The 118,720-nt window shown below is 37.7% G+C and overlaps 3 protein-coding genes across 5 annotated transcripts; 1 reads left to right on the forward strand and 2 right to left on the reverse strand.

Moving 5' to 3' along the window:
• The first annotated feature begins 16,348 nt into the window (after positions 1-16,348).
• lgr4 (leucine-rich repeat containing G protein-coupled receptor 4) lies at positions 16,349-62,905 on the forward strand. 3 transcript variants are annotated; one of them, XR_006009806.1, is made up of 20 exons: positions 16,349-17,105; positions 25,719-25,790; positions 33,935-34,006; positions 34,836-34,907; positions 37,649-37,864; positions 39,294-39,365; positions 42,239-42,307; positions 42,546-42,617; positions 42,765-42,836; positions 42,975-43,043; positions 43,136-43,207; positions 44,161-44,226; positions 44,366-44,437; positions 44,542-44,613; positions 44,733-44,858; positions 46,680-46,777; positions 47,940-47,993; positions 48,127-50,176; positions 51,311-51,314; positions 55,706-55,744. XR_006009806.1 is itself a non-coding variant. In XM_041981129.1 (18 exons), the coding sequence occupies exons 1-18, from the start codon at positions 16,924-16,926 to the stop codon at positions 49,530-49,532; spliced, it is 2,934 nt and encodes a 977-aa protein (XP_041837063.1). In that variant the 5' UTR covers positions 16,349-16,923; the 3' UTR covers positions 49,533-51,851. The 3 variants fall into 3 exon arrangements, 1 of the variants encoding a protein (XP_041837063.1); XR_006009807.1 differs by lacking the exons at positions 51,311-51,314; positions 55,706-55,744 and adding an exon at positions 62,896-62,905; XM_041981129.1 differs by lacking the exon at positions 55,706-55,744 and having other exon boundaries at positions 48,127-51,851.
• mybpc3 (myosin binding protein C3) lies at positions 53,140-89,322 on the reverse strand. Its single transcript, XM_041981151.1, has 33 exons — positions 89,021-89,322; positions 87,547-87,681; positions 86,228-86,305; positions 83,409-83,557; positions 82,844-82,961; positions 82,715-82,763; positions 81,895-81,933; positions 79,634-79,693; positions 79,510-79,512; positions 78,961-78,984; positions 77,165-77,331; positions 76,935-77,067; positions 76,771-76,773; positions 76,566-76,690; positions 76,387-76,492; positions 74,662-74,828; positions 71,827-71,992; positions 71,635-71,741; positions 71,504-71,533; positions 71,280-71,419; positions 70,793-70,864; positions 67,180-67,339; positions 66,985-67,089; positions 66,696-66,884; positions 60,211-60,345; positions 59,803-59,970; positions 59,496-59,584; positions 58,342-58,537; positions 58,091-58,230; positions 55,381-55,540; positions 55,152-55,288; positions 54,496-54,682; positions 53,140-53,282 (listed from the first exon to the last, which is right to left on the reverse strand). The coding sequence occupies exons 1-33, from the start codon at positions 89,316-89,318 to the stop codon at positions 53,242-53,244; spliced, it is 3,876 nt and encodes a 1,291-aa protein (XP_041837085.1). The 5' UTR covers positions 89,319-89,322; the 3' UTR covers positions 53,140-53,241.
• A 5,292-nt stretch (positions 89,323-94,614) lies between these two features.
• spi1b (Spi-1 proto-oncogene b) lies at positions 94,615-101,399 on the reverse strand. The gene is made up of 5 exons (XM_041992778.1): positions 101,008-101,399; positions 100,429-100,519; positions 99,064-99,245; positions 97,089-97,239; positions 94,615-95,779 (listed from the first exon to the last, which is right to left on the reverse strand). The coding sequence occupies exons 1-5, from the start codon at positions 101,047-101,049 to the stop codon at positions 95,466-95,468; spliced, it is 780 nt and encodes a 259-aa protein (XP_041848712.1). The 5' UTR covers positions 101,050-101,399; the 3' UTR covers positions 94,615-95,465.
• Between the last annotated feature and the right edge of the window lie 17,321 nt (positions 101,400-118,720).

The raw sequence follows: 118,720 nt of genomic DNA on the forward strand, positions 1-118,720 counted from the left end.
CTTGTGAGGATACTTTATATCAGACATATGTCACTAACTGGTGAGAAACAACAGCGAGCACTGTACTGATGCTTTCTCCCTCAGTTGCTAGAATATAGCTTGAGGGGACAGTATCACAATGAGCATTTATACAGATGAAACGGATGAGTGACAAGCCCACAAAGGCTGATCATGCAAGAATGCAATTGCTGGTGATGTTTCCTGGAAAATCTTTAAAGGGTCGTTTGGGGATAAAACATTTTTAATTTACAGTAAATTTGTGTCACATTGTTCTTTCACTGAGAGCCTTTCAGCAAACTGTCATGAAATTTCTGCACTGATACAGAGTGAGAATGTCTCTGTTAACTTACACCATCCTCTGATGTCAAATCTCGAACAATTTGCCCTTGTTTGCTGGTGAGCCATTATATCCATGAGTAACTTTTAATGAGTGGTAGCTTTAGGCTTTTAGACTAAGACACTTCTTTAGAGCAATTTGTTCTCCATTGCTGCTGAGGAATTATATCCATGAGTAAACTTCAATATGTGAATGTTAGCTGTAGGCCTCCATAGTTAACATTTCTAGGTCACCACATCTGCAAGCCTCATTTATCTGAGTCGGTACAACCCAATCTAGTTTCTATTTAGGTCCAGTTTTACAGTAACACCTAGTTGGGAAATATAATTTAGTGTAAATTACACTTAAGAGGAACAGCAGCACAGTAAAACTCGCATATGTAGAACTATGTAAGACTTCAAAGGCCACTTTCATGGACTCAAAAACAATGCAATATCTCAAGGCTATTTACATAATACTGCTAAAAAATGACAAGTGTTTCATTACCTTGAAACACCAATAAAGACTACTGTTTTTAGGTCATCTCACAGGCTGCCCTTTGTAGAGATCCTTTGACTGTAATGCTTTGCATTTGTCTCATTTTGGTCATCAGACAAAGGATGCCTTATTGTGGTCTAAGAATGATGAACATCCGACATCCAAGGCCATTCTAGAAGAAGGTGCTCATTCTGACAGTCCTCTGAGGACAGATAGCGTCATCTGGCGTTATGGTCACACTATCACTTTTTTGCTGAAACATTCAACTGTTCAAGCCTTAGTATAAAATCGTTCCTAAGGGCTTTGCTTTCTTATTGTGCACTGGAGCTAAAAAGGAACAGCCAAGCATAGAGAGGCCAAAAGTTGAAATAACTGACTGCTTTTAGGCATACAGTAGAGTACACTTTTCTATTAATAACTGGCAAAATTGGTTCAACTCAAAGAGAAAACAAAGTTGTCTTGGGTGAGATGTTGGACTTTAGTCCAGATGAAAGTAGTAATAAAGAAATTGAAAATGTACAGCAGCATAATATCTATTCAGCGGGTAATAATGGTGGAACAACAGAAAATTGAGAAGGATGAAGCTCAGGGGGTAAAGTGGTCGTCTGCCAACTTAAGGGTTGGCAATTCGATCCTGACTACCCCAGAGTAGGCCAAAAATATACTTGGCTTTAAATATGCATATATGCAAAGCATAATTTGTGGACGCCCTTAGAAATTAATGCCAGACATTTCCAGGGTGTAATATGTGAGTAACAGTTATGGACAGCATCAAATATGACCGAAAGTAAGATAAGAGGATCAACAGTAGTAAAAACGATGGAACATTTTGAAGACAATAGTTGCGTGTTTTTTGAGCCTTTAATACCATCCATGATATCACTGCTGACATTTCTTTCTGCCACAATCTCAAAATTAACCAAATACTAACCTCCTTTATTGTCGCATGTTTATCATTCTTGTTTATACCCTACAAACCCGCTAAATCTATCCAGTCTGAGTCCTGTAATATGCCCCCTAGTTGGATCCTCCAATAACAAGTAAATAAGTTTGTGAACAAATATGTTCGCAACAGAGCCAGTCGAATACGCAAATACAAGGTTAAAAAGCAAGTGTATTCTCAGCCATGGTTCTCATTCATATGTAATAGTGAAAAGCACAAGATAGGTTTCTACTAAGATGGGCTGTATGAGCGTGTGCTATAAAGTGCTAAATAAGTACAGTCCACTTACCATTTACCTTTTACAATGGAGACATGTCCTTCAACCTGAAGGACTACAGTTGTTTGTCCTGCTTCTTTTGTTATTAATGGACTGGTTGAAAAAGACAACCCACAAACTTAATGGCTGAAAAAATTAATACAAAAATGACCACCAACAACAACAATGAAAAAACGAAAAAGGAATGTAACATGTTAATGTCCAGACAGGAGATGAGCTCATGCCTCAACTCAACCATGAAGAACAAGTAACTATTTCTCTGATTGGCTGTCTGTAGTTTCCTCATTCAAAGACAATCACATTAAAACGTGATTCAATTTTATACTTCATGTCCTAACAATGAAATAAAACTTACCATTTTATAATGTGAAATGATTAATGTTCAAACAATTTATATTACATATATTATTTTTCAATGACTATAAATTTCAAAATATAAATCATTTTGAAATCATTTATATAAAATGTTGTAATGTGAAAAATTATTCTCATAATGTGAAGAAAATGTTTAAATATATTAGAATATAATGTTTTTACCATTATTGTTAGAGTATATTGTTAAATCAATAGGATTTTCACATTATGTGACAATGTTTCTTTTTTGTGGTGGTGGTAATACATTTATGTAATGTCTTTTTTCAAATGTCTTTCACAGGGATTACAGCAATCTCCGCTGAGTTACCTTTACCTCTTCTTTATCTGTCATCCTGACATTGAAATTTAATGTGTATTTCATAAAACTACAAAAAAAACATCCCTTTAGTCTCGACATCACTGAATTGGAAATTTATCCTTTGAAGTAAAAAGGAAGAAGAAGAAGAAATAATTTCCTTTCCTGAAACAGAAGAGGGCATAGTCCATTTGTCCAACAGAATTATGGTCCAAACCCATCAGTATGTGAAAAAAAAGTCTTTTGGTGGTATTAGCAGCCCCATCTTTGAAAACACACTGTTCCGTTTTGCAGCTGCTTGGCATCTTTCTCAAAAGTAAGAGGAAAAATGAAAGTTTAGGCTGATCTTGGTTTGTTGGTGCTTTTGTTGACCAACAATAGCATGGACTCAGAAAAGACAGGAAATTATATTAAAAAGCTGCTATTCACATGCTCTTTGTTTTTTTCCCCGCTCTATTTTTCTACAATAAAATATTGTCATCAACCATCATCTGGTTTAGGTTTAACACTCACATCACACAACCAATGCTGCTGTCCACAGTGCTGAAGGAAGCACAAACGATCACCTGTGTCATTTGGAAGATTTAATTATTTCAATTAAATAAATGAATAAACACACAAAGCTGAAAAATGATTGCTATTCTCCACCAGGAACCCAATAAAAAATTAAATGTAACCTCAAAGTGGACTATTTTTAGGGCTCCCCCTTAAAGTATCAGCTGAATGTCTTTGGGGGAGCTCATCCGCTTTTCAAGGGAGCTGAGCTCCCCTTAGCTCCCAGTAATTCCAACCCTGCCAGTAAGCGCATATTATACATGTTAGCCTCACAACACTTACACAACATATTTTTCACATGGATAACGTGTGAGCAGCAGTACAGTTAGTTGCAACTGTAAATGTTCTTCTGGCTTCTGGATGAACCCTACTTTTTCAATCAGAAATTTTATAATAAAATTTACCAAGTTGATGGTCTCGATTCAGATCAAGAAAGTGGTTAAACTAATGACACTGTAAAGAGTAAGGTGTGCCCACAGGGTTTAGGCTAGCAGAGCAAAGAAGACAAAGAATCTTTTTCAGCATACTATTACACAAAAACATTGCTACACACACATGCACCTCTGCATTTAATTAATAAGTAAGACATTAATACAGTTTAGTAACTTGCGGCTTGGGGACTTTGCTTGAAAGATTTTTAGCCATGACTAAAATAAACACACAGAGCAAGAGTACCTTTTACTTTAAATGTAATGGTCAGTATTTACTGTTGTTCTCATACCTACAGTTGCCATGTTATGAAATGTATCTTCCATTCACCATGTCACTAATTAATTCTGCTACCCACTGGAATAAATTATAATGTGACAGTGAATCAAACTAAAGACATGGAAAAGCCCCAAGAACTGCCAAAATGTGCAGCTGTTTTCTGTGTGATTGACACCAAGAGAAACTTTTCAGAGTAATTCCATAAATCAGACAATTTCTGGGAAAAAAAGTTTTAAAGGTTTTGTAGCCTTAAGACTGATGTTTTGTGGCTTTGTATAAGTGTAACTAATAAACTACTAATACTTTTAGCCTTCTTCATCAGTTAATTCATTCCCCTCCCATTCTATTAATTCCTGAGTTACTTCATTAAGACACATATGAGCCCTTCTCACAACGCAGGTAAATTTTTCATTCACACACTTGTACAGCATTAACATGCAGTGTTCCTAAACACCATCACAGTACATTCCTGAGGGGTGGGGGTGGGGGGGAGTCGATACAGCTGAGTGTGAGCAGGAAATAGTTTGCAGCACTGAGAAAATCTAACCACTGTGGGGTAGTGTTTCTCTACATAAGAACTTGGCAACACCTACAACTGTATTAATAAAGAACTATTGAAAAGTAATGTGAACTTGATAACCACACAGGATGTGCCTGGTTATGCTGAAATATTATACATTTATATCAAATTCTACCATTTTAAAAATGAACACATTTGTGGACCATACTAGTTAATGGTTATAAATATAAATCAATTAGACACCTGCAGCTGATTCAGAGCTCTGCTGCTCGAGTCCTCACTAAGACCAAGAAAGTGGACCAAATCAGTTCAGCTCTGAGGTCTTTACACTGGCTGCCTGTTCATCGGAGAATAGATTTTAAAGTTCTGCTGCTGGTCTATAAAGCTCTGAATGGTTTAGGACCAAAATACATCAGTGACTTCTTGACCCAGTATGAACCTGCCAGAACCCTCAGGTCATCTGGTTCCAGTTTCTTATCAGTTCCCAGAGTCAGAACCAGACATGAAGAAGCTGCATTCAGCTTCTATGCTCCACATGTCTGGAACAAACTCCTAGAAAGCCTCAGATCACCTGAAACACTCAGTTTATTTAAATCAAGGTTAAAGACCCACCTGTTCTCTGCTGCATTTCAGTAGTTTTTATTTAGAAGTCAAAATCTACATCTGGTTCTTTTAAGCTGGAATCATGTTTTAATATTGTCTTTATTTTTTGCATTTTATCTATTTTATTTTAGCATATTGCTTCTGCTTTTATTTCATTAATTGCATTTCTTTTAATCTTTATTTATTATTATTATTATTATTATTATTTTAATGCACTTGTCTGCACCCTGCTGTAATGTTTTATGTAAAGCACTTTGAATTGTCTTGTACATGAAATGTGCTATACAAATAAATTTGCCTTTGCCTTTTATACTTATTTAAAGACCAATAGTATTCTCCATAACACATGGATCTTTGACTTGCAGCAAGTGTATCAGAGTCACAGCCTAACTGAGTTTTCAGTTTTATCATTTTGCTTAAATATTTTCAGCATATTTTTTTATTTGAAACAATTTCAATGATTGCCATGCAATGCAGGTGTAATGAATGGAGGTATACTTTTGAGATCTTTCTTTTGAATAAAAAGTGAAAGAACTTAAAGGGGTAGTGCACCCTAAATGTGTTTTTGAGCTGTAAACATTATAGTATTACCTAATTGTGATGAAAACCACCAATACTGTTATTAAAATCTGTAATTTTTTTATTTCTTTAAAAAACAGGATTTTGTGGGTCAAAAATCACTCAATACGCCCCCTATAGGATAAAACCAGGTTTTGTTCTTTATGACGTAGAGGTAAACTTGGTGCTCCCCTATACAAGAAATTTTTTAAAAACCTCACAGTCCCCTCCCTCCAGATGGGAAAAAAAAAGTCAGGTCTTGATCTGGCAAGCATAAAAACAACGCAGACCAACACAGATCTGAACCTGTTATCTGATGTTGATTCACTAGTTTCTGACTTTTGGACTATTACAGATTATTTATGTATTTCCACTTTGTTTTTTAAAATATGCATTAATGTTTTAAATCATGTAAAGCACTTTGTGTTGCCTGTGGCATGAAAGGTGCTTTATAAATAAAGTTTGATTTGATTTGATTTACAGAACTTTTGAGAAATAAATCACTGTAGTGGGAGGGATTTGTGCCTTTGAGGGGTGTAAAAGTAACACCAAACTTAATTTTTTACCTGCTGATCCTCATCTGGCGACAGACAGCAAGCGGCAACTTAGAGCTGCACGTCCGGCAGCTGCCACAACCTGCTGTGAGTCTCCACAGCTTGCCAGAGACAGCCAAAGCTGTTGTCACAGGCCAGCACAACAGTGCTAGCCACTCAGACTGATAAGGTTCAGGACCACTCATTTCTCCACCACTGCACTGTGTAGCTGAGGAGATTCTGGAGGGGAAAATTTTCCACCTCAAAGACCGCTCTGTGGCGTAGGTGCTTTGTAAATCTGTATTGCTTTCCATCTTGCTAGTGGCAGTTGAGCTGCTGTCTGTCATTCAATAATTTCTGCATTTATGACCCGCATACTCTCCACCCCCTGATTACCCCCACACCTCGTACCCCAACCCTTGCAGTTTCTGGCATTTTTCAAAATTTAGAAGTGGGTAGAGTTACGCAAAAAGAAGGGTGTATAGTTACATTTTAAGAAATATTACAACAGGGTAATAATATTTTTTGACAACAGCTTGTGGAGGCAGTTGTATGATTGTTTTCACATTTTACTCATATAATTTACTTGAAGCTCTTGTCCAATACAATGAGTCTGGGATCTGCCATAGAAAAAGGCTGTCACCTTAAGACTTAAATTTTGTTCTTGGAATGGATAACATCAGCTGGGAGATGGATCTCATGGATTTTGCTGGAGCATAAATATATAGAAGCTCAGACAGGTAAGAAGGAGCTGGGCTGTTTAGTTTTTTTAAGACAAAAAGCAGGATTTTGAATTGGATCCTGTAAGAAACAGAAAGCCAATGTAGAGATGCCAAAACTAGTGATATGTGCTCCCTCTGTTTTGTACCTATCAGCAGACGAGCAGCTGCATTCTGGACCAGCTGGAGCAGCTATGGACAGAAGATTGATAGAAGCAAAAAAACAGGGAGTTGCTGTAGTCCAGTCTGCAAGTGATGAACTGATGGATTACATGTTCAAAGACATTAGCTAGAAAGTATGGCTTTACTTTAGCTAGCTGTCTCAGATGGAAAAAGCCTGATTGGACTACTGCACTGTCATGGACTAGTGACCTGTCCAGGGTGTACCCTGCCTCTTGCCTATTCATTTCTGGAATAGGCATTAGCTTCCCTGCAACCCTTAACTGGATTAAGCTCTACAGGAAATGACTACTGCACTCACCTGCCTGCACAGTTAAAAGGAACATTTAAGGTACAAACACGGTTAAGGGCCCAGAGCAGTGTTAATACCTGGACTAACGGAGTTGTCAAAAATGACCATTTCTGTTTTGTTTTCATATAATTTCAGGAAATTTAAGGACATACACTGTTTAACATCTTCAAGACGACACAATAACAGATTACATAAATCTTTTCCCAGTTTTAGGGGCAAATAAATCTGTAAGTCATCTGCAAAGCAGTGAAATGAAATGTTGTACTTTGAAAAAATGGACCCCAAGGGCAACATTTACAGTGCAAACAAGGATGGATCCAAGATTGAGCCTTGAGGCACACCACAACTAAGAGGGGCTATTTTGAAGTTATAGGGGCCCAAATTGACATAAAAGGTCCTACCAGATAAGTAGGACTAGAACCACTGGAGACCAACTCCTTTAAGGCCAACACATGATTCCAGCCGTGACAGGAGGATATCATTATGGACTGTATCAAAGGACACTGTCAGGTCCAGCAACAAGAGGGCAGCTGAGTTGCCAGAATCCAGAGTTAAAAGAAGATCATTAAAAACCCTTAAAAGGGCTGTCTCAGTGCTGTTGATTGATTGGTGAGGGTAGGAATGTAGAACAACCTGTAAATCGAGAGCTCTGCCTTGTGGTTCAGCTCCCTCATATCCATGGGATGAATAAAGAAAAGCAGTATGCTGAGACAGACGTGGTCGTCGTTATTATTTTATGGCGTGAATTTGCCAAATATCAAAGGGCAAAATAATACATGGTATCAGAACAGCAGATATCTAGCCAAACTGCCATCAGACCAAATGGATGCCTATGGTGTTCCTGCTCCATGGATGGACTGGAACTGGCCCGACGCATAGCAACGCTTAAGCATCATGCCGAGCTAATATTCTCTCATCCCCTGCGAGAAAAGGAAGAGGCAGATAACGGGGAGTGTTACGGCTGCCGGCTTATAGGTGCCACCTGTGTCCTTTTCTGCATGCAAATGCCTGCTTGCTGTCACCTGGCTGCGATTGGCTGGAGCTGTCACACCTTTTACTGATCCCTCCTCATTGGATAATTGCTGGCTTTAGGGATTCTGGGGTTGAAACGGGACGTGATGAGTACAACACCTGGACGGTCATTGCAGACGACGCCAAGAAGCTTGCGACGTACTATGATAAGTACACAGATTACATCACACTCAAAGCAAACCCCATATATGCTATATCAAGTTTCATGAGAAGACGCAGGGTGAGCATGAACCATTTGAACAGTTTGTGACTGAGCTAAAACTGCTTGTTAAAGACTATGGCTACCCAAAATATGACGAAATGGTCAGAGACTGCATTGTATTTGCCACAAATTCATTTCATGTTCGTGAGAAACTATTCAGCTAGAGTGCAAGACCCATGTTAGACAAAGCTATAGACATAGCAAGGTCCCATGAGCTTGCAAAGCAGCAGTTGAAAATTATGGGCCATCCCTAAGACAATGACACTCTTCGTACCATAAGCAGAAGACCACATACACAACAAAGAGGCGCTAAATCCAAGGAGCATGCTACTACAGCATACAAGACATGTAGCTATTGTGCAGGGCAACACAGTGCCAAAGATCGCTGTCCAGCAAAAGAAAAATAATGCATGACTTGCAAAAAGATTAACCATTTTCCAGAGCATGTAAGTCAAGGCTCCCTTCACAGTCAGGTTCCCACTGTAAGACAGTAAACACCTTTAGAGAGGACACAGGGACTGCTGAAAAAGATACAGATGATGAACAGAGTGGCCTTTACATTGACAGCATCACAACTGAGAATGAGAGTGAAAGTAATGAGCAAGCATCTGCAGATGTAGAGCTAAGCTCTCCCCCACAAAAAGTGAGATTTAAAATAGACACTAGTGCACAGGCCAACACCATTCCAACACTCTTCCAAGATGTCATACTGAAGCCAGCAACACGTAAGCTCACAGACTATGTAGGACATGGGCTTAGAGTTGATGGAAAATTAAAATGCATACACAAAAAACATTGATATTAGACTTCCGTGTTGTTGACACCAGTGTCCCACCTGTTCTAGTGGTGAAAGCTTGCCGTGACCTAGTAAAGACTGTGATGGCTGTAACTGAGGAAAGGGGCAAAATGGATAGGTAGTGGGGCCAGAGCATACTAGAGGAGGATGCTGACATGTTCCAGGGCATAGGAGAAATTCTGGGCGAATGTAACTTCCATGTTAACCCAGACATAGCACCTACAGTCTGCCCACCAAGCAGCATCCCTATTGCTCTGAGAAACTGATTTAAAGATGAGCTTAACCACATGAAGAAGAACAGCATCACCTATATGGTCACAGAACCCACAGATTGCGTGAATGCACCCGTCACTGTAGAGAAGCCAAAGACAGACAGTGTGTCTTTGGCAGAGAGTGTGTTTAGACCCCAGGCCCCTCAACACGGCCATGCAAAGCCCTTACTACACCCTACCCACTTTAGAGGATGTCATCACAAAGCTCACTGGAGCAAAATATTTTAGTGTCCTAGACGCCAGGTCAGGCTATTGGGCCATAAAGCTGAGCCATGAGTCATCAATGCTAACAACATTTAACACGGTGTTTGGCAGGTACCGTTTCCTCTGACTGCCATTTGGCATAATCTCAGCCCAGGAAGAGTTCCAGCAACGTGTGGATGAGACCTATGAAGGCTTCAGTGGTGTGGCAGCCATCGTCGATGACATACTGGTCTTTGGGAAGACAAAGCAGGACCACGACCGGAACCTGAGATCTATGCTACAACACACCAGAGAGAGGGGTGTGAGGCTAAACCCTGACAAATGCAGCATCTGTGTGACAGAGGTCAGTTATTTTGGTCACATACTGTCACATTAAGGGTTAAAACCAGACCAAAGCAAAGTGAAGGCAGTTCAAGAGATGCAGCCACCAGCCATGAGTACATGTATGGTCGATGAGTGATTGTGGAACCAGACCACAAGCTATTAGAAACTATTCTCAGAAAACCACTGGCAGCAGCACCACCACAGTAGCAGAGGATGATACTACAGCTACAGAGGTACAATATCAGAATCATCCACAGGCCCGGGAAAGACATCCCAGTGGCTGATATGCTGCCATGCATGTCTATAGAGTACCACAACAAAGCTCCATGCGAAGGGATGAAGGTCCAGGTGCATATAATCATTAGCAATGTGCATGTTAGTGACCAGAGACTGGCAGAGATTAGGGATGCAGTGAGTGAGGATCCTCAACTCACAGCCCTGAGGAAAGCTACACTACATGGCCGGCCTGATATAAGGTCTCAATGCCTGCCTATCATCCAAGAGTTATGGAATCATAGAGGTGAAATCTCAGATATTAATAGCATCATGTTCAAAGGGGAACATGTCATTGTTCCCCAAAAAGCTCAGAGATAACATAATGGGATGCATCCACTCAAGCCACACAGGTATTGAAAAGAGTAAGAACAGAGCTAGAGACCTTCAGTTTTGGCCTGGCATGAGTAAGCAGATCGAAGCAACTGTGGGAGCCTGCAGCATATGTCAGGAGAGACGCAGCACAAACCCTAGAGAGCCCCTGCTGTCACAAGCCATACCAGAAAGACTGAGGCAGGTGATAGGCACCAATCTATTCACCTGGAACTCCAGAGACAACATTGTCATTGTAGAATACAACAGCAGATTCTTTGAGTTGAAAAGACTGTACGGCTGTAATGCAGCAGCTGTAGTCTCAAAACTCAAATCCACCATGGCCAGATATGGCATCACTGAAACAGTGATCAGAGACAATGTTCTGTGCTACAGCTCAAGCAAGTTTCTGTACTTTGCACAGACATGGTGTTTCATCCACACTACCACTAGTCCACTACCCGTAGAGCAAGGATCTCACAGAGAAGACTATCCAGAGAACCAAGGGCATACTGGACAAAGCCAAAGCTGAACATAAAGACCCCTACCTGAGTCCACTAGAATATCAAAACACTTCTGTAGACAACCAGATATCCCCGTACAGCTTCTCATGTGCCGGAGACTTTGTTCCATCCTCCCTGCAACAGCCAAGCACCTGCAGCCACAAATCACTTGCCAGCAAACAGTGCACGAGTGGAGGAGCTAGCAGACCTACTTAAACAGGACAACACCAGCTCTACCTCAGCTACTCCCAGGTATGCCTATCCGGTTTCACCAGCAGGATGGCTCCTGGAAACCAGTGACAGTGGCATGCTCTGCAAACACCGACAGGAGCTATCACATCCCCACCAGTGCAGGTCAGACTTACCAACACAACCGCCGACACCTCAGAGAGAGCAGAGGCGATGCTGCCAACAGAAGAGATCGTCCAACCACCAGAGCCCACCTTCGGCAACACACCAATTTCCCAGCCTCAATCTGTGAAGCCTCCAGACCTAAACATTACACCACCTGGCTAAACAACTCGATCAAGTCCTGTTGTCAAGCCAAGACAGGTCCTTGACCTGTAACATTTGCAAAGGTTGAAGGTGGAACGCTGGCCTAAAAAAACAAAACAAACAAACAAAAAAAAAACTTTTTGTTGTTTGCTCACTGTGAGTTACCTTTGCACTACTGATGTTGTTGGAGGGCGCACTTGTATGTGATGCAAATATTTGTGAGATGTCTGTGATTTTTATTTGCACCATTGATGTTGGATGTATTATTACACTATTTTCTTTTCATATTATTGGCATTCATAAGGTTGAGATGTTTCTGTATTACTTAAATCCCCTGAATGCACTGTATGTTTGCATGTATGCATGTTTGTGACATTTGACTGAAAAGAAAGTGGCACAAAATCTGGCAATGTAGTCCACACATAAACGTTACAGTCAATCAGTAACAATCCTCACCATGGAAGGTGTTTTCCAAAGTGTCCAATACCCAAAAATTATGTTTGTATGCAAATGAAAGGCACAGAATCATGAACAAAAATCTGCAGTCATCCAAATATCTGTGTCGGTGTGTGCACGGTCTTTGATAGTATAAGAACTTGCCCAACTTATATTTAGCCACTGAAGTAAGACATGTTGTGAGATTTAATATGCCCGTATATACCAAAAGAAAACACCTTGCTCATTTTGTCACTGTTTTAGACAATCTAACTAATTATGAACTTGGTGCTACTGTTACAGGGGTGTCCTTTTTATTCAGCATAACAGTCACCTGGATCACAGATCAAACCCATTCAAGTAAATGTACACAACTAAGCTGACCGGTCATGAGTGATGTCATACATTCTGTAAGCCACCCTGCTAATGTTTTGGTTAAACTTCAATGCAAGCTTCTACTGCATATGTGTGGCAGGTGTGCTATTTGCCTCTAGCTAAGTGAATACCAAACACAAGCACCACACCCTGTGAACCTTGTACCTTATTCAGTTGACTACCCTTTTCTCCTACGCAACATTGATTATCTCATTATATAAACCATAGAGATTCTCTAAGTTAGCAGGTCTCGATGTTAAGCTGCATATCAGTCACTTGTTGGGAAATGAAAACAAGAGCCAACTGACAAAAACAAACAAATAAATAAATAAATACCATAGGTAAACATGGATTTGGATACTTATGAGTCATTTACATATACAAATATGGTAATTATTATCATTTTCACAAGTATTAGATGGTATATTAAAGATAATCATGTGTACTTAGGTATTTATAAAATCGTTATTTTCCAAGAATTGACAGTTGTTGCAAACCTACGGGCTTTCTTTTCTTTTTTACTTTATGCCCAGAATGCAATGACATATCAACTATTTGACATTGTTTTTTGATAATATTTCTATGTTTATGTCTTCTTTCATCTGACCCATGCTATTAAAATAATAATGTGCCAATTGGATTCTGTCTGCAAAGACTCAACACTGTTACAGATGTTAACTACAAGGTGGAGAGTTTTTCATGACTTAAACTTAAGTGAAAAGTGGGTTAATTTCTCTTCTCATTAAAAAGAATGTTGGTTAAAAACTAAAAGAGAAAAACTGTAATTATACTTGTAAAGATAAACATTTAAAAACAGTTGTAGTAACCTTGTGTATAAATATATTTTCTTATTTTTTCCCTTTTGGGTTTTCTGTGTGGTTAGCAACAAGCTTGGAGGTGCTTTACCACCAACTCATGGATTGGAGTGTGAAGAGAAATACACTGCTAATCTAAAACACACTATTAAAACTACATGACATAGATGTTCATACTATAACTAAACTGTGTTCCCTGCTTTGAATAGAACAGAACAGCTTTGGGTAATAAAAAGAAAAAAGTAAAGCAACACATACTCATTTAGCAAATATGTATAAACCCTGATATGAGCATTGGATGCTTTGTTAAGTCCAAATAAATCAAGTAAATAACTGCAAAGTACGAATTAACTAGGTGTGTAGTATATTAGTGAAGTTAGGTGAGAAGGAGAGGAGCTTTTTTCCGAACTATTCTTGACAGTAAGCACACTGACACAACTTCTCCAGCAAAGATCAGCAGAATCATGACAGAAGATATCTCCTTAAATTTGTGCAGCACAGGTATCCTTTATATAGTATCAATACAGTGTAGTTAAAAGGTGTAAATGGCTAAAGGCTGAAATCAGAAGTAAATACTTCACTGTGATCAAATTTTGAATCATTTGACTTTGTTGATGTTTCACATGGTTGCTTGCCTCTCTGAGTTGGTCCTGTGATAGACTGGTGACCCTGCTTCTCGCCTTCCCCGCAGTATAGAAAAATGGATGATATATGAATGGATGATGTTTCACAAGGTACACTTGCTTTGGTTGTATACCTTATGTTTAAGTGCTTTGCAAGGGTTTTGGGTCAGCCCTCATCTTCTTATATATTACAAAAAAAGGAAAAATAAATGCAGGGATTTAGAAAGATGTGGAAACATAAATGGGAATATGTAAGGCAAAAACAGAGTTCTTCCAATTTCAAGCTACCTTTTTTTTCTTATAATTTCTTTGTTTAGTCTACAAGGATAAGTCTTCTTGAAAGACATTAAAACGCTCTTCTTTGGATGTTGGCTGACTTTTGTTCTGTTATCTGTTAAGATGACCACAGTCCTTCAGTAATGCTGAGGCCCACGCTCTGGAGAGGATTCATCACTAAATAAGACCTGTTGCCACTTATTATCAGCAAGTTCTTCTTCCCCCAAAACTTTGAAAGACTTTCAGAAAGCCTGGAGAACTATTACACATGACTGCCTTAAAAGACTACATTAAGTCTGGTTCTTTGATAGCAGATTGTACAATCCACACACTATAATCCTATGTAGAACAAATACTGGACCGTATCTATTAAATAATTTACAATATACATGTTCTAATATGTTGAGAAATTGCTGATTTTTGTCCAGTAGTAAACATTTATACAATATGAATGTTAATCTTGCAACTTATTAGTTGGTCCCGTCTATGGACCAACTGCATGTTTGCTTATAAATACTGTGAAACTTAGGTTTATTATTCCATATTTGGAACGTCTGGCTTTACTAATTAGCTCTTCACAGTATACTAATGGTAAAATGTCCCATATTTCAATAGTACACACACACACACAAGCACAGAAAAAACAAAACACATCTGGGAAAAATCTTAAACCTGCTGCAGTAGTCTGGACAGTTGAGCAGGAGATGTTAACGTTATGTTGTTTTCTTGCTCAAAGGTCATTAAATCTTCATCATTGTGCTTTCCCTTGTGCTGCAGGTTAAACAGACAGCGAGGTAAAAGGTAACCCTAAAAACAACAATATGTAATCCACTGGAGGCAGGAGCTGTTAGTTCCTGCATTCTTGGTACTAGTTTAAGGTAGACTTTTCTTAAGTTTCTTGATAAATCTTTTCTTATGTAAGGAACACCTCTGTAAACATTCAACTATTACGCAGGACAAATCTGTATGCACCATTATTCTATAACATGCCACAACCTTTTTATATTTCAGTATTTTGTCAGTTCCTACTACCAAATATGGCATGTTCAGAAACTTGAATCATTTTGCATACTTAATGTAATCCCCACTGAACTCTGTACATTGTGAATCTCCTTTGTCAAGTCTCCACCTAGTCCATCCCAACAGATTAGTGAGGAAAACAACTGCCATTCTAGCAGACTGGAGTCCTGCGAATAAAGAAAGTTGTACTTTAAACAAGGTTTTTATATTTGAAGGAACCATACATGTTTCTTGCCTTACAGAGAATTAACATAGAAAAGGGAATCTTTGTAGTTGATATTCCATTGCATCTATTGTACTGTTATTTGATAGACTTTTTATGTAACAGATATAATAAGGTTAATTTGAGCTAAATCCTCTTGCATATTGATACATTGTAATGGTCATTTCAAGGAGTCACACAAAGCAATATGGACTTACTGCTAAAAGTGGCTTTTTTGTGATGTAATTTCACTCAGAATGTAAGTCTTCCACTAAAAAATTTGTTTCAGAGTTGCCTGAACATAATGTAAAGTTGTATAAACCGAAAGGGATTACAGAATGGGGAAAGACTTGTATGTGTATAGGCATCTGAAATATAAAAAAATTATATACATATATATATATATATATATATATATATATATATATATATATATATACACACACACACACACACACACACACACACATTTGATTTTTTAATGTGTAGGTCAATTAACCACAAACTAGCTGAAACAATTAATAAAAAAACATGTATATAAAGAGTGGCATGTTCTCTTTTAAAGAAAAAAAAAATACCAGTTTGTAGCTGCTGAAATGCACAGCCTTGCATGCAAAGACAGACTCTGTAGTCACAAAAGCCCTCCAGATATGTGTGAAATGTTTTACCTGAGTGTGTTGTAACTCGTGGTTGGAAAGTGTGCACTGGTGGGCAGTCTGCAGGGTTCAGGGCTCAGTGTTGCACAGGCCGGGGGCCCAGTGCTGCTGCAGGTTGTCCGGTAGGGTGCCTTTCGAGCTACAAGCACGCTGTTGATGTTCAGGAGTTGAGGGGAGGTGGGGGACGTAAGGAATGGCTGAAAACTGACGGTGCTCTCCTGCAAGAAAACAAACCAGGACGCAAATTACCGTCCGGCATGTTTAGTTGAGGACCTCAGTTCCACAGGACCAGCCTTTTTTTTTTTTTTTTGGCTACGCATTACCAGGTACCGCTCCGTTTCATTTTGTTTTGTGCGTTATTTATTGGGACAACGAAAACGTAAAAGAACGCAAGGTAGGCTGGCGCCCCTGTCGCCAACACTGCCACTTTATTTCCATGGACTAATACGACAAACGGTGTTGAGAAATGCTTCTCGGCAAGGTTGCTTGCTCGTCCTCACAGGCGGCGTGTGGTTTTTAAGCTAGCTAAACATTCGCGTGCGCATTTTTTTCTTCTGGCTCGTGAATGTATGAAGTGTTCGGACGTTAAAATTTGTTCTACAAAGCGTCGGTCAGGCTTCATCTCTTCATGCCTCAACCGATCAACTGCTTGAGAAGTCGACGTCCGGAGTAGAACAAACCACAAACAAAGGCCTTTTTTCCCCCCACCGCTTTCACCTGAAGCGACGAGGAGAAAATGCGTGTGGATTTGTTTTGGATGTGTTTGTGGTGCTTTCTTCGTCTCAGTGCCTGCGGTCAAGGGCAGTCGACGGCCGTATGTTCGCCCTCATGCAACTGCGATGAAGACTGGGGTGCAGACTGCTCCGGGAGAGGACTAACCACCGTCCCAACTGGGCTCGGTGCTTTCACTTACTACCTGTAAGTAATACATGTCATCCATAGTGCAATCAACCACCTAAAGCACGTTTGTGCACTTCTAAACACCTCAGCGTGAGGTCAGGGGTATGGGATGTTTTTGTGCTTGCTAGCAAGTGAATGATGGGCATTGATCATCACTGGGTAAACTTTCTTCAAGTAGCTCCACTGAAGAAATGCATGATGTTAGGAAGTGGCTTCGGATTAGTATTTAGTGTGTCATAGCTCTAATATGTTTTCACAGCATAGTTAAGATTGGCAACTTGTTACCAGCCATTTTGCTCAGCAAAACAACATCATCAACAACAAAAAGTTTTAGTAACCAAAAACAACATCAAATCATATATAATATATTATAAGCATGTTTATGGCTGGTAGCAGATATCGGTAAGCATTTCTAAACGTAAAGACTATGGGTCCAGAGTTGCAGATCTACCCCCCTTTTTATTTTATTTTTTTGGTATAACAGATTACAAGACATTTAATGAGTCATAAAAGTGAAAAAAAGTTTCCAAATCATTGCTGTTATTTTTTTAAAAAGAGCCTGTTTTCGCCTAGCAACATTTTACAGTTCAAAATATTTAAATTTTGCAATTATATTTAAGAAGAAGTCAAAATACACCACTTCTGAGTTTGTGGAATGAATAAAGAAATATTTATTTCTTTGGTAGAGGAACTAACTATAAAGTCCAAACAAATGTTTTGCTAATTGACAAACCTTTGCAACTCTATTAATGATTCCTTTTCTGATTTATGGTATATGACCTCAACACCCCATCTATTTACTGACAGTGTTGTTGTTACTTGTATCAGGCAGGAGTGAACTCAAAAGATATCTATTTTTAAGAAGCTAAATCAGCCTTTAAATCCACTTAGTCCATGTATTCTGTTACGTATCATTTTTTATTTTATTTTTTTTTAAAGAATGATATGGTAAGTCCTCTGTGCAAAATGTAACATTGGTCTATGCAGGACATGGTGTTATTTAAATGGTTGGTTACCTCCTGACAAATAAAGACTTATTATAGGCAACCAGAGGACATTTCTGAGATTTCAGAAAGATATCAAGAAACAATGTGCTGCTTGATAACATGTACAAAGATAACTTTCCAATATTGGGGTTGGAAACATTATGTGACTGAATCACAGAGCAATGTAACAAGCACTGAGGTCACAAATAGAGCTAGATTTGGGTGAGTGACTTGTGGCCACTAGCCAACAGTGCCTTGTTCGCAGTACTTTGTGTTTTGTGCACAGAAATTCTGAGTCTGTTTGTATCGTTATCACATTCTCCTTAAAGGTTTAACAGTCAAACTCTGCTTCATCGCAAGGTACTCAGTTTACGAAGGTGGGGCGGAGGGGGGTAAATGGATGCCAGGTAGGCTGCGTCTTTATAGAGTGTTACAGATACAGTTGATTGCCCTGTGAAGCAACTGTTTGTTTCACAACCTCTGAGTTAATCACAAACCAAAGTAACCACCCCTTGACTGGGCTTACTCAAAAAACAAATAGAACAAATTATGTCTTTAAGTTTACCTAAGTACACATATGTTTCAAATATGTCACTTGATTAAAGCGCCTGAATTTGACTTATAGAAAATGTAGAGATTTGTTCTTGTTTGTGGAAACTTCTGTGTTGTTTTGCTGCAATTTAAGAATCTTGGCTTGGGCCTCGTTACACCAGAACCAATCGTGTGCCACTTGAAATCAACATTGTCAAGCATGTGTGAGGTAAACTAAACAGAGTAAGTGGAAACATGTCACACAGGGCTAATTGCGTATATCTGAAACTCGAAGCACGCTTTTTGCTTAAGGAAAAAACACCTCATATTATAGGCAGATATCTCAATCACAACAAAAAGTCTGTTTTCACAAAATGATATCATAGCCCGTCTTGCCTCTCTGCTAGTGTTAAGCCAAAATGGAAGGGGGAAAAAAAGGTGTGTGTACTCTTCTATTCTAACGTTCTGTACTGCACATTGTAATCTAAATGCTCTATGACAGGTTTTAAGCACTAACAGTTCAGTGAATTCTTGAGTTTTAAAGTATGTGAAAAGTTGTTTGTCACTCTATCTGTCCAACTTTCATTTGTTCTCCTTGTCTCTTGAACTTTAGTTGTCCTCTCCCACTCCCTCTGTCCTTTGTGTGTGGAGCAGTGGGGTTAGGGATCATGATGATTAGTGAGACTTTGCAGCTGCAAGGGCTCCTTCTCTGAGGGCTAATGCCCCCACAATGGTATGCTGATGTCTTAAAGAAAAAACTCACATAGAAGGTTTTTTTCCCTCTACAATACTTGCAATTTGTTTGTAGTTGTTGTTTTATTTGAATTAGTTTGGTGGCAGAGTGATGCTGAAAAAATAGAAACTTGTCAGTGGCAGCTGTAGGAAAGAGGGTGTGTGAATTGAAAGAAACAAACACACCTTTACAACAGTGGATTTAGTGCTCAAATGCAAAGAAATTACCTCACTGCAAGAGAGAATCTTTTGTTGTTTTTATCTGCTGTCCATTTGTAGGAAAAAGTTGCTAATAGAAGAGCACACATTATTTTTATAATAAATCATTTGACAGTGTTGGCCTGGTCTCTTACCTGCAGCCTGCTGTGGCTTGAGTTGTGGGATCTGTAATGGCAACATCCAAGTCACAAAAAAGCAGATGAGACATGAGGAGGCCACTCAACCAGTAACAAAGCAAATGATCCATTTGAGAATATGTAGTTTACTTGTGCCTGTTTTCTGCATAGGTTTGTTTTTTTTCTTGTGTACTTAAAGGGAACATGATGTTATTGTAGCTACATTTCAGTTATGTTTGGTCCTTTCATAGTATGAATGACTCTAAGATTTAGGGAAAACTGAGGGGTGGGTTCAGGGGTCTTGCTCTCTGCTGGTGGAACTTGCAGGCTTTACCATTGGTGCTCTCAATCCATTTTAACTGAATGATACTTTTGTTCTTGGTCAGTAGAGGTGAAAGAGCTAGTCAGTGGTTCCCTCTGCAAAACAGGATGAGCTGTGGAAGGGAGAATATTAATGTTCTTTACCTCCTTCTCTCTCAATCCTTAACCTTGTCTTCTGTATCTTAAACCTGTCTACAAGCACCCAGTTTCTGCCATGAAGATTTGGGATTTAGTTTTTAGATTTAAGTGTGAGTCCTAGCTGGTTTCTGAGTAAAAGTTTCCATCATAAATAGTCTATATAATACACAATTCAATTTTTTTGTAAAAAATAAGAAGCCAAATTTTTAGACATGTTTATTTTTTTTTACAACCGATTGCTAAACCCTTTGATGTAAACTGGCCCCTACCGTAGAGTACCAGTGGAAGGCTGTTTTGTGAAAATGTATGTTTTGTTTCCTAAAACCCTGTAATACCAGCACCTTTCTAAGTTGAAGCGCCTTTTTGCATTGCTAAATGCATTGCTGGAAAGTTGTTTCCAACACACCCTTGACATCTGGAAAGCCTTTCTTCAAAAACTCTTGCAATTTTTGACAGTTGTTGTCCTCGTCTTCATTCTTCTGCTTTTTCTTTTGTTCCTGTTCCTCTTCTTATTCTCTGGTTTGTTTCTTTCACTGGTTGCATGTCAGCTATTCTGCTCAGCAATGCTCCTGCAATTTCTGGTGGTATTGCTCTGTTTTCTGGTTCAAACGACGGATAGCTAAGCTTCCTGAAAACAGACCAAATTACGCACATAACCGACACAGGAAACAGGAAAAAAAGCGTTCGTCCGTGTGCATATCCGTCTTCTGCGTCGCGCATCAATGTGCCTTAAGAGTTGACAACATGTCACAGTATTTTTAATTAAAATATGATTAAGAAATAAAAAGTGTTACTACATATGTCAAAAGAAGTAAAATATAGTATGTAAAAACATGTAGCACTATTTCTTAATAATTCATGCATAAAAGGAATAAAATCTGACTGAGCGTGGTCGGGATCAGCCAGCGGCAACTGAACACCTCCTGCTTCGACTGCAGCTGAGGCTAGAACGACTGCCGCGTGATGACGAGGTTCTGTGATTGCTTTTGGACATGGGAGGGACCTGCAGCAGCATCTGCTGCACATTGAGAAGAGTCAACTATACATGCTTTCATGCCAGTCTCCAAAAGTCTTGAATAACACAAAAAAGTTGCTAGATTTGTCGCTAGTCATTTTTTGGAAAAAGACTCACTAGAGGGGTCTGAACACTTGCTAAATATAGCTCAAAAGTCAATAAGTTGGCAACACTTTATTAACCGAGCTCTGACGTGTGATTCAGTATAATCGATGTAACAGGAAATTGCTCACTGAGAAACATTTGCATTATTTGGAATGCAAACTGGAATTAAATGTGTTTTTAACTCACTATTTTTTTTAAATTAATCAATCGTAATTAACACGTTGAAGTCCCACCCCCAATATTTTGTATTGTCTTAGATAACTAATGTAATTCGTCAACTTGTTCTGTGTTTGCATACATTGATCCCTTCCATTGGCATTACTTTTGCAATGTGTGTGTGGCCACATTGATTCTGAAGGATGTGCTCATAGAGTACTTGTATGCAGTAATTTGTGGCACAGCTTTTCTATCCTTTTGCTCTTGGTTTGTGGTTATTAGTTCATGGTTATCAGTTAGTCATGCTTCATAATCCACTGATTTCTATTAATTAACATACATTATTGTGAATACTAAGTACATAACTACATAATGTAACATTGTAAGAGATGAGGCTTATAACAAAATAATATAAAGCATCAAACAGACACTATTAGCTAGTACTACTTCAATGGTTTAGTCAGCCACAACATCCCATATTATAGTGGATCACAGTTCTCAGAGAGAAAATCACAATCAAAAGGCTTCAAAGCTTAATGAATTTGCTAATAATGAATAAAAGTTTATTTTCTAGTATAATTTTGGGTTTGTATGATAATTGTGTTGTATTTCCTTTTGTATTGATGCTCTTGCTTTATCCTGTGTTAGACCCCTGTGCCTTACAATAGCGCACATTGCTGTAAGGGTTAGGGAGTACTTTTCCAAAACCACTGTCACTCAGCACAGTCCACTACTGCAGTGGTTCCCAACCTTTTTTCCTTGGAGACCCCCTTCATGCATATACTAAAATGCCATGGACCCCGTGCTCAACCCTGTGCTGAAACCATGCTTGGTTTTCAAAAGTGAGATTGTCACCATAAATAATGTATTCTGGTTGAGTCATGTCCTTTGATAAAGCCATAGTTAAATGAGCAACATAAAGCCTTATTTTTATTCATTAGTGTAGGGACAAATTGTGGACATTAATCACAATAGCTCTAATGTTCAAAGCCTCAGGGACCCCTTGTGCTCTTTGGAGGAACCCAAAGGGGTCCTGGACCCCAGGTTGGGAAACACTGCACTATTGGATCCAGAAATGTAATCTGAAACTTTATTACACAAAGAGTAAGCCATATGTTATGAAAGACCAAGGACACCTGGACAAATCTAATCATTAAAATTTATATTTCAGATGCTTTTAAGAAAACTTAACATTTGGTTCAGTGAGTCACAGATTCTGCTGGGCGATACGGCCAAAAAATAAAATCTAAGATTTTTTTTCAAACCAAATCAGATTTTCGATTTTATTACATTTTTTTCCTATTTTCTTTCTTTAAAAAATATTTTAAACTTATTACAAACAATATTAAACGTAAAGCTTTTGCATGCAAAATGGGTTTTATTTACTTATTTATATGAATAAATGACAGCAGAAGCAAATAACGTCATAATTTTTCCACCATATAAACAATTTCATATCTTGCATAGAGATATGCAACACAACTACATCCGTGATCTCTTTCCTTCTGGATCCTTATCATACGGGATCTACAGCAGAAATAATTCCCCTGATGTTGGTCGTCTCTTAATGAGAGTTTGTGGGCTGATGTTGTCTTCTGCATCGCAAAGAGAGCAGCATTTCTCACTGCAGTTATATGAGCAGCTAAACTGCAGGCATGAGTGATGCCTCACGTCACTGTATATCTGTTAATGCTTTCAGAAAAATGGAGGGAGGGCTGAGTCCACTGCTAAACATGGAAGCCCAGTGAGAGCGTTTGTGGTGCATATAAAAGAGAGGGAAAAAAAATCCAGATTTTCATAAAAATAAATTGTCAGAAACAGAAAATTCTCTTTATTGATTTTATCGATTAATCGCCCAATTCCTGTCACAGATGATAAAAATCCAAAGAAAGTTGCAAAAGTCAGCATCTGCCATGGTATGGGGGTGCATGGATTACCTGCATACGTGTGAAGGTGCCATTGATGCAGAGGGATATATTGTAATTTTGGGGAGATATTTTCTGCCATCAAGGCAGCATCTTCTCCCAGGAGGTCTGTGGTTGTTTCAGCCAAATACTTGATAATAGAATTAATAGGAAAGGTGATGAAACAATGGTAAAAGTTTTCCTATAACAGGACTATTTGATTGAATATGGGATTTTACTTTATTGGATTTGCTTTCATTCAAATGCTGGACTTACTTTTCTACAGTTAGACCACAGGAGCATTATCCACCAGAACTACGCTGGTTTTGGCTGCTTTGTCATGCACGGTTGATCTGTGAAATGCTGTACTGCTTATCCATCTGGTCAGACCTCTGGGAACCAGTGAACTGTAGTCTTTAGTTTATGACCTCAAAGACTTCCCCTGGTTCATAATGTTTAGTAAGGGTGCTAGCTTTAAGAAGAATATAATAAGTCTGGGAAACTGAGGCTTTTATCTTGTTTCTGGACCCCAGTTTAATCTCAGATCCTGTTTTTAACTACCTTGTGAATCTCCCAACATATTTGATTCTTAAGGTTGTTTCAACAGTCTTAGCTTGTAGTAATCGGGTATAGATATGTCACATTTAAGTTTATTAAGTTTATCAGACAGTTAGAGGAACAAAAAACAATTCCTCACCTGCTTATTTCTATGTTTTAATCAGTCTTTAACAACTGATTTTTTTTTATTTCAATCAGCATGTCTTGTGCTCTTCCAAAATTGTCTGCTTCTTCTCTGCTCAAATAAAGCCAAATGGCACATGGGATAGGAATTTACAGATACCTGTTTGTGAAAGCATTTAGTCTTGTCACCATTTATCACAGCTGCATTTTTAGTGTCCTCTTCAATCTATCTTAGCAGGGTCAGGCCAGGACCTTGATGAGTAAAGCAGCCAGACACAGAGGGAGGGAAGGAAGTGTGATAGTCATTCAGACCTCCATCACTCCTCAGCCTTGCATGTAGTTTAGACCAGCACAACACACCCTAAACACTCGCATAGCCTTTCTTTAAAAACTCATGCACTTTCCAGAGCTGCTGTCTTCATTCTTCTTCTGCTTTTTTTTTTGTTGCTGCAGAACAACAGCAATGGTTGCAGAAAAACCACCAGAGGCGTTATTAGGCTAGCAAAGGAAAAAACAACCAGAACACCATATATATAAATATATATATATCTCCCGGGAGGAGTGGTTTGATGCTGATGAAAAATATGTGGGCTGTGTAGTCTGTGTGGTAATTGGATAACCAGGTAAATGGAGATGGGACATAGGTCATCGGGATGATGAGGGTTTTGTCAGGGTCCACTTTTTAAAGCTTCTGTGTGTGTGTGTTTGTGTGTGTGTGTGTGTGTGTGTGTGTGTGTGTGTGTATTTGGGCCTCAGAGGGAAGGGCAATATGATCCTTGTAGGATTCAGGGGCCCATACACAGGGTTCGAAAGATATGGCAGTGAAATTCAAGATCGCCAGTTGGGGAATGAAAAAGCAAGGAGGGGTGTAGGGGATTTCTTCATTTATGAATCCTGCATGTTTTTGTTTTTGTTTTTTTTTTTTATACCACCGCAAGTCTTCATTCTGCCATCTCTTTAGATGTGGCATCTAGGGGCCTTTTTTTCTTTGAAGCAAGTTAGTGAAATGCTAATCAAGAGTAGAGATCCAGACCTGAGTTTGCCCTCCTTGCATACATTGAATTTGTCTTTAGTCCTCTCATTTTTATGATGCCTGTTCTAACTGCCATGATGTTTTGTTTTTTGTAAAAATGGTCATTATAGTAATGTAAACACATATACTTGAATAAGGCTTGGTGAGGAAGCAATTCAAGTCTTGTGTGCATATTTTTCATGCTGCTACATGTCTATCTTTACTTGTTGATTTGAAAAATGAAGATCCCTGGGGCTAAATAGAAGTTTTTTTCCATGGCCCTTTCCCGATGAGTTTTTCGACTCAAGACCACAAAGACATAAATCTGCTATAAAAAAAACAATAAAACAAACCAAAAAACATATGCAAATATAAATAGCTTGATTGCATGTCCTCTTGAAATAGACAGAAAGTATAGGGCCTTATGTAGAGATGGTTTCCATTTGAGGAATTTGTATTTTAAAGATTTCTTTAAAAATAAAGATTTTTTTTTTATTTATTTTTTTTACAGAACCAGGGTAAAAGTCATAAGGACATAAATGGGTATAAAAAGTCTGAAGTTATTAACAAGTAAAATGCTAAAAAAATTAAAGGAAATTTGAGATGGAAAAGTATCAAATTTGATTATTAAACAGATTACTACAAAAGTGATCCCTTACTGTAAAAAGGTGTGAAAGTACTAATAACGCATTCTTCCCTCTTGATCTTTCCACAGTGACCTGAGCATGAACAACATCACAGAGCTTCCTGCATATGTATTCAAGAACTTTCCCTATCTGGAAGAACTGTGAGTACATGCCCCTTTTTTACGTTGGGGATGCATTGACTCTGTACTGTGTTAACATGTGGCCCATTCTTTATGATATACACCTGGATGTTTGAGTTTCTGCTGTACATTACATGCCCTCCTTCTCAGATGAACAAAAATAAGCATGAGGTAACAAATCACTCAACATTAGGGAATTGAGCAAGAGCTGTTATAAAAGATGCCGTAAAGCTCAATTAGAAAGGTGTGGTAAGACAGCATACACTGAAGCAACAATCGTGTGACATCCGATGGGGATTTAAGCTTTACAGAGATTACAAGGGTAGAAACAGTGCATGTATGAACTGTGGCTTCGCTCTTTGAACACTCAGCTGTCTGGCTTGGTGCTGCTGCGTGTTAAAGATAAAATCAGTCTACCTGATATCAGGTAACATTCAACCCTTAGAATACAAAATGACGAGTGAGTGAACATAGTCCAGCAGTTCCAGCTCCGCTTGGCTTTTGTTGCCATACTTTTTTCAGTTCTTGGGTATCTTTCAACCCGCCGAGTCTTCACCCTGTTCTTTTTCCTTACACTACTCCAATCTGCTTTGTTGAAAGGCAATTCAGTTTTCAACGCATTGTGTAGAGGAATGCAAAGCAGGAAGGAAGAGGGCAAAACAATGGTTACCATGGCAACAAGACTGAGGCAGGGGGGACTCCAACCAGTCTCTGCAACTTCTGTCTTGTCTTAAATCATTTAAACTGATGGACTGTTTTTAAGATGTCTGCTTTTGCAGAAAGGTATTTTGATTGACACAAACCTTAGTTTACTTTTTTATGTGTTTGTTTAACCTTTTTTCTGGAAGTTAATCAGAAAGCTTGTCTTGGTGAACTTCAGTGAATGACTTTTTTGCTCTAGGGCTGCAGCAGTGTTAGTGAACCAAAGCATGGGCCCTGAGGGCAAAAACAGGGAGAGTAAGAAAGCGATCAAGGAAGGCGAACAAATAGAGAGAAGGCCATCCTCATACTAGGAGACATATTCTTCCTTCTTAGTCACGCAATCTCCACTGTTTTCCTTACTTGCCAAAAGCTTAACAGACGTGATGACAGAGGTATTCTCTCTCTTTTTGCAGTTTGTTTATATTCCTGAGAGTAACCTGTGATTGATGGATCATCACTTGGCTGACACAGATGAACTAAAGTCAAATGTTGTTGATGCGTTCCATGTTGTTTTGTTTTAAAGTAATTTAGTACCACATGCTCTGAAATTTGTTTCTGTGGTATTGGTCTTCTGCCAGTCAGAAGGTCAGTGGTTTAATGTTTGGCTTCCCCAGCCCACTTGTTGACGAAATGGACAAAAATGTGATTTATAAATGTGTAGGGTGGCATAGTGTTATAATGTAAAATGTAATGCTGTCTCAATTATGAAATTTTAGCACAATAATTTATAATACAAATAATTGTGATAATTTCTTTGTCCATGTTATTTGGATGTAACTATGCAGAGATATGGACTCAAATTAGGGACTTTGTCTCTATTCCCACTTCAGCTGCATTATTTTATTTGACTTGAGCCATCTCTATTACTGTGACACCCGAAGCCTAATCATAATGTGATATAAAATACATACATCTTAAGAAGAACATTGTTCTTTTTTTACGGTAAGTCAAGACTGTTTTTGTTTTTGGGGGCGGATTCAAAATAAATTTTCTTTACTAGAATGAAAAGTCTTACTCTAGTTAGATGCCTGGAAAGTAGAGGTGTGCAACATCATATAGTGTACAATAATACTGGTAGAGCTAGGAGCTTTGTCCTAAAAAAAAATCTGATTTTTTTCAAATCAAACCCAATTTTCAAATTTTAATTGACTATTTTAATTTTTTATTTATTTATTTTTCTTCATAGCAACAACCTTAAACTTAAAGCTATTGCATGCATCCCTTTATTTATATATATATATATATATATATATATATATATATATATATATATATATATATATATATATATATATATATATATGTACAGTCATGGACAAAATTGTTGGTACCCTTCGGTTAATGAAAGAAAATATCACAATGGTCACAGAAATAACTTGAATCTCACAAAAGTAATAATAAATAAAAATTCTATGAAATTTAACCAATGAAAGTCAGACATTGCTTTTCAACCATGTTTCAACAGAATTATTTAAAAAAATAAACTCATGAAACAGGCCTGGACAAAAATGATGGTACCCCTACAAAAGACTGAAAATAATGTGACCAAAGGGACGTGTTAATCCAAGGTGTGTCCACTAATTAGCATCACAGGTGTCTACAGTCTTGTAACCAGTCAATGGGCCTATATATAAGCTACAGGTAGTCACTGTGCTGTTTGGTGACATGGTGTGTACCACACTCAATATGGACCAGAGGAAGCAAAGGAAAGAGTTGTCTCAGGAGATTAGAAAGAAAATTATAGACAAGCATGTTAAAGGTAAAGGCCATAAGACCATCTCCAAGCAGCTTGATGTTCCTGTGACTACAGTTGTACATATTATTCAGAAATTTAAGATTCATGGGACTGTAGCCAACCTCCCTGGACGTGGCCGCAGGAGGAAAACTGATGACAAATCAAACAGACGGATAATACGAACGGTAACAAAAGAGCCCAGAAAAACTTTTAAAGAGAATAAAGGTGAACTTCAAGCTCAAGGAACATCAGTGTCAGATCGCACCATCCGTCGTCGTTTGAGCCAAAGTGGACTTAATGGGAGACGACCAAGGAGGACACCATTGTTGAAAACAAATCATAAAAAAGCCAAACTACATGTTGACAAGCCACAAAGCTTCTGGGAGAATGTCCTATGGACAGATGAGACAAAAATGGAACTTTTTGCCAAGGCTCATCAGCTCTATGTTTACAGATGGAAAAATGAAGCATATGAAGAAAAGAACACTGTCCCTACTGTGAAACATGGAGGAGGCTCTGTTCTGTTCTGGGGCTGCTTTGCTGCATCTGGCACAGGGTGTCTTGAATCTGTGCCGGTACAATGAAATCTCAAGACTATCAAGAGATTCTAGAGAGAAATGTGCTGGCCAGTGTCAGAAAGCTTGGTCTCAGTCGCAGGTTATGGGTCTTGCAACAGGACAATGACCCAAAACACAGCTAAAATCACCCAAGAATGGCTAAGAACGAAACATTGGACTATTCTAAAGTGGCCTTCTATGAGCCCTGACCTAAATCCTATTGAGCATCTTTGGGAGGAGCTGAAACATGCCGTCTGGAAAAGGCTTCCTTCAAACCTGAGACAACTGGAGCAGTTTGCTTATGAGGAGTGGACCAAAATACCTGCTGAGAGGTGCAGAAGTCTCACTGACAGTTACAGGAATTGTTTGATTGCAGTGATTGCCTCAAAAGGTTGTGCAACAAAATATTAAGTTAAGGGTACCATCATTTTTGTCCAGGCCTGTTTCATGAGTTTATTTTTTTAAATAATTCTGTTGAAACATGGTTGAAAAGCAGTGCCTGATTTTCATTGGTTAAATTTCATAGAATTTTTATTTATTATTACTTTTGTCAGATTCAAGTTATTTCTGTGACCATTCTGAGTTTTTCTTTCATTAACCCAAGGGTACCAACAATTTTGTCCATGACTGTATATGTATATATATATATGTGTGTGTGTGTATATATATATGTATATATGAAGGTGCTGGGCAACTTAAAATTTTTATTTGTGATTATTTGCATAAAATGTTGCGATTTTATATATCTGACTGGTGGCTAAATCCTGCTTATCACAGCAAAAGTAACAAGTCAGAGTATCAGAGTTTTTGTGCATTCCATATATAAGTGCTACTTACCATTTTCCTATTGTTGCATGCCTTTAACTTCTGCATGAAGGTCAGCTGCTGCAAGTACCTGAATAGTAAATGTCACTATTTAAATATGACAGTGCATGACACATTTTAGTGTTGACTTATTGTTATTAGGGCGACTGATTGTGGGCTGGCATTTGCAAGTTGTTTTTAATTATACAAATCGATGGTGAAAACTTAAACTTGAAACTTAAGTAGTCTGTGATAGTTCACTGTAAATTATATTAGATTTTCTTTAAATGATAATATTTTTTTACAAAAAATATAAGAATAAGAAAAAATAAAGGAAAAAGTCAGCTGTTGTCTTGGAGAAGAGGCCAGGCTAAGTATGGATCTGAGCAAAATCTAAAGATTTCATTGTTGGCAGTGTGGAACAACAAACTACTCTATAGTTGCTGATTTAAGCCCAACATGGACACTGCATATCAAGGTAAATTGCTTAAATTGCAGACTATTAAATTTAATCTAAAATTAGCAGTCCATGTAACCTAATTTTACTGTAATTACACTTTAACTTGTCCAACACAAAGCCCTTTTGTAGACAGCATGGTGCGTTTGAGTTTTATCAGTATGTTCCTTCCCAACACAGCTGTTAATCTTTTACTCATGGTACAACCGGCATGGTTTCATTCCAGTGCATACTACATTTGTGCATTTTTTTAATGCCATGCAGTATGTATATTGAAATATTTAGCTTCAACTAGAGGAGTCTGAAGTGGCTCCTTCCTTATCAATTACTTTGGCTGTTAGTAACATAATTATTTAAACATTCTGACTGTCAAAAGGAACTGAAATAAAAGGCTCATCATCTCAGCTATCTGGACTAAGAATATTACAAAAGGTGTGCATTACACATGTGATAAGCTGTTGTGGGGTAGGGGGCACTAATTTGGATTTAGCTGAAATATTCTTTCCTATATTGAAAGTAAAATATAACAATATTTAATATCCAAATTAGGTCTTTATTTTGTAAATTATGCTGTGTCTATTTGTTTCTGTACACTATTTTTGTGTCGGTCTTATTTCATTATTTGTTTTTTTCTGCTTTTCTTAAATTGATGAGGAATGTAAAAATGTGGAAGTTACAAAAGTAGAGGATTTTATTAGTCTTCAGTGAAATTATTTTAACCCCAGAACAACATGCTAAACCTTTAAAATGTAAGAGGAGAGAGAGCTTATATTGTAAACCCGAAGGTTATCAAACCATGATTACTGTTTTTCTCTACTTACAGCAGTAGCTGCAAGTTCTGGGCTGTGTGTTCTGGTTGTGTGAGGAGTTGGTCATAGTGAATTAACCAAATTGGTCACTATCTGCTAGAAGTGAACTGAAGTGACTCAAGAGCTAGAGGCAAGACTCGTGTCATCTGGAATTTTGAGGCATTTATGTGCATGTTACAACTCGTTCTCTAGTTATGACTCTGCTGATTTGGCTCTGCATTAATTTGGTGTTTAAAATCTATTTTCATGAAGATGTCAGAAGACACCCTGCTACCAATTTTATGTCTTGGTAGATAAATTAATTGTTTGTATAGTTTTTGGTGTTATCTGTTGTGGAATTTAACTTTCAAAGTTTTATTGAATTTGTTTCAAACCTATCAATGTAAATTACTCTATTATTGAACTCTTCCTGGAGGAGGTCTGGTCAGTAGCAACTCTCCAACTCCCATAGATGCCAGATCAGCATGTCTAAACAACATTACAACTGTAAGATTTAATTGATTAGAACATAACATTGAGGTCCAGTGATTATGGAAGCTTACAGCAACCATGCTTGAAAAATTTTTTTAACATCGTTAACTTGAGATAAAAAGAAATTTTGCATGATAATGGAATATTTGTCATCAGGTTAATTATTAAAAAAAAAAAAAACTATGAGAAAACTAACAGGTCTTTGTAAAAGTTCAGTAAATCCATTGCGAGGAAACAAAGGGTATAAGACATTGTTGACTCAATTTACTGTTAACAATTACAAATTAAATTGGTACTAACCGCTCATTTCTAAGCTCACTTTGTACACGTTATGTCAAGAAAAAAATCTTTTCATTTTGTGATGATCACTTGCCTCATGTGGTTATCTTGAGTAAAGAGCAATTTTTTGAGGTAATGAGAAAAATGTGTGAAAATGTGCTTTGTGATCCTGTAATAATGTAATAAATAACTAGTGAGATGACTTTATCACAAATAAATAATTGCAGAAATGACGGCTCCTGGCTTCTGTAAACCACCAGTCAATCAAAATTCAATTTTAAGCTCCACAGTAGAGACTGGTATATCTATACATGGGGTGAAAATAAGCTGACGCTCCATAGAGATGGGCTTCATGGAAGAGAAGCCAGAAAAGGCCACTGAGTTAACTTGTATAAGAAAAAGTTTTAAAATTCCCAAAAAGCATGTGAGGGGCTCTCCACACGTATAGGAGAAGGTCAGCTGTTTAGATGAGATGAAATAAAATTTTTTGGCCATCAAGGAAAACGCCATGTCTGGTCCAAACCCAACACCTCTTATCATTCTCAGAGCACCAGCAGTAGTGGCTCAGGTGGTAGAGTGGGTCATCCAATAATAGGGAGATTGTCATTTTGATTCCCCCTCCCCCAGTCAATCAGTTGTAGAGTCCTTGGGCAAAACACTTCGTCTTCAGCGTCAGCATCATTGTTGTATAAATGTGGATGAATGTTTGGTGGTGGTTGTAGAGGCCGTTGGCACGGATTGGCTGCCACAGTCTGCCCCACAGCAACTTACCATCAAAAAGTATGATTGAGTAGTGAATGAGTAATGGATTCATTGTAAAGCATTGGGTGCCTTGAAAACCACTATAAATATATATGTGTGTGTGTGTGTATATATATATATATATATATATATATATATATATATATATATATATATATATATATATATATATATATATATATATATATATATATGTATGTGTGTCTGTATATGTGTATATATAAATCTAATCCATTTTTTTATTATTCACCTTCAAAACAAAACAATGGAAAAGGACTAAATGCCCATTTATGCTTGAAGATGGATATGCACACGGACGGACAGTTAGTCTGTCTGCTGTGTTGGTTATGCGTGTAATTTGGACCCTTTTCAGGAAGCTTAGCAATCATCACTTGACAGAAAATGGAACAATACCACCTGAAATTGCGGGAGCAGTGCTGAGCAGAATAGCTGACATGTGACCAGAGACAGAAACAAACCAGAGAAGAAGAAGAGGATCAGGGAGGGAACAAAAAAGCAGAAGAATGAAGACGAGGACAACAACACTAGAAATTGTGTGAGATTTTGAATAAAGATTATATTTGCGTGTTTAGGGTGTGTCCGGTTGGAAATAACTTAATAGTGATTCATTACCGCTGTTAAACGGTGTCTGAAACTGATGTTGGCTTGTGGGAGTAAACTCTGAACTTAGCACTGCACACTAGTGGAAGAATGTACGTAACCATTGTAACGCAAAAGACGCATGGAAGGATGAGGACAACGACGTATGATGTTTGAAATGGACTTCACTATTTACATATGTAAGGGAGCATAAATTGGCCTCAAGGACATGAAATCTTTGGTACAACTTGCTACTTAAAGACCAGTTTTAAGGCAACATTATTGACAAGTGGTCTTTTAACACTGTCAGCTTTTACTTTTAGCCTCACACATAGCAGCTCTTGTTGCTAGGGAGTTCAGCCTGGCCTGACTCACATTGCACAGTGATAAATCTGCTGCTAATCTCCCCTGGCCAGATACTGCAATTGGGTTCCGTGTCCCAGTCAATTTCTCTGATGCTTATTTACACCCTTGTTTCCTATATACTTCATGATGCCAACAGGAAAGGGAGGTGTTCCGTTTGTCTTACAAAAAACTCAAAACAGGGACTGAAGCAGCTTTCTGATGAGATATGTTACAATAAGGAGAATAAGATTTATGTCGACACATCGCTTCTGTTGGCCTTTAGAAAAGTGATTTTTAAACTCTGAAAGTAGAACTGAGTACTGAATTTAATGTTGTTCAGAAAGAGATCTAAGAGGGAATGTCCAGGAATGGCTCTAATCTCTTACTGGTGACAGACAAAGTGATGACAGGTCATGGCAAACTCCCCATGCCCCACATTCAGTTTGAGAGTTGGAACCTAACCTACTCAGAAGCTTGTTGTTCTCAGTCTAATGCATTGCTTCATTTATAAATTGCTGTTTTGCTACAATTTTTTTTGTTTGTTTTTTTTGTCTCTTTACATGTAAAAATAATTCTTCATTTTAAAATTTTGTCAATTAAATTATTATAGTTGAATGTGTTCTTTTGATTCTTTGTCTTACCAGACGACTTGCAGGGAATGACCTGACATTCATCCACCCTGACGCCCTGTCTGGACTGCATCAGCTCAAAGTCCTGTAAGCATACACCTCCCTGCCAATGTCAACACACACATACATACACACTTATGGCCATGACAATCTGAAGTTTTCCACACAGTGGGGGGACATATTCCTTTAGTGGTACGATTTTGGTTCACTCTGTTGTTGCCATTTTAGACATTCTCTTAATATAAACTTATTGTTCTTTTGCATTACTGCCCCAAATGTTACTTTGTCAGTGAGAGACATAAAATGTTACACTGCCCAAAGATTAGTACTGCATAACTTGGATAAGGCATCACACCTCAATACTTGTATACATTTAGGACATGCAGAGAGACTATAACCACTTTCCCGTTGATTGAGTGAAAAGTTGAAAGTCCAACAGGGGAGGTCTCTGATGCAAAGCTGATTACATGAAAGGATAGAAAGATTGTAAATGTTTATGGTATGAAGTAATTTATTTACCTGTTGTGACTGAACAAATGAAAAAAAGGGGAAATATTTTCCTCCATTTGTCTTAAACATAAACACTAAGATTTGGGTCAGTTTATATAATTTTACATCTTCTTAATGAAACCAAGACTTAAAACTCACAGTTCTGTTGCTGTGAGGTTTCTTCACAAGGTTGCCTAAAGATTGCTGGAGTTTTTGAGTAATTTGTATTTGTTCAGAAAGACTCAAATAAACTACTATTTGTTCTAATAAGAATAACTTCAACCAGCCTTATAAGAAATAATAACATATAGATGAGAGCTGGTTGCAGCATTGAGTGCATGTGTCAGTACATGTTCCTTGGATTCATTAACAGTGTAAGCAAAACAATGAAATGGCTTGAGCTGAAATTTTGCTATTTTCTGTGCAGGATGCTTCAGAATAATCAGCTCAAATCTGTACCCAGTGCAGCACTGAAGAGCCTTCATTCTCTCCAATCTCTGTAAGTCATCTGCAAACACACACACATATGAGGTCATAAAAAGCATAAATGTCTTGTTGGGCCTGAAATTGATTTTTCAAAATGGGGAGAATTCCCCCCTACATGCTTCACGTAGGGGGGATTTATACACTTTGGGGGTCACTTTTGATTGCTGGCGGTGCTTTTACTATAGTAGTAGCATGAGACGGCGTCTACAACCCATACAAGTGGCTCAGATTGTACAGCTCATCCAGGATGGCACATCAATGCCAGCTGTGGCAAGGTTTGCTGTGTCTGTCAGTGTAGTGTCCAGGGCATGGAGGCGCTACCAAGAGACCGGCCAGTACATCAGGAGACCATATGAAGATATATAAAACTTTTTTTTCCCCTAATCTGGAATGTGAACTTGCTCTTGTCAGGCACTCACAGAGATAATGAATAGGCTGCTCCACTGGTAGTTCTGCAGAACAGTTTATCTACTAATGTATGTAAAGATCTAAACGTTTGGTGCTGAACATTTGCCTAACAAATGTATGCAAAAAGGGCTAAAGACAGCAGATGAGCTGTTAGTGTGAGGTTGTGAAAGACAGATAAAATGCACTGAAGGTATGCATGGAACTGATCTCGGTACTCTTGCTTTGATTGTCAAATAAGCCTTTGCTGATTTTTTTTTTTACCCTTGCTGTAAGCTACGGTGTTTGACACCATTTTGGCCTTCATTAACCCATCTAAACAAGTTAGATTTATTAAAGACTGATTCTCTGATTTAAAATTCCCCTGAATTTGGGAATCCTTGACTTTTCCATTGGTACTATAATGTAATTTAAACAGTTTTTTTTTTTAATCTTATCAAAGATTTAGTTTGATCATTGCCTGAAATGGTATAACAAAAATAATTAATAATAAAAAAATTAAAATGTACCTTCCAAACTAGTATTTGTCTCACTACATTGTGGCACCTAGCTATAACTTTGTGTAACTGCTAGCATGACTGCTGTCTCTGTTCTGTTCTGTTCAAAATGCTGACAAATTCAGTCACAAAGTGAAAGTTTTTGCAATAAAGATACCAAAATACATTTTTTGAGTTTGTCCAACATCAGCACCCAGAGTGTCATAATTTCACACAGCTGTCCGGACGTCTGGGTCACATTGAGTATCAGACTGCTTCAAGTGTGTGCAGCTGTTGCAAGAATATGCTGGTTAAATGTGGGATTTTGTCCATGCAGTAAATCTTTAAGTTTGTGTTGTATAACTGCAAAAAGACTATCTCTTTTGATAATAATATCTTGTAATTTTCATAATTACTCAGCGCTGACACAATACTAAACAGTGTTTTGTCTTTTATCACATACATAAACATGGGTGGACCACAGATCACCTCTGTCTTTTCTTATTCTATGCTTAGGTTTGGGAGCATGTCTGGTTTTGCTTGTAAATGTCAGTGCTCTCGCAATTTCCTGCTCTACTTGCCTATATATTTAATAAGATTTTTCTGTGACTTGAAAGTTTATTTAGCTTTATTTGTGCCACCTCCCTCCACCACTTTGCTGTTAAGCTTGGCAGGCACTTGTGGAGGAATGGATCCAGCTGGAAAAATGTGCTGAAACGTCAACTTTCAGCTACTCGTCTTCTTTATCCCTCGCCGTTGTCATTTGCTTTCCTCTTCTTCTTTCTGGGTCTTTCTTTATAACAGATGTCCTTTCTCTGTGAGATTTTAAAGTCTGTAGTTGTAGTAATATTCTTTGGCAGAAGAGGACTTGCTTTGTATTAAGCCTTAGAAAACTAAATGCCAATCAACATTTGTTTTTCTTCCACCCAGCCACTTGAGGAATTTTGAGGGAGGGTGAGAAACTCAGTCATGGAGGATTGCTGGAGAAAATGAATGAATGGATGGATGAGGAGAGAGTACTTTTATAATAGTCGTTAAAATTATGACCATTTCCTTCCATTCCACCAAAACTCTTGCTGAGTAGAACTTCGTCAAGGTTGGCTTGGAGTCTAGTGGGAGTGTTCAGTATCACCTGTTTTGTCTCAATACCAGTGCTCAAACACTACTTTTAAAACGGCAAAATTAAACTTAATCTGATCATTAAAATAGAAGTAACTGTTAAAGAAACATCACATAACATTTTGAAGAGCTGCTAAGGACTGCATGTTGCCTTTCTACTAGCATGATGTTTGTAAACTGTGGTACATGTTTGGAGGTATGCAACATCTGATTTGGGCACCAAACCTTTAAATGAGCAAGCCTTAGATAGTAGGATAGATTCACAGAAAAGAATGTAATGCAGAAGCTGAGTTTGTTCTGAAGATTTGGGATTTAGTGCTGTGGAAACATCTGCAATAAGATAATACGGTTGAAACTTCTGTTGGCGTTTTGTTTCTCTCAAATAATTAGGAGCTTCCTGGCTCTTGTAGAATTTGACTTTTTGTGTTACAGCAGTTTTATTTAGCACCATCATTTCCTTAATGTAAAGAAACAATTAGGAAGAAAATGTTGTTTTGCAGTCGCAGAAATATTAAGAATTCATACATTGCAGATAGATACAGGGTATTTTTATATTGTATTATGAGCGCATTAATAAGACTGGAATGTATTCATAAGGCTTTGTAAATGTATGGAAATATTTATGCACAATGACACAAAACTTTATGCATATAAAACACTTGTGTGCTGATTTTAATATCAAAATATCATGTCCCATTCATATAAATACATATGTTTTTTTTTTTGTGTGTGTTTTTTTTTCTTTGTTCCATAGTCGCCTGGATGCAAACCACATTACAACAGTACCAGATGACAGCTTTGAAGGCCTTCAGCAGCTGCGTCACCTCTGGTTGGATGATAACCACCTGACGGAGGTCCCAGTTGGTTCATTGAGACACCAGGCGAACCTTCAGGCTCTGACCCTAGCACTCAACCGCATCCTGTACATACCAAATAACGGCTTTGCAAACCTCACCAGTCTAGTAGTGCTGTAAGTCGTCTTAAGCTTTTGTTCTAATTGTGGTTTACAGTATGAATCTACACATTAGCACTGAATGTTCACAGTATGTTTCACCAGTGTAACTGGACAGCTGTGTCTGTGTCACGGTGTGAAGGGTGGATACAGAGTGTAGTAGGTAACATACCGAGTAGGCATCAGTCTTATTTTGTGAAGCAGTGAAATAATGAGCAGTTGAACACCAGGGTATATCTGAATTAAGTTCAGTTTATTTATCATCACTAAAAAACAAAAGTAAAATATAAATACAAAGTATAAAATTTGAAAATGGATATAAAGCCACGTTGTGACTGGAATAATTCACTCATTTCAGTTGAAGCTTTTGGTGGGAAGTTTTGAAAAGGAGTTTGAGTCATTAAAGAAAATCTCAGGAAATCCAGCAGAACCCTGCATGGGCTCTTCATAAAGCCATACACAAGTACACAGCAGGAACAACCTGCTGGTGTACTTTTCATGTTTTAATTTATCATGCACACTGACTCAAAGCATCGTCATGTTTGTTCACATAACCTAAGGTAATAACTGAAAAAATGGAAAATCTTTTTGTGTTAAGAAGATCAGGATGTTAGTTAGGTTGTAATACGTAACAGCAGTGTGAATGGATAGATGAGTTTTTAATAGGTAGTCATCACTTAATGTTAGGGTATGATTAACTTGAAAAAAATTCCTGTGTATGTGATTGTATAAACTAAAATCCAATGAGTAAAATATTAAAGCAGTGCTTGTGCTTTCACTTAAATTAAGAGAGCTGCAGTTCACCTTATTTAATGTCTTTAATATTCAATATTTAATATGGTTGAAAAGGTCATCTGATTTGAAGCCTTCTCCATTCTAGTCCTTTTGTTGTGTCCTTGGGCAAGTCACAATTATTATTCTGGTTTTTTTTTTTTTTATTTCTTTATTTTTTAAATTTCAGGTTTCTAAGTCTGTTCATTTAAGTTTCAGTCCCAAGGAGTGATGTAAGGTCGAATTGTTGGTTGTTTTATGTATTGAGAGGAATGCTGAAGACTTGAAGCTCGTTCAGTTATGTGATGCATTAAGAATCTGGGGGATTTTTCCAAACTTAGACACCCACCCCCCTACACTGTTACTGTTAGACTTGTACAAACACACACACGCAAGCACACACTCATTGAGTGATATTGCTGCTGGGTTAGTATAAACATGTCAGAATAAACAGGAAGAAAAGACCTAAATCTATTAGTCCGCTCAGGCCTACGGCGTAGACACAGCACAGACATCTCATTCACTTGTCATGCTCCTCATTCAAAAATTATAGATGGAAAATATCACAAAATCTGAAGTATAGTCTTAAATAATGAATATGAAAGACAATTTTATTATGACCTGATGAGAAGATCTCACAGATGTAACCTTTTTTTTTATTGTTTTACTTTTCAAGGCATCTTCATAACAACAGAATTAAAGAGATTGGAGACAACAGTTTTAATGGACTGGTGAACCTGGAGACACTGTAAGTCAGCTGTCATTGAGTAGTATTACTTTTGTGTGTGTGTCAGTTTAAGTTTGTTTGGGCTCCTGTTTGTATGTGCCAACAGCTCCCCCACCCACCTCTGATCCAGCCCTCCAGAAATCATTGTGTCCACTTCCTCTTTTAATTGCTCTAGGATAAATAGAGCAAAGTACATGATGCTTATCAACTCCACCCTCCCGCTCTTCACTTCCTACTGCCAGACAGCCATGAAAATCTTTTAGTGACAGCATTACCTAATGGCAAATACACAGACCTTTAAAAGAGGCTGGTGATGTCCTGGCAGTTTATTTTATGTCTGAATTCCCATCTGATATATTTGAAATGAAGCATCTGCTACCCAGACTGACCCTTTGTTAAAGTAAACATATGTTCACTTTAGTCAGTCTTGCAGCTGAGTATTGTAAATTTTCAGCAGTGGTTTTTCTCTGCACCTTGCGCGTTACAGCCGGGTGTTGTGTTTATGTTTTGTGTATCATCTGTTGAGTAGACATTTAGCTGGTTTAGCAGGAAGATTTTTCAAGGAAAATGCCTTGAGGAAAAGTTGAGTAAAAATTTTAATAAAGCTTCATGCTCTATTTTTGGGCAAAATGGCCAAAAGATTTATTTTGCTACTAGTTTGAATTTGATGTTAAAAAAAATTAGCTCTTAACTTAATAATAATCAAAAAAGTAAAGATTGTAGGTTAAAGCTATTAATAAAGACAACTACTGTTTCACCACTGTAATATAATTATGTATTAAGTATTTTATGCTGTTGCCTTTTTTGAGTGTCATGGCATTAGTAACTTTATATTCTACAAATTGTCAGCATTTTTGGAAATGTACTGGGAATTTGCTTTGATCATTTAGCTGTTAGAAAAATGTTTCACTGAGCATTACAGCTGCACATTGTCACCGTAGTATTCAACAGTGATACTGCACGTTGTACATTTTTCCCGTGCCGTGTAACTCTACTGAACATTTAAAGCAAGTTTTATATTTTTGGGGTTAACATTATCACATAAGGTATGAGTCCGATTGTCAGTATTGAATGTGTGACTTTGTGCTGACTGCATACACAATCCGGAAAGCTAAACCCTCCTCTGCACCATGCTTAATTGTTAACATTTTTGAGTGTCTTATTAACTAAAGGGGCACTCTAACTATGCATCTTTAGTTAGAGGCTATTCTCTATACTGCAGTTTAAAGAAAACTGTTTAAATCTGCGTCAGTATGTAATGGGTACTTCCCTTCATTGCGGTCAACCTCTCTACACAATTCAATAAAATCTGGCCTTGTATGTACAGACGTGGACAAAGTTGTTGGTACCCTTAATATTTTGTTGCACAACCGTTTGAGGCTATCAATGCAATCAAACGACTGCTCCAGTTGTCTCAGGTTTGAAGGGTGCCTTTTCCAGACGGCATTTCAGCTCCTTCTGAAGATACTCAATAGGATTTAGGTCAGGGCTCATAGAAGGCTACTTTAGAATAGTCCAATGTTTTCCTCTTAGCCATTCTTGGGTGTTTTTAGTTGTGTTTTGGGTCATTGTCCTGTTGCAAGACCCATGACCTGCGACTGAGACCAAGCTTTCTGACACTGGCCAGCACATTTCTCTCTAGAATCCCTTGATAGTCTTGAGATTTCATTGTACCTGCACAGATTCAAGACACCCTGTGCCAGATGCAGTAAAGCAGCCCCAGAACATAACAGAGCCTCCTCCATGTTTCACAGTAGGAACGGTGTTCTTTTCTTCATATGCTTCATTTTTCTACCTGTAAACATAGAGCTGATGGGCCTTGGCAAAAAGTTCAATTTTTGTCTCATCTGTCCATAGGACGTTCTCCCAGAAGCTTTGTGGCCTGTCAACATGTAGTTTGGCAAATTCCAATCTGGCTTTTTTATGATTTGTTTTAAACAATGGTGTCCTCCTCGGTCGTCTCCCATTAAGTCCACTTTGGCTCAAACAACGACGGATGCTGCGATCTGACACTGATGTTCCTTGAGCTTGAAGTTCACCTTTAATCTCTTTAGAAGTTTTTCTGGGCTCTTTTGTTAGCATTCGTATTATCGGTTTCTTTGATTTGTCATCAATTTTCCTCGTGCGGACACGTCCAGAGAGGTTGGCTACAGTCCCATGAATCTTAAATTTCTGAACAATATGTGCAACTGTAGTCACAGGAACTTCAAGCTGCTTGGAGATGGTCTTACAGCCTTTACCTTTAACATGCTTGTCTATAATTTTCTTTCTAATCTCCTGAGACAACTCTTTCCTTTGCTTCCTCTGGTCCATGTTGAGTGTGGTACACACCATGTCACCAAACAGCACAGTGACTACCTGTAGCCCTATTTATAGGCCCACTGACTGATTACAAGATTGTAGACACCTGTGATGGTAATTGGTGGACACATCTTGGACTAACATGTCCCTTTGGTCACATTATTTTCAGTCTTTTCTAGGGGTACCATCATTTTTGTCCAGGCCTGTTTCATGAGTTTATTTATTTACTTATTTTTTTAATAATTCTGTTGAAACATGGTTGAAAAGCAATGTCTGACTTTCATTGGTTAAGTTTCATAGAATTTTTATTTATTATTACTTTTGTCAGATTCAAGTTATTTCTGTGACTATTCTGAGTTTTTCTTTCATTAACCCAAGGGTGCCAACAATTTTGTCCATGTATGTATGTACTGTATGTATGTGTAATTTTGCCCATTAACAGGTGGACAATGAAATAACTGATCACTGACAGCACCTCTAATCTTGGTGGAAAAGTTAGGGGATACACAAAGATGGATTTGATATGTCATAATTCAAGAAAGCCACTCACTTCCTCTGTCTCTCTCTCTCTCTTGCTCTCCCTCTGTGTCTAGAGATCTTAACTTTAACAACCTGATGGTGTTTCCCAAAGCTATAGAGGCCTTACCCAAGCTGAAGGAACTGTGAGTATGCTGCTACAAAAGCTAGGGGCTGCTGAAATTATGAAAGCTTTTTCCTGGGTTTATGTGTGTCCTAAAACATAGTATCTGATTTATGATAATAAAAAAAATTACATACATTTTTTTTATTAGATTTCTCTGGTTTCCTGATTAATTATATGAAGAACTCTTATTTCTGGTTTTGTCTCCATCACATCAGAAAGATTGACTGAATATTATTTTCTTGACTTTCTACTTCTAGTGGGTTTCACAGCAATGATATTGCATCCATACCTGAAGGGGCCTTTCATAACAACCCCCTGCTACGAACCATGTAAGTTTTGTGATTTCGCATAAAGTATTATCTGCAGGGCACCGGCTGAAGGCTTCACAGGATTAATGTCCAGAAGATGGTGCCATACTCGCATAGCGAATCATTTTGCATTGACCTCCTCCCTTCTGCTCTTTCTGCCCCCCCCAGACATCTTTATGACAACCCGCTGTCGTTTGTGGGAGCCTCAGCCTTCCAGAATCTATCTGACCTGCACTCTCTGTAAGTCCTGCTGTCAGATACAACTTTAGTTCTGTCTGAAGCACCATCATATATTTAAGAGTGTTTTTATGTTAACTACGCTGACCCCTGCTTTAAAGTTTACAGTACATATTTGACTATTCTTCACATGTGTTGCAGGATGTTGCGTGGGGCGAGTATGATGCAGGACTTTCCCATCCTTACATGGACCAATAATCTTGAGAGTCTGTGAGTGAACATTGAATCTCTGTTTTCCTGATTGTGCTGGTCTTTCTCCCAGAAGTGACTTAAGTTTTTTTTTTTCTTTCTTTAATCTCCAGGACTCTTTCAGGAACCAAACTATCATCATTACCCGCTGATCTGTGTGAGGATCTGAAGTTGCTGAGGACACTGTGAGATACTTTTCCTCTTCTTGTTACTTGCATTGCCATGGTCGTGGTGAATACTTTATTCTGAAAGGCTGTGGACCAATTAGGTGTGGATCAGAGATGGGCGTTTTAAGCACTTTTTGAAGTAGACTAGTCAGGCCAAATAAAATCAGTCTGCCAGTTAGTCGTGACATCATCATCAACAACGAAATGAAAAATACTTTAATGGGAAATTGTAAAATATGTGTGACATGTTATTTATACATGTTCACCACACACATGTTTTTTAGTTAGTTTTTTTACATTTTTTGTCACTAAAGTGATGAGTAGTGATGAATGGATGAATAATGCTTTAGTTTAAACAGTAAACTGAAAAACAAATACAACCAATGAAAAAAAGTAAATTTTTTAAATTTTTTAAAAAGTGATCACTTCGTTTCTTTTTTTTTGCTTTAATCACAACTAGAGTCTTCGAGCTACAGCAGAAGGAGCACATTCTCTGTGATTTGTTTGTGTAACTCTTGGTTAAGTTTTTTATTTATATATATATATATATATATATATATATATATATATATATATATATATATACTGTATATATTTTACTGATATTGGTTGGTGGTGGGGGTGGGCATGATGATATGGCTAAATAGCTAGCTTGTCTTGATGTTTAAGATTCTATTAAATCAATTCCCTTTTTTCCCCTTACACATGGTAACTGGAGTCAAATGTTGCCTGCACAGATGAGAAATGAACATTTCTGAGTATTTTCCATTGCAGTTAAACCTTATAGAACAGCAGCATCTTGTCTTGTTGAATTGCTTAATGGGTAAGCTACAGGTCTGATACCACCAGAGGAAAAAAGTTATTTCCATCTAAATTGAGATGTAGGATGTAACAGAAGAATATATACTTAGATATGGGAAAATTAGCAATTTTCGTGTTGTCTAATTATTGAAACTATTTTTCTTTATCAGTGACCTTTCCTACAATGAGATAAAGCAGTTACCATCCCTCCAGGGCTGCGTCCAGCTGCAGGAGATGTGAGTGTTGAGCATATGAAAGCCATTTCACGTATCACTGCAGACATGAAGGATAAAGCCTACTAGACAAATTTGTATTTAACTACTCAGAAAATAATGTTTGCTTATAACCTTCAAAACCCTTGTTTTCAATTTGTAGAAGTTTTCAGCACAATCACATTCAGCAGATTGACAGAGACACTTTTCAAGGTCTCACTGCTCTCCGCTTGCTGTAAGTCATCCAAGTCATACACATTCAGGAACAAACAGTGGAGTAATAAAAAGGTCTAAACAAATCATTTATGTCTTCATTGTTTGTGTTGTGATGCTATACAGAGACTTGAGCAGAAATGAAATCCGAGTCATCCACAAAGACGCTTTCCTTACCCTCAATGCTCTCACCAACCTGTGAGTAGGACCTGTTTTATTTTACTATCTCATCAGGCTAAGAGCAAAACTTAGATAAGTTTGTTCTGTTTGCTCTTGTTGCACAAAGATTAACTTCTTCCGTGTGAAAATCTTTGTAGAGATCTGAGTATGAACTCTCTGGCTGGGATTCCGACGTCTGGACTGAGCGCTGTTAGCCAGCTGAAACTGTCAGGGAATCCACAGATGAAAAACACACTCACTGCAAAAAACCTTCCAAAACTTCGGTGAGGAAAAACAAACGTGTCTTCTACTGTCAAGTTTAGGTGTATTTTTTAACAGCGATATTGTATCTGGCGAAAAAATTAAAGAAGAAAGTCAAGTTTTAGTAACAGGAACTTTGCAGAAACATCAGTGTGCTTTGGTTAAGACAAAATAAGGTGTTATGGATCAAATAATTCTTGACCCTTCTGCACAGAAATATATATATATATATTACAATAATAGACCGACTCAGAAGTCTGGTGGGCCTCTCAGGTACTGTTCCTAAATGGTTTTACTCCTATCTCACAGATCAAAAATTCTTGGTATGGATACATGCTCCTCAAAAATCCATTAAGTGTGGAGTTCCCCATGGATCCATTTTAGGCCCAATACTTTTTCATTTGTACATGTTACCTCTTGGGGATGTCATCAGGAGACACGGCATTGATTTTCACAGCTTTGCTGATGTCACACAGCTTTACATCGCCGTGTCTCCTGATGACCTGGAGCCAGTTAACAACCTTTTAAACTGTCTTTTAGATATAAAGTCATGGATGGCAGAGAACTTCTTGCAGCTCACCTGCTTATCAGCTTTGTGTGTATATATGCATGTTTGTGCGTTCAACTGTATGAAAGACTGACTTTTTTTTTGTTTTGTTATGAAGTCTCTTTTGATGTGTGCAAAGGCTCGTTTTGTTTTTAACATGCATAAATTGATTTTTCATGAAAAGCACTTTGTGTTGCCCCAGCATGAAAAGTGCTTTATAAATAAAGTTTGATTTGATAAATTAAATGTAGTTGAATAACAATCTAATGTGCAGTATTGCTAGGCCTTTTACATATGTGTAAAATGCTCATAAAACATGACTTACTGTATGTGCTATGCTGCACAGACTCAAATTTAACTGTTACCCTGAAAAAGAATGGACAGATGTTCTTAAAGCGCACATGGCATGTTTATCTGCAGTGTAAACGTCTCCCAAAGCTTAAATAATTTTTTTTGTAGTATTATGTTGAAAGCTTGTTTCCTACCCACTTGGTCAGTGGAGTGATTATTCCCAGATTTTTCTGTACAAAGAAAAGCCGTTAGCGGCACATGTTTTCTGCCCCAGTTGGTATTTTACAACACTTTCCACATCTGTACTTTTTTACTTTGGAGTACACAGAAAGAATATATAAATAAATAAATGTAAATTTATCTGTTTACCTTCATATTTTTAATTTGTTGCCTCAGACATTCTGCTGTATTGGAGTGTTGTCATGCTTAACAACATACATTTGTTAAAGTTATCCATTATTTAAGACTTATGGTAACTTGCTGACTGGCAACTGGAGTAGTGCTTGTCCATTAGTCACCATCCTCTCTCCTACATTTTGGTAAGCCTTTAAGATTCGACTAGTCAGAATCCCCAAATCCTCTCATTCTCAGGAGGACACTTTTTCCAGGAGAAAGTTCTCCTTCATGCTGAAATAATTACAAACTGTTTATAGTTATGATGGGTACAAGGCTAGTCTGCTGGTACCTAAGTTTAAAATTAAATAACTGAAGATGAACATGCTAAGTCCACTTAAGGAGAAAAAAAAGACTCCTGTCAATGTGAAAGCCAGGCAAGTCTGTTTTCTGTACAACTAGCCATACTATGGAAAGACCCAAGTGTTACCAAAAGCCACCAGGGGCGCCAGATATCTGTAGACAATCCCATAAGTCATATTTGTTTAGATGAAGATTGAAATTTTTGCTGTTATCTGCAATTAAAGACTGTAGCTGGAATTAAACAGCCTCTTAAAAAGAGGCTTTTCTTTCTTTAAAACATTTTTATGTGTATAAATGTGTTTGGTTGTAGGTCCATCTCTGTCCCTTACGCCTACCAGTGTTGTGCATTTGTTGGATGTGACTCATTGAAGAGTTCTTCTGAAGAAGCTGACATGAAGAAATCTACAGGTGCGAATGTTTCAGACTGCTTTTTCTTTGGAACTGAATAGTTGACAATACTAAACAAACTGGTTACAAATTAACGCAGATAAAAGTGTGCAATGAAATTTCTTCAGTGTTTAGTGGCAACATAGTGACAGAAAATCCTTTTCAAGTTGTTTAAGAGGTTTTTCTTACTTTCTTGGATCACTTCTTTGTAGTAAATACCCGGAGCTGCAGTTTTTTGTGACAATACAAACAAGAAGATGGAACTTAAGCTAAAAATTGGGCTGGGTATCACCACTAATTCCCTGAATTGATTCAGTTTGGTTTACAACAGCCTGATTCTGTTTTAATTAAATCCCATTTGATGTCAATCCATTTACAGATATTTATGTTACACCAATTCTTCTTGACTTTTAAAGACATTCTCAGATAACTAGGTGATGTCTACATGTGCAGCCAGGGACACACAGAGCTGCTATGACATGCCATCATGTAAATCAGACTGTTTTTTTTTTATGAAATGACAAATTGTAAATCTGTTCTATAGAAAATGAGACTTTGAATAACTTCTGTTGTGACTTGGCTCTGTACAGAAAACAAAATCAAAATAAAATAACCTGACCTCGTAGTGGGAATGGTGGGTCTTGTTATAAATGTTGGGGAAAACCTGCCTATCCATTATCGGATTTATTTTGGAGCACAAAAGTGTGTGGTCATGTCACTTCCTGCCATTTTCAAAACATTCTGTGTTTGTTGAACATGGTGGAGCACTCGGTCGTAGCGTTAGCTGCTAATGTGCGAGGTAACACACTGCTAAATAGTTTACAGGTGAATGTTCAATTCAATGGTAAATGCAAAAATTAGAATTTGGCATAATCTTGGCAAGAGAAAGTGATTTTGGACAGAAGTGACACAGGCACAGGTATATATGCTAAGATCTCACCAGGTATTAGTAAGAGTAGGGCCCCTGTTGTCACCAAAAAAGAAAAAAATGATCTTCAAGTTTTGGATTGTTGCATTTGAATCAATTCAAATCTATTCATTTCTTTTTAACCCAGCCCTAGCTAAAAACACTTACAAACAACACAAACTTGACAGTTTATACTGAAAAAGTGATTTTTTCATTTATTTATTTTTTTGATAATTTTGATCCCCTTTTTAAATATCTGTGCTTTTGTTATTTCAGGTGGGGAGGATGGGGAACGAATCTCAATGATTATGCATTGCTCACCTTCACCAGGTAAACCGTGGTTAACAGCTTTGATTCTGTGTATTCATGTTAACCAAATAATACTGAAAAGCTTTGAAATTATTCAGACACAACTGTGTGAAGTGTTGCAATTTTTGTGAAGCCACATTGTTTCTTTCTTTAGGAGCCTTTAAGCCTTGTGAGCACCTCCTGGGTAACTGGATGATTCGTCTGACAGTCTGGTTTATCTGCCTGGTGTCGCTGGTCTTTAACAGCCTGGTGCTGGTTGTCACGCTCTCTCCCATTCAACGAGCAGCTGGTCATTCCCACGACCTGACTCCATCTCTGTCTCCAGCCAGACTGCTGATGGGACTTCTGGCCCTGGCCAACTTACTCACAGGCTTGTATGTTGGTGTGCTGACCGTGCTGGATGCTGCTACTTGGGGATCCTTCGCTGAGTTCGGAGTGTGGTGGGAGATGGGCCCTGGTTGTCAAATCACAGGAGCTCTGGCCGTCTTCTCATCTGAGTGGTCAGTTTTGTTGCTGTCGCTGGCAGCCGTGGAGCGCAGCGTGGCTGTGCGGATGATTCTAGGAAAGGCAATGATGTTGCCCAGGAGGAATGGCAGCAACCATCGCAGATACTTCAGGAGAAATCGACGCTTCAGCCTGGCTGCAGCGCTGCTGGGGCTGCTGGCTGCTGCTGGAGCTTGCCTGCCTCTGCTAACAGTCACCGAGCAGTCCTCATCTCCTCTCTGCCTGCCATTTGCTGGTGGAGAGAGTCCAGCTCTGAGTGTTACAGTCATTCTCGTGCTGCTCAACGCCCTGGCTTATCTGTTCACAGCTGCAGTTTACACCCAGCTGTACTGCCACCTTGGCCGGGTGGAGCTGGCGGATCCAGAACAGACAGGTGCCCTGCGCCATGTGGCTTGGCTAATCTTCACCAACTGCATCTTCTTCTGCCCAGTGGCAGCTTTCTCCTTTGCCCCTCTGTTGACCGGCTCGACAGCTGGTGGCCCAGAGATTGCAAAGTCTGTCACTCTCATTTTCTTCCCGCTGCCTGCATGTCTGAACCCGGTGTTGTATGTGTTCTTCAGCCCGGCCTTCAGAGAGGACTGGTTGAGACTACGTGGTCTTGGAGGTTTGACCAGGGAGGTCAAGGCTGGTGCTGAAAGTCACTGCGATGACAGTGGTGGAGGTTCAGAGCTCACAGACAGAGGCTCCTCCACCCATCTGGGCTTTGACTGTGGTGTATACTCACAGCTATGTGGAGAGATGGTTGTATGTGAGCAGTGTGAGGCAGCACTGCATGCCAGGACCTGCTCTTCTCCCTCCTCCACAGTCTGTAGACATTTGGTAAAGTCTCACAGCTGTCCCACCCTCCTGGCTGGAGCTGCAGTGTGCCAGCGCTCTGAGGGGTTTTGGGCAGACAGCGGCACACCCTCTGCTCAGTCTGAGTACGCCGACGAGGGAGACTCATTTGTGTCAGACAGTTCGGACCAGGTTCAGGCCTGTGGCAGAGCCTGCTTCTGCCAAAGTAGAGGCCTTCCACTTGTACACTACCCATACAACATACCTCGAGTCAAGGACTAAGGACGCCCCAGAGCTCCACCACTTGTGTGCACAGGTTTTTCATGTGAATTTAGATTCTCCAAGAGTATAATTTTTTTTTAAAATATCAAATAAGAAAATGTGCCAACTACCCTGTAAATCATCAAGCACTTATGTATGTAATTACTGTGTTAACAAATGCAACCAATCATTTAAAGGGAATTTGGCTTTTTTATGTTAGAGATGATCTCTAAATGAAATGAACTGAGCGTGTCATCTTGCAAAAGAATATTTTGCCACTGGTGCCTGCCTGCCTCATGCTTTCAACTGGTTTGAGGATGTTGATGCAAGTGTGTGTGAAGATTCTGTGATTTTTTTCTTTTGTATTGTACTCATAAGCTTTTTAAATTTTAATTATTCATTTAATTTGTAGAAATATAAAACTCCTCCACAGCAACAATAGATTTTATACTTTATGCCATCAGGGGCGAATAGTGTACAGTGTTTGGCCCTATCTTGGCTGGGAATGATAGATCGGTCAGTCTATGATAAACATGTCTTTGCTTTAAATTCCTAAGACTAAGAATGTGATAAAAGTAGCAGACATCACTGTTTTAGCAATAAATGTGCTTGCTGGTTTTGATGTTATTTATTGTTTGAGCAGCGGGCGTGTGTGGGTGGAGATGGTGAATGATAAGTAAAGAAGACGACTTGACACGTATTCACCAAAGCAACACCTCTCTGCTGATTTTGTGACAGACAAGAAGACACACAGGTTTAGGTCATTTATTTGTTGATTGTTAAATCCACTTTAAGCCTTATTTTTGGCCATTATTTTGTGTGTGTGCTCGCATGTGTAGCGTTTTTTGTTTTGCTTTTTTTCCCCAATCAAAACATCTGCCTTCAATCTGCAGAGCAAATTTTTCTGTTAAGACTTGCAGAACTCCTCATGTTTAGATGAGATCCGATTTTGATCTGATGTTCAAATTAATTTTGGCATGTGGATCGTTTGCTCTGTGTTGTTAAATATTGTTTGAAAAGTACAGAGAGCCTAATGAATAAGAACTGCTTAGTGATATTAAAGCATAACCATGCACAGGAAATCCCCCCCCAAAAAATTTCTATAAATCTATTAAAATAGATTTTGGCTCCTAGAACAACTCAAACTTATGAATACTTTCCAAGTTAAACGCAAAAGTAATCCCACTTTTCCTTTTGCTTGATTGGAAGGCAGCATGTGACTGGCTGCCAGCTGAGTCAATAAGATGGTGTGTACGCAAGGCTAAAAAGCACAAAATGGACCAGTATAATTAAGCATCTGCTGTTTGTTCTTGTTCAAATTTTTTTCTTTGTGTTTGTGTACCTGCTCTACAGTGACCCGTAAATGTGTAATGATGTTAGATTAAAAAAAAAAAAAAAACTTTTTTTTTTTATATAAGTGCAGTTTTATCATCAGCAGGTGACTCATTTGTTCATTTCAGTGCATAGTGATTTCATTTCCATTGTATACATCACTAGACAGCATTGTTGTAAAATAAATAAATCTAGATCTGTTTTCATTCTGATTTCTGACCTGAGTGAAACTCTGTAACGAAGGCCTGACTAATGTGTGATGTGCTGGAGCATGACTGTACACATTAAGGTGGTTACACCCTCAGAGCATCTATCCACAAGTGCACATCATGTGAGTGCTCAGGAATTTAGGCAATGTAGGGAAGCGTTCTCTTCCAACAGGATGTTCTTGTGGCTTTTTTAAATGCACCGTTCTGTTTTAAATGTTATGAATTTACTTTGTTTTCATGACGCGTTGCCTCGACTAGATGTGTAAATTTGCAACAACCAAAAAATGTGGATTGATTGAGACGAATGATGTCCCATCAGGTGAAAATGTACACATCTTTCAGTGGTTTGGTTGCTTTTGCATTTGTATGTAAATTATTTGAAAAGATAACAAGTAATCAAGAATGGGATGTTAAGTAAGGAAGCTACCTCCTCGACTGTAGTGGTTGCCAACAGTGCTTTGTAAAAGAGTCTGTTTCATGTGTCCTTCTTTGTTCGCATTCTTGGCTTTATCTTCTTATATCTGGCTGTACATCATTTATAGTTATGTGCAAATTCTGGGAGGAATCTATGTACTGTATACTGTGATTGTTTTTTTTATTATAATTATTTTTTAACCAAACCATAAACTATTAAATGTTTTATCTTTTATAGATACAAAGTTGCAGAATAATAGATTATAAAATAAAATATTTTGTTTTAATTTCAGTTCAAATTTAATCTTATCCTTAGTTTTTCATCCCAGATCTCCCTGTTTTTATTCTGTTTAAGTAGGAAATCAATTTAATTTTGAATGAATAAAGTTGAAATAAAATTACTGTTATATTTTTCCTTGTGTCACAGGCAAACCTTTCTTATTGATGCACTTTTACAAGCTTGAACTTGCAGCATCGCTCATGTCGTGGTGTTGATTCTCCAACCAGGAGTGGAGTTTACATGTTCTTCCCTGGTATATGCTGGTTCTCACCAGGCAATCTGGCTTTCTCCCACAGTCCAAAACCATTCACGTTAAGTTAATTGGAGTCTGTAAAATGTCTCCAGGTGTGAGTGTGAGTATGAATGGTTGTTTCTCTTCTTTCTCAAGGTAAAAAAAAACAAATATCTTCTACCCTAACCTTTGTCTGAAAGAAGAACCTGTTAATATAAAGTAGAGCAATGTTTACAGACTGAGTTTATTATATAAAATGTCCTTCATATAAGCTGGAAAATAAAAGGACAACATTTATTATTTTAAAAGGAAACTTGGGACAGTTCGATAAGCATGGGCACATGGGGTGGGACAGAGTCAAAACATACAAGGCTGCACTGCCTGGACTAACTATCAGAAAGCCAATGACTCAATGCCTGACACATGGATACTGGAATGCCTGCAACTCTACAAAATCAACAGAACTCTAAAAGCCTTCATTTATACCTTAATGGGACTGTGGAAAACGTCTCTAGAGACCTTAAAGCCACAAATTACCATCAAGTCTTCTAAGAAGATGCTCTGTCCCCCTAAACCCCTCAGGCAGAATGACTGTGGATAACAGTTCCTCCGTAGAGCACGTGGTCCTTCGTCCTCTTCTAAAGTGAGCTGTTTTTGGTGATTAGAGAAAAATAGTATTTTGAATTATATCAAGAAACAGACTTTAACTTTTGATGTCCAGCTTAGCTTTGAACAGCAGAGCCTTTTCATTTGTAACGTGGTTTCCGAAGAACACTTCAAACACCTGACAAACGAAGCTGCCAGCCATTTGTTATGTGTGGTACCACTGAGACATGTACAGTACGTACTAGATCTTTTGCAGCTATACATTGAGAGGACACAGAAAACTTACACTGACTACATTAAAGGAATCATTGTTGAGATTTTGCTGCCACTGTCATGAGATGAGGGCTGCTGACATATGTCCCCGTAAGCAAAAGGGCATCCCACTGTGACCTGCACATTAGGAAAACGCTGCACACCTCTGACGTTAGTGAGGCTTTGATCCAATAAATCTAAGCTCTCAACAACTCAGAAAGGATGACTTGATAGAAGATGTTTGCAGAAGAAGAAAGTGGTGCAAAAACAAAGATAATGTGGATTTTATCATTTCGTTGCTTTTATTGATTACACTGTAGGACAGTTTGTGATTCAGACAGTTTTTAATGATGAAACAGTCAACATGCTGGAATCCATCATCCCGTCAGTCACAGCTAGAGCCTCTCACTTCTTTACGTCTTTCTTTTCTTCTTTTGCTATTTGAGCTGCAAAAAGGAAGACATCAAGACATGAAAGAGCACAACAGAAATATTACAAATTGTACAAACTATATTGTCAACTAGGAAAGACATTTGATGCCATGTGGTGCTCTGATGTCATGCTAGTTAGTAGTGAATATCAGTGGCATAAATTCAGCTGATGGGTCTTAAATGTTCGCCAAAATAGCACAAAGCTTTTTCCTTTAAGATCCAGCAAATGTGGGGTATTAACAAACGCTAACCCAAATTTTCTATAAATCTACTTTTTGGATTTGTTGATGTCAGTGTCCTGTAGTGAATTAAGGCATCTTGGAAATTACAGTTTATCACACTTGGTAAACCTAATTAATTTGCTTTACCAACTGTAACATTTAATGTAAGTTGTTTTTTCTTTCAGTGTATTCAGTCACAAACAATGCATTTCTGGCAACCTTAAAAATAAACTGGAAAAGGAGCAGGATATATTCAGCTGATTGCAATCTGTAAATTAGCCAGTTGGTGTCACTAAAGGACAGTGAATAACTGATCTTTTAATGTTCTGAATGGACATTTCAGCCCTCAAAGTTGTGGGAACATGATTTTTTATCAAGCTTTGATGATTTGATAAACTCCTCTGAAGCATTTATCATAATGTAGATCAGTGGTTCCCAACCTGGGGTCCAGGACCCCCCAAGGGGGTCCCCCAAAGGGCACAGGGGGTCCCTGAGGCTTTGAACATTAGAGTCATTGTGATTAATGTCCACAAATTGTCCCTTTTTTAAGGGATAAAAAGTAAGGCTATATGTTGTTCATTTAACTTTGGCTTTATCAACGGACAGGACTCAACCAGAATATATTATTTATAGTGAGAATCTCACTTTCAAAAACCTAAAACTAAGCATGGTTTCAGCAGAGGGTGGAGCAGGGGGTTTTAGTACATGCATGAAGGGGGTCCCTGAGGAAAAAAGTTTGGGAACCACTGGTGTAGATGAAAGCATAACAGGATAAACATTAGGGTGGCGTGCATGTTGACTCCTAAGAATCTTAATTTGACCTCATGATCATAAATTTCTACCTTTGTGTTTGTTATTAAGAAGTTTTAGTATTTTCCAGGTCTCTAAATCCCCAGTGATGTACAAGAAGTGATCTGAGAAACAACTTTGTGAAATATCACTAGCTGGGAATTGAATTTAGAAAATGTCCACTCATACAACTTTGCCACACCCAGCATGATACTTACGGCGAACCTCCAGTTTACACTCCACTGTGTCCTCTCCGCTATCGTTGACAGCCTTGCACATGTACACTCCTCCATCGAACGGACAGGGCTTACGAATCTCCAGCGTCAGGACACCTTGCTTACTGAGCATCCGGTACTTGGCTTCATTTGAGATGTCCATTTTGTTTTTATACCAGGTCACTTTGGGCTAACAAAGCAGGATGTCAGAAAAGACTTTAATGATTTAACTGTTGCTTGGTTACTGCTAAGCCAGTATTTAACACAGAAGTAAAAAATATAATTGCTGGATTTATTAGGTGGATGTGTCTTCATTTAGATTAGACAGTTAGACCCTACTAATCTATAGTAATGTGTGTGTGAGGATTAAATCTGTAGGTTTTCCTTCGTATGTAATTTATATATACAAATTTTTGTCTTCAGTCAAGTTTTATCTATTTTTGACATACACATTTAAGCCTGAAAGTCCATTTGTGGCCAAAACTAAATTGTTTTGCAGATACATAGTCAAAAGTGAATAATGTATATGTCTAACTTATACAGTAAATCATTAACTAATTAAATTAAAATAATTTTTAGTACATGTTTTATTATAATAAATTTTTGGTTTGAATTATTATCAACCAAAATGATTGTTTCTGTGTAGTGACTGCACTGACCTTTGGTATTCCCCGCACTGCACAGCTGAGGGTGGCGCTGTATCCGGCTATGATGGAGCGGCTCACCAAAGGATGTGTGAACTTTGGAGGCTCCGAGAAATCATGCTCCTTATAGGAGGGTGACTTATACATGATACCTGAGGAGACAGACGTGCTTCTTTAATTTTCATTTTATTCATTAATTTATTCATTGCTGACAACCTCTTAGTTTTTACTGACTAGAACCCACCTGTTTTCTGGATGTATACACTGTCCTTTGTGGTGCAGGGATCTGGACTGAGACCAACCAGGTTGATGGAAAACACCCGGAAGACATACTCATTCCCCATGATAAGGTCCGACACGACACAATGTGTTCGCCTGTACTGATCGTGGACTGTGTACCACTCCTTCACATGAATCACATGAATAAAAAAATACATCAGTGTCAACAACAGCTACAAGTGTCACGTGTTCAGCTGGGGCACAAATCAATCACAAAACATGATAAATGCAGATTCATCATCATATTGCACTGTGTCATTATTTAACAAAATTTAAGCAAAAAGCAGAAGCAGTGTGTGTGAAAAACTAAGTGAACCTATGATTCATAATTTATACAGATGATCTATTAAAGTGAAACCTTTCTGTATGACATGATCAGTTTCACATCATTATGGGGAAGTTTTGGCCACTTTTCTTTAAAACGGTGTTGCAATTATTTACACTTTGCAAGCATTTGTTCAGGCGCCGCTCATCACAGCATCTCAGTCAGACCGCTGCAAGGCCTTGTTTCTTTTTCTTTCTTTTTTTTTCAACAATTCTGTTGTGGATTTGCAGATGTGCTTGGGATCTTTGCGCGGTTTCAGCTGAGCTTCAGATGGCATTACGTTTTACTCTTAAACCCTATAGTATACAGGAAAGGTCAACTTAATGACTGCAAGGTGTCCAAGTCCTATCGCAAAAAAACAAGCCTAAATTATCACCTCTCCACCACGTGCTTGACATTTGATATGAAGTGTTTGTGCTGATACGCTGTGTTTTGGATTTTTACCAAATGCGGTGGTGTGCATTATGAACCTGTCATCTCTACGTTGGTCTCGTTTGTTCGAAGGACATTGTCCTGGAAGTCTTGTGGTTCATTCAGAACTGTAACTGAAACTGGGCTGCCACGTTCTTTCTAGAAATCAGACACTTTTTCCTGCAACCCTCTAAAACAACCTAAATAAAAAAACAACAAGAAAACATTCTTTCAGCCTTTTTTAACTGTACTGTCATAGACTTAAACATTTAACATGCTAACTGAGGCCTGTGGAGTCCACAATGCAACTTTGGGTTTTTATAATTTCTCAGATCATTCAGTCTTCACTTGAAAATAATCAGAATGAAGGACAGAGATGGTAGCAACGTGGACTTCACTAAGATCATTGCTGATAAGGTGCTTCACTTTCTTATGATCGATAACATTAATTTGAATAGCAATACCTGGATGGTACTAATCCTGTTAATTATTATTGAATCAATAAGAATGTACTTAGTTTTTCCACACTGTTTTTGCATTTAGACTTAGTTTTTGTTTAATAATGACACTGTGTGATATGTCGTGTTATTCGTATGAGGTAGTATTTACCTTATTTTAGAACTTGGAAATAGATAACTATTATTCCGTCCTCATATTTAAAGCCCTAAAAGTAAATTTGGGGTGGGCTTTTACTTATTTGCGATCCATTTTGATAAGTTTTGCTTAAATATGTTTGGGTGTTTTGTGTGTCAAATTAGCTTGTTTGAAGTGATGGTAAAACCTATGAGGCTTACACAAACTGTAAAACAGTCTTAACTGAAACCATTGTTTGTTCAAGCTGATTAAAATGTGGCAAAGAAATATCTACTTACTTTTATAATCTAGCTGAAACTGAAGGAGTTGTGTAACTGTTCCCAGTTCATTTTTCAGGCACAGAAGTGAAACAGTATATGGGCAGATTTAAAGTACATTTGTCCCCTGTACTTTTATCTTTGACATGTACCAGGCACACTGTTATTGGTAACATGATGATCAACATCTTGATGCTCGCTATGTTTCAAGTAAAATTAATTTGATCTAATAATGACTGTGGTGAAACATGAACCATCAGCCATGCTGGCTGGGGAACAATGATCCTGCGTCATTGCACAGACAATCCAGACCAGGTCAAGGCTGTGTGGATAAGATTAGGACATTCCTGGGTGACATTGTCTCTGGCAGCCTGAGGCGGAAGAAGGTGGCAGTTGGAGCTTTTGCCAATAGGCGTTTAATGTATCACAACTGGCCCATAGAGGAGACTGCCCGCTCACTGGCGAAATACAGAACACATCTCACAAGGGAGGCTAAAATATCGTGCTTTGCTTGTGCAGCTCACCCTCCCACAGTCTCGCCCATTAATAAAGACTAAAATAGGCCAGGTCAAAATCAATTTAAACTGAGGGACTGGCTCACAGTAGAGCAGACATCAGCTACAGTCACACTGTTCATCATGATGAAGGCAGGAGCTTTTTCACAATGAAAAATAGATGTTGGATTTAATTTGGTTCACACTGTTTTTACAGCAAATGCCACATATTTTACATCTTGTCATATTTCTGAGCAATAATTAAGGTTTCTCAGTGTCAAGTTTAGTCTTACATTCACAGTTATAACTTCTGTGTATTAAATATGCTGTTTTAATGCCTCATTTTAGTTAGTATTTTAGTTTATTACTGCACATCAAGCAGGAGAAATGCAGTTTTACTTTGCAGTGTAGATCTTATTGTTTAAATGACAATTTGGTTAACTTGGAAACATTGAGAAAGAGTTAATATTTTCTTTAAGCCTTCTCCCTGATGTCATATAATCACAGAGGCTTGGCAAGTTTTCTCTAATTGATGCAAATAAATAAATCATTTGCATGCACTACAACAACCATTGGGATATTAGAGAGTCTCACCATGGTCTTCTTGTCAGCTTTCTGAATGGTGTAACCAGTTATTTCACAATTACCATTGTCCTTTGGTGGCTTCCACTCAAGTGCCACATTGAAACCCCAGGTATCCACAATCTTCAGAGCCTCAGGAGGCCCTGGGAGATCTAAGAGGGGAAATATTTTTATCTAAAAATTAATGGCATGGGTTTACCTCTGAGAATGTATGTTTCTCCATGCCTGCCCACAAGGAGCTGTATGAATTCAGTAGTGCATACCAACTATCTGCAGTGTGATTTTTGATGTATCTTCCACGTTCTCAATCTGCACCTTGAGGTCATACTGCCCCGAGTGTTTTCTCTCTGTCTTACGGATGAAGAGGATTGTGTCTACTTCGCTGTTCCTCACGCTAGCAAATGAGGGGTTCAGGGGCTCCTCTTCTTTGCTCCAAATTACCTTTGGCCTTGGCTTACCCTGCAAACCAAGACAAGACAAAGCTCAAAATATAATATTGTCAAATTATGAATGACATAACTCATTTGATAAAGGTTAATCTCCTTCATTGGTAGTTTTTCAGTGAAATGTTGCTCTAGTTCTCCTGTGGTTTAGCAATTTATTAATCAATGACAGCTGAGCCTACCGGATAGAGGGGAACTGATATGCTAATTTTCAGCTATATATCCTTATTCTCCAGCTTCACTGGAGTTGGTTTATAAAAATCAAAATGACAGTCTCTAAATAAATATATTTTCTTTGTACTTTCTTATTATGCAGCCTCTCAGTTATCCTACAGTCTAAAACAATCCATCATGGCTCATGCCCCCTCCTCCTTATGTCTGACCAGTCCATGTGTGTGGCTTACATGCCAGAATAAGCAAAGAAAAAGTAAAAAAGTAACACCTTAAAACCAAAGTATACATTTTTACCCTGCTGCTTTTGTTGATCTGATGAAGTGTTACCACAGGAATATTGCAGTTTGATAGCCAGTGATATAATTTTCTGTTAACTGTGCCAGATTTGATTCATATTGATGGTGCACCCAAATTTTGTTACTGTAACTTTACAAAGAAGAAAAACTGTGCTGCTCTGTTTCAGAAGCTTTGACGTTAAACATTTTTTTCTTGCATCTTCAGACAGGAAAAGCCAATAAATTTGAATCAAAACATTTTCTGAGCATTTACATAATTTAAGTTGATGTATAGGAATACAAAATTACATCTTTAGAAAAAAAATTAGAATTGTTTACCAAAGAGATCAATGTTTTCATCTATGGTTCCAAACTAACCCAAAATACAAGTTCATTCTAATGTAACCAAGTATGTGTGTAGCATTATCAAAACCTCTGTTTAATGTTTATGACACAATAACCAAAGAATAACATTTTGGATGTTATAATAACTAATTAGGTGGTTTATATATAATTATACAAGACCTGGAAAGGAATCACAATGTTCACAGTCTCTCCAACTTTTTTGATGAGAGTCTGGCGAAGATTTCTGGGAAGCCAAATTTTTGGGCGTTCTGTGAAAGAAAAGCAGGATAAGACCATGAAAGATCATCAGGAGACCTAAACAGTCACATGAGAAGCATTGTTTTAATCTGACGTGCACTTTTCAACTAAATGAAACATAACAAGGCTGTGATTGTGATTTCTTCAATGCGTATTATGAGATTAATTTTAGTTCTGTTAAAATCCCAGATAAGAAACTGAAGGAGCAAGAAATTGGCTGAAGACTTACGCATTATCTCTCTGATGGTGACAGGCTGAGCCAGAGTGGCCGGAGCACTGGGTCCCGCCATGTTGTAGGCTCGCACACGAAACTGCAGTTTGTCTCCGGTGGTGAGATCTTTGATCGTTATTGATGTCCTGTCTGTCAGACCCTCCATCGCTGGGATCCATTCATCAGCTGCCACCAGAGCATGCAGAAAAATTAAACAACACAATTTATTTGTTACACTACAACCAAAGTTAAAATACACATTTAATATACAGTCTGCTTTTGATAATCTTAATCTCCTGTGCAAGCTGTGTGTACATTTGAAGAGATCAAATGTGGTGCTTCACAGCAATTAAATCATTTTTATTACATGTACTATAATAAGCCTTCCTTATCAAAAGCATGCAGGCATCCGGCACCAGCACTTACTGCCCTCTTTGCAGTACTCAACCCCGTAACCCTCGAGCATGGCTGCGCCGATCCTCTCTGGAGCCCGCCACTTCAACGTGATGGAAGTGTCATTGATGTCATCCACGCACAGTCCAATAGGTTCACTTGTAGGGGCTGAGAGAAAGGCAGAGGGCAGATAAACGGCCCTTTTAGTCAGTTAAAATACTAATGGAATAAATTCAAAGTGATTTGCTCAAACATTGGATGAGCTTAATAGAAAGTTATGAATAATCAAATTAACAAAGATGCCCACAAAGGTTTGCAACAGCACGCAGATCTGTCTTTGCCTTAAATATTATACAAGCAGATTTCATTTGAATACTTATGCAGTAACTTTATCAGCCACCATCAGAAGAAGGATGTTGATTTGTTTAATGCAATCAGCAACTTGAGTGAGATATGTGAAAAGAAAACGTAACTTTGTAAACCTTTAAGGTCTTGTTCAAGCAGCTAGGTAATGCAAATTTTATTAAAAAAAAAATAAATAAAATAAATCTGTTCATTGCCCCAAGGACTTGAAAAAATACAAAGGAAGAATTTAGTTTAGTTTTATTTTTCTGTATATAAAGAACTTATTTCTGTCTCATGGCAGATACAAGGCGAGGATTTCCTTCCCCGCCTGCAGCTTTATGTGTATGTGTGAATGTGTAAGTAAGTACACATATGTGAAGCTATGCATCAGGGCCACTTTCACATTGCAACCCCATAATGTTTTAATTTATTGGGGAGGAAAACTTAAATTAATAAATGAATGATTTGACAAACACTTGAAAAGTTTTCAGAGATGACCACAAATCCATTTGATTGTTTTGTTGTTACTTGGCCAAAAGGCAGAAATGTTTCATCCTCCATGCTCTCCTCTTTAACGTGTAGATTTAAAGGTTTTATTCCATGCATTTCTTGGGCTTTTGAAAGCTCAGCCAGCTTCTCTAGCTTGTAAGCTACTTTTCCATCGGCATGGTTTCTCATTGTGATGGACTTTAAAACTCCTAGGAGTACCAGAAACAGGATCCAAACTAAAGCTAAAATTCTTTTAAAAATCAGTGACATTGGTTAAAGCAAAGAAATGCTTGTAATAATTTAACAAAGCTGGCTATAATTAATTAACACTGGAAGAATTGCCAAACGAATCTAATGGTCTGAAAAAAGCTTGACTTGACTGATTCAGATTTATCAGTAGTTATTCCATTTTATGGAAGTAGTTTATAGTACATGTGCAAGGCTGTCAACGACAGCGGAGAGGACACAGTGGAGTGTAGCTTATAGTTTTTATACAGTGTCAAGCACAATATTAATCTCTTATAATCAGTTTAAGCGCATTTAGTTACTTTTAATATCAGGTTGTTTTAAGGTGGAACATGGACATCAGGTAACCAACAATCTATAAGACTGTGTAGAGTAAAACATTAGGCTGTCGGCCTGACCTGGACTTCACTGCTGGCCTGAAGTCTAAGTGCTTGCTGTACTTTGTGTCCCATGGGGATAAAATGACATGACTGCAATGTGCATTAAAAGACTTTGGTTCATTGGTTACATCCCAAGCAATGCTCTCAGTGCAAGGTTGCCAAAAGCAAACCAGTGTTACAACACATTTTAACAGCACAGCCTGAAACAGCTTGGTTTTCTGATAAGTGATGAAGGGAAATTATTGTTGTTAACAAAACAGATGTAGAGACAAGCCCTTGAAATGACTAATGGCTTTAGTTATAAAGCCACTCAGTCAGATAATCTTGCACTGATTCATTTTAATTAAAGTCAGGTTGCCAATTGACTAGTGCAGCTTATCTTGTGAAAAACAAAAGCCAAATGTAGAAAAAGTCAAGATGAGGTGAAATGATATGTGTGATAGACTGAACATAATCACAAATTTTGTCTTTCTTACCACCAACACAATCCCAAAATACAGCACAGCTCCTAATAATAGATCTATGATCATTTGGTAGGAAATGCAAAGACCAGGGCTACTGTCAGAGGTTTCTTTCTTGCCCAAATACAGTGCACACTCTTAACACCACCAAGAGGGCGTGCTGCAGGGCACAAGTGAAGAATACTCTAGATGGAAATAAAGATCTCAGTGCTCCTGTGAGGTAATATTTAGTCAAACACATTTTTTGTAGGTTGCAACTATCTGTTGACAACCTGTCGCAAGACAGAAATGCGTCAAATTTGAGTTGTTGCCTTGCCGTCATGAAGGCCATCCTCCCTGTCAGAAGACACAGGCGAAGTATAAAGTGTGAGTAAATGCTAGGAGCGTCTGTCAAAGGTCAAAGTTTTCCAAAGATGAAGAAGCTCCCTGCAGCAAGGATTGGTTTGTAAGTAGCTCAGAGTACTTTGGATGCAGAGTGCAGAGCAGGAATTTACTTGTTACTTAAAGCAAGATAGAGATGACCATGTGAAAGACTTTAACGCGACTACAGTACTGAAACATAAATTGTTACATATAAACATCTAAAGATAAACAATGCCTACTGCAAACAGGTTGGGGTTCTGGCTCAACAACCGGCTCCGCAGGGGTCTCTTCTGCTGGGGGTGCAGCTTCCTCCTCTGTAGGAGGGGGTGCACTCTCTGCTGCTGGAGACTCATTTTCAGCTGGAGCTCCCTCCTCTCCACTGGGGGCTGCTTCTGCAGAAGGATCTGCTGGTAGTTCACTACTGACTTCAGGAGATGCAGGTGTCTCTGTGTCAGCCTTGCTGACTTCACTCTCTGCTGGTGCCTCCACTGAAGCCTCCACTGGAGCTGGCTTTTCTTCTACTGGTGCTTCCACTGATTTGCTTTCTTCTGCTGGTTTCTTCTCTGCTGTCTTTGGGAGCTTGGGTTTCGTCATTGTGTCCTTCTGCTGATTGAGGCTGGTAGACGTGTGTGTCTGACGTCCTCTAAGCTATGCTCTCATCCTCTCATTGTCTCTCACACACTCAGTCTTCCTGCTGTCTTTTCTTTAGTAACAACAATGCAGCAGCTTCCAGAGTAGCAATGAACACTTCTATGTTCAGCTGCCGGTCAAAGCAGAGTTCAATGCTTCTAGCCATTATTTATAGAGATGGATACCATGGATAGTTTCCTAATCAGCTGTCTTACCGGTGATAGGCCATCTGGACAAGCTACCTCTTAAATCAAGCGGAGAATAACACGGTAGTTAAAAAGTCTGAGACTAAATGAGATGCAACCTATACCTCATCCCCTGAACTACAAGCTACAGTCATAGAGGACAGAGGTAACTATGAGCTTTCTTCTAGACTTAGAAACTGTACACGTGTTTCTGTTTGTTTGTGATTTATACAAAATAAAAATTTAAAATATTAAACTAAATAATTAAAAGAACTCTGTGTTTAGTCTGTTTAACTGGCTCTCTGTCATTCCTGCATATTCATATCTTCAGCTGCCAAACTTTAATTTCTACAGTGTTTTCTTGAACTACTGGAAAAGATAGCATGAAATGATAAAGGAGAATCAACAACTGGTTAATCACTGAGGTAAAGTAAATTTTAATTAGTGAACATTAGTAATGTTTTGATTCTACATCAATAATCAGCATTTTTGATAGATCAGGGGATCAGTGAGTGCACCTTAAATTTAGATCTTTGCTATTTTACATCAGGCTGGAAAGCATCACTGTTTAACATAAACACTGATCAATGTAGATTAGTTACCAAGATTTCTTGGCACTGTAGAGAAAATTATGTTATTTGACATACATGCAGTTTGTACTGTCCAGGCATAAATAAAATAATTGCAACTTAACAATATAACTTAGTGGGAGAAAGACGATGCAATGGGAATTTCCACTGAGACAAGTAACAGTGGCCAAACCATTCAGTTCAGGGTCATCAGGGCACAAAATGTTGTGTTCAATGACATTATAGAACACACACTATTTAGTATTATGCTTATTGTAAGGTTTTATTTGAGATGGTTCTGTTTGCAGATACACACCCACGCACTTAGGGCTTTGGGAGTTTGCACATTATATTGGGTGTGGCAAAGGAGGCCATCTAAATGGCTTCTTTTACTGTACACTGTGGTGGCTCGCTCCTCAGTTGTAATTACTCTTAGTCACCAATACACAGGAAACACTGACACCACACAAACATAGTTTTTGGGGGCATACTGCATATTGGTAGGCAGGGCTACCAATGTGGCGTCATTCCCAGTGCTGCGTGGTTACTGCCACCTCAATTTTAACTGCTAACAAAACACAAACATTGGTTAGATGAGGAAGCAGGGGTGTTGGGTTCTTATATACCATTGTTTCCTGGACAATGCTTAAGAAGATCAGAAAGAGGAGCTGGATCAAGGTCTTGATTGGTTACTTATATTTGTAATTTCACTTATATACGTAATAAAAGCACAAATGCAGCGCAGAGTCCTAGAAGAATCTTCTCACAATCCACATCCATCTGTACAAATACAAAGGTATTTATTTGTACCTAACTGTTGGGATAGGCTTCAGCTCCCTGTGACCCTGAATTGGACTAAGTGCTATAGAAAATGAATGAATGAATGGCCTTGTTCTTTAAATCAAGATACTCTAATAGTGTGTAAACTTTACCTGTTTGTGGATTTTAGTTATTGTAGGTTTAAGCAGCAAAGACAAATACCTGAAATAAAAGTGACACTCTTGGCTCCACTGTATGGATTTTGATCCAGATATCGTCTTCCTGTTCATCATCTATCACATTTACTGGTGTGGAACGCTAAACTCACCACCTCGTCTCTACCAGAGTTTAAGCCTTTTACAAATGAACATTTAATGCTTTTTGGATTTCCTCATCAATTAGCACACAGTGTTTGCACTGCACTGTGCAAAACCCTCTGTCCTGTTGTCCATGTGATCATGTAACACACATACACAAACACACACTTACACCCTTGTGATTGATGACACCCATGCATGCACAGTTTATATTTTTGTACTATTTAAAAGCCACACACTTGGATTTTGACAAACACAGAGCAAACATGACCCAGTCCTGTCATGACCACAATTCAAACAGACCTCATGACCTGAGTGAAACCTTATGCTGACTAAACCAGGCATGACCCAACTCCAGGGATGTCAACAGCCAGACATCAGCTTTGTCACTGTCTGCCAGCTCTGACAAATCATGAATCAACCTCTGCATGGCTCTTCACCGATAAAAAATATCTCATTTAAAGGAAAGTAAAAACATATACCAGTTTAAGAGAAGGTACAAAATGCAAATATTCAATAAATATAAGCTTGAAGCTTGAAGAACAACAATTTAACAAAGTACGGTGATGATGGTGTGACAGTGTTTGAAGCCAGAAATACTCAGGGGGTTTTGTTTAATTTATTTATGTTTTCTTGGGAGCAGGGAGGGAGGGGAGTGTGCATTTTTTTATTGTGAAGTACTAAATTAGAGTTGTGCAATAGAGTTGGAGTGGTAGTGTATTGAAGAAATGGGGTAGGGCGACATAAATTTATACTTACTGCCTACTCCTTTTCAGACATGAAATGGGAAAATGTAAAAATTGTAAATAAAAGAAAATGTTTGAAATAAACTTTGAAATGAAATGAAATAATTTGGTCATTTGTTGCATTGACAAATGCTTGCTCTCCATGTCAAGCATTTTTAACAACAAACACTTTTTTGTAACACATGATGGCGTAAATACACAGAGCTTTCCAAAGGTTTTGCTCCACCCCTTATTTATATTTCCAAGCAGTTACATTTTGCCATCCCTCAACATGGTCTAGAGCCACTGTTCTCCCATTTTTCAGAAAAAGTCTTTAAGGACTACCAATTGAAAATCAGTGGAAACGGGTCTTACAGAGCGATGAATTTTAATGTAAAAGTTTAACTGTCAGTATATACAAAGGAGGTCAGCAGAAAGGTGAACTGTGAATATTGGAAACATTCAGTAAAACACAGTGGAGGCGCTGTCATGATTTGGGGTTGCATGTCAGCCATCAGGGTTGGGGAAACTTATCAAAGCTGATGAACACATAAATGCTGAAAAGTGTCATCAGATTCTGGTCTATCATAGAATATATAGAAAAACAATCTGATTTAAAAAGCTTAATTTTTCAGCATGATATTGATTTAAAACACACTGTCAACGCGGTAGAAGCATATCTGGATAAGGAAACTTCTGGCAGATTCAAATCCCAAATCTCAACATTATTAAGGCAGTGTGGGATCTTCATGACACAGAACAGAACAAAAGACAGCCAATAATCAAAGAAGAGCTTTGAAATATCCTCCAAAAAGTCTGGAGAACTATTCCTGAAGACTCCTTAAAGAAATTACAACACCTGTCTAAGGGGATTCAGGCAGTGTTAAAGAATAAACGTGGGTATACAAAAAAAAAAAAAAGATTAAGGTCTTAAGTAGCCTAATATACAGACAAATATTTCCTGTTTGCTGGCAATATATAAAGAAATAAGAGGTGACTCAGAAATGTTACAGCACTGAATGAATATAAGCTTATTTGTAGGGACTCACCGACTGGAACAAAAGGCTGTGAGGCAGGACTATGACGAGACATGCCGATGCCATTGACAGCATAGACCCGCATCTCATACTGGACACCCTCAATCATGCGCCTGGCCTCGTACGTTGTTCCAGGGTAAGGGTCGAAGTTCAGTCTCATCCACCTGTAGCTCTTCAGCTTCTTTCTCTCCAGCACATACCCTAAGAATTCAAACAGCAGCACAAAGAAAATTAAGTCATTAGCAAATTCTGTTAAAATACCAACTTATATTTCCTTCTTTTGTTTATTTATTTATTTTACCAATGATTGGTTGTCCGCCATCAAACTTAGGGGGCTCCCATTGAACAATGCAGGAATCTTCACCCACACTGAGGATTTTTGGAGCTTGAGGAGGATCCGGTACGTCTGGTAGGTGGAGGCAGTAGTAATTTAAAAAGAAAAAATAAAAGCAAAACTTTTTTTTTCAATTTAAAGGTGAAAAGAGAGCTGTCTTACCCACAACTTTCACATTTATATCAGCAGTATCTTCCCCAGCAGGATTTCGCACCACGACAGAATAAACCCCCTCATCCTGCCTCTCTGCCCCTTCGATAGTAAAGATACAATGGCCCTTGGTGGATTCCACATGGACCCTACCATCTCCTTCTGTGATGACCTACGCAATAAAAATCAGAGAAACTAGACTGTGCAGGACTGTTTTATTTGGGGAAAACTTTAAACTGATGAACAGCTTTGATGCACATAATGAAGATGCTGCTACAGAAGATATCATTCCACATTCACCAGTTTAACCTTCACATTCAAGCTTCTTTTCATATATTGAGGATGTCATGCTGTTCAATATATGATACACAACTCTGTACGTCAACATGCAGATCAACAACCAGCTCTGTTATGGGGGAATATTGCTATATTTAATACTATATTTTATCAAGAACATTCTTTTAATTTTATCTGAGAGCATTTCCTTCTTTTTTATGTTTAAAATGGCTTCATAGTCATGTGCAAACTTCTCTTTTTGGTTAGTTTGGATTGGATTTCATGTCAGCTGTTTTATCTATAGGCTGACTTCCTCTTGATGTTATGGATGGTAATTTATCTGTAAAATAACTAAAGAAATCTAAATTCTATACCTATGCTATATTTAATTATTGTCATGGTAAGAAAAGATGTTTTTACTGGTATAGCTTGTTCCATTTTCATTCTATTTTTCTCCAAAAAAACACTAAGCTGAACCTTAACCTTTTGTCATATAAACATATCTTAAATTTTCTGATCCTGGTCTTTGGGCATCCTTGCTCCACATATGTCCCTGCTCCACCTGATTCAATAAATGGATTAACTTGTCAGTTCCTTAACAAACTGTGTAGGAGCCCTATAATAACCCACTCATTTGAATCAGATGTTAAAGCAGGGAAACATAAAAAAATGCAGGTCATTTTGTAAAGTCACTTTATCAAACTGTACTTACAGCCTGGTCTCATGTGATCGCCATCTGTCTGAGAAAAGCTTCAGAGCATGCACTTACCTTATCAACATGGATGGATATTGTACCGCATGCTGTTTTTATCCTGTCCTGCGCTTGGTGCATAAAACTGACACACAAAAGAAAAACACACATGTGCAGTGATAGCTGATGGAGAAGGTGCCTTGCCTTTAGTTGTCTGAGTTTCTTTATAGCTGCCACTGCTGCACTTTAAAAAAAATCTTTTCTCCACAACTGCATAACTTAAAAATCAGGATCTGATGTTATTACAGTGTTTTAAGAACTGAAAAGTTTTAAATTACACTTCTCCATCAGCTGAATTTGTACATCTAATGCACAACAAGTGAGCTAACTACAACCCATTTTCAGAAATGTTGCTTTGCAAATCATTTAAATTTTGTATTTAATTGAAAATAGTATAAATATATTAGATCTAAACAAACATTTTATTTTTGAAAAAATGTTATCATTTTGAATGCAAAGTGATAACATTTAGCAAAACTAAATATCGCTGCTGCCGGGTGCAAACCTCCTTTGTCTAAAACTGTATGGTTTTTGTAATAATGAACATAATGCCATCAAACTTGGCATTGCGTTTTACATCATATATCTTTGGTTAAATATTTGTAAAACTACAGACAGTCATAAAGAGTGACCAATAGTACTGATTTATGAAGGAAAAAGAAAATCATGAATTTTGGACATAGGAGGTTTTTTCCCGACAACAATGATATATTTTTTTCAAAAAATGGGGAAAGACTAGTAATACTAGCAATGAACACTTACATTGCACATAAACATTGCAATAAAGTCATTGAATATGTTTAATTCCAGACAGTATACAAACCAACAAATAAGACATTTCTTTTCCACAGCACACTGTCTTGTCAACAATTAATGACAAAGTAAACCAAAATTGTTTTAACAGATCATGTATTATTTATTTTTATTCTTCTGCTTCTATCACTGGCAAGTGGATTTAATTTAGGAGATAAACTCCTCCCTCACAGCTCATTACAAGCTATCCAGATTTGGGAATCCCATTTTTCAGGATGGGGAATCACGTAATTCAGCTGACTTTTATCCCAGTTGTTCAAAGCAACATTGGATTGGATCACCCTGATCCAGAATCCTGTTTTTCAGGATCACCAAATCCAGGTTTCCAGCATGTAAATCAATGTGGGCTTCCAGCTAGGCGAAGAACAACAGGTAGAGGAGCCAGTATGGGGTCACTTTAAGTACTTTTCAATTTGCAACAGCACACAGGAAATCATGAACATCCACTTCTAGGTATACTTTTGTAACTTCCCATCGAAGCCACAACAAATATAAAACTAGTCTGTTAACAGCTACGTTGTGGATATTTTGGGAACATCTTAAATAAAAAAAGTGCAATGTCCATCTCTGTGACAATGTTAATGACGCTCCTGAGCCTCGTGTTGAGGTACCGGCCCAACTTCTGGCACTCTGTCAGAATGAGGGACTGACAGGACGTGTAGTGAAGGTTGCAGTCGTTCAGGTTCTTTTCTGATTATGCAGTGATGACCGGCAGGAAGATTGATTGTTGTATGTGTGTTTATTATAGAATTTGTTTGGGGGTATATTTCATGGGGACAAGATGATGTTATGTTTTATTCTTGTTTTACTAGGCTGAAAGCTAAGCTGATGATCCCTATAATGGTTAAACAAGTCAGGTCAACATATAAAAATTAGCATATGCACTAACTAAAAGAATACTATTAATTGTTCAAATCTGAGGTTTTACCGCAGTTTCATCCTAAAATCCGCCTTGTAATCCCACCCTCTGTTGGGATCAGGATAATCCTGTTTTCTTGGATCAAAGTTATCCGGATCCTGCTCAGAAGTTTTGAACAATCCAAACTGAGAGTTTTATCTTGATAACAACCAGGATTGGATCCAAGCCAATTTTGGAATCCGGCTTTCCCTTTTGAACAACCCATTTTCAAGATTTGATCCTATCCGATAACTAAAATCCAATCGGATTTGAACAACCGGGCCTTTAAGCTACTCATGCACCAGAATAGGTCACTGATCAAACCCAATCATTGGCAACAGGTGAGTAACACGATTGGTTAAAAAAAAACCTGGGCTGAGAAACTGTAATTTCATAACTTGTGTTCCAGTCTGGAGCATCATGTGACAACTGTGTTTTGCTTTTTTGGCACTGTGTCACATGCCAGCAACTGGATATCAACACACTGTCCATTTTGGACACCCTGGCTGATTCAGCAAAGAAACTCATGAGGGCATTATTGGAGGAAGAAAGCCAGCGTGAAGAAAAGAGTGAACAATGGACTGACTTATTTACTGGCTGGGGAGATCGCAGACTGAAAAACATGCCCTTGACCCAACTTTTTTAGTTTGATTGGACTTGAATTCACTTTGAGACTACTGAAAAATAATGAATAATAATAAAAAAAATTGAAATGATTTGCAAATCATTGCATTTGGGTTGTATTTAATTTTTACACTGTTTTGGAAACAGGGTTTTCCTTTAGCTTCAAAGAGAGAGTAGAACTGCTGAAAACATAAAATGAAAAAGCTAACTCGTGCTAAAGAAGCACAAACTGCGAACAGGCAAACTGACATGAGCACACTTACCCCTCCGTCATTCAGGGTCCAAGAGGCTGTGTGTTCTCCGTTATCTTCTCCATCAGGTTTTACAGAACTAGCCTACATTTAAGGAGATCAAAGCAGTAAAAGCCAAAGAGAACAGAGAGGATGTGTAACCTCTCTTTGTCCTTGTTTAGTGGCATGGGGATTATTCAGCTTGGTGAAAACATAACTATATCAAACAAAGCAGGGAGAATGCATTAGAGTGTTTATCATCAGAGTGGCACAGCTAACTAACTTCACAGTTATTTATCACCTCAAAATCATTAGCTGATTTAAAAAAAATCTCCTGAACTTACATTAAAACTGTATTTTGTATTGTTTAAATAAGCCAAATTGTATTAGTAATGCTTCTGAGCACAGCAACGGAAGTGCTGCTCTCAGCAGCTCTCAGATATCAAATCTTACCTACTGCTCTCTGGATAGATGGTGCCTGTCAGCAGTTTGATAACACCAGGCTTCACATTTGTTTTACCTTCTCTTGTTTGGTCCAGATCACTGTGGGAGCGGGATCTCCAGTGATGGGGACATCTAGACGCAGTTTGTTTCCAGCCACCACCACAATGGTTGAATCAGCAGTGCGACCCATACAGTCAAGGTGGATCTTAGGAGGATCTTAGTGATGAACGTAAATTATTAAAATGACATCTACTTTGTTGTTGTTATAATCTGGAAAAGTACAAGCTTGAAATTGTGTACCTTGGCGTGGCACATAATCAATCTTCACCTCTGGAAAATGCAAAAAAGAAAGGCACAGATCATGAAATATTTAGCTCACAAAGCCCAAATGATGGAACTTTTGAGGCACAAAAGAAAAAGTTTCATGTTACCCAAGAAGTTGAGTTTAGCAGAGAGGTTGAAGGCGTGGCCATCTGGCACAAACGTGTAGTCTCCCTCATCCTCTGGTTTGACATCATCAATGGTCAGTTTGTGGATCCTACATTTTTTGGGAGTTCAGTTCATTGTGCCATGTAGTAAATGAAGTGCCTACTGTATATAAGTCAGTGGTTTTTTGTCCTTACCTGCCAATATGTGAGATATTTACTCTGGTGTCAGACTTGACTTCTACACCATTCTTGAACCAGGTTCCCCTCACGTTTTCATCTGACACCTCACACTTAAATACTGCCTGGTCTTTTGCCTTCACTGTGAGGTCTGCAATGCTCTGGTAGACCTCCAGTTCTTTCTCTGCATGATCAGAAAAATCCAAGGTCAAAATGTACTCTATGAAAACTATCAGAGCCTTTACACTCTTATCAAGATACACACACACACACATATATATATATATATATATATATATATATATATATATATATATATATAAATTATGCAGCTATTGTATGCGTGGAAAATATGGTGATGTGTCAGCGTGAGGTGTCCCTTTTGTGTGTTGTATCTTAGCAACAGACACAAGGAGAATAGTTAATTGGATTTATGGTGGAAAATAAAGTGGGAGGATGTAAAGCACAGATGTATGAGCTTCAGGCTATTACTATATATCACAAGAAATAATGTGCATGGTAGGTATTAAAGTTATTCTGAAGAAATTGTTATCTGGGTGAGATAAAACAACACTTTCCAGTGAAGGTTACAGGAGTTTCACATCAGCTCACTGCTAGGGAAGTCACTATGGTGGAAATGGCATTATAATGGGAGCTCTGCTGTGGACTGAGGCGTTGATCCCTGCTGCATGATGGCAGCTGCTAATTCTTGGCAGGCTCTGTGTTTGAGTAACAGCCAGATAAACTTAACTGGACTGAGAGCAGGGACAAAGACTGGGTCTACCTTTACAAATAAAACACACACGCATGCAGAATATTATATATGCATGAAAAAAGCAAGAAAATATATATTCAGTATAGATGCTAACTAAATGAAAGCTTCTAGAAAACACAGAAATGACATTTATGTAGGGATTAGACGTCTCTCTCTCTCTCTCTCTCTCTCTCTCTCTCTCTCTCTCTTATATTTTGCCTACATTTATGTACAAATGAGTTTGAATTCGTCCCCATCTGCCATTTATAGATCACCTGTGGATTTAAATGAAAATGCCTAAGCATGTCAAACATAAATCAAAACACATCATGTTTAAATTATCAAAAAAATTTGAAGAATTAATCAAATTTTTACGAACAACTTAAAAGTTATTAATTAAATTTTAAAAAAGAGGATATATATATATCATGTCACTTACAATCATATTATCTCAAATACAAAAATACTTAAAAAAATAAAAGACTAATAAAAGGCTGATGAGGCTGTATAGAGGACCATAAATGTCAAACTAATGAATAAATAAATTAATGAATGAATTAATGAAAAATATAAAATTAACATAACTAAATATTGTATGCGTGTAATTTTATGTAATTATTATGGATGAGACTTTAACATGTTAATTATAATTAATTAATTACAAAAAATGTAACGCTTTAAAAAAATGTGTGCATTTAATTGCAGTTTGTGCTCCAAACAACGCAGAATTTTTGTCAGCGTACGGTTTCCGGTGCACCGGCACACGTCAATGCACGGAATATTTTCTCTTCTCAATGAGCAGCGGGTGCTGACTCAGGCCCCTCCCCCATCCAAAAGCACAAAACAGCCTCTCTCCTCGTGCATCATCATAGCATCAGTCCAGCTGCAGAGCAGATGTTCACCGCTGCTTTATGACCAGACTCGAAGCGGATGGCTGATCCCTCCCTGGCTGACTGTCAGATATTAACGCCTATTAATGAAGAGCAGACTCTTAATTAGAGAACAGCCGGAGCTGTAAACGGCACTTTATCTTTAGGTCCGGTCATTTATGGCCAGAGATATTGTCTATTTCTTTTTCTACTGTTTTGATCTGAAATGCAATTAAATGCATTAATTAATTAATTACAAAGACTCTAATTAGATTAATTTTTCAATCAAATCCCACTCCATGTATTTATGTATGCTTGTATGTATTTCTTTCAAATTTATGCCCAAAATAATAAATAAATAAAAAAAATAAAAAATCAACTCAAGAATAAATTTGATCATTTATAATTTCTGTGAAGCAAAAAATAAACAAATAAAAAAAAATAATAATAATAATAATAAATAAATAAATAAATAAATACCAAAATAAATGTAAAGATAAATAGAGAAATTAATAAATTAGAAAAAGATACATGTAAAAATACAGAAACAGTTAAATACATAAATAAATTTCACTATATTTATTTTTTTATATTTCATTGTATGTATGTATGTATGTATGTATGTATGTATGTATGTATGTATGTATGTATGTATGTATGTATGTATGTATGTATGTATGTATGCATGTATGTATGTATGTATGTATGTATGTATGTATGTATGTATGTATGTATGCATGTATGTATGTATGTATGTATGTATGTATGTATGTATGTGGTATTTTTGGTCCTTGGTATCACAGCATAAAATCTGCCGTATTTTCTTACTAGTGTGAACACAGTGAGTGGTATATGGTGGCATTGACTTTATCTTATTTTCAGCAAATTCAATGTGATTTTATATTAGATAATTTTTTTTAATTTTGAGTAATAAAAAATATGTGTCAACGAAACATTAAATCAACACAACCAAACAACATAACAGTAAAGACAAGAGAAAAACCAAGGCCACTTGTGCAGACCTGTGCCCTTCAGGCAAAATATATATCATCTAACTTTAGTTTGCTTGTCGCTGTTGCAACCTTGGCAGGATGATGTGAGCTATACAAAGACTGACAGCATGCCAAGAATGGCAAGGCCGCATGGTTAGCTACCGGTAGTCTATGAGAATGTGTGCTTGGAGAATTCCTTGCTGACAAAAGCGGCATCCACAGCCCCACCGACTCTCACCCTGCACCAGGAGTTCAGCCATGGACTCGCCGCCATTTGTCTTGACCTTGTAGTGGCCGCAGTCTTCTTTGGTGGCCTCGTTAATAATGAGCACATGCTTGCAGCCATCTTTTTTGAATCGATATTTGAAAGACTCATCTCTGGTCAGTTCCACTCCATCTTTCTCCCTGCACAGACACAAAAAACCCTCAGCAACCAATATTTTAATGACCAATATTAATAGCATCATAAATAAACTTGGAGTCTAAACTCAAAGGTCTTTCTATTTTTGAAGCATTTCAATGCATGTTGTCCTGGTCATTCAGGATAAGACCACTTTTGACTCATGTCAGTGTGTAGATTCCATTTCTGGCTTAAGGTATCACAAAAGCTCGGAGACCTAACAAACTAAAATTGAGCTCAGCACATACTACAGGACATAATATTCAGTTTATTTCATTTTTGGTCATGCACCTTTTTGCTTTTTGCATTTTTAAGTTTCACTCTTTCATCATTAATCATTTGATCAGTTCCAACCTGGAGTTGTTGACAAGGACTCCTCCATGAGTAAAGTATGTAGTAGTCTGTACAGTTCTGTATGTTTGCATAAGCTTATTCTATCTGTGAAACATGGTGGTGGTATCATCAAGGTTTGGGTATTTTTTGCTGCATCTGGGACAGGGTAGCTAATGATTATAGACAGAATAACACATTCTAAGTTATATTTGTGATTTTTAAAGAAAAATAATCAGGTATCTCTCTATTAATTCAATCTAATAGTATGTCATATTACTGAGTAAGTCTAACCACACAAATCACAAATAAAATGGATAAAGAAGGATAAAGCTAATGTTTTGACATGGTGAAATCTTAACATTACTCATGTAATGAGACTATAGAAGGACCTGAAGCAAGCTATTTGTGCGGAAACACAAAATGGCAGTAAGTTGAAGCTGCTCTGAGAGGAAGAGTGGACTAAAACTCCTCCAACCGATGTGCAGGACTAATGAAGGATTATTGGAAATATTTAGTCGTATCACAACAAATGTTACCATGCACATGTAATCTAAATATAGATACATTTTCACAAAAAAAAAATTGAAGTTTTGCCTATTTTATTTTTACTTTTTACTGTGAAAATGTAGTGACGTTTCCATTGATATAAAGAGAAATACAGCGAACTGAGAGGTTCAGAAACGTCCAAGCACCACATATTTTGGTCTTGTTCACACAAAATGGTACTGGACTCAAATGATTACCAGTGCACCTTTTCAAAGCAACTTTCTCCCTCAGATAAAGGTCACTTGGGACATACTAAATAGCTCATGTGACCTTTTCACCGAGGTGATAATTTATAACTTGGAGCATCTCAGAGAGACAGTGCTCTGAGCCTCTGCATCTGTCTGTAGACGTGACAATCTCAAATGCCATCTGCTGGGTGTCTGAGCAACTGTTTAAGAGTGTCTAAAAAGTTGACAGAGACACTAAAAAGAATCATATTAAATTTGTTTACATAGCAGTTGACAGCTTGGCAGCAATTCCCTCCACCTTAGGTTTACTGACTTTATTGATCTATGCTCCGTTAGCTTGTTTGGAAACATCTCTGTAGACTGAATAGTTTCTGGACATTATGTAAATTGGAGTTTCTCTAGTTCTCTAGGGTGATAACTACACATTTTTGACATCCAAGGGCATGAAAATTGAACTACTGACAGCTTAATAGTGAGCAAAAGGAGAATATCTCACCATTTAACATTGGCTCCGTCCTCAGAGACTTCACACTCTAACTCCACCCGCTCACCCTTCATGACCATCTGATCTTCCAGATTTTTCACAATTGTGACAGGAGGCTCTGCAGAAAACAGATAGGAATGAGTAATTGAACTGCTAATCTTGGCTTCTAATCACCTCTTAACCAGAGTTACCTTTAACAAAGAGCTCAGTGGTGCATTTCTCATCTCCAACCACACAGGTGTAAGCTGCATCATCCGCCAAAGAGCAGTGGTTTATGGTCAGGTAGCGCATATTGCCAACACTCTCAAATATATACCTTTAAAAAGAGATGATGTTCCAACCATGAAAACACTGTTTTCATTGCAGATGTATTAGTCTTTAATTTTGTATACTTACTTGCTGGAGATACAATGAAAAGACAAGACGAGGAATTGGGTCGGCAAGTGAAAGAGCCAGAAGAGGAAAATAATTAAAAAATGGGGTTAAAAATTGCTGGTCGGTGTTGAACAAAAGGTGATGGCAGAAACAGCATGTTGTTTGAAGCTGAGGTGAATTCAGACCTTCCAGATTTTTGAATTTCTTGTCCATTCTTCAGCCACTTCACTTCCACATCTGCATTGGCAACCTCAACTGCAAGTTTTATCTTATGTCCCTTTGTTACCTGGTAGGCTGGGTCCAACTTTTTGAGGAAAGCTGATTGAAAGTAATAATGAAACACATTAACCAGTCTTTGATTTTTATTTTTGAGTTAAGGATAAAGCAATGTCTGTCAAAACGGTAACTTGCCGACCTTCACTTTTCTTCTCTTCTTTCTTCTTCATCTTCTTCAGTCTCTTGAGCATTCCTCTCAGGTCTGTAATACCATACTGGAAAGCAATCTTTTCATATTCAGAAGCGGGAGCGCCACGGAGAATGTCCCACACGTCCACATCAGGCTCCGTATTCACCTGTATGGCTCTAATGAACAGAAAGTGGCAGGAGAATGATGTAAAAACAAGTGAGGAAGCACAGAATTAGATTTTTACATCATGAAAATGAGTTATTAAAAAACAACATCTCAACAGGAGAGCACTTCACATATTAAATTCAGGGTGTTTCTAACAAATAAGCTTAAAAACAAAAGCTTGTCAGTCAGTTATGTTTTCTCAGTGGTCAAAGGTCTGATAATATTTACTAGAATTACTTTCAAACAAGCCCAGCTTACACAACTCCTAATACATAAATGATTTTTTATGTGGAGCTGCATTACTGCTGCTTAGCTTGATTATTTAGTCAATGAAGAATGTTGTTATTTTATGTGGTCATAACTTCATTAAAGGTTTTAAGTTATCTGTGAGTACTTGTTTTCTTCTTGTATATTTTCTGCAGATATTTTTGTTTTGAAGACGAAGAATATTTCTAAAGTCTGGCTGACAGGAGGACAGCGGTTTTAACTTATTCAACTCTTAAATGAAAACTCTGAGCAGCTGATGCACTTGGATACACAGAAACTAACCGAACTGTTTTTACCCGATACAACAATACATCTATAAATAAAGAGAAAACAAGAAGCACCTGTTTGTGCACATTAATTATGAGTAGTTATTTCTTTTTACACAGTTTGTAGGTAACACTTAACACTTGAGTGTCTCAATTAGATAATTATCCACTGATGTTTTCAATGAGCAAGGCTGAGAAATAAGAAACTAATTTCTCCTGTTCTGCTTTGCTGAATTGATTTTGAGTTGACAAACACCTTGCCTGGTGTGTCAGGATTACAAATGAGATCTTTCTCTTATGTCTGCTTAATGCAACGTCTGAGCCATGGAGGAAAAGTGCCATTGGCCGGTTTCATGCTGACATAAGCAGATGAAACACAGCTGTGCAAATCAGTGTCAATCATTTAAGGACTGCAGCTCTGCAGTTACAGAATAAAGAACAACTGGGAGGATTTACAGCTTGACCCGGGCCAAGTCAGGCACAGGGGAAACATATCTGAATCAGTTTTCCATCTGCAGTTGAACGTCTCTTACTTATGTAAGAAGGCAGAAAAGACCTGGGATTTGTGATCGGTATGTTTTCTCAGCTTTGTTTTGTTGTAAAACTGAATAAAATATTAATAATGTTTTTCATTTATCTTACAGTTTTCTGTTTAAACTATATTTCTTACTAAATAAATACATTTTAAAAAGTAAACTAAACAGGAAGAGCGTGTTTTTAAAACTCTGTAATGATGTTAGCACCATATTTGTAATAGGTTTTTTATGATTAAATTATTTATTTATTATTTTCACTATTTAAACTAATGTCAATATCATCTTGAAATTTAATAACGCATTAATCGTTACTTTAATAAGAATATATATAATTAAAATTTAAATACTAGATTTTAAATGTTAGCTAAAAAATGAGCTAATATTAGTTTATGTGACAATCTTATATTATTTGTATTACTTAGTCTTTAACAGTGAACTTAAAGTTCATTAAATGCTTAAACCTTAACTTAAAACAATACTTTCAGGGTTCATCGCTCTCATGCAAAAAGATGAACAACACAAAACCAGGAAAAGTTTCCCTGTGACAGAAGACATGTCAGCAGTTTCTTACCGGTTTGAGGATTTAAAGAAACTGCTGCTCAGTCAGAGGTAGAACCCACGAGACAAGCATGGCAAATATGACAAAACAAACCAGACAAGTAAAAACACAGCATTTCAAAAGCAACGCAACCAGCACATCTGAGCACAGTGGTTAAAGTACACTAAAACAAAACTATGCACATTACAAACTCTGCATCAAAGATAAAAATGATACTTAAATTAAACTCAGATTAGTTTTCTGACATGGCATTCAGTTCTGTTGTGCATACGTGCAGAGGAGATCTTTGCGTTAGGACGGGCTGGATGGCTTGAGCTGTGCAGTACGATGATGTAAGTGGAATTTAAGGAAACATTATAGCTTGTAATCATGAAATAAAGACTATGTGTGAATGTATTTTGATGGGGTAATACAATGGTTTGTTGCAGACACAGAATGTATAAAACCTTCCAAAATACTGGATGCATCATGCATAGTAAGTTTATGTTCATGCTTCATGCTACAAGTACATTATTAGGAGATAATTTTAATTTTAAATTTCAAAATGTAGAGACAGCTTACTCTCTGAAGACACAGAAAGTAGGAAGAAAGAGAGAGAGAGGGACAGATTTAGATTATTCAGATCAATACACGTGATTTATGTGATACACGCGATATATGATTCTTTTAAAAATGAGTAAGTTACCTCTTTTTTAGTAAAGCACTGAAGTCCAGCTCCCCTGAATCTTCATTTCCATCTGTGCTACTGCAGAAATCACAAAACATCAACACCAAAGTAACTTGCTTCTCCTCCGTTTTTTCTCCAAAGAGTAAACACGTGTTAATACAACACAGACACGGTTTGCTTGACATGAAACTAATCCACATTCATATAGTTTACACAAAATTAACCATGCCCTTTCCTCTTGCTTCGATGTGCAAGTGTGGAAAGATGCTGAATAGCATGACAGAACTGGCAAAAAACAAATCTTGTTTCCAAAAAAGTTGTGACAACTTTTCTGGGAAGGTTGTTACCTTAAACTAAAATTAACCTGAAATGAAACGAATGAAATGAGTCACTCTGTAAAACTGAAAAGAAAAGAAAAACTTATAGATAAAAGAAGTAAATGTACAGGCAGATGTTTTGCTGGAGACAGTTGCTGCTATGTTTAAAGAGACGGTTGTTATTTTGGGAAATACTATCACCATGATGATTCTATTATTTAACCAGATTATGGAGGTCAATCAGCACTGAACATTTTCAGTTAAGTCCCTTTTAAGTGAATCGCAGTTAGGGTTAATTTCTATTATCAACTTAAGATTTCATCAAATCCGCCAATAACAAAATGGCCACAGAGGTCATTCGTTCACCTTGACAGGTGTAAGGTACTGCCCCCTGAAATAGTGAAATATGACTCACAAGAGCAATTTCATTGTGTAGAAAAAGTTAGGCTCAAGTGTTTCCTTTAAGAAGCCACAAAAACGTCATAGGTAGGTAGGAACAGTGGATGGTGTTATTAAATCCTGTCTTTTCAACCAGTGCTTTGAGACATGCATTTTGTTTTGTTTTAGTTTTTCACTTTTGTTTTCAGTCAGCAACTCTAGAATATTTTACATAAACACTCTGTGAGGATTTGGTAATAACAATTCTTAGTTAAAAGGTTAGAGAGCAATCATGGCTAGACACTTTCTTGTGCCACTTTAACTTTAATGGATGTCGTTTGGCTGGGTGCCGTGATGTCATGTTAACACTTATAATAAATGTTTCTCACTTTATGGTTAGCGTTAGACAATAACATAAATTGATTAGGGTTTGAAATTAAAGCTATGTGGTAAGGATGGAAAGAGAAAAGCATTGCATATAGGATTAAAATGCATCCTTTGGACTACACCTACATCATGTTTTTGAGCAGCACACTTTGCATACAGCTGCTCTTGTGGCCGTTACTTTAGGGCGCAATTTGGATTTATCACTTTCTTTTACTAATTAGAAAAAATGGAAAAGGGTGATACCTACAGTATAAGTGCAAAAGAAAACAGCATTATTTTGGGCTTAGGGGAAACTTCATTCACTGCAAGGGTTCCTTGTGAAGAGGCAGACAGGAAAAAAGCGAGAGAGGAAGAGATATACAACAAAGGTTTCCTGCAAGGATCGTATTTCCCAAAATGAAACCCAACGATCCCTCCAAGCCATGAGCAGCAGCAGTCATCCATGCAAGAACAATATAAAACACTCAAGGTTAAAGAAAACACAAAGTCACTAACCAATAGAGTCTGCTTGTCGCTTATCAGTGGGATGAAAGATAAAGACAAGGGCATAGATTTGACTGTGTGCTTATCTCCTGCCTCTGATCCAACAGCAGGATTAGAAATGTGAGTCTCTGGTTTATGTGGTGAAGTTACAACACACCAAAGCTGCACTTCCTCTATGTGGCAACCCCCCCTGGAAAAGCTCAGCTACTGAAAAGTCTGTGAGTCTTAGCACATCCTGCACTTTCAGTGCAATCAAACCACTGTCAAATCTGGCTCTGCTGGGTAGCTGTTTGTGCAGCTGGCTCTGGTGTTTTCAGTGAGATGCAGGAGAAGATATGAGAGAGCTGACTGATGTAAGTACACTCTACTTAACAGTTTAACCCACTACATCTTGGCATATGGACTGTCAAAGGTTATCACAATCCTGGCTATTGTTAGTGATTACATTCTAGATTAACTTTTTAAGTCCTCTTTAGATATCTATGTTTAGCTCTCTCATGATCTTCCTCCTGTGGTCAGTCTCTCAAACCTCTTCACACTGGACGCTGCACCATTCACAACACTGGTTTGGATTGACATGAATGCAGAGAAGAAACAGGCCACAGAGGAGAGAACGTGCTTCTGATCCCAGTCCTGATTTCTCTGTTCTTTAACAATCAGAGTCCTCAGAGTTTGAAAATGAGCCTCTGTTGTTGAAACAAACACCTCTACTACCTTGCTCCTGGTCCACTTCTCTTCTTACCGCCTTCACTCCTGAAGCATTTCCACAGTTATTTTTCACACATAGCATGATGATAATCCACTGTGAGTATCAGCTTTGTTTGTCTTTTTTTTTTATCTTGAATATATATTGTTGAATGCAAAACCTTCCTGGTTCATGGTGTCAGCAACCCGATGGTAACATTTTTATTGCTTATCAGTTTAAATATAGTATAATATATATGCACCAAGTAAAAAAAATTTAAGTGATTATTTATATGCTTTTTTGGTTGCTCAAGCAATTTTCAGCCATAAACCTTTTAATCAAAGACATTCATTAACTTATAATTTCCTTTAGAATAAGTCAGTCAGTTTCACTTTGTTTATATACCATAATACAGTAGCACCTCTTACATCCTGCTAAGATAAATTCACATTTTCTAATCAGTCATTAAAAGCAAAAAGTCCTATTTAGGACTTTTATGATTGTTATAATGAATATTTGTAATGTGGTTGTATTAGCTGGAGGTTTATCCACTTTGACCCCTCTTTTTGACAAATCTGACTCCTAGTTCACTGAGTTTTTTCAATTAAAGACAGAATTATTTCTGAAACACTATTGTCTAAATATAAAAAAAGGTGGCTGGTTCCCTGCAAGACAGGAAATATAGAGTTTCACTTTCTAAGTGTTTTGATTTTTTTCAAAGAAATTTATAGAAATGGATACAAAAATCAAAACTTAATTTTTCTCAAAAAAACTAAGAACACATAATTAACTAGTAATGGAAGAACCTACACATAACTTATGATACAAGCTAATTTTAAGGCAACTTACGTGCGCCTAAAAGCTGCTCTTATGTCCAGACCTTCAGGAGCACGAGCCTCTGAAAGGCAATACAGATCCCAAAAGTCAGAGCATTGACTAATCCAGTACCTTTACAAGCTGCAGTAATGGGTAACTTACCATGAACAGTCAACTCAAAGTTGCAGCTGTCAAACTTGTCCTTGGATGAAACCTCACATCTGTAACCTCCTGCAAAGTTTGGCTTAGCAGCAATGATTTGCATCTCAAATGTGTACACCTGCAGCCAGATGCACAGATACAAAGTGCCAGGAAATGAGGATTAAAGGCATGGTTTCACAGCAAAACCTCTAAACTATGTGCTTCATGCTTACATTGTTTATGAGACAACTAATTTTAATCTACTGGACTTACTTTTTTGTTTTTACTTTCTTTAGGTTTGAGGTGGCTTTGCAATAACTAACTCATAAGATCACCTGCAGTTTATAAGTAAAGTTTATTTGTGCAACATCTTTCACAATCATCACGAAGTGCTTCACAGACAAAGTAAGTCGATAAAAACCATTTATAAGGTTATCTGAACTTGTATCTGATTCACTAAATGACTAAACAGATGTAAAGGACAGATTTTGCAATATATACCAGTACAATGTGCAGATAGTATGTATATTTAATATGTGTCACTATTTCCTTGTCATGTCTGTGTTTGTGTTCCGCATGATTCTACCTTGGTGTTGCGGTCATATGTCTCCTTTAGCTGCAGGTGTTTTCCAGACTTACTGGCGAGGTCCATCCACTTCCCTTTGAACCATTTAACAGCTGGTTTCTTCAGCAGTGACTCAGCATTCACTTTAGCCACAAATGTGATGTTTTCACCTGCAGAAAGGAAAAGTTTACTCTGAATATTTACTTTTGAAGCAGTTTTAACCGTTTGTTATGATTTTTGTCGTACAGTGATGAATTTCCACAGGTTGCTATGGATATTAGCATTCATCTTTTACATTCAAAACATGCCAGCAAGAGCAGAATGTGTAAGATTATTAATCATGTTTTGAGGATATGTATTTCATTTTTTTTTTCATACTTTTTACTCTTAAAACTACAACTGAGGATTCAAGGAAGTCCTCTTTCTCTGACATTATTAGCAAAAACTACCATAATTCTCGGGCCTTTTTCATTACTGTCGACAGATTAACAAATCCTCCTGTGTCAGTAGCACCCGAACTTTGTTCCACCAAGGCCTGCAATGAGTTTGCCGAATTCTTCACAGAAAAAATTCAGAATATCAGACAAACAGTTGGTTCATCAGCAGCAACAGGTTCAAGAAATATACTGTGTCCATCGAAAACCAGTTTAAATACTATGACACAGTTTAATCCCTTTAGCAGCAAAGATCTAGGCGATTTCATATGTGAGCATAACTCCTCCTCTTGCCGTTTGGACATCCTGCTGACGAGCCTTTTCAAAAAGGTTTCAAGAACTCTGGAGCCAGATCTGTTATCTTTAATTTCGGGCATCTTCCCAGAACTTCTAAAAACAGCTTTAATCAAACCCTTGCTAAAAAGGGACAAACTAGACAGGACACAAATGAGCAACTACAGACCAATCTCAAATCTTCTTTTTCTAAGTGAGACAATTGAAAAAGTCATTTTTCATGAACTAAATAACTTTTTAACACAAAACAACTGCTACGATGTCTTTCAGTCAGGGTTTAGACAGCACCACAGCACTTAGACTGTTCTGACCAAAGTCATTAATGACATATGTTTGAATACAGATGATGCCTATCAATACCTATCAAATAATCATTTGACCTCAGTGCTGCATTACATTTACATACAGTTGACCACAATATATTACTTAAATGACTGGAAAACTATGGTAAGCCTCTCTGGCACTGCACTACACTGGTTTAAATCCTATTTAGAGAATAGAAAGTACTTTGTGTCAATAGGTAATTTTATATCTGAGCAGACAAGAATTACATGTGGAGTTCCCCAAGGTTCCACCCTGGGGCCTCTTCTGTTTACTACATGCTCCCACTGGCACAGGTCATAAATAACAATAAAACTAGTTACCATAGCTATGCAGATGACACACAGATATATATTACAATGTCACCAGGAGATCGAGGCCCTGTAGTGGCCCTTGGGAAATGCATTGAGGAGATTGATGACTGGATGTGCCTGAACTTTCTCCAGTTAAACAAAAACAAATCAGAGGTGATTGTCTTTGGAGCCAAAGAGAAGCAATTTAAGATTACCACAGAGCTTCAGTCTATACACCTAAAAACCACCAACTAGGCCAGAAATCTGGGTGTATTGATGGACTCAGACCTTAACTTTGAAAAACACATTAAGGGAATTACAAAATCAGCCTACTATCACCTTACAAATATATCAAGGGTAAAAGATCTGATGTCTCAGCAGGACCTGGAAAAACTAGTCCATGCTTTCATTTTTAGTCGGCTTGATTATTGTAACAGTGTTTTTACAGATTCTACCTAAAAAAATCAATTAGACACCTGCAGCTTATTAAGAACTCTGCTGCTTGAGACCTCACTAAGACCAAGAAAGTGGACCACATCACTCCAGCTCTGAGGTCTTTACACTGGCTGCCTGTTTGCCAGAGGATAGACTTTAAAGTTCTGCTGCTGGTCTATAAAGCTCTGAATGGTTTAGCACCAAAATACATCAATAACCTCTTGACCCAGTATGAACCTACCAGAACCCTGAGGTCATCTGGATCCAGTTTCTTATCAGTTCCCAGAGTCAGACCCAGACTTGGAGAAGCTGCATTCAGTTTCTATGCTCCACATGTCTGGAACAAACTCCCAGAAAGCCTCAGATCAGCTGAAACACTCAGTTTATTTAAATCAAGGTTGAAGACCCACCTGTTCTCTGCTGCATTTCATTAGTTCTTACTAGGAGTCCAGCTCTGCAGCTGGTTCTTTTACGCTGAAACCTAGCTTTACTTCTTTATCGGAGCTCTTTCTTTCTGTTTTAATGTAATCAATTTGATCTTTTGTAATATTTGTTTTTCTAACACATTTGTATTTTTTTCTGCTCCTTGCTGTAATGTTTTTATGTTTTGTGTAAAGCACTTGGAGTTGTCTTGTACACAAATATGCTATACAAATAAATTTGCCTTGCCTTGCCTAGTAACTGAATCTTAAAATTGGTTGTTTTACATCCATACTAAGTTAAAACTGAGACTTTATTATTTCATTAAAAAGCTATTAACAGGAATCATCTTGTTTTAAGATATTTTCTCTCAAAGTGAGAAAGAAACAACACTGAAGAGAAGCATTAACCAGTAGTTTTCAACTAAATAATAGACTGGAAATTAGGGTTTCACAACTTGTTTTAGTATATTTCTCACTTAAAGTAGATATTTTTCTTATTTCAGGAAATCTTAAAGTGTAGTTATTTAAATGCATGGACAGATAATTTCATGTCTAAATGCAGTGTAATTCAGTCATTTTCATGGTTGGAATCTCACAGAAAAGTATTTTATATAATTTTTCTGTATTTTGAGGCCACTCACCGACAGTGACCTCTCCACTCCGAGGTTTCTCTGCAAAGAGTCCAGTCAAGTCCTGTCTGGTGTCTGGAGGATGTACTTCTGCAAATCCAGCAGAATTGAGGGAGAGAAAAACAGCGTAAAGGTAACCAATCAAAATGTATGTTGAAATGATCATACCCCGAGTCGGGGCCCGAGTTACTGAACGACACGAGGCATTTACAGCTAAAAATGCTGTGTGGATTACAAAAAATTATATTATGCTTTGGTTTAATTAAAAATGGTGAACATAGTATAATAAGATAAAAAAAAAATGGGAGAAAATGTTGAAAACAAGCACATTAAAAAAGAAGAGCAGAAAGTAATGATACCTGATAGATTTGGTTTAAAATAATAATAAACTGATGAAAGCTCTAAAACAATTACAATGATTTCTTCAAGAAGCTTAAATTGTGCATTAGAGAAAAAAAGTGGAATATAAAACTTCAATAATAATGAAAGTCGTGAAGTAGCCAATTACAAAGAGGTTTGAATTGATTAACAGTAAAATTCAAAACCAATCCAGTGCTTAAAATCAGCTGTCTTACTAAACAAAGACAATTAAGTAACACAGATAATGTCCTAAATGTCCATAAAACAAGGCAGAGTGAGAACTGTACTTCAGAATACTAATTGCCTTCCACTTTAGTTATTAGCATGAACAACTAATAATAATTTATAATGATATTGTGAATTAGTAGTACGCAGAAATAAAAAAAACATAAGAAAAAAACATGAAGGTGGTGGTAACATTCAATAATATGTTAACTACAGATTTAACAGTTTATCACAGGAAACCTAAAGTGAGTGTAGAGGTTGTTGGTTCAAATTCTGTACATCACTGTGTTTGGGTACCAAGATTGTGTGAAAGAGCCACATTTGTCTACAATCCGATATATCCCCCCCCCCCTCATTCAAAGATATACTTTTAATGATTGTGCAAGCCAAAAAAAAGAAATAATGTCTGTGTAAAACCTATTTTAACTCCTAAGTCAATTGATTCACTCCACCACTTTAAACCAGTTGCATCAATATAACTCTAAGGGCATGGCTGAAATGGGAGCAAAGCATGTTGCACACATTTAGTGTTTCAAGAGATTCTGTCAAATTGTGAAATTGGGCATGAAGTCATTGATGAATTCCTTTACACCGACTATAAAGTTTGCATTAAAAACATATTTAATGTTTAATGTTTTCAGTAAAGAAAGTTGTGAAATTCAACATCTAACACGTAACATTTTAATCCAGAAGGTTTTTATTTAATTTGACATTGACTGAATTAATGCTGGCATGCGGTGACTCACCTTCAGCAGGGGAAGCATCCTGTGCTGGAGCAGAAACTTCTCCTTGTCCAGGTGCTGCTGCAGGTGGAGCAGGGGCCTGCTCTGGTTGTGTGTTGGACTCCCCAGCTCCATCAGCTGGAGCCTCAGCAGGAGCTTCTGTTGTCATTCATATAAAAATATGGAGGAACAAGTGTGAGATGAAATGGAATATTAGTTACCCCCTGCTAAGATAAATTTATTTCTGTGCATGAGAATATTGTGACATTTAAATATTTCAGCCATCAAATCTCTTTGAAAGTCTTGTAAACTGTGTTTTGTTACAAGGAAAATGCTCCTGTTGCACATTTGTCTCCTAAATGTTACTTTCGTCTTATCATTTTTAAATGTCTGTCTAACTTTCCAAGTGTTATCAGCTGCCTCTCATGCCTGTCCTCAGTGCCAGTCAAGTGGTGGTTACTCATGAGGAAATAATGTGCTGGTGTGGGGGTCAAGGTCGCCATATGGACAGACGAAGTGAGGGTGCCTATGACATGAGCCACAGACAGCTGCAACTAGGCGCTCCCAACACACTGGGCACACAGTCTGTCGCCTTTCTTTAAGATTTGTTTACACCTTATCATATTCGAACAAGTTGAAGCCGGCCCCACTGACAGACTAGTGGCACAAATGTCGCCGTGTCACACTCAGCACACATTGCATTTTGAATTAGAGCAGGACACAACAGTGACTGGCTCAAAGGAATAGTTTGACTTCTTGGGAAATTTTTACAGATAATAATAATCTGAAGTAGCTGCCACATGTAACTCTGCTGTCTAGAAACTAAATGGCCTCATACAGATACATTCACGAACAACAGACCCTTTTATACAGAGCTGTAAAAAGAAAGAAATAGCTTGCAAAGAACACAATTGTGATTTGTTTTCTAAGGTTTGCATCCATCTTGTGTGCTCCACGCCACATGTTTTAGTATTTTGCCTCTTCGTCTACTGACTTTAGATCTAGTTGGCATCATGTTCAAAAATCATTAACGCAAACCTTCATTCAAAACATGTCCTGTTTAACATGTTATCTTTTTATGTTTTAGTTAACTTTAGAGTCAGTATCTTAGCTGGCTATTTAACTTTCAATCTCTGGGGAAAGCTAAATCTAACCTGATATCAGAAATCAAACAGACACATATTTAACTTATCAAACAACGCTCAGAGTAGTGGCACATTTCCCAAGGTGTCCAACCAAACCTTCAAAAGCCTAAACAGATCACAAAATACAAACAACAACAAAAACAAGCACACACAAAAACCCTGTCACAGGGATTTCTGTCAAAGGGTGCAGATTTTGTCTGTGAGGAAATATGAAGAGCATGCAGTGCATCAAGTATCGTCTCCAGTGGTTTTCTGAATGGAGTGCTCTGCTTTGTGCTCAGTGATGGCAGCACAGCCTGTAGGTGAGTGAGCAGAGACCTCAAATGCACAGCTGCAGCTTCAAAGTCTCCCACCTGGCTTTGATACGACTCTCAGCTCAAACTTGATCTTTGAACCACCAGCAATCACTGCATAGACAGTGGCATCTTCTTTGGTGACTGCTTTTATAGTAAGGGAGTGCTTGTTTCCATCAGCTGTGATGACATATTTGTCACCAGTGGCAACATCCTTTGAGTTGCACTGCCATTTTACTTTAACGTCAGACTTCTCTGTCTCTGCTTCAAAGACCACAGATGAACCCTCCTCTGCCTCCCGTGTCTTTGGTTTCTTTGCAAATGCTGAAACTGAGAAGAGTGGGTTCAAAAAAAACATTAAACTTTTCCAAGTATTTTCTTTCTTTTTCTTTCTTTCTTTCTTTCTTTCTTTCTTTCTTTCTTTCTTTCTTTTAAGTTAAGTTTTCTTTTATTGCAAGTGAACTCTTTAGATGTATGCACATGTTTTCATTAGGCAAGTTTCCACTTACCAGTGAAACTAATATAAAGAGGAAATGGAAATAAAAATTTTCTGTCTTTTTTATAAAGTATACTGCGTAATAACCTGTAGGTGGCAGTTTTTTGATAAAAGAAGTAGATTTCCCAACCAGAAACTAGAGCTCTTAACTCAAGGAGAAACAAAACCACTGTGGTGGACATCCATAAGATGAAAATTGCAGATTTTCAGGTGCCACTTTCTTCCCTGGAATTATCTGGGATTTTAATTCATATCTTGTGTTAATGCAGTCAGTTGAGAGTTAATTTTGTATGTGATCAGACTGGGTACCGCTAAAAAAATTATGTTTTAATCTTCACCAGTTCAGATGTAATTCCCTAAGTTGTTTTAATTCCTCTTAATGCTCATAAAGTCTTCTTCTTCTTCTTCTTCTTCTTCTTCTTCTTCTTCAGAAAATAAATAAATAAATACATAAATAAATAATAATGAAAAGACCAGAGGAAGACCAGAAGGTGCATTGTTCTGCAGTCTGTCACACACTGGGTTGAACTATCTGAAAAAAACGTTTAAATTTACCATTTGGCTTTTTTTAAAAAACAAAAACATCTAAAATAAATACATAAATAAATAAAAGTGTTGACATAAGTCTTTTTTTTTTTAGTTTTTATCATATTTCTATTGATCCTTGATCTGCCTGCACAAATGTCCACTTTTAAATCTCTTGTATTTCAAATGTAGCTTCGGTTCATTTGAACTATTATCTGGATCTATATTCTGTATTTATCAAGTTCTTGTAAAATTGCTTCTTGTGCTTTCTTAAGCTTTAGTTGCATTCAAATTTTAGATGACCATCAATGCAAATGTTGAACTAATATAATTATAAACAGTCCTTTGTGCTTTACAACTGATAAGTCAGTCGTACAAAAGTTAGTCTTGAAAAATAATCTAAAAACTAAAAACTAACATATTTTTTATAGAAGCATTTAAAAGTAAAGTTAAGCAAAAAGGTTTTTAACATAGATATAAACAAGTTAACTAAAAGTATTCCTAGAATATCCTGTACAGCAGTACAAGTATTTATGACCTTCACAGGATCTATGCTACAAATAGCTAATTGGTTTCATTTAAAATATTAGATTAAAATAAAAGTAGTTGTCAATGAGTATGAACCTACACATTAATCAAAGGCAACAAGTATTTTTTAGTAATCTATAGATTAACATGCCATCTCTGTGGAAAATAGCCTGTTTGTATGAAACATCTAGTTTCTTACTGTTTCCCCTCTTTGGAAAAGTTCCAAGACATGCTCAGCAATGTTAGACTCAACACTTGTGATCTTTAAAAGAAGCCTAAAAATAATGTAACTGACAGCTTTGACACAGGATGTCTTTAACACTAGCACCATGTGTTTGGGACCAAGTTGTCTATGTTGGTGTAATATAGATGGATGCTTAGCAAGTTGGAGACAGGATCAGAAAAAAAGAAAAAATCGCTGATAAAAAATATAAAACAAATTAAAAAAAAAAACCTCACTGCGTTGCCGGATGACCCAACAAGTGTGAGTTTAAATATAGGACGTGCACGAATCAATGAGGCTGGAAGGGCTTCAGCTGCAGCAGGTATCATAGTTGAGGGATTAGCTCAAAGCTATTTTTATGACTCTGGAGGCAGACGAAGAAGAATAATGTGCCCCTCTTGTCAAGTTGTCAGTCATTCATGCTGATGTATCTTAAACAGCTTTTAACTGTTTATACATTTAAAAGTTAAAAAGGTTCCTGTCAGTTTGATTATTTTACCAGATACTGGGACTAAATCAAGGTTTGTACAAACTTTCAGTAAACTTAATTTCAGCTCAGTTAAAAAAGTTTATATTTTACATGCATCAGAAATAATGCCTCAGTGTCTTAGCTGAATGTCAAGAACATAAAAGTAACTATTACTGTTATGTAAGGTATGCTTTCAACAAATTCAAGGCTCTGAAGTACAATTAATAAGATGTAAAAAATAAAAAATGACTGATTAATGTTGGATAAATATAAGGTTTGGATCACTAATTTAAAATGAAAATGCCTGAATATTTGGTTGTGTGTCACTATATATATATATACATATATATATATATATATATATATATATATATATATATATATATATATATATATATATATATATAATATACAAACCACATACACTGGAAAGCACTATACTGAATGCAGGTGCTGATAATAGCTGCAACCAAAGCTTCAAGCTCAGGATGATCATAATTGTTATTGTCTTATACAAATGTTTCACACTAAAGGTCTTAGTACGCTCAAGCTGGCCACTTGAGCACTGCTGTGTGATCTGATATGTGAAACTTTGGCCTTCTCGCTTCACAAACAGCCATTCATTACTAATCAAGAGTGCAAATGAAATCTGTGGAAAGTCATTTGTCAAGCTGGAATCCAGTTGGGCATTTCTGGATCAGTGGATCATTTTGTGAATGCAGTGATGCTGGAAATGTGACAGTATCGAGTTCACATCAGATGATATTTCCACGTAGGTCATGATGATGGGAGTTCCTGACACGAACAGTCTTTCTCATTGAAAGACACTTTGAACTCAGGACACATAATTGCATGTGGTATGTTCTGATTTTGGCCTTGGGCTACGTGAGTGTTAAGACGTCACATTACTTTTCCTCTTGGGGTATCTTTTTAAGCCATAGAATATATTTGAATTAAAGGTGGATACTGTAGATGTTACTGTGCTTTGTTGACTGTACTGTCATGACTTTTTTTTAAGCTGATAACATATGATTTTTTACCCAACACCCTGTTTCTAATTTATCTCATTATTAGTTATAAAATACCACTCTTGAAATTTAAATTTCTAAGATGTATTTTTTCTTTTTTTATGTCTTGCTCTCCATCTTATACTAGAAGAATTCCATATATATGTATATATCTATTTCAGTAAAGTAAATGACAAAAAGAGCACTATGGATACATGACGAATTTAAAAAAAAGTGAACAATTTTCCATGAATGCAATGTAAATATCAGGTTATGGTGAGTTTATTAGTTATATCAAGGTCTTGAATAAGCACAATGGTTGTAGTTTAGCTTTTACCAGTGCAAAGTTTGGACACACCTACCCATTAAATTTGAATGGATGGGTTTGCCCCACCTTTTAACTGATACTGTATTAAGTTATCATTGCTAGAGAATTGTAAAAGTACAGCAACATTTACAACTGGCAGCAGGCTTGTCAACACAAATGTATGTGACGTTTAATGGGATTGCTTTGTTGAAAACAGACATGTAGTCTGCCATCCAGAATACAAAATATCAGATCAAGAAATGAAGATAAGTAGATGATGACACTTACCTGTTTTTTTGACAGGCTCTGGCATCCTAAATGATCTCCTGTGTTTAATAATGTGACTCACTGATCCTAAACAGTCTGCTGTCTGTGTAAGCCCTCTGCCTTTAATACCGCTCCTTTTTCCGAACAGCCTCCCCTCCTTTCATGAACCATCCCACCTCCCCTGCCATTTTTTCCAGTCCTAACACAACATCTACAACAACAGCCACCCACCCCTTCTCCACCCCCTATCCTCAGCAGTCCCCAAGCCCCCACCACCTCACCCCACTCCACCCCAGTTGCGCCTGACCTCTGGCTATATTTCAACCATCCTTTCCTCAGCACCTCGTCTGAATGATAGGCCTTGAGTGCGAGGGGAAGGGATGTAAGGCAGTGGTTAAATTTAGAACTTTGAATCCAAAAGAAGGGTTTGCTCTCCCCACATCTGTGCTGCTCCGTGTTACTCTCTACATCTAAGGATGACTGCTATGTTTCATAGTCAAAGAGACTAAGGTGTTTTTTCACTTTATGGCTGAGTCAGTCTTTAGTCCACAGCATTCTGTCCATACACCATGGACTACACTGTGTCCTTTTATTCCAGTTCATACCTAAAATGCTAAGGGACATGACCAGGGATGGGAATTGAAACCAGGAACAGTTCAAAATTTTCAAAACTATAGATTAAATATTGTTCCTCTTCTATACTGCCTACTTATACTGCATTGAACTATACTAGAACTACTATGATGTACTCTTATGTACAGTACTGTTCTGCACTGTAATATGCTGTACCATGCCAGACTATACTAGTCTACACTTGACTACTTAATTATACTTTGTAGTATCTCTACTATCATGTACTTTTCTGTACTACTATACTGTACTATACTATACTATACTATACAAGTTCAGAGTTGATGTGAAAGTGTATTCAGAAATATTCACACTTATAATTACTATAACAGGTTTCATGAATGTATTATAAGATGTAATGAGATTTTTGTCTAATGTAAAATGACTCACCTGGTTATTTGGTTCTACTATACCATGTATTTGTTTTGTTTTGTACTGTAGTCATTACTACTTCTTGGACCTTGCCACTTGTTAGTTATTAACATTAGTCACAACCTGACCATTGTGGGGAGCTGTTGGCTCTTGAGAGCAGGGGCATCAAGAGGCGTGGTCATTTTATATTTACACTCTGCACATAACAGCAAATGGTAACTGTATTTCCTATAAAACAATGATTGAGGATTTCCTTTTTTGTATCTAATCTGAGGAGTTCTTTGTTTGTCTTATTTCCATCTGAGAAATGATCTTTTGAATGAACACAATTAGTAATGTGGAGTCATGACTTCCTGTTTTTCTGTTGAAACTGAGATGAGGGGGTAGAGAAGTTGATGTACGTTTGATAAAATACTTTCAGAGCATTTGATTAAAAACTGATGTGTCTTGTAAAATGATTAATAAAGTACCTTTATTAAGTAACCATATAAAGACATACTAAATGGTCATTATATCCTAGATGTGTCAATGCCCTCATCACACCCACTATAAGCAGAGAGCTGGTGTCTGCGGTGTGTCAGGATACATAGGCAGATGTATGTAAGTATTTAGTGACAAGCCACTTCACACCCCCCTCCCCCCTTAACCCAATAGTTCTTCATAGTTACCAGTTATTTCTGCAATCCAGTGAAAGATAACAGACCTCATTTGACGTTATTTAACTTTGCAGCACTTACTTCTTCTTCTTCTTCCATTTTAAATTAGATATTGCCCCCCCCCCCCCCCCCCCCCCCAACCATGACCCTTGCAATGTCACAATAATGAATACATCGTTGTGCACAATTTATTTTCTTTACAAGAAATTCATGTTTATACAGTTCACATGTTATTAATGGCATCTCTTTAACCCAAGGCTGCTTTTACATTTAGAATTGCATGTAAAACCAGCCTCCAGCGCTTATAAACAACAACTTTACAGAAACAAGACAAAAAAGCAAAAGGAGAAAACTAAGAAACACTAAATGGGACACAAAATTAAACAAACCTAAGTTCCAAAGTCAAGCCTGTTGTCTCTGCTTATGGTGACTAATTGTAATTTTGGAGTCATATACTATTAATATCAGCTGAGGTTTTTGTTTAGATTTAGGTCTTCCTTACTGATGAATCTTCCTAAATGTTATGGAGTGCTGCTGTAATTGGGTGAAGCTAACAAACAGCAATAACACTTTAAACCACTTCCTTTAAAATGGCCCAGAGAGTTGCTGAATGTGAGTCATGGCGACGTACTTTTCTTCATAACTACCATTGTTTGTGTCTATCAGATATCAAAGCTTTGATCGCACTCTGACAGCACCTGAATGGTTTTGTCCACATCATCAAAATGTCTGCCACAAAAGGGCTAAAATTCACATAAACATTATTTAGTGGCTCTTTCATGGTTTGGTCCTGACTTTCTTTCTGTGCAGCTGATTTTTGGATATTTAGTTGTGTATGGTGTCTCATCAGAACTTTAGATTACAGTACTAAGTGGTCTCCCTTACATAACATGGAGTAGGTACACTCAATGCCTGATTTTGTTCTGCATTTTCTCCTGAGGACTGATCCCACTCCTGGAATTATTTATATAATGCTATTTACTAGATCAGAAGTGTTGATTATGATCTGCACTGATCTTTCCTGTTTACACGTACTGTCTTCTCTCCTGATGACTCTTTCCCAGAACCTCATCACTGAACTGGTAAGTCAGCTTTTTCTTGATCTTTTTCACCTCTCCAGTTTTGCCATAGTTACGCAAGGCACGAGCCATCTTCTGGTACGTCATTTTTTTGCGGTTTCCCTTCTGGATTCCCCAACGGTGTGCGAGAGCCTCCTTGTGTTTGGACGAAAACTGGAATGTCCCCTTGTCTCTGTCCACCCACCAGATACTGTCCTTCATATCACCATTTCTTAAAAGGTCCAACAGGAACTGGTACAAACGAATCTTCTTCTTATTACCTTTAAAAACATCAGAGTTTTACATTGTTAGCATGGATTTTTTTTCCAATGACATTTTTGTTACAGATTCAACATAGAGCAAAAAATAAACCTCTTGCATTGTGTGGTCATCTGGAAACAACTTGAAAGCTCGCTTACTTTATACGCATTTATAAAATAACATTGGTTATAGAGCATTTAATTAGAAGACATTGGTCATCGGGGATTTTGGTTCAGAATATTTGATTCTGCATATCTTTAATCTCATTACAGTTCAATCCTTTACCAAAATCTATTTTAATGGAAAGAAACTACCCGAGAGTATTATCTGTATGATGTTATGGTTTCTTTTTCTTATAATTTATCTGCAAAAGCAGTGGTGGCGCAACATGCCAAGGGCAACAATCATGGCCATAATATATTGTGGAAAAAATACATATATAATAATATCATTACAATAAAATCATTATATTGTTGACTGTACATTTAGGTGTTTTAATGTTGATTAAAATAATTTAAATATAAATGTACACAAAGTGGATGTTCAGCAAGTGAATAAATTCAAACTGATGACATTTTTAATAAGTCAATATAACTAAACAAAATTACAAGTATTAAACTACATCTTTATACATGGGGACATTTCTCTTAATACAGATACAATGCGTGTAGACTTTTCCAACCATATCTTTGCTAAATTTTCAATACTCGTTTAATTTACTTGGCAGGCATTTTGCCAGTTAAGATAATGTTTAGAGGATCATACCGGTAAAATGTACAAAATCTACTAAATAAACTAAATAAAATAAAAGGTGTTTTATGTTCCAATAAATAAATAAAGGGCAGTACTGACAGACACTAGCACTAGGCTCAGTTGGTCTTGTCAAATCCCATGATGGCCAAAAGTCAGCAGGGTGCCTGTCCAATAGATGCAAAGCAAACCACAGTTAACTGCAAAGCTAACCACAGTGAATCAGCATCTATTCAACAAGCACGGTGCTATCTGTCACCTTTATGCAGATCTGCATAAGGTATCTACACAAAAAAGCACACTATGCACATATTTATTAGAGACTTCCCTCCTTTTATGGTTCACTTACACAGAAGATGAAAGAAAAGCAGTGTAACAGCACTTGTGCAACTTGTAGCCGATCTTGAAATGTCAACTTAAGCTGTCAGCAGAACACAAAGCTGACCTGACTCAATGATAAAACTCCAACTAGTCAATGCAGAAAGGACAAAACTCATCCCTTACACAGACACAAACCTTTAAAGCAACCTCTCTTTTCCAGTTGATAGTTGATGGTTATATGGTCATCTGAAGCCTTACCCAGTTCTCCTGATGTGACATAAGGGACTCGTTCTCTCAGGCACTCCTCATCAGAAACCTCCAGTGGGGGGCTATGTCCTCCATGCTCCTCATCATCAGAGCTGCGCTGGGACAAGTGCTGTGGATACACCGCCCGAGGGAAGAATGCTACCTAAATCAAAGATAATTAGTTTCATACCATAGTCCTTAAAATAATTCAACTGTTGTGTCACCTCTCCAAATGTTGTTCTACAAAAAGGGATATATATATATATATATATATATATATATATATATATATATACATATATAAATATATGTATGTATATATACAGAGTTCATTCAAATTACTGTTTTTTATCGCGGGCATTATTAAACTTAGTTTTCCTGCCTTTTTTGCTACTGTCTCAAATTTCTTCTAACATATATTGCTCGAAACAAATTCAAAATTAGAAAAAAAATTATTTATTTCATTATTTCATAATTCATCTTTAGGTCATTTTCATATATTCACAGGACAGCTCATTACCTAATTGTTTGCTGATAAATTTGTTTTATTGTAATTTCCATTTTACACTGTCACATCTTTGTAGGAAACAGGTTTGGCTTTACTCCAAATGAGTCCTTTTTCATTTTCATATATTTAATTTACAATAGTTTTACTAAAATTACCCATGTAAAATGATATGTTTGTTCATGTGTTAATTTGAAAATGTACTCATGCATTATCTTTCACTTTTCAGTTTTTAAATGATTATATTTGATTTGGTTTTCAGCCTCTAATTGTTTGACAGCTCATTTATATAGCAATATTAAAGCTGGAGATTGATGTTAACTACATTTAGGCTTTTCAGATACATTTTGCAGTAAGTGACTTACTGAATAGTACCAAAAAACACACATTCTAATGTTTTCTCTGTATGAGTGAGAGGGTTTGGGAAAACTTTTATCTGCATGAGCTGTGATGTGTGGACACTGCTGTTGCTGTGCGCCTGGCTGGGCAAAACCTCTTGAGCTATTCATAACATCCTGTCAAAAATAAAAAAAAAAAAAAAGAAAAAAAAATGCTAGTAGAAGACATGTGAATTCCAGATGATGAAGAGTGGTTTTCACATTGAATTTTCCAGTCACATTTCACATTGCTGTAGTAACACCTCATCTTGTTCTTTGCTACCCGATATAAATGCAGTCCTCACATTTTAAAAAGCGGTAAACATTTCTCTGAGAGGAAATTTCACCTCACAGAGGAAAATGATCGCATGGTTTAAAATTGCTTGGCACTTAAAACTGTGATACATACAGCAGACACAAGTCTAGTTTTGAGATGTACGTTTCTGGCTATTAAAACTATTAAAAGGACTATTTCTCTTGTTTCATGTACTGTGCTAATTGTTACTGTTATATATATATATATATATATATATATATATATATATATATATATATATATATATATAACTAGAGAATATAAACCTAACTCACTGGTCTCTCAGTTGAGACTTGGATCATGCAGACGTGATTTAGCTGAGTCTTCAAAGCATATTTAAAGAAAATGCTGTTTTTAAACAGAAAAAATTTTAGAAAAACCCTTACATTTAAGTGTTTCTTGTAACCCAAAGATTCACTTCCTGATTTTTGCCAGATGACCTTAAAAGGCCTTCATCTCCTGAAATGGTCTTTCTGATTAAAACCTAACTGTGTGCTAAAATGATATTTTGGGATTCAGAGGATTTGATGAACCCTACCAAAATCAGAAAATATAGGAGATGAAGTTTATTTTATATCAGTGAGCAGATGTCTGCTACTTGCATATTGTTGCCAACCAGTGACAAAATGAGCCGTGTGACTTGTTGGCTCTTTGATCAGTCAGATTAGTATCACACAAAATCCCACCTTGCCTTAGTCACGCTCATCATTTTAACAATGAATGTTTACATTTTTTACACATTTAATGCATCTATATGTGGATAAGCTGCTGTGTAAAAGAAGAACTTACTGGTTGCTGCAACACATGAGGATGTGCACTAAGATTTGGATCGAGCAAGTTTTCTGCATCATATCTTATGAGGCCAGGCGTATGGAGAGCCTGCACACTCTGCAGCTCGGTAAAGTTGTTCTCTTGGAGGTTTTCAAACTCTACAGGGTGCACGTGAGGGTGTGCATGGTAGTCCCAGTGATCTGAACAGAGAAGGTGATAAACAACATAATTGCCCAAGCCTTTTTGTTGTCTAACACCATTGCTTCTTTGCTTTCTCAACATTTGCAACAAGTATAATTACAGACACAAAAACCCCATAGACTTATTTAGACACACACCCCTGCACAATGCTTAAAGAATGTCCCAAGTGTGAGGTGACAATGAAGTAGACACATATGCTCAGACCAATAGACTCAGTATTTTTTTAAAAAAACCTGTTCAAACAAATGCAACTGGACAATAAGCTGCTTTCTCATTTTGCTTGAGTTTGCATTAACTGGGCAAAATGAAGAGAATAATTCACCATGATGCTCTTTCCTGTTATCACCCGATGTTACCACAGCTTTCAGGGTTAAATTTACACTCTTTGTCATGCTTTCTTGGACTGTTTGTCCTTTCTGCCCAAGAGATATACTTTGAGAATCAAATAAAAACATTGTACATACCAGAATGGAAAGTTTAAGTGTTAAAAATTAAGTCTTTCACATGCAAAACTAATCAGAAAATGATGACGTGCATTAGATTGGAAGACATGCCACTCATCTGGTGACATATAACAAGATTATTCATCCTCTATCAGCATATTTCTTGATTTCAAATTTTCCATATAGCTGTAAATGATCTAGATAGCAGACATCAGCTAATTTTTTTTAACAAGCTCTACCACCCAGCCCCTCTTTGGTTGTTTTGGTGCAACATTCAAAACAGTAGATTACAAGAGAAAGTAAAGCACCTCTCATGTATCAACAAAACCCCATGGGGCGAAAGTTGTTCTATGTCTGTAGTTGTAGCGGCCGAAAGAAAAGGCATCTGTTTCCTGTGTTCCATACACCCTAATGTGGTGCGCTCCAGCTGCATACTCTGCAGTCTTTTTATGTACAATAACCCAGAAATGTCTGTGTTACCACAGTTGGTCATGGACTAAAAATGAAAAACCAACTAAAATAAATCAATTTTCCACTTCAGAAGTTTTGAGCAGCAGTTCTTGACAGTGTTCGTTTATCATTGCAATATGTTTGAACATAATTTATATTTATCTATATTATATTCCTTATTTTAATTGTAAAAAAGTAGTTTTAAATAAAAACAATTACCCTCAGTAGAAGCTCATTAGATCAAAATTCAGTTTACCAAAGCCAAAAATAATGTTGAAATAAAACTCACCTGCCTGAATATCTGCATCTAGTACATATGGATTGTAATATTCTGCGATTTGATGTCTGTAGATGTCAGACTCGTAGATTTCTTCACTGTGCTGCAAGAGCAAATAAGAAATACTTTTCAGAAAGCATAAATCATGAAACAAAACTCTGGCGCTGGATGTTTTATATGCTGCAGACAACACACATGAAAAAAGACTCACTTTTTGTACTTGAAGAAATAATTACAATTCCTCTAAATGTCTTTCCATTCAAATCAGGTGAAACAATATTTGTGTGTTAATAATGACAAATTCTTTTCTTGCCCCTACAAATGTGAAACTCCAGAACTTTTGAGTTTCATTTTCATGTAGCGGTGGTATAAAAGACGCTTACAGTTTGTGTCCTGCTTTCAAATCTAAGGGGAGAGCACATTAAGTCCTCAATTTAAAACAAAATACATTCTTTACTCCTGTGATTATAAAAGTTTCTCTGTGATATGCTTCTTTAAAAATCAAAATATTCCAGGAGCTCTTTTTAAGCCTCAGATCCAAAACGATCTTCTTTAGATTTAGATGATAAAAATGAAATAAGTCATACTTACAGGAGGGATGAGGTAGCTCTCCATTCTGTATGGATGCAACATGGAGACCTCTTCTCCAGTGAACAAACTCTGAGACTTCTCTGGCAAAACGCTCTCACAACCTTTCAAAACTTTTGTGGCACCATTGCACAATGTTTCAAAATTTCCTCTCACTCAACGAAAAACCAAAAAATGTCTCCCTCTCTTATAGTATAGCATGAGCGTGGAACCTTCGCTACTTTCAAGGGCCTTTGGCTCTGTCAGACCAAATGAAATAAACGAGGCTCGCTGTTTGACGGTAAAATGAAAAAGGAACTTTTAACTTCTGTAAAATTTGTGTGGGTGGAAGCAGTAGAGTGTGTCTGCTACAGGATCCTTGCCATTGATGATTTGTCGGGGGAGACCATGAAACTTCACATTTATTAGGGTGTATATATATACTGTCCCCTCCCTCATCGGCCAATCATCATCAAGGGGCTCTCCTCACTGACAGTTTCTCCCCTCTGAGAAATGTGTTACAGGTGGCAAACATGGCTTTCATGCAAGACATTATCATCTGTTTGATGAGGCATAATGTTGATTTTAATTCACTTTTCAATTAAAGTATTTTTTCTGATTCAAGTGAAAGACACTGACTGAGTAATAGTAATGTAAACTATGTTTTTATAAAGTTATATGGCAGGTTATGGTAAACTAAATGGCCATATGGTGATTGTGAATGTAACTAAGTGAGAAGCCTCAGACACCATACTGATGCTGTTTTTTTTTTTTTGTTTGTTTGTTTTTCATAGCCATAAACGTGAATCTAAATCTTTTGTATTGGCCTTGTTGTTGTTAAACCATGCAGTACATTTCTATTAGCTCTTTGTGATCGCACACAGAACTAGTGAGCAGTAACAAGTTTTAAGATTATCCCAGAAAGCGTCAACATTTTTGAAAGATGTGCTAGATTATTGTTCACAGCCACAACAACAGGACAGTCTTTACTGTGACAAAGTATGTTGTATTATTTTTAGTTGTATGACATGTGTGATATGTCTCTCTACACGATGTGCCCAGGGTCTGACTGCAGAATGAAACCAACAGACTGAAAGTGTATTCCATTGCTAAAATGACTGAAACAAGATGTTTTGTGTTTTGTTTTGTACAGGGTCCAGCTTTCTGGCTTTAGCAAACTGCTGAAAATACTTGAATATTGTAAAAGACAAACACATCCTAGCACCACAGACACACACACACACACACACACACACACACACACACACACACACACACACACACACACACACCCACACACACACACACACACACAACACACAGCTGGTAGATAAGATGAAGGTACAGTGCTGTAACCACACAGAGGTAGATAGAGATTATGACTATCACACAGAGAGGCTACTGTTTGGAACCATTCCTGAGAGGAACTAAGTGTCTAAAACAGTTTGATAAACCAGGAAGCTGAGAAAGACCAGTTTGCACAGGTATGCAACAAGCTAAATTAGTTGGTCAAGACACATCAGGGCAGCATTACAGTTAAATACAGTTGGCAAGTTTCTGAGCATGCTGTGGCAACTCTAACAACTTAAAATAAACTCATATTTCTGTGATGCTGAAATAACTGTAGAAACGTACAGTAACACTGCAGTAAAAATTTGAGTGTATATTATTAGTGCTGCCTGTTTAGGAGGAAGAATGCAGCTCTGTGATAAGGCAACAGGCTGAAAATATTACTCGCTGTAAGATTGGTTATTTTGATCTTCTAACTGGGTTCAGTATGGGTGTAAAGTTATCATCTACACATAAAATACAAAAGCAAATCCTCTTTTAAACACACAAACTATACCAGACAGTGACTATCATTGGAGACAATGTATAAAGAAACTTTCCTCTTTTTTCTGGACTTTACCATGTGTAAAATTTTAATAAACTGTAAAATTTAACTGATGGTTATAATTGCCAGAGTCTCTGCTTAGCTGTTGAAACCACACAGATTGTGGCCAACCCCCCCCAACACTGGCTCATGTCTTAATCACAGCTGCTTGAACGTAACCGATGACATATACAGTAGCATTTTCCAAGAGTATTAATACACTAAAAGAACTGTGGCAAGACTGACACTATTTCAAGCCTCTCTATTTTCAGAAATTCAACTTCTGTTACAGAAAAGAGTGGATTTGATGAGTGGGAACACATTAACATTAACTCAGGCACATAAACATTAGCTGGTGTAGAGTCTGGACAAGTACAGTGCTAATATCAGTTCAGCTGGTCATTAATTCACACTAAAGATTGATATTTTACTAAAGTAAATATAGTACTACTACAAAGTACAAATTTTCTGGAACAAGTGACATTTTGTATTCAAAGTATGAGCATAGAGTATAGAGTATAGCAAATGTAAGTATTTAATAGTATTTAATATGCACATTAGCCATAAATGTGCTTTTCATTTGTAGTTGGTAAAGAAGAATAATCATTTATTTGCATTATTTACTCTAAATCTACATATTATACAGGGAGATAAAACAGTGTGGTCTTACAAAATAGTGCAATGAAAATAGACAAATTCATACAGCTCATTAAAATGTATTTTGTGTTGAGTAACATCATTTACAGTAAAATCAAAATACTCTGACTTGTACTTTTACCGTAATCCTAACCATTAAAAGAAAAATAAAGTTGTTTCTAGCATTTATTTTGAGAAATAGAATAAATCTGCAACTTAACTTGAGCTTAGAAAGAGCTACTCAGTCTTGACTTTAGCCAGTGGGGGGGTAAAGCTACTATTTGGATAGAAGGTAAAACCACCAATAATACAAATCTGAGGTGCCTTAACACAACAATGTAGTATCTTTCTGCATAATTTGCAGATAAATTTGAATTTTTCTTTACCTTTTAAATATGTTAGTACTCTATATTTATGGTGTAATGATTTAGTAATGATGTAATTACCTCTATAATTAAAATCTTTAAAGCGAGAAACTTTTGGGGGGTTATTTTTAGAAGTCTATACTCATTTTGAATTTCCCACTCTTGTGCCATCAGCTGTTCACCAGTTTAGGGTTTCCTTTGTTGTATGTTTGGTTTCAAAGGTTAGCATATCTGGACAGCATACAGGGTAGTTTATCACCAAACCATTTTGTTTGTTTCTTTAGTTGTTTTAATATGTTCTTAGCTTTTTTGTGGCTTTGTATCAGCCTTCCCTGACAAGGACACTGTCTGGATGGCAGCATGCAGTGGTCCCAAGCTTGCCATGTTCTGCATTAATAGTGCCTTTAAATATAAACTGCAAGTTATCTATGGCATGTGTACTAATGCATCCCATAGCATGCTGACTTTAAACTGTAAGTAACAAACAAACCAAATGGCTCCTCTTTTCTTTAATCAGGAGATAACCTCATGCAAGATTTCCAAAATAATAATAATAATAATAATAATAATAAAATTTTTTACCACAGGATAGTTTTATTTGCAAGATCTTGGGCACAAAAATGGTGTCAGAGTTATTGGATCTTGTTCATATAGTCTTTATTGGGTTTTTTTTTTTTGTTTGTTTGTTTATTTGTTTAGTTTTTTTTTATTAACTTGCAGCTGTGGCTGTAAGAACTAGCTATGTTGGATGATAGTTATTTGCCCCAGATTAGTATTGCTTGTACAGCAGTTTCTCCAGATCCTTTTAAATCTTATTATGAGTCAGTTAACTATAGATGATGAAATGCAAACATTCTTTGGAACTTCTCAGGGACAAATGTTCTTCTTAGGTTGTTGAACTGCAGTATTTTGCAAAGCGTCAAGCTCCTTTTCATCTTTAATTCCAAAAGACTCCGCCTCTCTAGGATCTAATTTGATATGACCACATTCAGGGTTTCACCAAAAAGCAAGGACTGTGTCAGTTTCAGCATGTGTATTATTTACAACTGAATCAGTTGTTTAAGTGATTTATTTTGTCTAAAGTTTAAAGGTCTCCCAAAGTGGATAGATCCCCAGTGTCAAGCCATTTTTAATTTTTTCTATTTCTATTTTTACATTTCTATTCATAAGAGACAGAAACTAGTTTACATTTATGTTGAATAGGACAAAAGGTTTTTTTTTTATTGTAATTAGATCTTTATTTCTTTTGTCCAAATCACTGTCTTAACAACTTTAAAGTTTCATTGAGAACGTCAAGATGAAATTTTATCATCAAAACTTCGGTTTTTCTGATTGTGCCATTGTTTTTTTTTTTTGTGGCCTTAGAGATTAAGAACATGGAGCCCACAATTCATGCTCAACAAAAGTGAGACACTATTAAATGAAGAAGTGAGAAATTGTCTTTCAGATTCAGTTCCTTGAAGGTTGCCTTTAAATGAATCCACTTACGTGTTCTATGGTCAGGATGATCCAGGCTTTGCTGTAAAAGTAAACTGTGGTGTTGTCTCATTTATCTTTTGTTTGTGATTTGGTGGATTCAGCCTCAAACACTAACTTTAAGTACCATGACAATGTGTGAGAATTGCTGTGCGCACACTCAACGTGATTAAGAATGTTGTGACAGAAACTACAGTAAACACATGGTGACATAATAGTTTCAGCTTTATTAAATTTCTTTTTTACACAGCCAATCTAAGTAAATTACAAATCAGCTGCAGAAAAAGTTGCAAATACTCATCTTTCATGTTTTAAATGAATGCTACAACATACTGTATATAACATCATCAGTGTTCGAATCCTTTACTTCACTTTTCCGTGTCATGCAGGCAGATTGCAACATACTAAAGACAACACATAAACTGTGCCAGATCACACGCCACTGTTTTTCTGAAATGTCTTTGTCACTTGACTTTAAAATGACTGTCCCACATTACTAATATACATATATATAGCACAGTCTCACAGCAGAATGTATTAAAAAAACAAAAAAAACAAATCTAATTTATATGTCTGTCTGCGCTATTACAAAAAAGTTTTTACATTTTTGCGAAATTGAAACATGTTTACACTCTGCACAACTATAAGATTTTCACACATTTATAAGGAGATAAGATGGGGTAGATGATGTCTTTACACCACAGTCTGTCATGCAGAAAAACAAATTAACATCCACATTTACTATTGTCCAACAGCATTTTACCTTTCATATTTGCTCTTGGTTGCACTTGTTTACATTTAGGGATAATATGGTTAGGTTTAGATATCAATAAATACATAATAACAGGTTTGCATCACATAATCTGAATATACATATGGACCAAAACCTGTTAATATATGACAAAAATATAAATGTCAGGTATAAATACAACTGCAAGCAGTAATAAACAGGACTGGATGCATTTGAACCAGTAGTGGTAGTCTTAATGCCTTTTGAAATTCTGTTGTTTTTCAGTTTTACATTTTCTCTCTCTCTCTATGGTCACAAAAGTGCAATTGCAGCTGAACAAACATCCGTTTGTCACCAGTGTATATTCATACAGACCAGTGTCATGTCTGTTGCTGAGTGCTACTGTCTTTGGACAAGATGCCAAAACCTCAATTATAATCATGTATCATCACCATCTGTTTTTATGTGAATCTCAGAAAACAAACAGTAGGCCAGCTCCATTTTTTTTTTCAAATCAATCTCATGGCTTAAAAGTTATGTGCATATATGCACATGATTCCAACTTTGACCCATTTGGCCTTACAATGGGGCAACATGAAAGTTGTGACCACTATAAGGACTACCCACCATCAATGCTTAATTTGAGATGTTTTTACCAAACCACAGACATCATATGGACTTCCAACACATCGCTGTTCGGCCCACGTAATACAACAATCTAACAAGTACAACATAGAAATACTTACACTTTATAGGGCAACTTCCATCAGATCTCATTACTTTTAGTCTTGCACTCTGAAATTACTCTGTGATACGTTTTTGCTCCTCTAAATGTAGTTTGGAGTTTCTTTACTAATACAAATTTTACATCTTACTGTTTGAAACCGAATAAACTTGAATAACATGTCTTTTAACCTAATCTTAATCATCAAATTATTGTCTGCTTTAATTTATCTCTATTTATATCTTGTTCACACATAATTTCAAAATAAGTATTTTCTACTTTTAGTGGAAGGCAGCAGCCAGCAACACAATCAATAGTTTTAACATAATGTATCCCAAACAGATAAGAACGACAGAATAGATATACTGCCATAGTAATATCTACGTCACGCCCTAAAAATGTAAGTTGATCTATTGGTAAAGCACATTTCAGCAAAGTTGATCTTTTTCATGTACAAATTGTTTGGCTGTAAGGGTGTTGGTGGTAGCGTTGTGAACCACTCTGACTTTGTAACCAACCCAATGCATCTAAGCTAACTAGTTTAAAATTTACTTCATGTTTCAGACATAGTTTGATGATAGGTTAAGAAGTTAAAGACTTCATGCATCAAAAAGTAATTGATTAGGTTCATGCATTGAAAACTATGTGGTCTGGATGAGAAAAAACATAACAGCTTATCTTAAACAGACCGCTTATAAAACTGACTGCATGGATGAAATGGTTTCATGACTTATCAGCTTACAAGCCCCACCCCTCGCTAAAAGACAAAAAACATTGTGCACACACAAAAGAAAAAATACAGTCAGCAAGAAGTCTGAGGTTTTTATTTTGTTGCATCCTGTGTTGCAAGTCAGTGCTTTTAATATGTCTTATTTCTACTCCAATGAAGAGTTTGATAACGTGGAAAATAAACTGACTCACTTCTTTACCAAGCCAAGGATTAAATGTTCAATGTGTAATACTTCCCAACCTGAGGTCCAGGACACCCCAAAGAACACAGGGTGTCCCTGAGGCTTTGAACATTACGAGCCATTGTGATTAATGTCCACACATAGTTGATTTTCGTAAACACCCCTCCACCATCATTCCTCATCTGTCTCTCAACAACCAGCCCACTGAAAGGGTCAGCTCATACAGATATCTTGGGCCAATAATTGATCACACATTCACCTTCCAACCAAACAATGAAGTTATTTCTCCAAGTGTCAGCAGCACCTCTTTTTTTCAGAAAACTCCACAGGTTTCAGGTTCATCAGTCAGTCTTGACTGTTTTATTTATAAATGTTTCATTGAATCACTAATAATATTCAATATATCAATCTGATTTGGATCCATATCTAACATCCATCGCAATCCACAAAATAAAATTATAACAATGAGAAATAATTTATTTAAACTGGCACAGGAAGAGCTTCTCAGCATATACAGCAGCAGTATTAAATTAAGGGTGCATTCACACCAGGATAGTCCACTAGACTCGGCTAGATTGGGAACTCTGTTCAGTTGGTGCTGACAGTGCTTTCATGCTGTACTTCTCAAACAATAACATATTCCACTCCCAGACATGGTGCTGTTCCAAGAATTACTTAGGGGAAAAACGAGACACACAACAAAGAAGAAAACTAATCTATTTGTTAATGCAGAACAGCTTTGCTTTCTAATACATAACAGCTAAATATGAAGCTGCATTAGATCCTAGCAGTACTGGGTTTATCAGATTTCTAACTTTTCCACACGTCTTTATGTTTGATTGTGTTTACCCACGGTGCTCTGCACTGAATCCACAATGCATCTAGTTTTGGAGTCCAGTTCCTGTATTTGGTCCACTAGAAGTGGACTGAGAACTGTGTTTGTAGGCAGGCAGAGTCGCTTCTATGATTCAAATCAGAATTAGTTTGTGTAGTCACAATACCCCAAACAAGGCAAACTTTCTGTGCAAACAGACTTGGATTTGAATCAAAAAGGCTGACTGCACACTAAAAGGTTCTCATATAGCTTCTACAGCCACTACAGCCTCCTTCCCTCAGGTCTGAGATACAGATCACTGGCCTTCAAGGCCAAGAGACCCACGGCAAGCTTTGTGCCCTCATCTATTAGATTTCTGAATGGCTGGTGTTGTAATGTGTTTATGTGGTATACTTATGTGAATATTTTTCCATTTAATTGTTGTATTTATGTATGTTTAACCTACTTTTTTAATACAGACTGTCGCTCTGGCAATAAAGTTTGTACTGGAAAAAGTAAAGCTCTTTGAAGTTGAAGTTAACAGGATGTTTTTGGTTATAGAATACAATTTTTTTGTGAACTTGGAACACACAAGTCAGAATAGTTTGCCTTTGAATAGAGCCAGACTCATTGTCTCTCACATTTCCTGAGATAATGTCAAGTTTAGCAATCTAGCTCTATAGTTACTGGATGAGGTCAACCTTTGGCAATGGAGTGAAACCCCATATTTCCCAAACTGTTGAAAGTGAAACATATGAATTACCGTTTGACCACTAAATATAAGTTAGTTAAAAAAAACTCAACAATCTAAAATGCTATTGAAGGAATATGGATCCAGTTCTGTTTAACACATTTACATAAAGCACACATGGAACAACAATATGGCTCAAATTATTCTGCCTCACTGTCTCAAAAATAATCCACGATATCAAACCCACATTCACAAAGCAATAAATATTTTTTGTGGTGTGCCATGAAAATTGTGTTTTTCATCAAAGTGCTTATAACTGAAAGGACCTCTCCCACTCTGTGAGGTTAACAAGTCTAGTGACACAAACTGTATAAAATAAAACTTTTAATATTGACATGCTGAGAAATTGCACACTTGTGACCTGCACCATCTCTGACCAAGACTTCTGGTTTTGTCGCAGCACAGGGTGTAACTGAGTACTTCACAGTTTTCACTCTGAATGCAGTCACAAGATGCATATCTGTGATGGCTGAAAGGCCACATCAGCATGCAAACAGAATTTTTTGGCACCTCTTAATCATGGTCACATAGGCCCCTCGAGTCCTGGGTCTATGTGTGGAGGTGTCGGTGTTCTCATCACTGTTTCTACATACTTATTTAAAGATATTATTCTTATTCTAAAGAAAAACACTTTGCTGATTATCAAATATGGACACTGTTACACTTTTCTCAACACTAAAAACACAGTGATTGCATAAGTCTGCCTGAAATTTCAGACTAATTTCAGAGTAAAAAAAACAACACCAAAAAAGTTTCTCAATAGATATGGATTTATACATTAATAGTGCTGGTATACATATTTTTTTTTCTGACAATAAGTTTATATCTCAAAAAATGAAGTCTCTCTCTCAACTCAGACTAAGAAAAATTACAGCACAGGGTCATAAGATTGTGCCCACACTGCTTTGCAGAGGGGAATGACACGCATGACCACTGACTGTGGAAAACAGGATACAGAGTACGACGCAACAGGAAGTGTTGCACTCCTCTGCTGAACATCAGTTTGGCCAGAATGACTGCAGGTTGATGTCCACACTCCTTAACTCTTGTGGCAGTATTCAAATTTCGTAATCGTCTTCGCTCACCATTTCTTCTAAGCTAGTTGAGTAATTCAGTTAAAAAAAAAAAAAGTTTTAACATCAAAAACGGGAGGGAAAGAAACAAAAAGAAAAAGAGACAGAGACATACTTCATAAAAGCAAAGATTAGCTTTGGTTAGTTTCTAACCTATATAAATATATATAAATAAACAATTAAAAAAAACAATTAAAATTTAATTAGTTATATTATTTAATATATAAATAAAATGTGTGCCTGTAAGATGAGTTGCTGATTTATGCACATCTCAAAAATAAAAAATGATCTATTAAGCAAATACATTTTTAATTTTTGAACAAAGACACAAAATTTTATATTTATGTATCAATATTTGTTCAGAGAGACACTATTAGCTTAAGATGTTGTTAGTCTTGTTTAAATTGAAAAAAAAAAAGTTAAAACACAAACATACATTTTTTTTATTAATAACACTAAAATAAATACTGCATGTTAAATAAATAAATATTATTTAAGCTCATAAATTCAAATATGCAAACCTACACACAAAAGCAGCATCTAATATCAGCACGCTCATTTCAGGAAAGTAAGGAAACGCCCAGTCTCGCTCAGGGAACTAATCTGCTTGTTTCTTACCGTTTCCCTCTGTGTAGCATCCAGCACTGAGCTGTAAAGGTGTCTAAAGGGAGTTGTTGAAGCACTGGAAGCAAGTTGCCAAAGGTGGCTAAAAAATGCAGGCTTATCTATGTATCTCAGTATAAGCAGGGGAACTAAAAACTTCCTTAATTCTACCAATTTAGGTTGGTACCATAAGGCTTCTTCTTCTCCTTCTTCTTCTTCCTTATTAAAACAAGAAGGTGACAAACTCTTCCTATGAAACAAGTTGTTGAGGCTGCAAGTCCCGTGTGAGCTCCTAATGAGTACACAACATACGCTTACGTAATGAACGTAATATTACAATTGGCTTTGCATGAAATAAAAGGGCCCTTCCATTCTAAATTTTCATTTTTCCTATCTTAATGATTCCTCAATTAGTTTACACAAAAATATGTATATATAAAACTTGAAAGCAATGGCTTGCAAACACATTAGAGGTCTTTACAGAGCTTTTGACAATGATTTGAATGAATTGTCGACTGGCACATCGTTATGAACTGAAAACAAATTATGCTTCCCCTTTATGGAATTATATAAAAAGCAGAAGAGAATGGCATATTATTACAAAGCAAATAATTACAGGCTTTCTTTTTTTTTAAAGACGTAATCTTTTTAAATGAGGCACTTGTTTGATAGCCGCAAGTAGATGTGTGTGGTCATTTTAGTGTGTCAGAGCAGCAGTGGAACAACTAGAACAAACATCAGTTATATAGTTTAATTTATTGTGATTTCTAATAAATTAGAGCTGCTGATTTTAAGCAGAGCATCTGTTTACAGCTTTCTGTGTTTCAGCAAGTGAATCAGAATTAATTCGAAATAGTTTCACACCAGTTTTTAAACAAATCCTTAAAAGAATAAATAAAAACCGAATATTACAAAGAATATTTCAATTCTGTGGGTGGACGGTCCACAGTAAGGCCCACGTTTCCTGACTTGACAGTCCTCAGAGGTTTCAGTGGCCATCATGTGTTTCACAATGACATGGAACGGTCGCTTGACATGCATGCAAGGGGACATCCAGCCCTCTCACTTCTTATTCCTGATTCCTCATTTTCTCTGGACTCCACAGGCTTTCAACTACCAGACTGGGCTGTGGGTATTATTAGACAAGGGTGAATCACAAGGCACATGGACATTTGTACACAAAAACACACAAAACCATTCACAGTAGAACAGCACTTTGTTTCCACATGACACATTAGAGTATTTGTTTGCAATAGTCATTCTAATCTGCCATCTTAGTCTCCTTGACACTACAAGAGTCTTTTGTTTTATTTTTCATTCCAAACCTACACACACAAATTTGTATGCTTTTGACCCTAAATATATTACTTTGGGCCTCTTTTCCAACAAAAAACTAAGTTCCTCTTTCTTTATGTATTGCTCAAGTCAGACAAAAATGACTCAGTACGGATATTAATCATGTTTTTTATCTTTGCATCTCACCCTGCTGAAGTCCGCCTGTCAGTTACTTTAAGTTCTCAGATTTTTAAAAATAAACAGTGGCTAGACTTTAAATGTTAAAAACAGTGACCGTCAACAACATGTTGTCCCTTTGTCCTCAACGATATGTTGTGACACGCTATGATATGATGGGATTACTTGTCCTGTCCAGCTTTGTAGCAAGCAATGCCGGTCTGGCTGCTGTGTTGTGTCGAACAAATTTGCTTTGCCAAGGGGAGCTTTATGGGTATAAGGCTCATCTTAATAATCAGATTTTTTTTTAAAGGCAGACTAGTGCGGCAAAAGTACACACACAAACACACACACAAACACACACAAACACACACACACCAAGGAGGCTCGTCAGAAACCTACGGGTGACTTCACGGAGGCTCCGGCCATCTTTTATATACAGTCTGTGGTAGAGAGCCCAGACACACACACCTATATCCTCGCCCACTCCCACTTATCTTGCACATACACACACACACACACACACACACACACACACACACACACACACACACACACACACACACACACACATATGTGACTGGAGTGAAAACAGTTTATCACATGTTTATGAAGCCTTTATACTGTTGATCACGTCACAATGACACTGTAAATTGGATCATCATTTCTTTTCCGTCTTGTGCAAACTGCATTAAACATATCAGCCTAATATATCTATATATATATATATAGATATATATATATAGAGAGAGAGAGAGAGAGAGAGAGAGATAAGGAGTTCAGTTCCAAAGTCAAATTATGTTATTAACTTTTTGTCAAATGCACCACCTGGTGGTCAGGCACTCTAGCAAACGAATTCTTGCACTGTCGGATTTGGGTGCTCCAAACTGGGGAGGTATGAGGGCAGCCGGCTAATAGGAGGTTTCACCATGAGAAAAAACCACACAGTGTGTACTGCTGGTTGTACACATCAAGAGATTCTTTATTAAATTTAATATCTATAATTTAGCACTTTGACTAATTCATTTGTAAACAGCTGTTTGTTTGTTTTTGTTTTTGTTTTTTAGTAAAACTATTACTACATTAAGTGTAAGATTTCTACATTCAAATGTGAATTAGGTAAATGTACAGAATACTATTAGCAAAGTGTTTCTAAATGTTGTTATTGCTAATGCATTTATACATTACACAATCCTGTAAATTGTGTTTTTAATATAACAGGAAAACTTTAAATTCTGCAGAGTTGTAACACAAATTAAAAATGTAATGCCTTATCAACAACACATGGAAAGTCACAAATCAAAACCGCAAACCATGAGTTTATCCTTCAAAATATTCATGTAACATGTGGACATCTTTATTTGAGATTCTGTAGCATAAATTGTCAAGAAGGGTCTGGCTGCAGGACCCCACAGTGGAGCTCTGCAGCCAGACTGTCTTGGACATTGTCTGAGCAGTACATTGGAAGGACAGTTTTTCTTGAAATGTAGTGCTCAGAAGTATAAAGTATTTCAGTTTCAGCATCTTTAAGTATAGACTAATCCAGCAGACGTTTTGTGGTTGCACCATTTTGCGGAGCCGCCGTTATTGAGGTGACCAGTTCTAATTACCTCCTAACTGCCGCCATGGACAGCAGCATTAATATCTGGGCTTGATGACATTAGTCAGTGACGGCAACATGGATATGTACAATTTAGAGTGTGCAAGTCCTTCCAGATTTCCTTGGCATTGCTAAGAAAATAGTTTGATTCTTATCTTCTCTACTTTGATACGCACATAAATGCCACCTCAGCAATGGCAGAAGATCTATTTCTGATGTTTCCCCAGATAAGTGGTTGAGGTTGAGGTCTATCACATTAGCCATACACCTGTACACTAGGGCTGGGCGATTAGTTGAATTTTAATCTCAATTACAATCTGGGTTCTCAACAATCATAAAAATGAAATGATCTGATTTTTTGCTCCTTCACAATTTACTCTTGTGCTATTATCAGTTGCAAATCAAGTGCCACTGGCATTGCAGCGCTCTGCTGCAGACTCCTCCCATAGCCCCAACCACTTTAGTTTTATTCAACGCGAGTTGCCAACACCTCAAGTTAAGAGAGATTTATACCCACATGGCGTCTGTGTGGGGTCGGTTACAGCGTAACTGAAAAGTCGCAACTAAATAATCCACCAGCTCCCAGAGACACAAAGCAATAACAAACGTTATAAACAAACAACTTTTTATTCTCGTTTAAGGCCAGTGCTCAATTAAAACAGTGAACAGTATCACTTGCCATCTCGTCATCATTTTAGTCGAGTGTCTCTCCCTGCCCTGTATGATGAGTGTCATGAGGGTGTTGTGAAGGACGTGGCTACAGTCCAATGTTTCGCCACCACCACGGACCTGTGGTCAAGCCGCATCATAGAGCCATACGTCTCGCGCTACATTTCATCAACACGGATTTCAATGTAAAAATGAAATGTCACCAAACTCATTTTTTCCAGATAGATAGATAGCTAGCTAGCTAGCTAGCTAGCTAGATAGATAGATAGGTAGGTAGGTAGGTAGGTAGGTAGGTAGGTAGGTAGGTAGATAGATAGATAGATAGATAGATAGATAGATAGATAGATAGATAGATAGATAGATAGATAGATAGATAGATAGATAGATAGATAGATAGATAGATAGATAGACTGTAATGCAGCCAAAGGATAATCTGTCCTTTCCATCTGTTGTTCTTCAGTTCTTTTGAAAATAAAAAAGCAGATCTACCCATGTAATACCTACACAGGAAACACTGTGGGAGCAGATTTTAGTGAGTATTGTATGTGGATTAAGGCTGTGGTTCATAGAACCGAGCTTGAGCATAGTTTAAATTATTTTGCTTCCTATAAGCCAATTGATTGAAGGAATTGATGCTGCTCCTTCTTGATATTCTAACAGTCTAAAACAACATACTGTATTCATTCTGTGCTTTCTATCTGACAGCAGTGCAATCTAATCAGGTCCATGATGATCTCTGTTGAATATCCCTTTTTCTAAATATTCCCTTTTCCCATATAAATGTGAATTGCTTGTCCAGAATTTCCTTAAATCAAAGAAAATTTTCAATTGGAAACCATAATATATATGATGTTAAATATATTAATTAGAGGAGTGCTACAAAGTAGTGTAATGTATTACATAGAAAGATCTGGCAACCTAGATTTGGCACTGAGTGTGCCTCCTCTCATGTTGATTGTGAGGTGTGGTCCTTTGCTCATATGTGATTCTCATGTATGTGTTTTTCTTTTGTTGTTGTTGTTTTACTTTACATACCTACCAATACAAAACATCATGCGCCATCTCATCTGGCTCCTCTCGATGTGGAGGAGCAGCGGCTCTACTCTGAGCCTCTCCCTGATCACCGAGCTTCTCACCCTATCTCTAAGGGAGAGCCCGGCCACCCTGCGGAGAAAACTCATTTCGGCCACTTGTATTTGCGATCTTGTTCTTTTGGTCACTACCCACAGCTCGTGGGAAGGAACGTAGATCGACCAGTAAATCAAGAGCTTTGCCTTTTGGCTCAGCTCCTTCTTCACCACAACAGACCGATGCAGAGTCTGCATCACTGCAGACGCCGCACCGATCTGCCTGTCGATCTCCCGCTTGATCCTTCCCCCACTCGTGAACAAGATCCTATACGTGAACTCCTCCACTTGGGGCAGGACCCTATTGCAAACCCGGAGAGAGCACTCCACCCTTTTCCGGCTGAGGACCATGGTCTCGGACTTGGAGGTGCTGATTCTCATCCCAGCAGCTTCACACTCGGCTGCAAATCGCTCCAGTGAGAGCTGAAGATCATGGCCCGATGAAGCCAACAGAACCACATCATCTGCAAAGAGCAGAGACCCAATCCTGAGGCCACCAAACTGGATCCCCTCAACACCTAGGCTGCACCTAGAAATTCTGTCCATAAAAGTTATGAACAGAATCGGTGACAAAGGGCAGCCTTGGCGAAGTCCAGCCCGCACTGGAAACAATTCTGATTTACTGCCGGCAATGCAGACCAAGCTCTGACATCGGTCGTACTGGGACCGGACAGCTCATACAAGCGGGTCCGGCACTCCATACTCCTGGAGTACCCCCCACAGGAGTCCCCAGGGGACACAGTCGAATGCCTTCTCCAAGTCTACAAAGCACATGTAGATTGGTTGGGCAAACTCCCATGCCCCCTTAAAGACCCTGAAGAGGGTGTAGAGCTGGTCCACTGTTCCACGACCGGGAAGAAAACCACACTGCTCCTCCTCAATCTGAGGTTTGACTATCCGACCGACCTTCCTCTCCAGCACCCCTGAATCGACCTTATTGGGGAGGCTGAGGAGTGTGATCCCCCTGTAGTTGGAGCACACCCTCCGGTCCCCCTTTTTGAAGACCACCACCCCAGTCTGCCATTCCAGGGGAACTGTTCCCGATGTCCATGTGATGCTGTAGAGGCGTGTCAGGCAAGACAGCCCTACAGCAACTAGAGCCCTAAGTAACACTGGGCGGACCTCATCCACCCCTGGGGCCTTGCCATCGAGGAGCTTTTTAACCACCTCAGCGACCCCAGCCCCAGAGGTGGGAGAGCCAGCACCTGCTACCCCAGACTCTGCTTCCTCACTGGAAGACGTGTTGATGGGATTGAGAAGGTCTTCGAAGTGTTCCCCCCACCGCCTCACAACGTCCCGAGTCGAGGTCAGCAGCCCCACATCCCCACTGTACACAATGTTGATGGAGCACTGCTTTTCCCTCCTGAGCTGCCGGATGGTGGACCAGAATCTCCTCAAAGCTGTCTGGAAGTTATTCTCCATGGCCTCTCCAAACTCCTCCCATGCCCGAGTTTTTGCCTTAGCGACCGCAGAAGCTGCGCTCCGCTTAGCTTGCCGATACCCATCAGCAACCTCTGGAGTCCCACAGGCCAAAAAGGCCCAATAGGACTCCTTCAGCTTGACGGCATCCCGAACACAGCACATTCGGACTCAATGTCCTCCGCCTCACCCGGGACATGGTTGAAGCTCTGCCGGAGATGGGAGTTGACTCTTTCTGACAGGGGACTCTGCCAGACGTTCCCAGCAGACCCTCACAACACGCTTGGGTCTGCCAGGCCTGACCCTCCCCCACTATCTGAGCCAACCCACCACTCAGTTGACAGCTCCACCCTTCTCTTCACCCGAGTGTCCAGAACATGCAGCCGCAAGTCTGAAGACACGACTACAAAGTTGATAATGAAACTGTGGCCTGGTGTCCTGGTGCCAAGTGCACATGTGGGCACTCTTATGTCTGCACAAGTTGTTCGTTATGGACAGGCCATGACGAACACAGAAGTCCAACAACAAAACACCACTCGGATTTAGATTAGGGGGGCCTTTCCTCCCAATGACGCCCCTCCAGGTCTCGCTGTCATTGCCCACGTAAGCATTGAAGTCCCCCAGCAGAACGAGGGAGTCCCAGGAAGGAGTGCTCTCCAACACCCCCTCCAAGGACTCCAAAAAGGGTGGGCACTCTGAACTGCTATTTGGTGCATAAGCACAAACAACAGTCAGGACCCATCCCCCCACCTGAAGGCGGAGGGAGGCTACCCTTTCATCCACCAGGGTAAACCCCAACGTACAGGCGCCAAGTCGGGGGGCACTGAGCATGCCCACACCTGCTCGGCGCCTCTCACAGGGAGCAACTCCAGAATGGAAGAGGGTCCAGCCCCTCTCAAAGACAGTGGTTCCAGAGCCCAAGCTGTGCGTTGAGGTGAGTCCAACTATATCTAGCCGGAACCGTTCAACCTCGCACACCAGCTCAGGCTCCTTCCCCGCCAGAGAGGTGACATATCACGTCCCTAGAGCTAGCTTTTGCAGCCGAGGATCAGACCGCCAGGGTCCCCGCCTCTGGCAGCTGCCCAGCTCACACTGCACCCGACCCCTATGGCCCCTCCTGCAGGTGGTAAAACCCACGGGAGGGGAGGCCCTTGTCAGCCTTTTCGTGCTGAGCCTGACTGGGCCCCAGCAACCCACCTCCGGACAAGGGAAACCTTGGTCCTTGCTTTCTCATTGTCATAGGAGTGATATAAATATATATATATATATATATATATATATATGTGTGTGTGTGTGTGTGTGTGTATTTATAAAAGTCATTCATAGTGAAAGTTATTGAATCTAATACTGCACACTTGTGATGCCACAATATCTAATTAGATGAGTCATTTCAGTGGAGCCATAAATTCTGGTTTATAATCAATCTTTTTTTCAAATTTACAGTTGGTTAAATTCAGGTAATAAGTTTTTTTTGTTTTGTTTTGTTTTATTTTGTTTTTGGCCAGGCTGTAATT

The sequence above is a fragment of the Melanotaenia boesemani genome, chromosome 1 (genome assembly GCF_017639745.1).
Source record: "Melanotaenia boesemani isolate fMelBoe1 chromosome 1, fMelBoe1.pri, whole genome shotgun sequence".
Taxonomy (NCBI): Eukaryota; Metazoa; Chordata; class Actinopteri; order Atheriniformes; family Melanotaeniidae; genus Melanotaenia; species Melanotaenia boesemani.

Bases quoted from the DNA above. Each gene is read 5' to 3' on its own strand.
- mybpc3 (XM_041981151.1), bottom strand. From the start codon at position 89,318: ATGTTTTTTTTGAACCCACTCTTCTCAGTTTCAGCATTTGCAAAGAAA. The intron at 79,694-81,894 runs GTAGTAGAGGTG...TGATTTCTGCAG, and splicing joins AGAAGTGGACCAGGAGCAAG to TAGCACAGATGGAAATGAAG. The intron at 58,538-59,495 runs GTCTTGTATAAT...CTTGGTTTGCAG, and splicing joins ACATTGTGATTCCTTTCCAG to GGTAAGCCAAGGCCAAAGGT.
- spi1b (XM_041992778.1), bottom strand. From the start codon at position 101,049: ATGTTGCATCCATACAGAATGGAGAGCTACCTCATCCCTCCT. The intron at 99,246-100,428 runs GTGAGTTTTATT...TTCTCTGTTCAG, and splicing joins AGATGCAGATATTCAGGCAG to ATCACTGGGACTACCATGCA. The intron at 97,240-99,063 runs GTAAGTTCTTCT...TCTTTGATTTAG, and splicing joins CTCATGTGTTGCAGCAACCA to GTAGCATTCTTCCCTCGGGC.
- lgr4 (XM_041981129.1), top strand. From the start codon at position 16,924: ATGCGTGTGGATTTGTTTTGGATGTGTTTGTGGTGCTTTCTTCGTCTC. The intron at 42,837-42,974 runs GTAAGTCCTGCT...CATGTGTTGCAG, and splicing joins CTATCTGACCTGCACTCTCT to GATGTTGCGTGGGGCGAGTA. The intron at 44,614-44,732 runs GTGAGTAGGACC...AAATCTTTGTAG, and splicing joins CTCAATGCTCTCACCAACCT to AGATCTGAGTATGAACTCTC.